At 42.8% G+C, this 144,179-nt stretch overlaps 3 protein-coding genes across 22 annotated transcripts; 2 read left to right on the forward strand and 1 right to left on the reverse strand.

The window, feature by feature from the left end:
* Positions 1-926: 926 nt before the first annotated feature.
* Positions 927-23,768, forward strand: polr3f (polymerase (RNA) III (DNA directed) polypeptide F). The gene is made up of 9 exons (XM_059986463.1): positions 927-1,228; positions 2,463-2,580; positions 4,289-4,356; positions 6,993-7,060; positions 13,366-13,478; positions 15,396-15,539; positions 18,811-18,918; positions 21,572-21,763; positions 23,296-23,768. The coding sequence occupies exons 1-9, from the start codon at positions 1,173-1,175 to the stop codon at positions 23,371-23,373; spliced, it is 945 nt and encodes a 314-aa protein (XP_059842446.1). The 5' UTR covers positions 927-1,172; the 3' UTR covers positions 23,374-23,768.
* Positions 14,938-37,408, reverse strand: LOC132403141 (tigger transposable element-derived protein 1-like). 18 transcript variants are annotated; one of them, XM_059986447.1, is made up of 5 exons: positions 37,305-37,408; positions 33,376-33,661; positions 32,032-32,150; positions 26,990-28,696; positions 14,938-15,256 (listed from the first exon to the last, which is right to left on the reverse strand). In XM_059986447.1, the coding sequence occupies exons 2-4, from the start codon at positions 33,407-33,409 to the stop codon at positions 27,026-27,028; spliced, it is 1,824 nt and encodes a 607-aa protein (XP_059842430.1). In that variant the 5' UTR covers positions 33,410-33,661; positions 37,305-37,408; the 3' UTR covers positions 14,938-15,256; positions 26,990-27,025. The 18 variants fall into 18 exon arrangements, 17 of the variants coding, with proteins under 17 accessions (XP_059842430.1, XP_059842439.1, XP_059842437.1 ...); XM_059986456.1 differs by lacking the exons at positions 14,938-15,256; positions 32,032-32,150 and adding an exon at positions 30,594-30,651 and having other exon boundaries at positions 25,485-28,696; positions 33,561-33,661; XM_059986454.1 differs by lacking the exons at positions 14,938-15,256; positions 32,032-32,150 and adding an exon at positions 30,594-30,702 and having other exon boundaries at positions 25,485-28,696; positions 33,561-33,661.
* A 33-nt stretch (positions 37,409-37,441) lies between these two features.
* On the forward strand, positions 37,442-82,926 carry LOC132403145 (uncharacterized protein C6orf118-like). Of its 3 annotated transcripts, none has more exons than XM_059986464.1 (10): positions 37,442-37,567; positions 43,254-43,944; positions 49,126-49,248; positions 51,239-51,298; positions 55,660-55,784; positions 67,266-67,312; positions 72,533-72,723; positions 78,554-78,607; positions 81,348-81,409; positions 82,293-82,926. In XM_059986464.1, the coding sequence occupies exons 2-10, from the start codon at positions 43,273-43,275 to the stop codon at positions 82,360-82,362; spliced, it is 1,404 nt and encodes a 467-aa protein (XP_059842447.1). In that variant the 5' UTR covers positions 37,442-37,567; positions 43,254-43,272; the 3' UTR covers positions 82,363-82,926. The 3 variants fall into 3 exon arrangements, with proteins under 3 accessions (XP_059842447.1, XP_059842449.1, XP_059842448.1); XM_059986465.1 differs by having other exon boundaries at positions 37,473-37,534; XM_059986466.1 differs by lacking the exons at positions 78,554-78,607; positions 81,348-81,409; positions 82,293-82,926 and having other exon boundaries at positions 67,266-67,400; positions 72,533-72,709.
* Positions 82,927-144,179: the final 61,253 nt, after the last annotated feature.

Here is a 144,179-nt window from a genome sequence, read left to right on the forward strand (position 1 = left end):
GTGGTGAACAATCTTCTTGAACTGCCTCCCTTCTGGCAAAAGTACCACTCCCAGAGGGAGCTACAAGGTTTAGACTCAAGAGACAGTTTGGGATGCTGTGTGATGTGGAGGGGAACTTGCAGGTAATGCTGTTCTCGTGCACCTTCTCCGGGTGAAAAGTTGCTGGTTTGGGAGATGCTGCTGGAGATGCCCAGGGCATACAGCTGCTATTCTTTCACTCAATGCAGCTACTCTGCAACAATCGTATACATAGCTGTGGATGGATGTTATTCAGAGTTACCGCTCTGGCCTGGATTAGGCAGAGTTTTACAAACGTGTGAATTAGCAGCAGGTTCAGGCCATTCGGCCCACCGAGCGGCTTCACGTCTTCATGCTGATCTGACTGAAAGCTTAACTCCATGGTAACCGTTCACTCCGCCTTCGAACCCAGCAACTCCGATTAACCATAACTTAATCCCAGGACAATTCACAATCACCAATCATCGTGTGCTCTAACATCTGGAACAGCAAAATAAAACGGTTATTAAGATGACACACAAAAGAGATTTTCGCTGTAGTTCAATAGACACGACAATAATAAAGCCATTGCATTCGCCACTGCAGTGAAGCCGGGTTATCCTCCAGTCCGAGGAGCTGCCTGGGAGACAGAGAAGTTACTTGGACATCAGCCGCTCTTCAACCAGGAGCTCGGACGACGAGCCCACTCCACAGACACGGGACCTCCGAGCACCAGCACGGCTGCGCCCGGGCTGCTTAGGCCCGACCCGCAGCTGTCCTCGTAGAATGCCAGAGGATGGCGGGCGAATGAAACTCGCCGAGCGGCAGGACCCCTTTCCTTCGCCCCTTCTTACCGTTGCGCTAGCTCGGCAGGGCGTCGCTATCCCGGCTGCTTGCGGCGAAGGGTAAACGTAACTTGCCGGCGAGTGCTTGGTTTGCCCCTGGCGTCAGAAGGCTGAGCCGAGGAAGAGGAAAAGCCCCTCGGCCTCCGGGAGCCAGAAGGACGGTGGGGGAGATGTGCATGGACCCCGGCCGGGGAGGCAGATTGGTCCGTGAGCGGATGAACGGAGCATTTCCAGAGCAGCCCTAGAGGCGGCTTCCAGCCGCAGTACCGGCCCGGACAACCCCCAAAGGCGACCCCCTCTCCCCTCCTCCGGCGCCCAATCCGTCAAACCATGGCAGACGTCAAAGTCAAGCAAGAAGTTCCAGATCCGGTGGCGCTGGAAAACAGGTGAAAAAGTTTGCTTCTGTGTGAACAACTCACTCGGGGGAGAAGCTGGCACCCATTAATGCAAAGGCTTGTGCTGACAGAGGTAGACATCAGCTCATAATGCAATTTGAGTGAGGTATTGTGAGTTTGGGGTGAATTTCACCTTGTGACATGCCACAGAACCCAGCAATGGTCTTCGACAGGCTTCTCTCACTAGTACATCATTGAGTATTCTTAATAAAACGACTTGCATTTACATTTTGCACTTATGACCTGTTTCTATGCGGGAATAGACAGGTAAGTCCCATTAACCCACCTTTATCTCCTTATAGTTGAGTAAAACTCCATTACGATTGCATGCGTGACACTCTGATGCTGATCTCGTCTATTTTCTGGACTACTGTATATTATTGTTAATAGTAACCCAAAATGCACATAATCCGAAGCAACACACAGCAAGATGCTGGAGGAACTCAGCAGGTCAGTCATCATCGATGAACAGTTGGCGTTTCAGATGTACCCTTCTTAAGGGTACATATAATTCACTTTTTAGTTATGACAAGTTTTCCGTGAGTTTCAAGGGAGTGCAGAATCCAGAGCCTGGTGTGTCCCAGGGAACAGAGGAATCGGCACTCTGCAAGCCAGGTTCCTGATTATTGGGAATTGAAAGTCTGCTATTTGGTTTATAGTTGTGTCCTGTTCAGAGCTGATCCAACGTTGGTCTCGTTCTGATTTCCTGGCCTAGTAATAATTGCCAACCGACAGACGGGATCTGTGTATAATACCAGAGGGCATGCATTTAAGGTGGAAGGGGCAAGTTCAAAGGAGGTGTGAGGCGTAAATTTTTTTACACAGGGTGGTGCGTGACTGGAATGTGCTGTCTGGGGTGGTGGAGAAGGCAGATACATTTGGGGCTATTAAGATTCGTTTAGATAGGCACATAAATGTGAGAAAAATGGAAGGATGTGGACAATGTGTAGGCAGAAGGGATTAGTTTAGTTAACAATTTGATTAATTTAATTGGTTTGGCAGATTATTATGAGCCAAAGAGCCTGTTCCTATACTGTTCTATCTCTGTTTTCCTTCCTCTTTTTGCCATGTACTGTAAACTGACTACTTTCCATCATGTGAGTTTGTGATGGTTCAGTATCGACTGGTTTTGTTGCAATTTCTAGAGCACATCTAATGATGCCTTGACATTTGGATGAGAATGAATCCTCCTGTCTGATTATTTTTTTTTCCTATTCTCACACAGGATTTTGGAACTCTGCCAGCAGTTTCCACAGGGGATCACAGACCAGGTTATTCAGAATGACATGCCGCAGGTGGAGCCACAGAAGAGAGCAATGGTTATCAACAGGCTTCTCTCAATAGTAGGTCATTTAATGTTCGTAATAGAGCTTCTTGTATTTCTATTTTGTATTTATGATCTTGGGCCTCTCAGTTGGTAAAGTGATAAACTGCGTACACGTTGAAACTCTCTGGCTAGCATCCTTGGGACCGGACTGATACTGGACCACTGAAAGTCTGCAAGAAGTTGATATCCATTTCTACAATCAGCTCGTTTAATGTTTATAATTGTGTCCGGCTGTTTCTCTGCTGTTGTTACTTCCAATGGAATATTGGGAAATCGGGAAGACTGACACAATTGTCCATGTTATAAGTATCACCCTTCTTCCTTGATTACTGGGAACTTTGATGTTGCATTTGAACAAGAGCAATCATCAATAAGACTGTCTCCTTTTGGGTAATAGGGTCTGACTCTGGCACTAACTTAGCTCTTCTGCTGAAACATTCATCCATATCTTTTTAACCTCTTTTTTTTTAAGATTCCGATATTTTTCCTGCTAACCTTCCCCCAACCTCCCTCTTCCTCCAGTAACCAAAGTAATCCAAAGCCCTCTCTGCAGATCATGCCAATTCCTGTTCATCCACCACACTCTGCTTACTTGCTGGTTTCCACTTGGGCATCTCAATGCTCCCACCCCTCCCCATCTCCGATGTCCCCCAGCCTTGCAAGTAGAGAAAGACATTCAGTTCTGATCTCTTGAACATACCTGATTTTAGTAATTGCAACTTCAGCACTCTGTAGATCTCTCCATCTCCTCAAAGCTTTAGATGTGCATCCTAACGTGCTCATGCTAATCACCGTGTGGTGTGGAAGCCGCACCAGGACAGGCAATAGGAGAACTCCACGTCTGGTGGTTAAATGACCCACTGGCACCAGCCTGGCCGCCATCAAGGACATATATACCAGAAAGGTTGCGGGAAAAGACCAGCAACATCGTGATGGATCCCATCCACCTTGCTCATGGACTGTTCATGGACTTCCATCGGGGAAGAGGATACATGGCATCTATGCCAGGACCACTCAGAAATAGTCACTCTCCCCCCAGGTCATCAGACTGATGAACCCTCCATCCTACCACCACAACGTACACATCACCCAGCGTCACTTCTCATGCATACAGTCAGTCTCAATATAGAGCAGTTACTTGTACACTGTTTTTTATAGGACTGCTTTTTTAATTGTAATTATTGTAGATTTTTTTTGTTTTTAAGCTTATTTTTATGCTTAAACTTGTATAATGAGGAATGACAATAAATAACTTGAATTTTAAGTAATATCTTATATAATATCAAGTTCTAAGAAGCATTTTATTATGAAATATATATGTTTTTGTAAACTCTGTGCAGTCTTTGGTAACACTCCAGTGAAGCACCTCAGAATGTTCCATTGCACTTTGTAAATACATGCTTTGTTGAAAGTCTGTGGCCTTTGTAGTTAAGCATTGTGTTCCCAGATGCCTAATCCAACACTGGAGCGCAGTACATTTCAAGTCAATTGTATGATGGCTCTTCTTTCTTTTTGAAGCCTTAATCTGTCTGGTATGGTTAGGTGGGTTGAGGGATGGGTATGCAGAAATACTTTGTCATTTAGTTTTCAGAGCGCGATTTGCCAATAGCAAGTGAGATCTGTAATGTTTGCTGAAAACTTTAATTATATTGATGTAACTTTGGAATGTTCATCACTTTTTAAGTGGGGAGGCTGACAAAATAACTGTTACTGACTCATTTCAGGGCCAGCTAGACCTGCTGAGGGGCACAGCTGGCCTCCTTTACCGCATCAAGGATTCGCAGTCTGCAAGGTGAGACCTTTCCCATTTAATCTCTAGGAACAGGAAAGCACCAGCATTGCATCACTTGCTTTTAGACCTTTCTATAGTGGAGCACATACACACATAGCGGGAAGCCATTTCAGTCATTGGTTTTGCTGTACTATTCTGACAGATTCTGATTGATGCATCTCTTGACTCAATTATTTTGCCTTGTAAACAATGTTGGCATGTTCTTTCATTTATTCTTTTTCCATTGCTGGCCATTTGCCTGTCCCTAATTGCCCTCAGTATGGTGGATGTCTTTCATGGGCATTAAAGTCACCCTTGAGGTGGGTGGCATGTAGTCCAGATTGGGGAAGAGTGGCACATTTCCTTCCATGAAGGACTGGTAAACAGGGTGGGGTTTTGCTGCAGTGCTGTCATGGTGGGATTTGAATTTGGGTCTCTGGATTATCAATCCCAGTCGCTGCACCACTGGTCCAATAATTTAACCAATGTGCCATTGCTCTACCCTTGGTTACATAGAACACTACAGGCTCTTCAGCCCATAATGTTGTGCTGACCCTATAACCTACATCTAAAATCACCTAACCCTTCCTTCCCACATAAACACTCCATTTTCCTATCATCCCTGTGCCTTTCTTAAGAGTCTCTTAAATGTCTCTAATGTATTTGCCTCTACCATCACCCCTGGTAACACGTTCCACACACCCACCTCTCTGTGTAAAGAACTTACCCCTGTCATCCCCCAATACTTTCCTCCAGTCGCCTTATCATTATGCCCCCTTGTATTAGCCATTTCTGCCTTGGGAATAAGTTTCTGCTGTCCACTCAGTCTTTGCCTCTTACGATCTTGTACACCTAGTCACCTCTCATCCTCCTCTGCTCAAACATGAGCATGAATGCTTGTACGCTTGCATGAATGCGAGGATAATTAGAGGTGGGGAGGGTGAGCTGAGATATTGCTAATCAGATTTTTCCTTGCTTCACCAATACAGGGTTAAAAGGGAAAATTTAGGATAGATACCATAAGGAATGTCATTGTACAGATTGAAAACCACAGTTGAATGTCTAATGTTCTAAATGTTCTGTGTTCTTTGTCCGATGAATTGGCAGAATGCAATTTGAGGCCAACTGCTGGTTCTATTTACCAGAGAGCCTATGAATGGAATGAGCTGTTCAATTGGTACTCAGGAGTCATGAAACTCAGTGGATTTTTTCAGGAAAAATTGCTGCCCTCAGTAAATAATTTCTGTTCTTATTTCACACCAAAGTAATTCTGTTTTTTTTTAATGGAAACTCTTGTGAACACCAGACCTTTGAAAGGTTACCTTTATTTGTCACAATGAAACATATGGCAAAATGCATCATTTGTATCAAATCAAATCAGTGGAAGGTTTTGCTGGGTAGCCCACAAGTGTCACCATGCTTCCGGTGCCAATACACCCACACCCGGCCCACAGCTCATAACTTCGGAAGGTGGGAGGAAACCAGAGCACACAGAGGAAATCCATGTAGTCACTGGGAGAATGTACAAACTCCTTATAGACTGCGGCAGGAACTGCACCCTGATTGCTGATCACTGCCACTGTAAAGTGATGCGCTAACCACTACACTACTGTACCTCGAATTCTGTGCCTGTGTCGGAGGAAATCCCTCCACTACCTTTACCAGCTGGGAACCAAGTCCTTTGTCCGACAAGGCTGATTTCCAAGCCATCCTATTTTGGTCTCCGCACGTTCCTCACCAGTCTGCTTTTCAGACAGGCACACTTCATTTTCTCAAGTATGTGGACCCCAGTCCCTCTCCATCACAGGTCCTCCGTGTTTCCCCGTTGCACCATTCACAGGATTCCCCAGTGATTATGATTCCTTTTCAATTGTAGCATTGCGGCTACATTCACAATATCAATTACCATGAAATCTCAAAATACTTGTTCCTCTCTGCCCTCCTGTCTTATTCAGATTTAGAACCCACAGCTGGTATCAAGTGCTTTGCAGTTCAAACTGTTGTCTTTTAAAACAAAAAAATGTTGTGTCAGTCCTGGATTTGTGCCACAAAACAGTGATGTACCCAATATTATTTTTACTAGGTGATATTGAAGGGATAAAACCGAAACCTAAATTGAACAAATATCAGAAAGAATTCATAAAAATGTAGCCAAAAATGCTATTGCAGTTACTTGGAAATCGGATTCATACTTAAGTATGGACTGTTGGAATAATGAAATTTTTAGCTGCATTCCACTTGAAAAATTACTTATAATTTAAGAAATAAATATGACATATTTTTGAAAATTTGGCATCCTTACTTACAAAAGATAGGATTAAGTATATAGGTCATCTAAAGATAAAGTTATTAGCCAGCTGGGGAAAGAAATAAATACATATATTAAAGCTATTTTGAATTCCATGGAGCATGTGGGGATCTTCCGATATCCAGGCAATCTTAAGGGGGGAAGGGTTAAGGGGAGGGGGAGGGCTGATATTACACTACGTTATTCTATCATTCTATTCATTCTTTGTAACTATCTTAAAAATTGAATAAAAATATATATAATAACAAAACAGTGATGTGGCAATCTGAGGATTACTGATCCTTTTTGTTTTGGAAGACTTTTGCTCTTAAATGCATGCTATAATTTAAACATTTTTTTGTTGAATCAGCAAAATGAAGGGATCAGACAACCAGGAGAAGCTGGTTTATCAAATCATTGAAGATGCTGGGAATAAAGGTACGGTAACATCTTCAAATTCACAACCAACTAGGTAAAATCCCAAAGGGGCCACAGTCTGCTGTCATTGGGAAACTTCCTCCGGCTGAGTATTATGTGTGGGGAGCCCGGCTGCCTGAGATCAAGACCCAAGGGCCCTAGCCTTGAAGGTTTTCCGCTGGGATATCATTCTTCAGTTTCCCTATAGGACCTCCCTGGGTTTCAAACACCTGACCTATGGACACTTTGTACTCACGATCAGGGCTTTGAGAAACCAGCAAAATGGATTTTCCAGCTGCAGTGAGATTACAGGCATCTTCTACTGGGTGGGCATGGGACATTTTGGTAATGTCTTCTCTTCCCACACATCCTCTCCTTCGTCCCCACCAGCCCACTTCTCCTCACCCCTTCCTCCCTTAAGTTTGAGTCATTGACTGACATAAAAGTACAGAACAGGAACAGGCTCTTTGACCCATCTTGTCCATGCCGAAATCATTTAAACTGCCTACCTCCATTAACCTGCACCGGGACCGTAGCCCTCCATATCCCTGCTTTCCATGTACATATCCAAATGCCTCTCAAACATTGAAATTGAGCTTGTATGCAGCTCATTCCGCACTCTCACGACCTTCTAAGTGAAGTTTCCCCTCATGTTCCCCTTAAACTTCTCACCTTTCACCCTTGACCTCTGGATGTAATCCCACCCATCCTCAGTGGGGAAAGCCTTTCTGCATTTACCCTAGCTATATCCCTCATAATATTGTATACCTCTATCAAATCTCCTCTCAATCTTCTACATTCTAAAGAATACAGTCCTAATCTATTCAATCCTTCCTTTTAACTCAGGTCTTCCAGACCCGGAAACATTCTTGTAAATTTTCTCTGTATTTTTTCAACCTGATTTACATCTTCCCTATAGGTAGGTGACCAAAACTTGCACACAATACTCCAATTTAGGCCTCACCAATGTCTTATACAACTTCAACATAACATCCCATCTCCTGTATTCAGTATTTTGATTTATGAAGGCCAGTGTGCGAAAAGCTTTCTTTACAACCCTGTCTACCTGTGATGCCACTTTCAATGAATTACACACCAGTATTCCTAGATCCCTTTGTCCTACACACTCCTCAGTGCCCTACTGTTCACTGTGTAAGACCCACCCTGGTTGATCCTACTGAAGTGCAAAACGTCTCACTTGTCTGCATTGAATTCCATCTGCTGTTTTTCAACCCATTTTTCCAGCTGATGCAAATCCCTGTGCAAGCCATGATAGCCTTTCTCACTGTCCACTACACCCCCAAATTCAGTGTCATCCACAAATTTGCTGATCCAGTTAAGTACATTATCACCCGGATCATTGATGCAGATGTCAAACAACAAAGGGCCCAGGACCGATGTCTGCAGCACACCAGTCAGAGAGGCAACCCTAAATCAGCACTCTCTGGCTTCTCCCACAAAGCCGATGTCCAACCCAATTTACTACCTCATCCTGAATGCTGAGCGACTGAACCTTCCTGACCAGCCTCCCATGTGGACCTTGTCAAATGCCCTCACTAAAGTCCACGTAGACAACATCCACTGCCTTGCCTCCATCCACTTTCATGGTAACATCCTCAACAAACTATAAGATTGGTTAGATGTGACCTACCATGCATGAAGCCATGCTGGCTATCCCTAATTAGTCCATGTCTATCCTTCCAATAAGTTTTTAGAATACTTTCCAATAACTTTCCCAGACTGATGTCAGACTCAACGCTCTATAGTTTCTGTTTGGAGCCTCTTTTTAAACAGTGGAACAACATTGGATGTCCTCCAATCCTCTGGTACTTCTCCTGTCTGCTAGGGCCCCGGCAATTTCTGCACTTGACTCCCACAGGGATTGAGGGACTCAGGTCCTGGGGATTTAACCACTCTGATTTACCTCAGGGTAGCATACTCCTCCTCCTCTGTAATCTGTACAGGGTCCATGAAGTTAATGCTGCTTTGCCTCACCTCTACAGACTCTGTATCCATTTCCCGAGGAAATACAGATGCAAAGAATTAATTTATGATCTCTCCCATCGGTTTTGGCTCTACACATGGATTACCATCCGGGTCTTCCAGAGGATCAATTTTGTCCCTTGCAATACTTTTGTTCTTAACATACCTGTAGAATCCCTTGGGATTCTCCTTCACCTGTCTGCTAGGGCAACCTCATGCCTTCTTTTAGCCCTCCTGATTTCTTGGGTGTTCTCTTGCATTTCTTACACTCCATAAGCACCTCATTTGTTCCTACCTGCCTATACCTGCTATGCACATCCTTTTTTCTCTTAACCAGGGCATCAATATCTCTTGAAAACCAAGGTTTCCTACACTTGTTATCTTTACCTTTTATCTGACAGGCGTGGTACTCTCAAAATTCCACTTTTGAAGCCCTCCCACATTCCAAGTATACCTTTGCCAGTAAACAGCCCGTCCCAATCCACACTTGCCAGATCATTTCTGATACCATCAAAATTTACCTTGCTCCAGTTTAGAATCTCAACCCGTGGACCAGACCTATCTTTCGGCATATTTACTTTGAAACTAATGGCATTGTAGTCACTGGATGCAAAGTGATCTCCTACACAAACTTCTGTCATCTGTCCTACCTCATTCCCCAGTAGCAGATCCAGTATTACATGTTCTTTCATTGCAAGTTCTATGTACTGTTGAAGGAACGTTTCCTGAAAACATTTGATAAGCTCTATGCCATCTCGTTCTTTTACAGCTTGTGATTTCCTGCCAAAATGTGGAAATTTAGAATCACCTACTATAACAACCTTATGTTTCTTGCAACAGTCTGTTCCTCTAAATCCCTCAGTCTGCTGGGTGTTCTGTAATATAGCTCCATTAACATGGTCATACCTTTCTTATTTCTCAGTTCCAGTGACTTTGAGGTGTTACCTACATGCGTCTCCACAACCTCTCCACTAACTGTTTTGGCACCCTGGTTCTCGTCCCTTAGCTACTCTAGTTAAAACCTCACATGCAGCTTTAACAAACCTTCCTGCTAGGATATTTGTGCCCCTCTAGTCCAGGTGCAAACTGTCTCTTCTGTGCAGGTCCCATCTTCCCTGGAAGAGCGCCCAGTGATCCAAAACTCTTAAGCCCTCCCTTCTACACCAATTCCTTAGGCACATATTAAGCTGTATAATCTTCCTAGTTCTGGCCTCACTAGCATGTGGCACAGGTAGCAATCCTGAGATCACAACCCTGAAGGTCTTGTCCTTTAGCTTAGCTATGGCAGGTGAGCAGAACTAAGAGCACTGAGCAGACTTACTTGCTCTCTCACTGAAACAGTGAGGTCAGATGGTGGCCACTCTCCCTCCATCTGCTCATTCTGCTGTCACAGCTGTTTCTGTGACCCTCTCCTACCCACAACGTATCTGTGCTTGATGTACAAACACCCCTCAGGAATGCAAACCTGTTGTAACCTAAGGAATGTACCTGGGAGAACTTGCTGTTCAATTTCATTCCTGAGAGATTGTCTCAGGCTGTAAGGCATTTTAGAATAGCCCCACTGCGGATTACACCTGTCTCCCACTTACAATGGTTAGAAAAAGAATGGAGGGAATGTTTCAAGATATCATCTCTTCGATCAGCCTCGCCCTTCTCAAACTTACTAGCCCAATTTCAGAGTATGCGTTTTCATTTGTTGCGTTTGGGAGCCAAGCTAAGTGCTTCCAGTATTGTTGGTTTTGTTTTGGATATTAGAAAAGCTGAGCAGTTCAAGCAGGAAAGAGAAATGGTCAATGGTTTGTGTCTGCAACCCTTCACCAGAACCAAAGAAGGGCACAAGTTAGTTTTCACGAAGTAAGTAAGTCTCTGTAGAATCAAGGGAGAATTTACAGTAAGATAAATCGAGGCTCAAAACACTGCAATAACTGTAATCTGGAGCAAAAGAATGAACTGCTGGAGGAAACCAGAAGGTCAGGCAGCATCTGTGAAGGCAGAGGACTGATGGCTTCAGGTCAGGAACCTGCATCAGGTTTGATTGTGTGAAGGAGTGATGGCCAGTGTGACAGGCAGGGGCTGGCAGGTGAGAGGTAGAACCAGGAGAAGTGGGGAGTGGGCAGGGGGGGGGGATTGATAGGCAGATTGAGTTAATGGCGGAGGGGGGAGATGGTAGAGGCAGCTGGAAGGCTGTATGTGGAGACAAAAGGAAACTGGAGATTCTGAAATCTGATGAGGGAACCAGACAGCCTGGGTGAATCAAGAGAGAAAAGAACATAGGTTGCATGTTACCAGATTAGTTAAAATGGCTGAGCAACACACACACAAAATGCTGGAGGAACTCAGCAAGTCAGATAGCATCTACGGAGAGGATTAAGCAGCAGGACTGTTTATTTCCCTGTGCAGATGCTGCCTGACTTGCTAAGTTCCTTCAGTATTTTGCATGTGTTGCTCAAAGTTTCCAGCAAAGTTTCTTGCGTCCATGTAGTTGGTGGCAGCAGCACATTAAGTTACTAGACCTGTGTATTGAGTCAGGGTTAGGGACCCGCCCAGCAGAGCTTTGTGCTCCTTGCTATTTGGAGGTTGCAGACATTTCAGCCTCTGTGTACCATTGAAGGGAGGATGAGTTATTGAATTGGTGCATAGGGTGTCAATCACAAATGTGCAGGACATCACTGAGTATTCATGGAATATATTCTATAGCTGTCCTGATACCTGTTTTGGATCCCAGAAAGTCTTGGCTGAACTTATCTCCTGTGGCATTGCTGATGAATATCAAGATTCAAGTTTATTTATCGTGTACATTGAAACATACAGTGAAAAGTGCCTTTTGCGTTAATAACCAACACACCCAAGCGTGTGCTGGGGACAGCCCCTGAGTGTCAGTGCACGTTCTGGCACCAACATGGCATGCCCACAATGCTCGGTAGAATAGCAAAACAAGCCCTGGTTCCTCCAACACACTCAGTTCTCTAATCCCTAGAAGGCTAGCTTCTTCGGTCTCCAAGCTCCATCACATTCAGACTCTCAGACACTGGTTCTTCAATTACCCCAGCGAACTTGCAGAGATTTGCTGACCAGGGCTCCACTCAGGGACCTGGACTTCCATACTCCTTAATCGACCTCCATCAACCCCAGGACCGCTGATCATCAAACTCTAGGCCTTGAACTTTGGACTCGCCGATGCCAAGACCCTGAACACTAGGCCTTGAGCTCCAGTCTCACCGATTCGCGAACGTGGGGTTATCGGACCTCATTGCCCCTGCCCGCACAGATCTCCAACTCTGAAGCTCACCACCAACTCGCTGACCTGGTTTTTGTTGGAGATGCCATTTAATGGCAAATAATATTAAACATCCTGACTGATCCTTGGGCCATATTTGTTCAAAGGGGCATTCAGGGTGGCAGAGAGAACCTCAAAGCATGTATCGGGAGCACAGAGGCGCAGAGAAAGGGGTAGAACATCTCACAAACCACTAGCCCCATCATTCACCACCTTGTACATCTGTGAGAGACTGTGATTCCCTTACTGACCACATTGGCCAGCATGGAATCCTCAAAGCTGTCATTGAAGTAAGTCACCCTTGATTCCGAGAGCTGCAAGAACAATGAATGTTGACAATGTGTTTATAAACAACTTCATTGTTTACTGAAATAGAACACATTAGCAAACGTCTCCACTTCTGGTCTTTTATAGCGGGAAAGTCTTTGATGAAGTAGCTGAAGGGGATTGGGCACAGGCTTGAGGAGCAGGAGGAGATTGAGTTTCAGTAATCACAAGCATTATCTAATTTCAGTGCAGAACCTCACTTCTGTAATCCCTTGACCATGGTCAGAAGTTGCACTGATGTCAAGCCCAATCACTTTCACCTTACTTGGAATCCTATTTGTATTTTCTGTCTGCATTGAGGTCTGGAGCTGGGTGATTCTCCTAGCCTTGAGTTAACTGCATGTCCGTAAGTTGTTGGTGTGTGGTGATAGCTTTTCAGCACTTTTGATGAACCAGTCTCACAAAGGATTGAGGACAGTCTGATGGTGTACAGAAGCTGTTTGGAAAGGATTGTGCCTGGTTGTGTGGCAGTGACGTACCTGAGAGACTTTCCACATTGTCAGATGTTGTAGCTGTGCTGGTGAAGTTTGGCTCAGAGTATGCTCTTGCTCAAGTCTTTTGAGCGGGTCTTCAATTCACATCTCTGATACTGTTATTGCTAAGATATGGTTAATACCTTTAAAGAATTCATAACATGTCTAATAATAAAATACCTTTGATCTAAAATGGTGATGCTGGAAAATTACAAAGTGCTTAAAATTATATCTTGAGCCCAGTAATATAAATGTTTATTTTGTAGGTATATGGAGCAGAGATATTCGATACAAAAGCAACCTTCCTCTAACGGAGATCAACAAAATTTTGAAGAACATGGAAAGCAAGAAACTAATAAAAGCTGTGAAGTCTGTTGCTGTGAGTATATTAGTCCGGGTTTGGATAAAATACTCCCACCTTCCCATCTCTCTCAGATCTCTCAACATGTACAGAAGGCATGATTTGACTGCTCAGTGCAGCACTCCTTTACTCTTAGATGATGGGCTCGGGTCTGTGCTTAACATGTTTCAGTTAAAGCAACACACAAAAATGCAGGAGAAACTCAGCAGGTCAGACAGCGTCCGTGGAAATGAACAAACAATTGAAGTTTCAAGCTGAGACCCTTCCTCAGCACTGAAACTTGCATGGCCACCTTCAAACTGAGTGTTTTCAATCAGTATATTAAAAAATGGAATTACCTTTAATCAGTTTATACTTAACACATACACTCACTGGCCACTTTATTAGGTACAGTTGTACTCCTCGTCAATACAAATGTCTAATCAGCCAACTCAGTGCATAAAAGCATGCAGACATGGTCAAGAGGTTCAGTTGTTGTTCAGACCAAACATCAGAATAGGGATGAAATGTGATCGAAGTGACTTTGACCGAGGAATGATTGTTGGTGCCAGGTGGGATGGTTTGAGTATCTCAGAAACTACTTATCTCCTGGGATTTCACAGTTTCTGGACCTTACAGAGAACAGAGCAAAAAACAAAAATATCTAGTGAGTGGCAGTTCTGTGGCTGAAAATGCCTTGTTAATGAGAGGGGTCAGAGGAGAATGATGGCCAGACTGGTTCAAACTGACAGGAGGGTGACAATAGCTCAAATAACCATGAGTATTAACAGTGATGTGCAGAAGGGCATCTCTGAATGCACAACATGTCAAATCTTGAAGTGGATGGGTTACAGCAGCAGAAGACCACGAACATACACTCACTGGCCACTTTTCAGCTCAGGAAATGTCTGAGCGTATGAAGCTTCCAATGACTTTTGTGAAAGCAATACAACTCCAGTAATTCAAAGTACAGAAACAGGCCATTGTACTGTATCTATATCTATCTCATTAATCCCACTTTCCTCAAAGCCTTTTACCCTAAGTTCCTTTTTTTTTGAAAATTGTCCTATTAATGTTGGGGAAATGTGAACTATGGGGAAGTAATTTCAATATATTTCCAAAAATATTTCATTATGGAGAAGCATTTAAAAAAATATTAATGCTTGTACATTGGTTAAGGTGAGAGACAATATTTTTCCAGATGGGATTTTGTCGTACAAACTTAACGCCTGAAACACCAACTATGTTTTAAGTTCAGTCCATGATTTTCTCGATTGTTTTTCGCTGCCTGTTAAAATTGGAGAGGAAATTTTCAGATTCCACCCCCCCCCCCCCCCAATTCCTTTTGAGTTCATTACTAACGTATCCTGTGCATCTGGTTGGTGATCATCTTAGCATTTTGGTGTCCCCGGACACCCAGGAGCAGCGATGCAGAAGGGGAATGGGCAGCACCCTTGGTGCTAACTGAGAGATCAGAAATGCAACCCCATATCAGTAGGTTGTGAAATTGAGCTCGGGGGAGGGCGGTGGCAGTGGGGGGGAAGAAAACCTTGTGATTTGTGACAGGCACCAGGAAACTGATCATAAAATCCACTGAATTATTCCAGCTGTGCCTTTCAAAAATGCAATCAGTCCAGCACATAATTTGTTTTAAATTTACTAATGTCTATGGATATTGCTGGTAAGGTCATCAATTATTGTTGCTCCCTCTTCTCACTTATGAGGAGGTGGTGTCGTAACGCCTTCTTCAATGGCTGCTTCCTTCTGGTGAGGTTGTATCCACAGTGCCATTAGCAAAGGAGCTCCAGTATTTAGACCTGTGACAAAGAACGGATGAAGATTTATTTTTGACTCTCAGTGTTCTAAAGAGCTGCTAGCTTGAGGGATAAATGCCTGCTTTGGCGGTAATGAACTAGAGTCAAGAGTAAGTAAAACTCCTATCTTCCCTTATTCCAGGCATCGAAGAAGAAGGTGTACATGTTGTATAACTTGCAGCCAGACCGGTCTGTGACTGGTGGCGCTTGGTACAGTGACCAGGATTTCGAGTCCGAGTTTGTGGAAGTGTTGAACCAACAGTGCTTTAAGTTCTTACAAAATAAGGTAAAGGCTTTAAATTCTTACAGAATAAACTGATGCTTCATAAGGCATTGTTCAAACTGCTCGGGAATATTGTGACCCTTATCTAAGAAAGGACGTGCTGGCATTGGAGAGGGTCCACAGGAGATTCACAAGAATGACCTTGGGAATGGTGGGGTTAGTGAGTGGAGAGTGTTTGATGGCTCTGGTCCTGTACTCAATGGAGTTTTGAAGAATGAAGGTAAGAATCTCATTGAAACATCTTGAATATTAAAAGGCCTAGATAGAGTGGACGTGGAGAGGATGGTCCCTAAAGTGAGGGAGTCTATGACCAGAGGGCAAAGCCTCAGAGTAGAAGGACATCCCTTTAGAGGAGGAATTGTTTTAGCCAGAGGGTAGTGAACCTGTGGAATTCATTGTCACAGTCAGCTGTGGAGGCCAAGTCATTGGATGTATTTGAAGCTGAGGTTGATATTCTTGATTAGTAAGGTGTCAAAGGGTACGGGGAGAAGGCAGGAGAATGGGGTTGAGAGGGACAAATAATCAACGATGATTGAATGGCGATATAGCCTTGATGGGCCAAATGGCCTAATTCTGCTTCCATCCTGAGATGCTGTAAACTGTACTGTTTGGAGGGACAATAGACAGTAGGTGCAGGAGTAAGCCATTCGGCCCTTCTAGTCAGCACCGCCATTCACTGTGATCATGGCTGATCATACACAATCAGTACCCCGTTCCTGCCCTCTCCCCATATCCCTTGACCCCGCTATCTATAAGAGCTCTATCTAACTCTCTCTTGAAAGCATCCAGAGACTTGGTCTCCACTGCCTTCTGGGGCAGAACATTCCACATATCCACCACTCTCTGGGTGAAGAAGTTTTTCCACATCTCTGTTCTAAATGATCTACCCCTTATTCTTAAACTGTGGCCTCTAGTTCTGGACTCACCCATCAGCGGGAACATGCTTCCTGCCTCCAGCGTGTCCAATCCCTTAATATTCTTATATGTTTCAATCAGATCCCCTCTCATCCTTCTAAATTCCAGTGTATACAAGCCCAGTCGCTCCAATCTTTCAACATATGACAGTCCCGCCATTCTGGGAATTAACCTTGTGAACCTACGCTGCACTCCCTCAATAGCAAGAATGTCCTTCCTCAAATTTGGAGACCAAAACTGCACACAATACTCCAGGTGGGGTCTCACCAGGGCCCTGTACAGCTGCAGAAAGACCTCTTTACTCCTATACTCAATTCCTCTTGTTGTAAAGGCCAGCATGCCATTAGCTTTCTTCACTGCCTGCTGTACCTGCATGCTTGCTTTCATCGAATGATGTACAAGAACACCTAGATCTCGTTGTACTTCCCCTTTTCCTAACTTGACTCCATTTAGATAGTAATCTGCCTTCCTATTCTTGCCACCAAAGTGGATAACCTCACATTTATCCACATTAAACTGCATCTGCCATACATTTGCCCATTCACCCAACCTGTCCAAGTCACCCTGCATTCTCATAACATTCTCCTGACACTTCACACTGCCACCCAGCTTTGTGTCATCAGCAAATTTGCTAATGTTACTTTTAATCCCTTCATCTAAATCATTAATGTATATTGTAAACAGCTGCGGTCCCAGCACCGAACCTTGCGGTACCCCACTGGTCACAGCCTGCCATTCTGAAAAGGACCCGTTAATTGCTACTCTTTGTTTCCTGTCAGCCAGCCAATTTTCAATCCATGTCAGTACTCTGCCTCCAATACCATGTGCCCTAATTTTGCCCACTAATCTCCTATGTGGGACTTTATCAAAAGCTTTCTGGAAGTCAAGGTACACTACATCCATTGGCTCTCCCTTGTCCATTTTCATAGTTACATCCTCAAAAAACTCCAGAATATTAGTCAAGCATGATTTTCCCTTCATAAATCCATGCTGACTCGGACTGATCCTTCTACTGCTATCCAAATATGTCGTAATTTCCTCATTTATAATTGACTCCAGCATCTTTCCCACTACTGACATCAGGTCTATAATTCTGTTTTCTCTCTCACTCCTTTCTTGAAAAGTGGGACAACATTAGCCACCCTCCAATCCACAGGTACTGATTCTGAATCTATAGAACATTGGAAAATGATTACCAGTGCATCCACGATTTCTAGAGCCACCTCCTTAAGTACCTTGGGATGCAGACCATCAGGTCCCGGGGACTTATCAGCCTTCAGACCCAACCGTCTGTCCAACAAGTCATAATGGCCTGCATTGTGGGGGATTGACAATTTTTGGATGGATTGAAGCAGATGAGCATAAGTGATTTAACAGCATGTTGAAAAGCAGGGACCAAGAGCTTGAACTTTGTATCATTAGGGGGAGAAATCTGAGGAATTTTGTTATTCAATGTTGTGCTCCAACACAGTCGGATGAAAATATTTGAGACCCTTCGATTTCAGATAAATGAGATTTCACTGATGCCTGGTATCGTCTAATATAAGTCAATATACGATGTAATTTCACCCCCTCGAGCTATTCTGCCCAATTGTTTTTTAAATTTCCGGTCTCAGAGAGCTGAATCCAGAAACATCTGACTCAGAGGAGTGGCTGCTATCAATAATTATCTCCAGGGAGAGGAATGATCCAGATTAATGCATTAAAATCATTCCCTGAGCTCAGTGGCTGTAATAATTCCTGTTCTACAAATGGGTGGTTGTCCCTTCTGCCTGAGCATGTCGAGCTTGCAGCGTGTTCCCAGGTTAGGTCGTTGCTCCAATCCTTACAGCACTTTCATATTTTGGAAATAAACAGAAGCTGTTTGTGGAGAAGGATTGCAGGGATGGCTGTGATGGGAGAGTGAGCAGGCGGGTGAAGAGTGGCTGCCAGCCAGCCTCACTCACTCAGTGAGTGCTCTGTGCTCCCAGCTGTCCTCCTCTTCACTGAGACCTCTAATGTCCCAGCTTGGGTGGTGAGGGAAGGCACCTGGGAATACCCCATTCCCACCTGGCAGCTGATGCCTGCACCCAATAATGCCCAGTGGCCAATAAGTCTATCCCCACAGTCTCTCAGATGTTTTTTTCTATGTACAGAATGTCCATCTAACCGAGGAAGGAATTGCATGATTGTCTGTAAATAATTATATATTTCTCCAATCCAGCAGTCCCACAATATCCAGTGTTTATTATAGGCTCATTTGTACTTGGGTGGTAATCAGTAATCACACACATTTACATTGCGGAAGTGAATGGTAATATTGAATACATATTTTAAAGCCTAATCCCTAATGAAGAAAGTAACCATGTGTTCCCTACAGGCAGAGGTGGCTCGGGAGAGTAAACAGAGCCCTATGGTTCAAAGAAACAGTTCGTTTGCTTCATCGCATGAAGTGTGGAAATACATCTGTGAATTGGGTATCAGCAAGGTACTAGAATTCTGTCGGTCTCTTTCCTTTAGACCTGTGAAGATGAGGTCGTCTTCAATGGTTGGATCTGTTGTGTAGCTAAAGTGATCAGTATTCAAAAGTGACATTTTTACCAAATACGGTGTCTTGAAACCACTTTACCCTGCTTTTTCCAGTTTCCGGTTTAGTGAAGTTTGCAGATATTATTTTTTGCTCCATTGATTATGACATTCAACCTCCTCAACCAGTTCCTTTCCTTCCCTTTGTCCACAGACTAAATCTCATGTTCCCAGTCGACCTAAAATTGTGCCTTCCTGATTCGTTATCTTAGAAATAACAAACAACAATTTCATCTCCTGTTCACATGTCCAGAGATCCCTCAGAGTTGCTATGCAAGTTGATAGGGTTGTTAAGAAGGGGTATAGTGTGTTTGTCTTTGTTATTCAGAGGATTGAGTTCAAGAGCTGTGAGGTAATGTTGCAGCTCTTTAAAACCCTGGTTACACCACACTTGGAATATTGTGTTCAATTCTGGTCACCTCGTGGGAAGGATGTGAAAGTTTCAAGAGGGTGCAAAGGAGATTTATTATGTTACTGCTTGGACTGGAGAGCATGTCTTATGAAGATTACGGCATGGACTAGGAGGGCCGAGTTGGCCTGTTTCCGTGCTGTGATTGTTATATGGTTAAGATAGGTTGAGCAAGCTAGAGCTTTTCTCTTTGGAGCGAAGAAGGATAAGAGACGACTTGATAGAGATGCGCAAGATGATAAGAGGCATAGATCAAGGGAATAGTCAGAGATTTTTTCCCCCAGAGTGGAAATAGTTAATACAAGGGGGCTTAATTTTAAGGTGATAGGAAGTAAGTACAGGGGGAATGTCCGAGTTAATTTTTTTTTTAATCAGAGAGTGTGGTGGGTGCATGGAATGCCCTGCCAGGAGGGATGGTGGTAGAGGCAGATACATTAGGGACACTTAAGAGACTCTTAGATAGGTACATGGACGATAGAAAAAGAGGGCTGTTTTTGGAAAGAAGGGTTAGACTGATTTTAGAGTAGGTTAAAAGGTCAGCATAAAATCATGAGTCGAAGAATCTGTACTGGGCTGTAGTGTTCTATGTTTTGCCTTCAAGCTCACGCTGCCTTGACTCCTCGGCCATTGTTCCTCATTAAACCAAACTGTTGACAGTCCAGCTTCCACTTTTGGGTCCAAAGTTAGCAGAGTGTGAACATGAAAGATGGAGGTAAACCTTTCCTGCACACCCTTCTCAACTTATCTGTTGCCTTGATACAGTTCTGGTCCAGTGGTGCTGCTCTGCTTGAGTGCATTTCTTGCCAATTAAAGTCCCCTCTCTTTTCTCATCTACAAATCAGCCCTTTGGAGATGCTTTTCAAATACAAAGGCACTCTTAAATGCCTCTTCAATCCCTTGGATGGAACTAGTTGAGATCTGATCGATGCACAGAAATTTCCTACAATTAGAAACGGGAAGGGGGTTGAAACCTTTTGTCACAGATTGCTTCTTGGGCTTCGGTTCCAATAAATTTGAACCAGGGCAGGGAGTTTGTTATTGCTGTCTCTCACAATCAACATTGTGGGAGAACATAATGCTGCTGTTGCTTTTCTGTAAGGGTTATGAATGTGTTTATATTGTAAATCTGCTGCCCTTCCGTGGCGATGTTAAAGGCTGTGACTGCACATTCTTCCCATCTAAAACAAGCCACTGGACTAGAAGATAAGACGACCTTTGGTTAATGTTGTTTATTAAGTCAGAGGCGGTATATAGTGCAGTGCTAATGAGATATTGCCACTAATTATATGTGGTAAACTGAGCAGTTCTGTGGGATCTATCACACTAATTAGTTCTGCTGTTTGGTTACATTCTGTCATAACTGCAGAATGAGCACTTGCATATGGATACATATTTTAAATCTTGGCGAATGCTTTTCTTCCCCTCTGCTTCTAATCATTCTCTCACAAATCTCATTAAATAATAGAATCCAAAAATGTTTTGAAGGCACTGCAGTACCGTTGAAGTGTAGCAGCAGAATTATTCACTCTAAGATCCCACTGACTGCAACAGATTACCAGCTAATCTGCTCTATTGAGAAAATCGCCCTGCTCTCTGAATTGGTGCACTGGGATATTATGCTTACCAGAGGGCAGATGGGGTATCCATCTGGTTTCCTCCAAAAGAAAATATTTCTGATGGTCCCGCAGTGCTTCACAGGAGTTATGCGCTAAAGGTTTGAGCGACCCTTCTTCATCTGTCCTGATGAAGGATCTCAGCCTGAAATGTCGACTGTTTATTCTTCTCCAAAGATGCTGCCTGACTTGCTGAGTTTCTGCAGCATTTTATGTGTGTGGTGCTCTGAATATACAGCATCTGCAAAATCTCGTGTACTGAAGTCCCTGAAATGGACCTTCGATCTGGCTTCTGCCGACACTTGGTTTTGTAGCTTGCTGCTCTAGCAATAGGAAGAACTGGAATATTGGCCCTGTTTCTAAAGTCATGGTTGACTACTGTGAAGGATACAAAGGCCTGTTACTGAAACCATTCATGGGCTAGGCCAGATGGTAATCAGTTGTTGCTTCAAATTGTAGCCTGACATTTTTGTTCAGTTTGTTTCTTCTGTTGTTCAGTAAATGAATAACCACCAGGGCTCTTGCATTTTCAGGTGGAACTCTCAATGGAAGATATAGAAACTATTCTAAATACGTTGATATATGATGGGAAAGTAGAGATGACGATTATAGCTGCAAAAGAAGGCACGGTCGGTAGCGTGGATGGACAAATGAAGCTGTATAAAGCAGTCAATCCCATCATCCAGCCCACTGGCCTGATGAGGACACCTTGTGGAATGTGCCCAGTGAGTGTGGCTTCTTTGGGATCAGTGAAGTATTGTTGTTTCATTTATATACATGGGAATTCATTACTCAGTCTCACGAGAGAAATGATTGAAGTTGAAGAGGACAGTGTTTTCTTTTATCAATATTGGTCATGACACCAGGATGATTTCTCCTGCCAATTTATGTTACCACTAAAGTGATTTAGGTAAAAACTTGAGAATATAATGTGAAAGTAGCCTAAAGGGTTTCTGTGATTGATGGATTTCAGGACATTATTCCCCCTTCACCCCCCCCCCCCCCCCCCCGCCAGTCCTGGTTCTCTGTATTTGGGTTTACTTTAGTGCTTGTGTACAACGTACTGTGATTAATTCATTGGGTTGAACCCATGTCCGCCCTTCTCTGGCAACAATTCTGGCCCTACATTTGGGTCTAAACATTCAGACTTGCTGAACCGTTCTTCACTTAGATTGAGTGTTTGTAGCTCTGTCAGCACTTAAAACCATACACCATTGTCTGGCAGCATTCAGTGCAACCGCATTGCCTTGTTTCAGAGGAATACGACTGTCATATGTTTAGGACTCTAGGCTCCTAGATTTGGCAAAGGAATAAAGATTGCTGACAGAGGGCTCTCATGTCCACCTTCCGAGATTGCAAGATGGGCTCTGAGCTTGAATAACATCACAACTTTCTGTTCCTGTTACTTCCTCCTGGTTCAGTAGGTTGAAGAATGAATGGACTAGGGGGTGAATAGGGTATATGGTCATTAATGCACTTTTTGAAGTTTGTCTTTTGCCCTGTAAGTGGGAAATAGTCTCAAACTCTAAGTTATAAACACATTTAGGACAACAGCAAGTGGTACCTTTGACATGGGGGTGGGGATATACCAGGAGCTTTGACAAAGAGTAATTGGAAAAAAACTGCTACTACAGTCAAGGTGACTGAAAGCTTGGAGGAATGGAGATGGATGCCGAGGTTGTGGCTCTTACAGAGTGAAAGCACTGCTGTTAGTATTGAAGCTAAAGTATTTATTGCTGTTCAGAGAACTCATGGAGATTCTCAGTTTGTATTTACCCCATTCCCTATGTAGTTGGTCATTTCCGCTAAGTGGTTACATTCCGTCTAAATTATCCCTCAGCCTGCCTCCATTATGTGGCTCTCAGAGGGAGGCTAAGGCACCAAAACTCTGTAGGAGTCCTCCACTTCAAATAGTGAGGTCAGAATTTATTGCTCTGTATTTAAATCTTGTTTACGGCAGGAAGAAGTATGTGCAAATGGTAATTCCCAAAATACTTCGCCGGCATGTCATCCCATTAGATCCATTTCTTTGCTATTTACCCATAAAGATGTAAATATTTTACAAGTAAATCTGTTTGGCACTACAAAAGGTAGTTGTGCTTAACCTGTAAAGACACCGAGCAAACTGTTTTGAAGCTGGGGTCCCCTTCAAAATGACTCTGATCCCTCTGGTGATCTGTTGCTTCTACATATTGGTGTATTCTCTCTTTTACTCAGTTACAGACAGGAGCTCAGTTCCTCTTAATGTGTTTTCCAGGTATTTCACGATTGTCATGAAGGCGGGGACATCTCTCCTGCGACTTGTCTATACATGACAGAGTGGCTGGAGTTTTAACCAACATTGTAATAAAAAGAACATTAAAAACAATGTCAATAGAGCTGGACGATGGACCATGTAGATCTATGAACAGTGTATATGAGAGGATTTGTATCGTCCATGGTACATAAGCAGCTCATTCAGTCCAATTGGTTTATGCTCTGTGAGCCACCTTTCAACTTCTCCAGCAGACACATCTTCCACTCTCTCAACTGATAACCATTATATGTACTGGAGTCAAGTCAAGAGTTCTGCGGGGGACAGATGTGCAGGCGGATGTGAGAAAATGCCAGAGAAAAGTACTTGAATCTTTTTTTTTGTCTTTACATCTACAGTTCTTTCTTATCTACACAATTCTTGATTCAACAGTTTACTTGCAAAAAATATCTTGAAAATTTAATAAAATGTTTACTGTTATAAAGAACATAATTGTTTTTAAAACCACAACATTTGCTAGAGCACCTTTAAAGAAAAAGTAAGTTTTTATGGTTCATAGGAACACTGTCAGCCAAAATGGTACTGGGCCAATAATTGAGGCTACGGCAAAGAATTTCATTGTGTTGAGGGAGGGGGGTTTTAGAGTACAAAGTCGGATCCATTGTGTCAATATAACTGAAGGTCTAGCTGTCAATATAGAGAAAAGGAAAATCTGAAATGCAGAAGTGGCCAAAATTGACTGGAAGAATGCAGAGCCGTGTGTGTCACCAATATAGGCTATTATGCCAAAACGCTGTGTGTCACTATTTATACTGTACAAGACCAAGATGTGGCTTCAGACCACATGCCAAACAGTAATCCTTATACATCCTGTTCATTGGCAGGTAGGGTTTGTGCATGTTGTTAATCAAATTAGAGAAGATTTTGTAACTGGAATAAGAGGACCAAGCTACAAGAAGTTAATAGTCCCCAAGATCATTCTATAAATTAGAACTAATATTTTGTTACTGTTATTGTGAAAAACTTATCTAGTGATGGTTTAGACTTTAGAATGTACATTATTGGTTTTTAACAAACTTTTAATTGCAATTTAAGACCCTCTGGAGTTTTTCCCCACCCACCTTACCTTACCTCTCAATCATTTGTGATTTCTGCCTAGGAAGCAAAGATGAAGGCTACTATTAGTAGCGACAATTATGTTGAACTTATAGAAATCTTTGATACTGCACAATCATTTTAAGTATCCAACTTTCAGAACAGGCACTAAAGCAAAACCAGCTTGCCTTATTAATTATTTTTAAAAACATTTTATAAGAAGCAAAATGCTGCACTGTAGAGCAGATAACCTGATAATATTGAGAATATGGATGGTAGTTTAGACCATGGAAGGCCTGTTTCAGAGTTATCACATGTAAATTGAAACACAGTAAAGTGTGTCCTATGCATTAACAACAAACACAGCTAAGGAGGTGCCAGGGACAGCCTGCAAATATCACCACACATTTCAACACCAGCATGACTACCGTGCTTGTCAAAGCGACAAAGCAACAACAGAAAAACATGCCCCATTCCTCCCTCTTGCCAACGCACATATTTACTGTAATAATTTGCTGGGGACAGAAATATGTCTACAATGTTATTGATCTGGGAGTCTATAATGAGTGCAGAATGTGGGAAACAAACCATAGATATTTGTACATATATATAACATGCTCTGAAGGTTGCCAAAGTGTCAGCTGAATTATTTGCATCTCTATAGTATCTTAAAACAGCACTTTCATTATTCAATGCTAATTACGGGGCGGCACTTTAGCGCAGCACTTGCTTCACAGTCCAAGCTGTAAGATGGGGGTTCAATTCCCACCACTGTACATTCTCTCCATAACCGAGTGGGTTTCTCCCATTTTTCCGAGATACGGTTAAGGATAGGGAGCTGTGGGGATGCCGGAAGCATGGCGTCTCTTGCAGGCTCCTTAGCGCGTTTCTCGCTGATTTGATTGACAAACGACGCATTTCACTGTGTTTCGATGTACATGTGACAAAGTTACTCTTTAAGTTTATACTTGGATAACATAACCAGTTATCATTATGTGCAAGTCCTCATCAACATAGTGCTATCAACCCGGACTTATTTTTGCTCTCCCCAAAGTACAGATTCTCTTTGTTATGATCAAAAGAAAGATCTGCCAGTATACAGGTAAAATCAATTTTTATTTCGTTAAGTGGTTTAGCCATAAATATTGTATTAAAAACAGAAGTACAGCTGGTTGGACAGCTTCTGTGAAAAGAGAAGCACTATCAATGTGTTAGCTCCAAGACACTTTGTTGCAAATGATAAAGAGTACTGTCCTGGACCTGAAATCTCAATTAGCTCTGATAGCTTTTTATCAAATTGTCACCATGCTCTCTGTAAAAGATAAGCATGAGGTCTTGTGAAGTTTCATACTGTTTTTGGAGAAACCAAAAGGACAAATATAGGAATCAATATTTAAATCTGATCATTTCAGAGGGGATATCAAACATACTTGTGTATGTGAATGGGGTTGAGAGAAATAATAAATCAGCCATGATGGAATTTTAGAACAGACTTTATGGGCCAAGTGGCCCAACCGTGTTCTTCTGTCTTTTGTTATTAATGTGTTCAATGATTATGGAATGGAAAGCACACTTGTGCTAGCCTCACTACTCAGCCCCTTTATTTTTCTTTTGTGACATCAATCTCCATGATAATCATCAGAAAATCTCCCTGCTCCTCAGCAGATTAATTTCACAGATCAACATGGACTGTATTATCACACACTTTCCACGTTGTGGAAGAGCTAAATACCCTCCTTCTGTGACTTCTATATAGAGATCTCAATTCTTCCATTTCTGGCCACTTCTGCATCTCAGAAAAATATGGAATAAGATGTACTACTTGGATTAGTCTAGAACCTTGTGAGGAGTTTTACATGAACCTAAACATACAAGAGGCAGAGGAGTTAAACTACAGCAGAAGCTGGTAATCCATTAATGCCAAAAAAATACATTGGATGGAATTAATGTAGCTGGACGAGATGGTGTCCATCATTAAGAATCCCTACCACCAGGATGTGCCCTTTTCTCATTGTTACATCGGGAAGAAGGTCCAGGAGCCTGAAGGCACACTCTCAGTGAGTCAGGAACAGCTTCTTCTCCTCTGCCATCTGATTTCTAAATGAATGTTGTACCCATGATCATTACCTTATTATTTCTGATTTTTTGCACTACTTATTTTAACAACTATTTATTAGACATGTGTATACTCAATGTAATTAAGTGTTTTTCTCTATATTTATTTATCATTGTACGGCTGTTGTAAAGTTAGTAAATTTCACAACATAAGCCAGTGATATTAAACCTGATTCTGATAACTTCAGCGATAATGGATGCATTAATTACATTCTTTCAGCAATCATTAGATTCTGAAGAGATACACTATATCATGGCATTACAGAGGGTTTTGTTCTTCGAAACCTATCCATAAAGTGAACTCTTTAATTCCCCCCACTGAATCCCAAGTTATAAGAGGGTGCATTCTACAGGATTTTTTCTTCAACAAAAGTAATAGCAACACATAAATATAGGCAGACATTTTTAAATGCATATTAAATCAGTAATTTAAGAATGTTACTTGCAATAAGTGATAGTGGTTCACAAAAACAGGTTAAGTACTAACCAGAGACATTGTGGAGTGTTGCGTGGTGGAACAGAGTTAGGGAGAGGGAGGCTCTGATTTTAAGACAAGGAATGCATCAAGAGTTGACTGCTGTTTGCGACGTAATTTTTCCTTGTACATTTCCCTGTAACAGCTCATAGCATCTTGCAGTAAGCGGCCAACCCTTAGACTACGTTCTCGGTTTGGGTCATTCACACTAAGGATATGCACAACCTGGTCAACGTATGATAAGGCATCTGAAAGGTGGTTTGTCATTATTTGAAGAGGGACTGGTGGTGTTTCTATCATATCAACTTCTTGTGAAGCCTGCTCTTGCTCCAACAACATGAGGTCGTCATCTGACAAATAATCTTCATAAGAATCCAAGAGGTGAATCACATCTCCTTCAACAACGTCTTCAAATCCAGCCTCATTTGCTAGTTCTACTATGTCTCTAGTAACCTTTTCTGCTGATTCTGCTGGTGGAAAGCCACTAAAGTTGTTGATGCACTCTGGCCAAATGTTTTTCCAGGCACCATTCATTGTCGAAACTTTCACTTCATCCCATGACTCAGCAATGTTATCTATTGCATTCAAAATGTTAAAGCTTTTCCAAAATTCTCGAACTGTTGGCTTACCTTCTCCATTAGTTGCATAAGTCAATTGCTTAAAAGTTTTTCTTAAATAATATCTTTTGAAAGTTGCTATTACACCTTGATCCATTGGTTGTAATAAGGCTGCTGTGTTGATGGACAAGTACTCAACTCGCACACTATTCGAAAGATCATTTAAATTCAGTGGGTGGCTAGGAGTGTTATCCAAAATGAGCAGTGCTTTGTTGGAAAGGTGATGTTTGGCACAGTACTTTTCTACAGCTGGACAGAAATAGTTGATAAACCAGTCATGAAAAATAGTCACAGTCATCCAGGCTTTGCTGTTTGAGTGCCAAATCACTGGTAGGTTAGGTTTTGCATAACCCTTGAGGGCTCTGGGATTCTCACAGCTGTACACTAGAAGGGGCTTTAACTTAAAATCACCAGCAGCATTGCCTCCTACAAGTAACGTCAGGCGATCATTGGAAGCTTTAAAGCCAGGGATGGCCTTCTCTTCTTTTGAAATATATGTTCTGTCAGGCAAGCGTTTCCAAAAAAGACCCATTTCACCTACATTAAATACCTGTTCTGGCATGTAAGCTCCTTCATCAATTACCTTCTTCAGTTCACTCGGATAATTTATTGCAGTATTGGCAACAGCATTATGCACTTTATGCAAGCTGAATCGCTTTTGAAACATGTCAAACCACCCTTCACTTGCCAAGAAAGGTTTTCCTTGTGCACCGCTACCCTCTTCTTTCAAAAGTTCATCATAGAGGCTCTTGGCCTTAGCTTGAATAACATTTGTACTTAATGGCACATTATCCTGCGTCTGGTCTTTTATCCACATGCTCAGGAGTCTTTCCATATCACTTATCACTTCGCTGTGGTGAAAGTAGAGCGTTTGAGCATTTAATGGTGCAGCAATTTGAACACTTGTCTTAATTTCATCTCTGTTGTCTCTTATTGTTGCCACTTCAGATGTGGCTAGCCCTAGTGTTTTAGCAATTGTACTAAGTTTTTCACCGGCATCAAACCTTCGTAAAATATCGAGTTCTATATCCAGTGAAATTGCTTTACGTGGTTGTTTCGGTTTACAACTTGCACTTGAACTTGTTAGCCTTTTTCCGGACATCTTGAAGATAAATAAAATGAGAAAATCTTGAAATTAAACTGCTAGGAAAACAAAAACGAAAGCTGTTGTGCTAAATGAATTCAATTGAAATCGCCACGTTTTCTGCACACGCATCAAGAAACATTAATTGAATTTCTGAAAGAATTTGTCACTTTTTCACATTTTGTGTCTATTTACTTACAAGATATATTCCATAAGAGTGATTTTTTAAATTCTGTACTTCAGATTATTTGGTAATGATTTGTTAATTCAGCAAGGGCAAATTTCTGCTACCCAAACTGTGGTAATGGGAGGTACATGATATCAAAGAATTGGAAGACTGTAAAAATCATAACATTATTCAAAAAGGATGGAATACAAAAAGTGGTGATTTCAGGCCAGTTAGCTTGTGTTAGAAAAGCAGTGGCATCAATTATTATGGAAATTATAACAACATTAGGAAAATCAAAAGATTCAAAAAGGGAGGTTATTGACTTTGGTTTGGAGAGTTATGTAGGATGGACTGATGGAACTGCTTTGCTTGGAAGTGGCATAGACTCAACTCTGCAGAAAGGTCTCCTTATTGTATTAAGTGGTAACCTGATCAAACGTGGCTTCATGAACGTGAAATCCTATCTGGTAAGTTGATGGAAACTGCACTGTGGCAGACAGGAAAGCTGTACAAGGGGTAGTCAAGACTGACCAACACATCACTGACACCAGCCCACCTGCTAGCAAGGAAAGCTGCAGGATAAAAGGCCAGCAACACAATGAAGGATTCACCTGCCCTGCTCATGGAATATATGTCCCACCCACTCCCATCAGGGAGGAGGCGACATAGTGCCCACTCCAGTACCACCAAACTCAAAAACAGTTACTTTCCCCAAGCAATGACACCTCCACTCAGCAACCCACCCCATCACACCTCCCACCAACACTACTTTATCAGTTTCTTTCAAGGTTACCCTATGTACAGACACTCCTGTGCCTAGCGTCACTTTACGGACATACAATCTGTATATCAAAGCTATCTTAAGTGTTTTTATTGTTGTGTTCTTTATCATATTTAGATTTTTTTTTACTGCATCAGCTCCCGAGTAACAATTATTTCTTTCTCCTTGACACTTGTGTACTGGAAATGACATTAAAATGTCTTGAATCTTGAAGAAAAATTAGTCAGAGTGGATCAAAGGGAACCTAGGCTTCTGTACCTTGAAGATATCTGGATCCCTGACTTTCTCATTGGAAGACCACAGTCCATTTAGATTGGAAATAGTACCTCCTCCTTGTTGACAATCAATACAGGCATACCTCAAGGACGTGCACACAGCCCTCTCTTCTACTTTCTCTAGTTACCACTGTGTGGTTAAGCACCATCTATAAATTCATTCTGACACAACTGTTGTTGGCAGAATCTCAGATGGTGATGAGGGGATGTACAGGAGAGAGATAGATCAGCTTGTTGAGTGGTGTCACAGCAACAACCTTGCTCAACGTCAGTAAGACCAAGGAATTGGTTGTGGACTTCATGAAGGGGAAGTTGGGAGAACACAGTTCAGTCCTCATTGAGGAGTTGGCAATGGAAAGGGTGAGCAGTTTCAAGTTCCTGGGTGTCAACATGCCTGAGATCTATTCTGAGCACAACATATTGATACATGACAGCAGCTATATTTCATTAGGAGTTTGAAAAAGTTTGGTAAATCACCAAAGACTAGCAAATTTCTATAGATGCACTGTGGAGAGCATGCTGACTATTTGCAACACCATCTGCTACGGAGTTGCCAAAGCACAGGATCGAAAAAAGCTGCGGAGGGTTGTAAACTCAGCTAATTCCATTGTAAGCCACCCCACAACCGAGGACATCTTCAAAACGCGATGCCTTAGGAAGATGGCATGCATCAGCATTAAGGATCGTCACCATCAAGGACAGTCCCTCTTCTCATTCATTGCTGCCTTCATGGATCAGGTACAGGAGCCTGAAGGAACAATGTTTCAGGATCAGCATCCTCCCTTCTGCCATCAGATTTCTGAATGGACCAGAAACACGACCTCAATTTTTGCACTATTTAAAACATATCTTTCTTATTGTAACAGTAGTTTTTATAAGACCATAAGACATGGGAAGAGAATCAAAACATTTGGCCCATTGGATCTGCTCTGCCATTTCACCATGGCTGATTCATTTCCCTCTCAACTCCAATCTACTCCCTTCTCCCCGTAACCTTCCATGTCCTGACTAATCAACACCTATCAACCTCCGCCTTAAATGCACCCAGTGATCTTTCCTCCATAGATTCACCACCCTCTGGCTGAAATAATTCCTCCTCATCTCTGTTCTAAATGGACGTCCTTCTATTTTGAGGCTACGCCCTCTTGTCCTAGACTCCCCCACCTTAGGAAACATCCTCTCCACATTTACTCTATCTGTGTCCTCTTGTCCTAGACTCCCCCACCATAGGAAACATCCTCTCCACATTTACTCTATCTGTGCCCTCTTGTCCTAGACTCCCCCACCATAGGAAACATCCTCTCCACATTTACTCTATCTGTGTCCTCTTGTCCTAGACTCCCCCACCATAGGAAACATCCTCTCCACATTTACTCTATCTGTGTCCTCTTGTCCTAGACTCCCCCACCATAGGAAACATCCTCTCCACATTTACTCTATCTGTGTCCTCTGGTCCTAGACTCCCCCACCTTAGGAAACATCCTCTCCACATTTACTCTATCTGTGTCCTCTTGTCCTAGACTCCCCCACCATAGGAAGCATCCTCTCCACATCCACTCTATCTAGTCCTTTTGAGAGGTTTCAATGAGATCTCCCCTCATTCTTTTAAAATTCAGCAAATACAGGCCCAGAGCCTTAAATCACTGCTCATAAGATAACCCTTTCATTTCTGGAATCATCCTTAAGAACCTCCTTTGAACCGTCTCCAGTGTCAGCACATCCTGCTCACAATAGTCCAAGTGAGGACTCACCAGCGCCTTATACAGCCTCAGCATTACATTCCTACTTTTATATTCCAGTCCTCTTGAAATGAATGCTAACACTACATTCGCTTTCTTCACCACTGATTCAACCTGCAAATTAACCTTTTGGGGAATCCTAAACAAGGACTCCCAAATCTCTTTGCACCTCAGATTTTTGAATTTTCTGTTTAGAAAATATTCTATGCGCTTATTCTTTCTGACCAAAGTACACGACCATACGCTTCTGCAGCCCCTCTGCTTCCTCAATACGTACTACCTACCCCTCCACCTATCTTTAAATCGTCCCCAAACTTGGACACCAAAACATCAACTTCATCAAAAAATTGTTGATATACAATGTAAAGATTAGCGGTTGCAACACAGACCCCTGTGGAACACCACTTGTCACCAGCAGCCAATCTGAAAAGGATCCCTTTATTCCCTCTCTTTGCCTCCTGCCAGTCAGCCAGTGCTTTATCCATGCTAGAACTGCATTGTACAGCTGCTGTAAAACAAGCAAATTTCATGACATATGTCAGTGATAATGAACCTGATTCAGATTCAGTACATGCAATATAACTGGAGTTTCTAAAGGTGTTCATATAAGGTGCTACATAAAAGATTACTTTTCAAGATACAGGCTCAAAGGATTAGAGGTACTATGTTAGCATGGAGAGAGGACTGGCTATCTGGCTGAAAGCAGTGTATGGGAATAAGGGGGCTAATTTATAATGCTTCACGAACTGTAGCTGTTGAAATACAGTCAGTGGCTACTTTATTAGGTACACCTGCTCGTTAATGCAAATATATAAACAGCCAATCATGTGGCAGCAGCAACTCAATGCATTAAAGCATGCAGACATGGTCGAGAGGTTCAGTTGTTGTTCAGGTCAAACATCAGAATGGGGAAGAAATGTGATCTAAGTGATATTGACCATGGAGTGATTGTTGATGCTAGCCAGGGTTGTTAGAACATCTCAGAAACTCCTGGGGCTTTTTACTCACAAGTCTCTACAGTTTACAGAGAATGGTGTGGAAACCAAAAAAAACACATCCAGTGAGTGGCAGTTCTGTGGGTGAAAATGCCTTCGTGAGAGGTCAGAGGAGAATGGCCGGACTGGTTCAAGCTGACAGGAAGGTGACAGTAACTCAAATAAGCACATGTTACAACAATGGTGTACAGAAGAGCATCTCTGAACGTGCAACATATTGATCTGTGATGTGGATGGGCTGCAGAAGCAGAAGACCGTGCACTCCTGTCAACTAAGAGCAGGGAAATGAGACTATAGCAGGCACAGGCTCATCAAAACTTGACAGCTAAAGATTGGAAAAACATCGTCTGGTCTGACAAACCTTGATTTCTGCTGTGACCTGCAGACAGTAGCATCAGAATTTAGCATAAACAACGTGAATCTATGGATACATTCTGCCTTGTGTCAACTGTTCATGCTGGTGCAGCCGACAAATCTGCAGCAACTGCATGCTGCTACTTATCAACGAGGACCCGAATCTCTGAGGAATGTTTCCAGCACCTTATTGAATCTATGCCACAAAGAATTCAGGCTGTTCTTAGGCACAGGTGGGTCCCACCCAGTACTGGAAAGGTGTACCCAATGAAGAAGCCACTGAGTGTATATTGATGATTTAAAGGAAGTGCATATACTGTAGACCAATATCTGGATTTTAGGAAGTAGTGAGAAAGCAAACTGTGATGATTATAAACAACTTACAAAGAGAAAGGCAAATTAAATCTGTGGGTGTCATGGCACCATAGCAGTTGCGTGACACCGTGACACTTTGGGGCGTTCCAGAGTTCAATTCCAGCGCCGTCTGTAAGGAGTTTGTACGTTCTCCCTGTGAACCACGTGTGTTTCCTCCCAGTGCTCTGGTTTCTTCCCACAGTCCCAGGACGTACCTGTTAGTAGGTTAGTTGGTGATTGTAAATTGCCCTGTGATTAGGTTGGTATTAAATCGGGGGTCGATGGGCATTGCAGCTTTTTGGGCCGTGTTGTCTCTCTAAGCAGAAAACAAAAATGAAAAAAAAATGAGGTTACTAATTTAGGAAGAAAGAGCAATAAAACCATATTACACGTTGTTTTGGCCTTATGGGTAACAGACTTTCTCCTTTTACAGAATTCACAAATAACTGCACAAAATTTTGAGATGTGGTATAAAATGCACACTTCAGAATTCTGATAAATAGTAAATTAATTTTTAACTAACATTTCCTGACACAGGTGACACAGCTTTGCAAGACGAAATATCGCAATATGGACCATTTTTAGGATCCCCGACCAGAACATGGGAGTCATCTGTATTTGAATAGGATTGACTACTACACAAACAGGTCTGGGGTACTCATACCTGAGACACAGAAGGCTGAAGCATAGGTACAGCCAGGTGAACACAATGCTGGCTATTATTTCGAGAGTTCAGATATAAAAGTAGTGAATTCTCACTAGAACTGCACAAGGGACTACAAGATCTCAACTAGAGTACTGTGCAGAGTTTGGCACCGCATTCAAGAGAGGTATGCTATCATTTGAAGCATTTGGGAGATGATTTCATGGATGGAGGGGCTGACTTAGGAGGGAAGGTTGGACAGGTTGGGTTTGTACTTAATGGTGTTTATAAGAACAAGAGGTATTCTCACTGACACTTGTAAGGTTCTTAGGGAGATATATAAAGTAAATGTGGGGATTAGATAGTACAATGCCTAGCTTAGCAAGCATCTATTCAATATAGAGATCAGAATGAATTTCTCTAGTGAGTTTTGATTCTTTGTCTTTGAAAACTCTGGAACAAAGAATTCCTAATGAACATCGATTTCTCAAACCTGATAATTTCTCCCCCCTCCACCTCTGCTCTTTTTCAATTCCCCATCCCATTATGGCTCCCCCCCCCCCCCCCCCCTTACCCACTCTCTTCTCCTATCAGGTTCCTTCTTCTTTAGCCTTTTCCACCTATAACCTCCCAGCTTCTCACTTCAACCTCTCCCCCACCCACCCACCTACCTACCTTCTCCCTCATCTGGCTTCATCCACCACCTGTCAGCTCTGCTCCTTCCTCTCCTCCCCCCACTCTCCATATTCTAGCTTTTCCTCCCTTCATTTCCAGTCCCAGCTATTTTTTCCCTTCCATACGTGCTGCCTGACCTGCTGAGCCCCTGCAGTATTGTGTGTGTTGCTCTGGATTTCCAGCAGCTGCAGTCTCTTGTGTTTATTCCCCCCACCCCCTGTTGCTATTTGTTATGGAAATAGGAATGAGCCCAGAATCTTGTCCTTTCATCTTCAAACACTAGAAAAAGGGGACAGCGGTTCCTGGAGACTCAGTTATCATTTGGAATGCCTCAGCATCTGCACTTTCAAACAAGCACCAAATTCTGCTTTCCTCATAGTTACCAACATTCTCAGTCAGATGCTTCATTCAAATCCTGAGTCTTAATCCCCTGAGGTAACAAACACCAGATTCTGCTGTAAGATTATTAACGTAGAAAAGACGCACTTTGGTCCTCCAATTTGAGATGTCTGTAGGTGAAAACAGATGATTTACACTGCTGCACTTCAAACAGTTGTGGTTTGGCTGAAGCCCTCTCAACCACTGAGCTCATCTACATGATACGCTATTGTAGGAAAGCAGCATCCATCATCAAGAGACCCCCATCACCCAGGCCACACTCTTTTCTCACTGGTACAAAAGCCTCAGGACCCATACCACCAGGTTCAAGAACAGTTCCTACCCCTCAACCATGAGGCTCCTGAACAAAAGGGGATAACTACATTCACTTGCCCATCCATTGAGATGTTCTCACAACCAATGATCTCACTTTACGGAGTCATCTCATTGTCATGTTCTCAATTTATCGCTACTTTGCATTTGTAGTTTGGTGTCTTCTGCACTCAGATTGATCTTTCACTGATACTGTTATAGTTACTATTCTATAGATTTGCTGAGTATGTCTGCAGGAAACATCCTGGTGAATGTCTTCTGCACCCTCTCCAAAGCTTCCATGTCCTTCCTTGTAATGAGGCAGCCAGAACTGCACACAAAACTCCAAATGTGTTTGATACAGCTCCATCATGACCGGACAACTGTTGCATTCAACTGCCCAACCCATGAATGCAAGTATGTCACTCTATCTACCTGTGCTATCATTTTCAGGGGAGTGCATGAGTTACAGACACCTGCTCATACCAATGAGTTCTCAAAGATATTAACAAAGTAAGAACTAGTCTTGAAAATAAATGTTTACATGTGACTTGTCAACAATAATCAAATATCATTGTCTCCTAAGAACAGAGGCACCATTTTCAATACAGAACCTGCTCGATAGAGCTGCTTTGGAAAATTACTTGCAATAATCTCTAATGATACTTGTGCAATTATACTCTGCTAAATGGTGTAACAGTCACTGATACTTCATTGAAACCACTCTTTGTGTGAAATGTTCTGATTCTGTAATATAATCAGGCATGGGAGGACAATAAATATCCATGTTACTGGTCTTCATCAAGACCATTCCTCACATTACTGAGGAGATATGGTTATCATATTAATTGGTATTGTGTATTTTGCAACTTAAGAATACAATCTACTTATGGACACTCCTAAAATCAGAACCTGTTCCTAACCCGAAGATCCTTAGGAGCATTTATGTGAAGCCGATGTTGGGGCACACTCCAGACATCCCTGAAAGTGGCAACAGTAGTGATAGGATAGTACAGAAGGTGTTTGACATGCTTGCCTTTGTCAGTCTGGGCACTGGCTGTAAGAAATGGGAGGTTACAAGTTACAGCTGTACAAAACCAGGTAGGCAGCATTTGGACACCACTTTACCTGCATAAGGAGGCTTTGGAGGCAGAAAGAGTTCACCAGACTTTGCCTGGATTGAAAAGTATTAGCCAAAAGAAGAGTTTGGATAAACTTATGATGTTTTCTTTGGAGTGTCAGAGGCTGAGGGAATAACTGGTAGGGGCTGCTAAAGTGATGAGAGGCCATACATTAGGTAGATAATCAGAATCTTTTTTCCCCAAGATGGAAATTTCATTTACTAGGGGGGCATGGGTTTACGGTGAGAAGGGGGCAAGTTTAAAGGGGATGCGTTGAGCAAGTTTTTTTTAATAGAGTTTGGTAGGTATCGGGGAAGCGGGCACAGTCCTCTCCACTTATGACAATGTCTATCATTAAGGATTCCTACCATCCAGATTATGCCCTCTTCTAGTTGCCACTGGAGACAGAGAATCCTGAAAGCCCACGCAGCTAGGTTCAGGGACTGAAACCACCAGTTTCTTGAATCGACCTGTACGACTCTAACTCAGCAACCGAACACCTCCCGCATTACCGCGGACTTTTCTTCAACCCTTTCGCTCTAAAGGTCTTTTTACTCTCCCCACTGTACGGTTTAACATGCATAAACTTCTCCTGTTGCTTGTAAAGCTATTGGAAGTTTTCCGTTATATCTGCACCTCACTGTAAGGGCACATTCAGCAATAAAATGGTGGAGAGACCATACTTGTGTTTAAGAGGCGTTACAAGTAGGGACTGGAGGAATAGAGAGCATGATGAATGAGCGTCATTAATTTCACAGACATGCTGGATCGGAAGGCCTGTACCCATGTGAACACTGTAAATATATGGACAACCACGGCATACCCTTTACCTCAGCGCCACACTCCCTTGTCTGCCAACACGACGGACGGTCCATCACAACGTCCCCGCCATTGCAGCTTTCGGTTTACATCACGTGACGGGCCCGGGAAAGACAAGGCGGAAGTGACGGACGACTCGCGGCGGACCCGGCTGCTCGTCTCCTAGCAACCGCAAAGCGCCGGCCTGGAGGGAAGCAGGCGAGGAGACCGGCGGCAGAAGGTCGTCGGCCATACCGCCCAGGTCAGCGCTCGGGCCTCGGAGCTGCCCTTAAAGGTGGGCTGGGAACTTATTTCTCTGTAAACTGACAGGCTGGGAAGCTGTTTAATCCACTGCCTTGCTGCGCGGTAGTGTCATGGTTAGTACCACGGTTCAGTTCCTGCCGCTGCCCGTGAGGAGTTCGTGCATTCTCCCCAGGGCCGCGTGGGTTTCCTCTGGGCGCCGCGGTTTCCTCCCACAGCTGGTTGATCAATGTCCCACAGTTAGGCTCGGGTTAAATTGGGGGTTGCTGGCAGCACCGCTCAGTGGGCTGGGAGGGCCTAGTCTGCTCTGTATCTCAATAAATAAACAAGGTTCCACTCACGCTGAAGGCTTCGGGAGGAAAAATCCAGGGCAGACCAACGTTGTGTTCAATACAGACTAGCAACTCCTGTAATGCCGCTGGTGACAAACTGCCGTTGCCGTTACTTTGGATTCATCAGTTGCTCGAGAGGGGGATCCTGCTGCGTGGACAACAGCTTCTCTCCATATCACACTGCCCTGTCTGTTGTGTATTGTGCAGATAACTAGACACAATGTCCATCGTTTACTTCGACACAATGGAGGGCCTCAAGAGGGAACAAGTTGTAGGGGAGTGGTGCTGACGGCGTTGGTAATTGTTTTTATTACTGTCATGTGAACCGAGATAATGGTTTTGTTTTGCAAGTCCACCATGCTTCACATAATTATATCCAGGCTGTAAGTCAAAGGAAACCAGAACACAAAATCTCGTGTTGCAGTTACAGAGAAAGTGTTCAAATGAAAGCTGAGTTTATTGTCAAAAGCACCAAGCACGTGCGTGCACTTCCTTACAGCAGCATCACAGGGGTATAATATTACGGCACAATATTCACCAGAAAAAAACATACATTCAGCATAAATGATACAGAATGCAAGGCTCACCACATGGTTGATTGTTTATCTTTTAGCACATGACAGATTCACCCAAGAGCAGCCTGGACTAGATGTCTAGGTAGAAGAAGTGTGGCAGTTACGTTGCTAATCAGGGATAGTATCACAGCTGCAGAAAGGGAGGATGTTGTGGAGGTATTGTCTACTGATTCAGTGGGTGGTCAGAATCAGGAAGAGACCAATCACTCTAGTATTCTACTGACCTCAATAGCACTATGTATTGAAAGGAAATATGGATGATGCCAACTGATATCCAACTGAAATCCAACTGGGAGGGGTGCAAAGACAGATTGTTTACGGACTCTGTGATAACTTAGTGTATTTCTAAAAAGATAAACTGGAGAGGAGTGAATGACTCAGCTACCACTGGACTTGCTCCTGTCTGCAAAGAATAACATATATCAGCAATGTCATTTCCCCTCCAGAAATGAATATTCCAAATGACTTGCAAATTGTTGCAGTTAATAGAAGTAATCATGAGTCTTGTATGATTTTTGTCTACCTTGGCTACAATACTTTGAAGTTCCCCTCCAATTTTGATAGTTTTTGCTAAGATCAAATTGAATAGCTGAACAGCTTGTGTACCTAAGTGACTGCCGCTGCTTTCTTTGTAAGCATGTGGACAATCACTGTATGAAAAGAGTAGATATTTAACACTCACGAGGAAATCTGCAGATGCTGGAAATTCAAACAACAAAACACACAAAATGCTAGTAGAACACAGCAGGCTTGGCAGCATCTATAGGGAGAAGCACTGTCGACGTTTCGGGCTGAGACCCTTCATCAGGACTAACCGAAAGGAAAGATAGTAAGAGATTTGAAAGCAGTGGGGAGAGGGGGAAATGCGAAATGATAGGAGAAGACTGGAGGGGGTGGGATGAAGCTAAGAGCTGGAAAGGTGGTTGGCGAAAGTGATACAGAGCTGGAGAAGGGAAAGGATCATGGGATGGGAGGCCTCAGGAGAAAGAAAGCATCAGAGGGAGATGGAGAACAGGCAAACAACTGAATATGTCAGGGATGGGGTAAGAAGGGGAGGAGGGGCATTAACGGAAGTTAGAAAAGTCAATGTTCAGGTTGGAGGCTACCCAACCGGTATATAAGGTGTTGTTCCTCCAACCTGAGTTTGGATTCATTTTGACAATAGAGGAGGCCATGGATGGACATATCAGAATGGGAATGGGACGTGGAATTAAAATGTGTGGCCACTGGGAGATCCTGCTTTTTCTTGCGGACCAAGCGTAGGTGTTCCACGAAACGGTCCCCCAGTCTGCGTTGGGTCTCACCAATATATAAAAGGCCACACCGGGAGCACTGGATGCAGTATACTACACCAGCCGACTCACAGGTGAAGTGTCGCCTTACCTGGAAGGACTGTCTGGGGCCCTGAATGGTGCTGAGGGAGGAAGTGTAAGGGCAGGTGTAGCACTTGTTCTGTTTACAAGGATAAGTGCCAGGAGGGAGATCGGTGGGAAGGGATGGGGGGGGGGGGGGACGAGTGGACAAGGGAGTCCCGTAGGGAGCGGTCCCTGCAAAAAGCAGAAAGAGGGGGGGAGGGAAAAATGTGTTTGGTAGTGGGATCCCGTTGGAGGTGGCGGAAGTTACGGAGAATTAAATGTTGGACCTGGAGGCTGGTGGGGTGGTAGGTAAGGACAATGGGGTGGATGGGATGAGGGCAGATGTGCGGCAAATGGGAGAGATGCGTTTGAGAGCAGAGTTGATGGTGGATGAAGGGAAGCCCCTTTGTTTAAAAAAGGAAGACATCTCCTTCGTCCTGGAAAGAAAAGCCTCATCCTGAGAGCAGATGTGGTGGAGACGGAGGAATTGTGAGAAGGGGATAGCCTTTTTGCAAGAGACAGGGTGGGAAGAGGAATAGTCCAGGTAGCTGTGAGTCTGTAGGCTTATAGTAGATATCAGTAGATAGGCCGTCTCCAGGGATGGAGACAGAACGATCAAGAAAGGGGAGGGAGGTGTCAGAAATGGACCAGGTAAATTTGAGTGCAGGGTGAAAGTTGGAGGCAAAGTTAATGAAGTCGACAAGCTCAGCACGTGTGCGAGAGGCAGCCCCAATGCAGTCGTCCCACAAAGCCAACAAAAAGGCAGGCATAACTGGGACCCATACGGGTGCCCATGGCTACACCCTTGGTTTGGAGGAAGTGGGAGGAGCCAAAGGAGAAATTATTGAGAGTAAGAACTAATTCTGCTAGATGGAGGAGAGTGGTGGTAGAGGGGATTTGGTTAGGTCTGGAATCCAAAAAAAACCGAAGAGCTTCGAGACCATCTTGGTGGGGGATGGAGGTATATAGGGACTGGACGTCCATGGTGAAAATAAGACAGAGGGGGCCAGGGAATTTAAAATCATTGAAAAAATTCAAAGCATGACAAGGGGTTTTGGCCCGAAACGTCGTCAGCGCTTCTCCCTATAGATGCTGCCTGGCCTGCTGTGTTCCACCAGCATTTTGTGTGTGTTGTTTCCTGGATAGTGTGTTGCCTCCAAGGTGCCAGGGTCAGGGACGTTCTAGATTCCGTCCATAGCATTATAAAGAGGGGCTGATAAGCATCCAGAATTGCTGGTACTGTACATATCAGTGCCAGCAACATAGGTAGTGTACAATGTTAATCAAAATGACTTCTTTGTTTTGTTAAGAGTAGGAATGCTTCTTTGTATGATAAGTGCTTTCTCTCGCAGTTGTTTAGCTTTAGACTTGCTGATATTGGGATTGTATTCATTTGTTGACCAATGGGGAATGTTATTTTGTCTTGTGGGTCTGGGAGCTTGGGGGTTTCGCGGTCTTTTCAGGGGAGTTGGGAAGAAGACACCAAGGAAGGTGGACGTGCGCTGCACTGCTCGGTCGACCACCAGGGGTGGTCCCAGGTGCGAGGAGGTGGAGGTCGGAGGAAAGTGACGAGGGGTCGAATGGTTCGATGGTTGAGCTCCAACGATGTGCACTAAACTGACTGAACTTTGATAAGTTGGTGTCTTTTACTTTATTTTCTTTTCCTTCATATATATTGTATTGCATCGTACTCTCTTAGTTTTAGTAAAATCTTTAAAGTGTATTCCATAACGGTATCTGGTGTGAGTTTGATATGGTGTGTGTGCGCGTGGCATAAACTTGATTCTCACAGCACCTGCGTGTACGGGAGGTGGGGTTGGTGAGTGGCTGGATCTCCTTTTCCCCTAGACATATACCAGCCTGTTGGGTAAGTGTTACAGTAGGAAAAGGGAGGAGTTCCTGAAGAAAGAATATAGGGAACTAGGTCGGAAGCTGAAAGTGAAAACCTCAAGGGTAGTGATTTCTGGAATGCTGCCTGTGCCACGTGCTGGATAGAATGATTTGCCAGATGAATGTGTGGCTGAGGAATTGATGCAGAGAGCAGGGTTTCAAATTTGTGGATCATTGGGATCTCTTCTGGGTAAGGTATGATCTGCACAAAAAGGACAGGTTACCCCTGAATTTGGGGGTAGATTTGCTAGAGCTTTTGGGGAGTATTTAAACTAGTTTAGCAGGAGGATGGAACCAGAGTGGTAGGTCAGATGATAGGGTAGTTGCTATACATGTAGAGAGACTATGAGGAAGGATAGGTAGTTGATAGAGCAAAATTGTAATCAGTGGGATGGATTGAAGTGTCTGTTTTAAGGCAAGATATATCAGGAGCAAGGGTGATCAACATAGAGCATGGATCAGTACTTGGAACTACGACATTGTGGTTATTATGGAGACTTGGCTGTCACAAGGACAAGAATGGTTGCTGTGTTTAGGAAGGATTTCCTGTTGATATGAGGAAAATTGAAATCTCTCACTAGCTGTACCCACCTGTTCTCACAGCTGTGTGCAATTTCTTGACACATCTGCTCTCAAGTTCCTACTGACTATGGGAAGATCGATAAAGTCCTATCAAAGTGTCCATCTCCTTCAGTTTTCTAAATTCCATCCAAACCTCCTTATCGGATGATCCCTGAAGAATGTCCTCTCTGAGCACTGCTGCAATGTCCTCCCTTATCAAACATCCCCTTCACTCCTACCTGTTTCTCTGACATACCATCAGTATCCCAAAACATTCAGCTGCCAGCCTTGCTCTTCTCTCAGCGAAGCTTCTGTTATGGTCACAATATCCCAGTCCCTCGGGGTAGTTTGCCAGCCTTACTTGTTATGCTGTGTGTATTGAAATAGATGGAATGCAAAGCAGTGGCCAGATATGCCCTTTTGCTGTGAGCAAGGCCACTGTGATTGTTAGGCTTACGTGCTTATTGAACTGCATTCACAAACCCAGAGACAAGTCGTCCCAGTGCAGAGCTGAGACTTAGTTCCACAGGAATGAAGGGGAATTGATTTCTCTCTTTTGGAACATGCTTATTATAGATAAATTTAAGGACTGACAATGGAGCAAAATAGCTCCTTGCATAACGAAAAGGTAGATTTGGATAATTGCTGTAAACTGAAGGAAACATGAGAAGTGTATTCAAATCAAGACTCTTAGAAGGAGATTTCCTGTCATCTTGAGCTTTTCTTCTAATTGGTCTCCAGATCTACTAAATATGGTTTCTGGTAGTGCACTAACCTTCCCATGCTTCTGTAAAAGCCACTTGCTCCCTGCCGTTGGGATCTCACCAACCAACTGGTTATTTCTAACTGGAGTTAGTCCTGACGAAGGGTCTTGGCCCGAAACATCGACAGTGCTTCTCCCTATAGATGCTGCCTGGCCAGCTGTGTTCCACCAGCATTTCGTGTGTGTTGTTGGTTATTTCACACCTCACCACTTGGACTCATTTATTATGTTTCTAACTTTTCAGGCTTTGCTTCACCGAAAGGATGAAATCCGTGAAGTGCACCAACTCAAACGAGAAAACACTTCGACAGCTTCTCCGTGGTTGTGAAAGGGCTCAGAAGGCTGATATCCTTGCCTACAGTTTTGGCCATTTGAACCACAGGAATCTGTATAAAATATCTGGGCAGCATGAAGGCTCGGCGTCATGGCAGAGTGCTAAAATGTCCACCCTGAAGAAAGAGAAAAATGCATTAACCCAGCAGTCAAGTGAGAAGAAAGCAGAGAAAATGAGCGAGGGAATGGCAGATCTTGGCCGGAGATCTATGCTTCCAATATTGCCTCCAGCTAACTGCTCTGACAATTCTGATCGGAATACAGCTAGAGTTTCTCAGTGTACACCAGATAATACTTCATTCACATGCTCGGCAACCTCAGATGCCAAAGAACAAATGCTCCAAGATCACTTCGTCAGTGAGGAATTCGACTTAACTACCCTCATGCTCGTGAAACCTCAGCAGCAGAAATGTGCAGGACCCCACAGCAATCATGACCAGAACCAGTTTGTTGAATGCTACTTGGCTGGAGTGACAAAGGCGGACCAGTTCCGAAAGCTACTCGAATTTGAGAAAAGAGTCCTGATGAAGCAAGACCTTCTGGACAGGGATATAATGTCTGGTTACAAAACTGTAGTGAAACATGAGTGGAAGTTAGCGCATGTAAGAGATTTTATAGGTGTGATGAGATGATTAAAACCACCACTCAGAATCAAAATAGTTGGGGAGCAAAGGAAGGAAAGAATTGAAAAGATTTTTTTTGAGGAGAAGGTTGACAGGAATTCTTTGGCAAACAACTCAGTGTATTGTAGAATTCTACTGTCCCTCAAATAAGCGTTGCTGAAAATGGATTTACTGTGATTTAGATGTTTCATTTTTTAACCAGATGGGAAAATAAGTTGAGACATTTTATCAGTGCAACCTTCTTTTACATTTTCATCTGTTTTTGTGGCATTTTTTTTGGAATTCTAATAAATCTGCCTCATACTTGAAACAAAAAATTCACCAAACTCAAGGGGTGGACAAAAATACTTCCCCTTGTTTTTCTGATATGTTCTTGCAAGCTGTCTCTGGATGATTTCTTGGAATTCCTCACTCATTCCATGTTCAGGACACCAAGAAGTTGCAAGAGTACTGTGGCATAATTCAAAAACAGCAAAGATCAACGAAGAAAGAGATGATATTGAAATTAATTTAAAAATGGATAAATCTTATGTCTACAGTTACAAAAATTATATTTATGTAACTTAAGTAATTTATGTCCTTCCCCTTTCTTTCTTTTTCTATTCCTCATTTTTGGCTCCCCTTCTCAATTATTCATCATCTCTAACTGGTGCCCCTCCTCTTTACCTTTGGTTCACTTGTCTTCTATCAGATTCCTTCTTCTTCAGCCCTTTACCTTTTCCACCTTTTATTACCTCCCAGCTTCTCACTTCATCCCTCTACATCCCCCCACCTTTCCCCTCACCTGGTCTCACCTATCACCAGCTAGCTTATACAGCTACCCCTCTCCCTTCCTTCTTATTCTGGACTTCCCTCCCTTCCTTTCCAGTCCTGTAAGGGATCTCAACCGGAAATGTTGACTGTTTATTCCTCTCCATACATATGTAATGACCTGCTGAGTTCCTGCTATATTGTGTGGGTGTGTTACCCTTATGTTTCCCCCTGATGTTCTCCTAGGCTCAGGGACAGCTTCTACCTTGCTGCAATAAAACCATTAAATGGTACTCTAGTAAGATAAAGTGGTCCTGTTGAGTTCCTCCAGCATTTTGTGTGTGTTGCTTTGGAATTATGTAATTTCTTTTACCTAGTAAAACTTCCCCATCGAGTCTGCTCCACGATTATGTCATTTCTCTCTTAACCCCATTCTCCTGCCTTCTTCCTGTAATCTTTCATGCCATGACTAATCAAGAACCTATCAACCTCTGCCTTAAATATATCCAATAACCTGGCCTCCACAGTTGCATGTGGCAACGAATTCAAAAGATTCACCACCCTCTGGCTAAAGGAAGGCCTCTTCATCTCTGTTCTAAATGGACATCCCTCTATTTTGAGGCTGTACCCTCTGGTCCTGGACTCCCCTACACTAAGAAACATCTTCTCCACATCCACTCTATCTAGGCTTTTCAAGATTTGATAGGTTTCAATGAGATCCCCTCCCTCCATTCTTCTAAATTTCTGTGAGTAAAAACCCAGAGCCATCAATTGTTCCTCATACAAAAAACCTTTCATTCCCATAATCATTCTTGTGAACCTCCTCTGAGCCCTCTCCAATGTCAACTCATTATTTCTTCAATAAGAGGGCCAAAACGGCTCAGATGAGGCCTCACCAGTGCTTTATAAAGCTTCAATATATGCCCTTGCTTTTATATTCTAGTCCTCTTGAAATGAATGTTAATATTGCACTTGCCATCCTTGCCACAGACTCAGTCTGCAAATTAACCTTTAGGGAATCTCGGATTTTTGAATTTTCTGCCCGTTTAGAAAATAGACTGTTTTTATTCCTTCTACTAAAGTACATGACCATACACTTCCCAATACTATATTCCATCTGCCACTTCTTTGCCCATTTTCCTAAACTGTCCCTTCTGCAGTCTCCCTGCTTTCTGAACCTTTCTTCCTGCCCTTCTACCTATCATTGTATCATCTGCAAACTTAGTCACCAAGCCATCAATTACATCATCCAAATTATTGACATACAATGTAAAAAGAAGTGGTCCGAAAACTAGTAATCATTGGCAGCCAATCAGTAAAGACTACCTTTATTCCCACTTTTTGTCTCCTGCCAATCTTCTATCCATGCAAATACCCTTTAATACCATGTTTTTACCTCGTTCAGAAGCTTCATGTGCAGCACCTTGTCAAAGGCCTTCTGAAAATCCAAGTACACAACATCCACTGATTTTCCTTTGTCTATCCTGCTTGTTATTTCCTCAAACAATTCTAGCAGATTTTCCCTCAAGGAAACCATGCTGAACTTGGCCTACTTAACCATGTGCCTCCAAGTACCCTGAAACCACATCCTTTTCAATTGCTCCAACATCTTCCCAGCTACTGAGGTCAGGCTAACTGGCCTATAATTTCCTTTCTTCAGCCTCTTCTCCATTTTTGAAGAGTGGAGTGGCATTTGCAATTTTCCAATACTCCAGAACTATTCCAGAATCCAACAATCCTTGAAAGATCATTAATAATGCCTCCACAGTCTCTTCAGCCACCTCTTTCAGAACTCTGGTGTGTAGTCCATCTGGTTCAGATGACCTATCTGCCGTCAGACCTTTCAGTTTGCCAAGCATGTTCTTCATAGTATTTCACTCACTTATGCCCCCGACACTCTTGAACTTCTGGCATACTGCTAGTGTCCTCCACAGTGAAGACTTATACTTATTCAGTTTGTCTGCTGTTTCTTTGTCCCCCATGACTCCAACTTCATTTCCCAGCCTTCCAATATCTACTCTCGCCTTTCTTTCACTTCTTATATAACTGAAAAAACTTTTGGTATCCTCTTTTAGATTGTTGGCTAGCTTACTTTCATTATTCATCTCCCACCCACAAGATGGCATCTTTTATTTGCCTTCTGTTGATTTGTAAAAGTTTCCCTATCCTTTACTTTCCCACCAGTTTTTGCTCTAATATATGTTGTCTGTTTTACTTTTACGTTGGCTCTGACTTCCCTTGTCAGCCACGTTTATGTCATCTTTCCTTTAGAATACTTCCGTTTCTTTGGGATATATCTACCCTGTGCCTACCACATTGCTCCCAGAAACTCCAGCCAGTGATCTTCTGCTGTCATCCCTGCTGGTGCCCCCTTCCAATTATCTTTGGCTAGCTCCTCTCTCTTGTCTCTGTAATTCCCTTTACTCCACTGTAAAACTGATACATCTGACTTTAGCTTCACCCTCTCAAATTGCAGGGTGAAAACTAAAAGCATGTTACAATGCTGTAGCTCTAAATAAAATAAATAAATAAAAATAGTAGGCTTAAGGAGTGTGTAAAGGGAGATGGAGAGATTTAAGGAAAGAACTTCAGAGTTTAAGGCCTGGGAAGGTGTCACCGCAACTATCAGGTTAACAATAATTAGAAATAAAAATACACAAGAAACCAGAACTGGAGAAGGGTATAGAACTCAAAGGGTTCAAGGAAATTATAGAAGTATGAGGGGCAATGCTTCTTTGGAAGGAAATGATCTTACAAACAACAGTGTGAATTTTACAAATGGTGGTGTTGCTGGACCAAAGCTAATTTATATTCACTAATATAATAGTTGTTGATAGATAGGCAGAACTTTGAGCAAATCAAAAAAAAAATTGCAAAGGCTGAAAATCTGAAATAAAAATAGAAAATGCTGGAAGTATTAACAAATCAAGCCACATCTGTGGGAAGAGAAACAAAGCTGACACTGCAAGTTGAAAGGTCTTCAAACTGAAATACTGGCTGCAATTCCTTTCTGACAGAAATGACCTGATCTGCACGTTCTGTTCTAGAGAAGAGATTACTAATCCATTTCCTCTTAACTATTCAGTACCGTTAAATAAAATTTTAGATTGAAAATTTTGGAAGAAATAAATAAGAAAACATTTTAAACAGGTTGAAATGCAAAAATGTAGGTAGGAAGAATTAATAGCAATCTGGAATCCTTGGCAACATCATACAAAACTACAGTCAGGCAGCTTCTGGGGATGTGGTGCAAATTCAATGGCAAATGTATGTGAACAATGAAATTCTAATGGAATGTCAATGGTCAAAATGGCTTCATTTGATATTGTAAGTCATCCAAATGAATAGGATGTAAAAATACATTAGTGATTTCATTATTGAGTTATTTTCTAAATGTGTAATTATTACAAATTGTAAACAGTGAACTACTCATAGCAATTTGAGCTTCCGTTTGGAAGTAACTGAGATCAGCTGCTAATTTGTGAGGATTGAGGAAGAGAGCAAGGATTAAAAAGAATAAAGAAGATCATCTCAACACACCAAAAAGCTATTTGTTAAAGATAATCGAGTTCTAAAATCAAAGCAAAGATGGCAATATTCCATATAGTTCAAGTTATGGTAATATGGATGCCTTGCTTCTTGGCATCCACTTACATTGGAAAATAAGTTCATCTAGCTGGTCTTGTTACTGCCATTTTCAGTTGTCTAAATTATTTATTTCAACAATCTGACAGCTTTACATTTTAAGTTTATACATGCTGTATTTGTCAAATTGACTTGAATAATTTAAGCTATTATGGAACATAGAATAGTACAGCACAGTACAGGCCCTTCAGCCCACAATGTTGTGCCGACCCTTAAACCCTGCCTCCCATATAACCCCCCCCACCTTAAATTCCTCCATACACCAGTCTAGTAGTCTCTCAAATTTCACTCATGTATCTGCCTCCACCACTGACTCAGGCAATGCATTCCACACACCAACCACTCTCTGAGTAAAAACCGTCCTCTAATATCCCCCTTGAACTTCACACCCCTTACCTTAAAGCCATGTCCTCTTGTACTGAGCAGTGGTGCCCAGGGGAAGAGGCACTGGCTGCCCACTCTATCTATTCCTCTTAATATCTTGTATACCTCTATCATGTCTCCTCTCATCCTCCTTCTGTCCAAAGAGTAAAGCCCTAGCTTCCTTAATCTCTGATCATAATCCATACTCTCTAAACCAGGCAGCATCCTGGTAAATCTCCTCTGTACCCTTTCCAATGCTTCCACATCCTTCCTATAGTGAGGAGACTAGAACTGGCCTAACCGGAGTTTTGAAGTCCTATGTCTAATATACTTGTTGCTGTTTGTGAATCATTTGAGTTTTAACCATTATATTGTTGTTGTTTTTTTAAATTACAAATGTAGGAGCTGATGAAGTTAGGCCATCTCCCTGCACCAAACTTGAAACGTCTTCATGTCTTCAGTGATGTTTTTGAAGACATTTGCCGAGACTCAACAATGTTTCGTAAAATTTTAAGTGAAATCAAAGTAATTTCCAGCAAACATATCATACAATATTTTCTCTCTGTGTTTATGAAATTCCTAATTTAGTAATAATTTCCTATCTGTTTAATTACAGCATTGTAATGTCCCAAGTCACTAAGCAGGAGCAAAAGCTTGACAAGAATTAAAAAAAAGAGCCATTGACAGATTTGGATAAGAAGCTTGGTTAAAGAGGTGGATTTTAAGGAGTAACTAAAGGTGGAGAGGAAAGTGATGAGTTTAAGGAGAATGTCTGGATAGTACAGGGTTCTGGAGGGGAGCAAAGAGGATTAGGGTCTTCTCCCGGGACTGGGAGCAAGCAATTGACTGATCAAAGGAGTTGATAGATGAGGGTTTTGCGAGGATTGGGAGGGCAGGAAGTTTTGAGGGATCAAGATGATAAGAGGGCTTTGGGTTTAGGAGGACTGTAGGTGTCCAAGAAGGAAAATGAAGTGTCAGAAGGATGGAGGGATTTAGAGGTTAGGATGAGATGAAGGGCAATGTATAATCCTGGTCTAGATTTTGGGATTACAGTCAACTTTGATGGGTCAGAGTTAGGTGGGGATGTGTAATATAGGGTTGGAGTGAATTAGCAAAGATAAGTACAAGTCTTACAGGGATTCCAGTAATTGCTGCACTATGAAAGCCAAGTGTTCCTGGAGTGCTCAGCAAAAGCTTCACCTGGACAATATGGTTTGTGTTCACATGCTCCAAGTAGAGTTCTGCACAGAAGGTGAAGTCACCCACCTGCTACAGAGCAGAAATTACCTTGGGTGTAAGGGGTTTTGTGCACAGAAATACCCAATGGAATTTCTGAAAGGAAGCAAAACTATTTGGAAATGGCCATTACTATATTCCTCTCTAGAGAACTATTAATCACACAATGATGAAAATAACTGTATAATTGATTTCTGGACAAGGGAATATATTTTTTTAAATCTAAAAATAACTGCTAATGAGTATTAAATGTTGGATGTATTGCAGAGGGTTCTTTAAGAATATTTGTTCTATTCACATTGAAGTCAGATCTGCTAAAAAAGAAAGTATCAGCCCAAAATGCATCTCAAATCATTTCTCATATGTTTTCTTTCTATTTCAATATTCACTATTCCAGATAGAATCCAGAGTCCTCCTTCATATTTCCAAATTCCTAGACAGAGCAATTTTCCATCCATATGGGTACTTGTATCTCTGAAAAGAGATGACACCATCTTGAACAACTGATTTTCTATATCTTTATCCTGTTAAAATGTACTATATAAACCCAATCAAGAGTTTTCTGACTGCATCTTCTTTCAGTCTATAAAATGAGTTTCTGTCATCACATTTGAATCAAATTATTTGTCAACTCGTTTCATTTGTTGTGTCTCTACAATTTATTCTTTTCTCGTTAAAAGTTAGCAAAGAATTTGGTGCCAGCTATAAAGTTTCCTGATTATTTTTAAATGGCTATTTCATTTGTAGGTAATTAAATTTTTATTACATTAGAATTCACTATAAGTGATTCTGAGCTGAACTTAAAAATTGTTATCGGACCATGTGCACTTAATCAAACTTCCCAGGATACAACTGTGACACCTATAATGATTGACTTTTTTCAGATTTTGGTACTTTCTGCTTGGTAGCTTTTCTTCAAGTAACTCTTCAAAACAACAAGAATTTCAAAACCAATTTTGCTTTTGTGAGAAAAAGATGAAAACATTCTCTTTACTTGTAGCTTCTGTATTGTAGAAATTTTATAATGCTTAAAGTGTGAATGCATCCTATTTACACAACTTTCTAAAGCAATCTATCCTTTATCCCTTTCCCACATTTTCACACCCTTTCCCTCTGTCTTTCTTTGCTCTCTCACTCACCATTTCCCAGCCCTCTTTTTATTTAGCCTTTAGACACCATATTGTCAGTTTAGATAATTATTATTACAGCATTTTAATTTTTATAAAGTATTATATTTTATTTCATTGTGTTACTTTCTGCTTGACCCTTTTACTCTCAGGTTGAATACGATGCATACCTCATGTCACTCCTGGAGTCTCAGCCAACGAACCGACACAAGGTAATAGGTTTAAAAAAGCCTGGATGTTGGAAAATATTATAAAGGTATCAAAATTGGAAGGTATCAAAATAGGTTGCAGTATTTTGGGCAATGTTGGTGATTGAGCTGTTTAATCAGACCAATTCAAACAAATTCAACAAAGTGGTAAAACATTCTGTCAAGTGGTAAAAAGAATTAAGATATCACTATGGCAAATGACGATATTGTATTGTGTTAATGAGCAGGTATAGAAGTGTACCTAATATAATGGCCACTGAGTGTTCATGACAAATCTGCTAATTTCCGTATAGGTACCAGAAAAGTAACCATGAAAGGTTATAGACTTAAACTAATTAGAAAATAGGGTAAAGGGATCCTTTGTACTGAATTTGTGCGATGTTAATGGATACTCATCCAGTTTGGGTATTCATGTACTGTATAATAGGAAACTTTATTTCTGGAAACCTCTTTATCATAGCTTTTCCCAAAATTCCGAAGGAACAATAGTTTTCTCTCATGTCATATTAGCTTTGCCCTTTTAGTAATTTTTCTCCGATTAGATACAGTAGTTCCGGGTTTTAGAACCATGTGAAGGGTGAGGACACTGCAGTATTACTCTGCATGATTGGGACTTTTAGGGGTACTCTACAAGCAGATTTTCTGGATGTTAATTTCCTCATTAACACTCCTTACACATTTAATTTACCTTTTATTAAAGGGAGTGCAGTGAGTTTGTAGGGAGTGCAGTAAACAGTCAGTGAGCCAAATGCTGAATCAGAGTTACAGAGTAACATAGTACAGAAGCAGACCTCCTGGCCCAACTCAGTCATGCCTGCAAATGGCCCATGTCCCCCTGAACCTGTCTCGATGTCTTTTAAATGTTGCAATTGCACCCACCTCTATCACTTCCTCTGGCAGCTCTTTCCGTGTACCCAACTCACTATGTGTTAAAAGCCTTTAAATCTTTCATCTCTCACCTTAAGTCTCTGATTTTTAGTTTTAGATGACTCTACTCTGGAAAAGACTGTAACCTTCCATCTAGTTTATGCCCCTTTTGATTTTATAAAGAATATTCTTCACCTGCCTTCGTTCCAATCTCTTCTTAAAACTCAACCCCTCCAATCCTGGCAACATCTTTGTAACGTTCTCCTTTGGGTGTACTAATAACGCCGAATTCAACGTCCGGATAAACCACAGTCAATGAAACCAGATCGCAGTAAGATTAACCATTTACTGTTCACTCTTCACATTAACATATGGTGAAAAAGCGTTGCTCTCACTGTGATTTCTCATGCCTGCAAAACTGCTTCTGCTCAGTGAGCCTCGTGGAAAGCCCCCACCCTCGCGCTAATTTTAAACCGGTGTTTTCCCACAAGACGCGGCGAAACCGGATGTGACGTCATCGCATGCTGATATATTTTACATGCAATGAATATACTTTAAACACTTCTAATTCTAACTAGAAAATACTATTGAATGAATTACTAAGCGAAAATATTATAAACTAAATAACTGTCGTAAAGACAGCACAATCTTTGTAGATCTTTTCCACACTCTCTCTAGCTTATTCATATCCTTCTTGTAGTATAGTGACAGGGCACTGTAGTAGTGGTTAATGTAATGGCATCATCGTGTTCAATTCCTGGGTTCAATTCCCACTGCTGTCTGTCAGGAGTTTGTATGCACTCACTGTGACCACATGAGTTTCCTCTGGGTGCTTCAGTTTCCTCCCACTTTCCAAAGTATCAACATTTGTAGTTTAATTGGTCACATGGGTGTAATTGGACAGGAAAGGCTGTTTCTTGCTGTTTCTCTGAATAAAATAAAGTAAAACTGGACAAAATATTCCAGGTGCGGTCTCACCAGCATCTTGTACAGCTGTAACATGACATCCTAACACTTGTACCCAGTGCTATACAATAAAGGCAGCCGTGCCATACACCTTTTCCACCACTTGACATGTGCCCCCTAAATCTCTCTGTTTTACGACACTCCCCAGGGCCCTGCCTTTCACTGATCTGCCTTGGTTTAACATCCAAAATTGAATTACTTTGCCCATCTGCCATTCCTTTGCCTACTTTCCCAGTAGATCAAAATCTTGTTTTAACCTCAGACAAGTATTGTGATTTCTGAGTCATCAGATAGCTGATTATTGAACTTGATACTGAGGGACTACATCAGTTTTGGTGCTGTTGAGTAGGTGCCCCATCAGTTCTTTCAGGTTATAGAAATGATCCTGTGGCATAATTCAGAGAAGATTTCTGATGTCCCAGCCTTTAATTGTCCCTCATCCACTAACTGAATGGATTACCTTACAGTTATTTGATTACAATATGTCAGAACATAGCATGCACAAATTCCTAACATGCTGTATCATGGACACTGCAGCGGCAGACAGGAAGGGTTCACAATGGATAGTCAAAACTGCCCAACACATCACTGGCACGAACCTACCTGATATCAAGGACATATATACAGAAAAAGGCTAACAATATAATAAAAGATCCCACCCACCCCACTTGTGGAATGTTTGTCCCACTTCCAGCATCTGTGCCTGGACCACTAGACTCAAAAATAGTTACTACCCCCCCAGCATTCAGGCTGATAAACACCTTCACCCATTAATCCACCCCATCACCCTGTACCGCCATTACATACCTATTAGATAGCATCACTTTATGTACATACAATCAGTCTATATGTATACATAACTAATACATCTTATTTTATAGGGTTGCTCTTACATTAATATTTATTGTGCTTTTTTGATTTTTACTGTATTATTTACACTTATTGAGTCTTTTTACTGCTGCATCAGATCCAGGGTAATAATAATTTCCTTCTCCTTCACACTTGTGCATTGAAGAAAGACCATAAATAATCTTTAATCTTGTAACATTGAACTGACTATAATTGAAAATGAAGGTGCTGTAAATACAGAGCAACATGACCATCATCAGTGAAGAGGCAAACAGCGTCAGCATTTCATGAAGATGACCACTGATTGGACATTGAAAAACTTGGAGAAATTTCAAAGGGCAGAGAAAGGAGATGGGGTAGAACAGATGGAAAGATCTGTAACAGGGTGGAATGGAATACTGCTCAAATAACAAAATGTAAATAATGCAGAAGGGAGTCAAAATGGGGCAAGTAAAGATAAAAAAACATGGTTCCAAATGAATTGTAAATGGAATAGCAGAATCATTATTGAAATTCTTGAACTGGATATTGAGTTCAGGCTGTACTGTGCCTAACCAGACAATGAAGTGTCCCTTAAGCTTGCATTGAGCTTCATTAGAGTGTAAGCAGGACCAAGAGGACAGAGTGATAATGGCACAAATAATTTTAAATGGTAGCCAACAGGAAGCTTGAGGTATTGAGCCCTAAAGGAAATGTTCTGCAGAATTTTTGCCCAAGCTGATTTTGGTCTTCCCACTATAGAGGAAAGCTCCCTCCCTTCCCTTTTCATTCCTCTTCCCCTTTCCCTGTAGAACATAGAACATGGAACCTTTCCCCACAGACCATAGAACAGTACAGCACAGGCTCTTCGGCCCACAATGTTGTGCTAAACCAATTAAATTAGTAATCAAACTGCTGACTAATTTCTTCTGCCCACACAATGTCTATATGCTTCCATTTTCCTCATGTTTATTTGCCTATCTAAAGGTCCCTTAAAAGTCTCTAACGTATCTGCCTCTACCACCTCCCTGCACACTACATTCCAGGTGCCCACCACTCTCTGTGTAAAAAAAAACTTGCCCTTCACAACTCCTTGGAACTTACCCCCCTCACCTTAAATGCATACCCTCTGGTGTTAGTCTTTCTAACCCTGGGAAAAAGATACTGTCTGTCTACTCTGTCTTTGCCTGTCATAATCTAAAAAACCTCTGTCAGATCTCCCTCAGCCTCTGCCGCTCCAGACAAAACAATCAAGTTTGTCCAACCTCTCATTATAGCAAATGCTCTTCCTTAGTTACTTCTGAGCGAGCTCCAAATAATTTTTGCACACTTGTAGTTCTCAAATTATTTAGTGATGTCTGAACTGTATACTATACTTTTCCTGGTGAAGGGTCTCGGCTCAAAGCATCGACAGTGCTTCTTCCTGTAGATGCTGCCTGGCCTGCTGTGTTCCACCAGCATTTTGTGTGTGTTGCTTGAATTTCCAGCATCTACAGATTTCCTCGTATACTATACTTTTGCATGTATTTTCCACTTTAATAGAAGTGACATTCTTAGTCATAACACTAAAATAGGATGAGGATAGATACCTGCTGTGACAAGGCAGTTTCACTATTTTGCTTATTGTCGACAGATATCTAGAAGTAGGGATTTTCAAAAATATGTTTTTTTAGATTATTTCCTTTCTCTTCCAAACACAACAGATTTTTCAGGCTGAGTTTCAAATGATGAAGAACAGGCCAGTGAAAACTCATCACGTAGAAGAAGCATACCAGAGAGTATTAAATCTGGAGAAAGAGGCAAAACTTGCTCTGCAGAGAAATGATGAGTATGTACCTGGAATTCCATTGAGAATTACGCTGTTCTTTTGATTCTTCTTTCTGTAATTCTGCAGGTTTGATCATGTTATCTTATGGCTGTTTAGCTCATACTGCATAAGTTTACTCTCTGAACATGAGTCATATGTTGGAGGCTGAATGTGTTTCACACATTGTTGTAGTAATTTTGAGTGTTAAATTTACCAGTGGGGAGTTGAGTTGGGGGTGGAATTAGAAGTACAAAAGTGGCGCATTTCATTCAGACTTTGTGAACTCTGAGACTTGTATTCATTTATATAACGTGGCCATTGAAGAAGAGTAATGTAAATTACCAGCATTACAGAGTAACTTACTTACATTAGACAATTTGCATGTGGGTGGCTAAATGCCTGCACAGGAGGGTATAAAGTGTAGAGAGATGAGAAAATCTGAAGATGCCGGAAATCCAAAGCAACACACACAAATACTGGAGTAACTCAGCAGGCCAGGCAGCATCTATGGAAAAGAGTAAACAGTCGATGTTTCAGGCAGCATTTTGTGTGTGTTGCAGCGTATAAGGAGTGTTTTTTTTTGTTTGCCTTCATCCCATAATATATTGATTAGCCTCTGCCAAATGAGACTCTTCCTTGCTTGAGATAATTTGATACTGGAAATTGTAGGGTCTGTATTTGATCTTGTTCTAACCCATATTTATTGTTATTTATCATATGGATTGCTTTTTGGCCTTTTGGCTAAGATCAAGTGGTGGACTCGCTGTGATCAAGAGGCTGAGAAGAGGTTAGCTTTCTGATGCAGGGACGAATCCTTATGCTGACCGAGCAACCAATCTAACTCCTGCTGTCCAGCTTGGAAGGCTGCATCTAGCAGCACATCAACTGGAGGACCAGGGATCCGAAACAAGAACCACTTAATTTGCAAAATTTGCAAAGTTTTGCTCAATTGCTGCAATTGGACTTCAATGGCTATGTTGCCAGATGGAATGTTGCCTCTCAGGTGCCAGAGTCAGCGACATCTTGGATTATGTCAGCATTTTGGAGGGGGAAGGAGAGCGGCCAGATGCCTTGATACATATTGGTACCAATGACAGAGGAAGGAAAAGCAAAGAGGTCCTGAAGAGAGAATTTAAGAGAGCTAGGCAGAAAACTGAGAAGCAGGACTTCCCAGGTAGTAATTTCTGGATGGCTACCTATGCCATGCACCAATGAGGGTAGAAACAGGATGATTTGGCAGATAAATGCGTGGCTGAGAAGCTGGTGCAGGGGGCAGGGCTTCAGGTTCTTGGATAATTGGGATCTCTTCTGAGGGAAGTATGACCTGTAGAAAAGGGATGGGTTGCACCTGAACCCGAGGGGTACCAATATTCTTGCAGGCAGGTTTGTTAGAACTGTTGGGAAGGGTTCAAACTAATTTGGCAGTGGGATGCAAATCTGAGTGATGGGATTCAGGATAGGACAGTTGGTTAAAAAAGCAAAGATAGCATGCAGTCAGACTGTCAGGAAGGCCAGGCAGATGTTAGGACAAAATTGCAGCCAGCAGGATATGTATCAGTGCATTAGGGATGCAGAATCAAAAAGGGTAGCAAATACAGTACTCAAAATGTTAAATCTCAATGCACAGAGTATAAGAAGTAAGGTGGATGATCTTGTTGCACTTTTTCAGATTGTCAGGTATGATGTAGTGACCATCACTGAGTCATGATTGAAGGATGGTTGTAGTTGGGAGCTGAATGTCCAAGGTTACACATTGTATTGTAGGGATATGAAGGTAGGCAGAGGGGGTGATGTGGCTCTGCTGGTAAAGAATGGCATCAAATCAGTAGAAAGATGTGACATAGGATTGGAAGGTATTGAATCCTTGTTGGGTTGGGTTAAGAAACTGCAAGGGTAAAAGGACCCTGATGGTAGTTATATATAGGCCTCCCAATCTGGGTTGTGGACTGCAGATTACAATGGGAAATAGAAAAGGTGAATCAAAAGGGTAATGTTATGATAGTCATGGGAAATTTTAACATGCAGGTAGATTGGGAAAATCATGTTGGTAATGGATCTCAGGAGAGTGAATTTGTTGAATATCTATGAGATGGCTTTTTAGAGCAGTTTCTCATTGAGCCTACTAAAGGATCAGCTATACTGGATTGGGTGTTATGTAATAAACTGGAGGCAATTAGGGAGCTTAAGGTAAAGGACACCTTAGAAGGTAGTGATCACAATATGACTGAGTTCAACTTGAAATTTGATAGGTATAAAGAAAAGCCTGATGTAGCAGTAGTTCAGTGGAGTAAAGGATATTATAGTGGTGTGAGAGAGGAGATAGCCAAAGTAAATTGGAATGAGATGCTGGCAGGGATGACAGCAGAGAAGCAATGGCGTGCCTTTCTGGAAAACAAAAAGAAGGTGCAGGATAGATGTATTCCAAAAATGAAAAAATACTGAAATGGCAAAACAGTACAACTGTGGCTGACACAAGGGAAGTCACAGCTAACGTAAAAGCAAAAGAGAGGACATGCAACAAAGCAAAAATTAACAGGAAGATAAAGAATCAGAAAGCTTTTGAAAACCTACAGAAGTAACTAAAAGAATCATTGGGAGGGAAAAGATGAAATATGAAAGCAAGCTAGCAAACAATATCAAGGTGGATAGTAATATTTTCCAAGTATGTAACATAAAAAAATAGAAGTGAGATGAGAGTGGATGTAGGACCTCTAGAAAATGAGGCTGGAGAAATAATGATTGGGGGCAAGGAGATGGCAGATGAACTAAATGAGTATTTTGCATCAGTCTTCACCGTGGAAGACACTAGCAGTGTGCCAGATGTTGAAGGGTGTGAGGAAAGAGAAGTGAGTGCAGTTACTATTACAAGGGAGAAGGTACTCAAAAGAAGTCCTAAAGGTACATAAGTCACCTGGACCAGATGAACTGCACCCTAGGGTTCTGAAAGAGGTAATGGTAGAGATTGTGGAGACATTAATAATGATCTTTCAAGAATCATTGGACTCTGGCATCATTCCAGAGGACTGGAAAATTGCAAATGTCACTCCACTCTTTAAGAAAGGAGGGAGGCAGCAGAAAGGAAGTTATAGACCGGTAGCCTGACCTCAGTGGTTGGGAAGATGTTGGAGTCAATTGTTAAGGATGAGGTTATGGGGTACTTGGTGACACAGGATAAGGTAGGACAAAGTCAGCATGGTTTCCTTCAGGGAAAATCTTGCCTGACAAATCTGTTGGAATTCTTTGAGGAGATTACAAATAGGATAGATTAAGGGGATGCTGTGGATGTTGTATATTTGGATTTTCAGAAGGCCTTTGACAAGGTGCCACACATGAGGTTGCTTACCAAGTTAAGTACCCATGGTATTACAGGAAAGTTGCTTACATGGTTAGAACATTGGCCGATTGGTAAGAGGCAACGAGTGGGAATAAAGGGACTCTTTTCTGATTGGCTGCCGGTGACTGGTGGTGTTCTGCAGGGGTCGGTGTTGGGAACACTTCTTTTTATGCTGTATATAAATGATTTAGATGATGGAATAGATGGCTTTGTTGCCAAATTTGCAGACAAGACGAAGATTGGTGGAGGGGCAGGTAATGTTGAAGAATCAGGAAGGCTGCAGAAGGACTTAGACAGTTTAAGAGAATGGGCAAGAAAGTGGCAAATGAAATACAATGTTGGAAAATGCATAGTCATGGTCATTGGTGGAAAAAATAAATGTGCAGATTATTTTCTAAACAGGGAGAAAATTCAAAAATCTGAGATGCAAATAGACTTGGGAGTCTTTGTGCAGAACACCCTAAAGGTTAACTTGAAGGGTGAGTCGGTGGTGCGGAAGGCAAATGCAATATTAGCACTCATTTCAAGAGGTCTAGAATATAAGAGCAGGTGTGTGATGCTGACACTAGAGAAGCCTCACCTGAGTATTGTCAATAGTTTTGGGCTTCTTATCTGACAAAAGATGTGCTGGCATTGGAGAGGGTTCAGAGGAGGTTCAGAGGGATGATTCCAGGAACAAAAGGCTTATGAGAAATGTTTGATAGCTCTGGGCCTGTACTCTCTGAGGGATCTTATTAAAACTTTTCGAATGTTAAAAGGCCTAGACAGAGTGTATGTGGAAAGGATGTTTCCCATGGTGAGGATGTCAAAGACAAGAGGACACAGCCTTGGGTTAGAGGGTGCTCCATTTAAAAGAGAGATGTGGAGAAATTTCCTTAGCCAGATGATGGTGAATTTGTGGAATTTGTTACCACAGGCATATGTGGAGGCCAGGTTGTTGGGTGTATTTAAGGTGGAGATTAATACGTAGGTTCTTGATTGGCCACGGCAACAAAGATTAGGGGGAAGAAGTCTGAGGAATGGGGCTGAGGAGGGGAAAAAGGGATCAGCCATGATTGGATGGCAGAGCAGACTCAATGGATCAAATGGCCTAATTCTGCTCCTATATCGTATGGTCTTATGGCTTTTTCGACATAACCTTCAAGTATGCATAGGGATGGCAGAAGTTCATGCAGGATTTTAGAGAGAACTACAGTTGCTGCTGAAGGTCCAGCCTCTTCTCACCATCCCTACTTAGAAGGGGCATGTAATAACAATGCATATGTCCAACCTACATGTGCCCATTGTGGATGTCCTCACCTTTCTTGCCTGCTATGTCGAGGGCACAGGAAACTCTGTGGATGTAAATGACATACAGGTATTTGTGACCTGGACAAGCAAGCACCAGGTCAAGATCAAGCCGAGTGTGGATTCCAATGGCTTCATCATTGCTGTCAACCTGGGCCACACTATAACTGCAAGAAGTATGGTCATGTCATGGCTCAATGCAATGCAGTTATCTGCCAGAACTGCAAACAGAAAGGCCACCACAGGAAGGACTGTCAGAGGAGCAAATAGTGCAACCTCTACAAGTCCTGCCCAAAACATGTTGGCTGCTATGCACAGGCAACAAGTGGGGGAGCTGGCACTGATAAGGCTCACACAAATGCCGATACACCTACTGCCAGTGCAAAGGCCATGTCCAGCATTAGTTTAGAGACTCTGAGGGAAGGCCGACCACCTCAAGCTCCCAGTCCTCTGCCCAGGCCCCTCCACAAGATCAGGCGGAGTCCATAGAGGAAGGGAGGACAGAGGGACAAGAAGAAGAATGGTAGCTGATGAAGAGGAAGAAGTCTCAGAAGACACACCCAAGAGATAGCTGGCTGAAGAAAATAAAAGAAATGGGAAGAAAAAGGCAGGGCAGCGAACAGGCTCCAGCAGCCTATCCTTGTCAGAAGATGAAGCAAGTGAGGTTAACCAGCAGCCCAGGCAGAGGAAGTGCATGATGGGAGGAAAAGTCAGAAAGGGAAAATACGAATGGGGAAGAGTTCTGCTGACCACTCTTCAGTTGTGAGTGACTGGGAGCAGCACAGACACCACTACCCCAGCTCCGAAAATCTGGGAGCAGGCCTGCGCCAGGCACTCCCAGCTCAGAGAATTGGTAGGTGCTGGTCAGGTGCAGGATATTAGAGGACAACCAATGACAAGACCACCCCCCCCAGTCACACCACCAGCAATGCAACACATGGTGGGAGGATTATCCTCGGTGCCTGAACCAGTGACCAACTTCTACCCCACCCCCCCCCCCCCCATTACACCACCGGCACTGCGACACACTGTAGGAGGATTATCCTCGGTACCTGAGTTCACAATAAGTGCAACAGTTCACCAAAGCCTCAGGCATGATGGCTCATTCAGAGTAACCTGGATAAGAGCTTTGCCCCTAGAACTAATCCCGGGCTTAAATCTGGCATTGTTAACTGTGTGCAGTGTAAAGAGGATGTTGAGTAATGCCTTACAGGGCTGGCCAAGATCAATGCTGATTTGACTGCCTTACAGGAGTCCTGGCTACCACAGCTCTGCCACGACCGGAGCTGGTCACGATAGTGACCCCATGGTTTTCTTTCTTTTTAAATCTTTTTATTAATTTTTAAACAAACATAAGAAGAGAAGACATCAATTACAAAGAGCTTGAGAGTACATAATTTATAGGCTAGAATAAAAATTCAAAATATTAATAATTCACATATAATAGTTTCCCAAACTCATAGTAGGTTGCAAAAAATGGAAAATTTAAAAAAACCCAAAAAAACTAACCTAACCGACATGGGCTATTGTATACACAGTAGTGTCAATAACTCCGCACCTCTATCCAAATAATTAAAGATGATGAGAAAAAGGTTTGGGAAAGGTCAGTTTAACTCGTATGAAAATGGATAAATGGTCTCCAGGTTTCTTCAAATTTGACTGAGGGGTCAAAAATGACACTTCCAATTTTTTCTAAACTCAAACAAGAAATAAAACAATTGAAATGTAGTTGGAGGATTAATTTCTTTCCAGTTTAATAGGATAGATCTTCTAGCCATTAATGTGACAAATGCAATCATCTGCCAGGCTGAGGAGGATAAACGACTATTATCCACCATTGCAACACGAGTGAATCTGTAGATGCTGGAAATAAATAAAAACACAAAATGCTGGCAGAACTCAGCAGGCCAGACAGCATCTATGGGAGGAGGTAGTCCACCATTGGTAGGCCGAAAATTGCAGTGATAGGATGAGGTTGCAATTTGGTATTCAAAACTATTGAAATAATGCCAAAAATATCTTTCCAGTATTTTTGCAAGCAAGGGCAAGACCAAAACATGTGAGTTAATGAGGCTACTTCAGAGTGACATCTGTCACAGATTGGATTAACATGGGAATAAAATCAAGCAAGTTTGTCCTTGGACATATGAGCCCTATGTACCACCTTGAATTGCATTAGGGCATGTTTGGCACAAATAGAAGAGGAGTTAACTAAGTGTAAAATTTTTTTCCCACTGCTCTGTAGGTAAAAGACAATTAAGTTCTTTTTCCCATTCCTTCTTAATTTTATCTGACATCCCTAGTTGTATTTTCATGATCATATTGTAAATGATGGCTACTAAACCCTTCTGACAAAGGTTCAAAGCTAGAATTTTTAACATAATATTAATTGGACATAAATTCAGAAAGGACTAACATATTATTCAAAAAATTTCTGATTTGTAAGTATCTAAAAATGGGTTTTAGGCAAATTATATTTATTGGACAACTGTTCAAAGGACATAAAGCTATTATCTAAGAATAAATCAAGAAAACATGTTATACCTCTCGTCTTCCATAGCACAAAGGCTTGGTCCATAAAAGAGGGCTGAAAAAGAAAGTTAGATATAATAGGGCTTTATAAGATGAACTTATTCAAGCCAAAGAATTTACGAAATTGAAACCAAATTCGTAATGTATATTTAACTATAGGGTTAGTTATTTATTTATTCAATTTAGATAAAACAAAGGAAAGCAAGGATCCTAAAATAGAGGACAATGAAAAGTCTTGTACAGACTTACACTCGAAATTTACCCATTGTGGGCTTTGTAATGTCATTGATTCCTGTGTCCAAAATATTAAATATCGAATATTAACTGCCCAATAGTAAAATCTTAGGTTTGGCAAAGCCAAACCACCTTCCTTCTTAGGCTTCTGTAAATATTTTTTACTTAATCTCGGATTTTTATTCTGCCATACATACCAGGATATTTTGGAATCAATAATATCAAAAAAAGTTACGGAATAAAGATTGGTAGTGCTTGAAATATATATAAAAATTTAGGAAGAATCTTAATAGCATTGATTCGACCAACCAATGACAAAGATAGTGGGGACCATCTAGTAACAAGTTGCTTGATTTGGTCAATTAAAGGTAAAAAGTTAACTTTAAATAAATTCTTATGTTTCTTGGTGATTTTAATACCTAAATAAGTAAAATTATCTGTAACAACTTTAAATGGTAAATGTTTAGAAATTGGAACTTGCATATTTAATGGGAATAATTCACTCTTATTAAAGTTCAGTTTATAGCCAGAAAAGCTACTAAACTGAGCAAGCAAGGATAAGATAACAGGAATAGATCTCTCAGGATCAGAGATGTATAATAACAAATCATCAGCATATAGTGATAGCTTATATGTCCCCTTTTTGTGGGTAATACCAAAATAGCACGAATAGCAATGGCTAAGAATTCCAAAGCAATATCAAGTAGTAAAGGACTTGAAGGACAGCCTTGCCTCGTACCATGAAACAGCTGAAAAAAGGGAGATCTTTGATTGTTGGTAAGAACCGAAGCCAAAGACTTATAATATATTAGTTTAATCCATGATATAAATGTTGGGCTAAAATTAAAATTCTACAATGTATTAAATAAATATGGCCATTCAACTCTATCAAACGCTTTTTCAGCATCTAAGGAAATGACACATTCTGGGATTTTAGATGAAGGAGTGTAAACTATATTAATTAATTTTCTAATGTTAAATGATTTTTAATAAATCCAGTCCGATCCTCAGAAATAATTTCAAGTAATATGTTTTCCAGTCTAGTGGCCAAAATTTTGGTAAAAATCTTAGAATCCATATTCAGCAAAGATATAGGCCGATATGATGCACATTCAATAAGGTCTTTATCTTTTTTAAGAATTAAAGAAATAGTGGCATCATAAAAAGATTGTGGTAATTTACCTACAGTTAATGCATCCTTAAAAATTTTACATAACCAAGGAGAGAGTTCAGAGGAAAAAGATTTAAAGAATTCCATAGTATAACCATCCGGACCGGGGTCTTTACCTGAATTCATTGAAAAAATAGCCTCTTTTATTTTGGTTTCTGTAATAGGCACATCTAATGATACACAATCCTCAGCTGTTAATTTTGGAATATTCAATTTCCTTAAAAATTCATCCATTATAAAAGAATCATCAGAAAATTCTGATTGATATAGAGAATTATAAAAATCTTGAAAAGCTTTATTTATCTCTTTATGATCAATCGTCAAAGTGCCATCTCGTTTACGAATCTTAATAATCTGCCATTTAACTGAAGCAGTTTTCAATTGGTTAGCCAATAATTTACCAGATTTGTCCCCATGTATATAAAATTGAGTCCTAGATTTAATTAACTGATATGCAATCGAAGAGGAAACTGTGCTCCATTTGAAATTCAACTCTTTTTATAAAGCTCTTGACTAGGGGTAACAGAGTAAGCCTTATCAATTTCTTTAATTTTATCAACCAACATAAGTATTTCAGTGTTAATTCGTTTTCTGATTCCAGCAGAGTATGAAATAATTTGTCCACGGATAAATGCTTTAAAAGTGTCCCATAATAATCCACTAGAAATCTCTTCTGTAAAGTTTGTTGAAAAAACAGATCAATTTGTTGTTTAATAAAGTTGAGAAAGTCTGCGTCTGAAGTAGAGTTGAACCGCCATGGTTTAACACTTGAGGATGAATCTGTTGTCTTAATAGATAGCTTCTAAGGTGCATGATCAGAGATAGTAATAGAGTCATAGTGACAGTCAATAACATCTGTAAGTAAATGGATGAGAGACTTGAGAGACTGGAGAATAAACTCGCCCCAAACTTTGCCACTTGGTGTGAGCAGAATCATCTGCAGCTTAATCTGAAAAAGACTAAGGAGCTGGTGGTGGACCTGAGGAGGGCTAAGGCACCGGTGACCCCTGTTTCCATCAAAGGGGTCAGTATGGACATGGTGGAGGATTACAAATACCTAGGGATACAAATGGATAATAAACTGGACTGGTCAAAGAACACTGAGGCTGTCTACAAGGGTCAGAGCCGTCTCTACTTCCTGAGGAGACTGAGGTCCTTTAACATCTGCTGGATGATGCTGAGAATGTTCTACGAGTCTGTGGTTTCCCGATTGCATCCAAAGTTAACAGTTCTTTAGTCAGTTTCGCTTCCTTAGCTTCTCGTGATTTCCCAGCCATTTTGACGAGTTGAAAAATAATTCAAAAAGTCGGTAAGTATTTCATAAATATCAACCCCTTTAGTGTAGGTATAAATAGGTCAGTTAGGGGATGGTTGCAGGTAAAAAAAGTAAAAGGATTGGAGCGAAGCCTAATGCAGTCTCACTCCACGAGCGCCATCTTGAGAGCCTCAACCCCATGGTTTGTGTGGTTGTGGGCTTCCAGCTTGAGGATTCTACAGGGAGGCAACTTCTCAATCACCCAAGTCAAAGAGGTGGTTTGCGGTGGGGAGGGGGGCGGCGGCAAATGTAAAATACTGAAATCCAGCTTAACCATGTGTGTGCCTCGCCAGTGCAGAGTGAACAGCGAGCTGTGCTTGAGCAGCTCCCACCACTGCTGGCAACGTCCCTTCTGCCCAGGGATTTCCACTGCATCATTGGTAGTACCTCCATATTCCTGATGGAAATGGTGAAAATAGCCAAGTTGCATGCTGTCTTCAGCACCCCTGCAGGTGGAGCACAGCCACAACCCACTTGGCCATGATCTGATGGCTCAGCCTGTTCCTGGGTTGACTTCCTTTTCCTGTCAGAGCTCATCACGATCAGATTGACTACTGCCTTCTGTGAGCCTCTTGTCACCTATGGGAGGACCAGAAAGCAGGCAGGGGGATGTGAAGGCTGAATGTTAAGCTACTGACCCCAGAGAATATTAAGGAACTAGAAAGGGAGTAAACAGGTTGAAGAACCTTGAAATCCTTTTTTGATTCCCCTGTACACTGGTGTGAAGCGTCCAAGGAGAATATCAAAAGGTTCTTCATCTGCAAATGGGTTCACAAAGCAAGAGGGAACTCTGTAAACTCCAGACAGAGTTTCAGCAACTTCTCTTTCTGCACTCGAAGGGGTTGAATGTGAGAGAGGAATTATGAGAGGTGAAGAACTGGCAAACCCAGCACTTTGCTGCCAAATCCTCCAAGATCATTTTCCGATCCAAATCAAAGGGTGGGAAACAAATAGCTTCCCCAACAAGTCTGGAGTCTGGCCAAGGTGTCTGTACTCCCCTGTCTGTGTGCTGTGTAGAAACCTTTGTCAAAGCCACCAGGAAGGATGAGACCATAAGAGGGGTGATGCTGCCGGACAGTGGAGAAACCCAAGTGAAATCCTTGTACATGGGTGATGTCACAATCTTCTGCTCAGATCCGAGGTCAGTTCCCAGATTTATCAGCATTTGCAATCATTTTGAGTTGGAATGAAGAACGAGGCTGTACTCTTCAGTAAATGGCCCAACTGATATCCAGTGTCCCCTTCACCATCAGGTCCGATTAAAAGCAGATGTAAAGGTCTTCCTCAGAACAAAAGATGCCTGTCTCACAATTATGCACTCTTCTCTCTTCATGGAAGTTTTACCTTTCACACTTTAACAATAGTTGAAATGCATTGGAATGTTTTAAATATCAAATGACATAACTTCAATTTAAACACCAGCTGTTGGTCAACACCTAGTCACCACTTAACACTGACCTATGCAGGTAACTGTGTTCGATCAGGTCAATGGATGGTCTTGGGTCCCTGAATGGAGAGATGGTTGAGAAGTAATTGTAACTTGTAAAAAATGGGCCCATGTCTCATGTGGCTTATTGCATAGAACAGATGCTGGCTTTTAACATATTTGGTAATCATGTTTCTTTTTAGGCTAAGGAATGAACTTGAGAGGGAACTTCCAAAACCGAAGCAGCAAGGTAAATCGATCTTAAAATCAATGCTTTGGCCAGAGTTCCTATCCTGCGGGATTGCCTTGGAGTTCTGGGAATTACAGATTAAGTTGGGGTAATTATGTTTTCTTTGAGTTCTATTTTAATAGTTTTAAAATAATGGCAAATCCAAAATATTCCACCTTAATAGATCCTTAGGTATGGTAGGTCATTTCATAAGCTCCAAGAGTACATCTGAAGTGACTTGACAGTGTCAGCTTTAATTGTAATTTACATTAATGTGATAAGCATGTACATAAATAAGCAGTTTAAAGAAACTGCAATTAAAAATGAAAACTCTGCTTATTGCTAGCTCCCTGCCTCAGAGACGAGACACTGCATTGCAAACATTAGAAACCAGTTACCAGGTTTTGCTTTGTAAGCTCCATCTTTAGATTACATGAGAGAAATGCAGATCTTGCATTTTAATCAGGTGTAAATCCAATGGTCTAGTTTCGGAGTGTATTTTCAATTCCATTTGTGACACTCTTCTGTACAGCAGTTCCATTTACTGTGACACAGGTACATCAGACAGCCCTTATGCACTTTAGCCTTTTGTACTGGGCATGACTAGTGGGGGATGTGGAATGAAAAGAGTGAGAGAGAGGGGAATTGTTTCTTTGCTCATTACATGGATGATCTGTTGTCAAGTACTGTGGAGTGGTATGACAGAAGTTAAGGTACATACAAGAAGTGTATAAGACATATGAGCAGAATTAGCTCATTTGACCCATCACATTCTTTCTCAACCCCATTCTCCTGCCTTCTCCCCTAACCTTTGACACCCTTACTAATCAAGAACCTATCAACCTCTGCATTAAATATACCTGATTACTTGACCTCCACAGCCGTCTATAACAGTGAATTTCACAGATTCACCACCTACTGGCTAAAGAAATTCCTCATTATTTCTGTTGATAAGGGATGCCTTTTTATTCAGTGGTTGTGCCCTCTGGGCTTAGCCTCTCCCACTGCTCTTTCCACATCCATTCTATTCTATTCTGGTCTTTCAATATTCAGATTTCATTGTGATCCCCCTCAATCTTCTAAACTCCAGCAAGTACAGTACCAGAACCATCAAAAAGTCCTTGTACATTAACCCTTTCACTCCTGGGATCATGCTTGTGTCAGAATCAGGTTTGATATCACCGCTGTATGTTGTGAAATTTGTATGTAAGTTTTTATAGCTTTGCAATAATTATTTATTCTTGTAACATAATAATTTGGAAGCCGCAGAACAAGGAATTTCGTCCCATATGTCAGTGATAATATACTTGATTCAAATATACCTGACTCTGATGTTGATATTATCAAGTTTTTAAAAAACCTTACTACAGAATAGTAAACATTATAACTCTGAAATGTAAGCAGAACCATGGTACATATCTTTGCACTATTTTTTCATTTTAGGCTTATAGACTTCAGTTTGAAATTCTAAAATCCAGTTCCTAATTTTTATATTGACGATTAAAAAATTGAACCAGCAGGTCCAAAGAATCTTCTGAATTTTTGAAGTTAGTAGTAAATAATATTGATACAGTACCTATTCAAAGAGGATAATTTTATCTTTAACTAACTGTCAGTTGCACAGTTCCCCGATTTTAATTTCTGTTGAAGGATTACAGTCTTTTGTAATTAGTGTGAAGTTTGCATAGATAAGCACCTGATTCTGATAAAACTAGAGAGAGGAATGGGAATTGCAGTATTACTGATGCTGTATGTGGGACCTAACGTTGAAATCATGAAACTGACCTGAAAAGTTGACTCTTCATTCCTTTCCATAGATGCTGTTGAATTCCTGCAGCATTTTATGTCTATCAATCATAAACCCTTGTCTGGCAGAGAAAATCCATCATCCTACTAGACCTGAGGATGTTGTGGTGGTCCTGACATCAGTTATAAGAAAATTTAAAATATAAAATTTCCTATCACTTGCTGGTGTCCAGAGACCTGATCTCAAGAAATGAGTGATGGACCTTCAGGGTGGAAATAATAAAGGGAATATATTTCAACAAAGATAAATCAGTCTCTTACTCTCTTACTGGGGAGGCATTCTCCACATTGGCACAGTAGCGTAGCTGGTGTGACATGTTAGCGTAAGGGAAGTATGGTAGCATAGTTACACCAGAAGTGAACGGCAAGTTAATTAAAATAGAATTGGACACTGACTCGGCTATTTCAGTCATTCCAAAAAATGAGTTTGAACGGCATTTCAAAGAAACTGATATGAAGCCTGCAGGTATCCAACTAAATACTTATACTAAAGAAAAGGAAACAACTGTGGGAAAAACATTTGTAGTAGTGTACATGAGTTCATTGTCCATTCAGAAATCTGATGACAGTGGGGAGAAGCTGTTCCTAAAATTTTGCATGTGTCTCTTTAGGATCTTATACTTCCTCCTTGATGGTACTGTAGTAACATGAAGAGGGAATGTTCTGGGTGATGGGGTGATGAAGGATGCTGCCTTTTTGAGGCATTGCCTTTTGTAAGTGTCCTTAATGCTGGGGAAGCTGTTGTCTGATGGAGCTAGCTGAGTTTACAACCTTCTGCAGCTTTTTCCAGTCCTGTGATGTGGCCCCTCTATATTGGTGATGCAACCAGTAAGGAAGTTCTCTACGGGACATCTGTAGGAATTTGCGAAAGACTGGTAATATACCAAGTCTTGTCATGCTCCAAATAAAATATAGCTGTTTTTGTACCTTCTTTGTAATTGTAACAATATATTGCATCTGGGATAGATCTTCGGAGATGTTGACGCCCAGGAATTTGAAACTGCTTAACCTTTCCACTGCTGTTCCTTCGATGAGGACTGGTGTGTGTTTTCTCAACTTCCCCTTCCAGAAGTTCAGAATCAATTCCTTGGTCTTACTGACATTGAGTGAAAGGTTTTTTTGACACCACTCAACCTGCTGATCTACCTGAATTTCACCATCTGAAATTCTGCCAGCAATAATTGTGTCATCAGCAAATGTATAGGTGGCATTTGAGCCATGCCTAGCCACAGTGTTGTGGGTGTAGAGAGAGTAGAGCAGAGGCTGAGCATGGATCCCTGAGGTACTACCAGTGATAACTGTCAGCTAAGTGGCGATGTTATTTCTGAACTGCACAAACTGTGGTGTCCCAAAGGGGAAGTCAAGGATCTGGTTGCAGAGGTAGGTATAGAGACCCAGGTTTTGCAGCTTGTTAGTTAGTACTGAGGGTATGATAGTGTTGAACGCTGAGCTGTAATTTGGTTTGGGTACACCCGGTATGTTCTCAAAGGCATGCACTCATCCACAAGGGTCTTGATGAAGTCAGTGACAACTGACATATTCAAAATATCATCCAGTCCACTGACTCTAAGTGCTTCTCTGCTTCCATTGACCATAGTTTCTTGGTCCTTACCACTGGTGCTGTAATCTTTAGTTTCTGCCTATACGCTGGGAGTAGAAGTACATCTGGGTGATCAATCTTTCCAAAGTGTGGGCATGAGATGACATGGCTCCTGATGGTGGTATAACAGTGGCCAAGTGTGTTGGCACCCCAGTTCTGTAGATGATACTTCTTGACAGCTGTTTAAAGACTTCTTTAAGCTGGCCCGGTTGAAATCCCCTCAGTGATAGGGAAGGTATCACTATTTCGTAATTTGATTACAGTACTCAGCAACTCCTGTACCTGCCTGATGTTGGCCTGAGGTAGGATGCACACTGCTACCAGCATGATGGCAGAAAACTGTCTCAGCAGATAAAATGGATGACACTTGACCGCTAGATGTTCCAGGTCTTGATGAGACAGAACTGTCACATCTGTGGATCATGATGAGTTGATCATGAAGTATGCTTCCCCTCCTCTGCCTTTAAATGACTCACTGACCTGTCTTTATGGAGAATGGTGAAGCCATCAGGCTGCAGTGCTATATTCAGAATGGTGTAAGTGAGCCATGTTGCTGTGAAGCTAAGTGCACAGCAGTCCCTGATGCCCCACTGGTACTGCAATCTTGCTCTGAGGTCTTCAGTTTAATTTTTCAGAATTACATTCACAAGCAGGGTAGTCAGGAGTGGGGTCTAATGTACCTGTCAGACCAGCATACCTTCCCACTTCTGTTTGCTTATGACCTGAGTCTGTCAATTTTGAGTATCAATAGATTTTTTTAAACTAATTTTTAAATGATGTTGCTTACTGAAGTACCCATGGTTGTGATTGTGAATCTCAGCTGCAGTAGTCCGGAATGGGAATATTTGAAGATTCACCATGTATCGGCACCATAAGTGGTGATGAATGAAGGAGCAAAGGACTGGCCTTGTAATGGTTTAAGCTTTATAACAGGTCTTTGAATCATTCAAAGAAAGTAGAAGCCTACCATCATGATGTGTGGCACTGCATCATCTTACAATTTGTAAACAGTAACTGCTTACGTTAAGTGTTGAGCATTCTCCCTGTGACTACATGGTTTTCTCAGGGTGCCCTGGTTTACTTCCATAATCCAATGGTGTGGGTTAGAGTTATGGCTAGTAAGTTGCTGTCATGGTATATTTGCATCAGAAGCATTGGCTGCCCCCCCCCCCCCGCACAACCCTAGCTGATTTTATTTGTCACAAACAATGCTGTGTTTTGATTTTTTTGATGTACATATGACAAATCAAGTGAATCTCTTTTAAAATTGCAGCAAGTGGGGATGGGAATAAGAAGCCAAATAATGTGTATGCTGGAAAATGAGTTAAAAATAAGAAAAGACTCAACAAGTCCGGCAGCTTCTGGGGAAGGTGCAACGAGCCTGAATTTCTCATGGATGGTCACGGGACTGAAAAGTAATCTTTATTTATCTCTCCACATAGATCAAAAAGAGACCATGCTGCATTTAATGTTTTTGCTCCGTATGCTCTGATCCTTTCCTTAATAGAAGTCCTTTGATATCATTCGTGAAACGAACTTATTTTCCAAGCAAAATTAATCTGAAAAAACTATTGTAATGACTTTGCATCCTGTATGATTTTGTTGTGTCATGTTGCTAAATCAAGGTCCACTCTGCCCTCCTTAATGGACTAAATATATTCCTTGACATAATTTTGAAGTTAAGCCAATAGCTGACAAACATTTGCCCATCAGTTAAAGGCAAAGAGAAATTTTGATGAGGCCTTGTTCTGCACAAATTTAACTGGAAAGGGACGCCCCTTACTGGCTCAGAATGCTTTAGAACCATCCTAAAGTCATGAATTGTTTCCTTGCAGATGTACAGCTTATTATGAAACCCGTTAAAACCAAAGCTCACCAGCTGTCCAACACAGAAAAAATTGTGTTACTGAGGAACAGAATTGATCAAACAAATGCCCAGATTCAGGAGCTGGAGAGTGAGCTGAAGAATTCCATGGTGCCCTCTGCAGTCACTAATGCTATGCAGAGCTGTCTCAGAGACTCTCAGGTACTTATGATTGTTGTCTCCTTTCCAACTTTTGTCATCTTGTTTGGACAGTTCTCAGATACCTTCTCATACCCACTCGGAACCATGACCACCAGTGAAAGTCAAACCACCGTCTCCTACGCTGTCATAGATCTCATTACATCAGAAGATTTATGTATCCACACTTCTCTTTTCCATGTCTTACCAAAGATCTGCAAAAAGGACTGTTCTGGTTGGCTTGTTGTTTCTGCCTGCTGTTGACTGACTGAGCTTACCTCTTCATACCTTGACTTCTCTCTCCAGTTGTCCAGTCCATTTCCATGTACACCACCTACCTTTGATCCCGTGGTCCCACACCATAGTAGATGCTCAGTCTTTATGCACCTTCGCCCCCCAACCCCCAATCAGGAAAGGCTTAAAGCCCTCTGCTTCTTTTTACAACAAAGTTCAAACCAGATGTCCTCCACCAACCCCCTTGCCCATTAGGCTGAACTTGCTCTCACCCTGAACAACTTTTCTTTTGAATCCTGTCACTTTCTACAAATTTCTACAAATTCTACCCATGAGCACCCACATGGACCCTAATTATGCCTACCTTCTTGATGGCTACATGGAACAGTCCTTGTTCCAAACATCTCTGGTACCACTGCTCAACTTTTTCACTGTTACTTTGATATTTCCAGTACCTCATCAATTTTATCACCTTTGCCACCAACTTTCACCTTGCTTTTAAATTCACATGTACCATTTCTGACACATTGCTCTCTTTTCCATTAATGACTCTTTCCACAAGTCCTGCCATAGATTTATACACTTTTATACTTTTGCCCTGGTCCTCTATTTCATGCAGACTCTTAAAGAGCTGGCCATTGAAGCTATATTGGCTATTCTGGTTCTTTATGCCAAACAGCACTGTTTCGCACTTATCCATCAACTTATCTCTGTCCTCTTGAAGTCAGTTACTATCTTCCTTACTGCTCACCATAAGTCCACCAGAAGGCAGGGAACTACAGGCCAGTTAGTTTAATGTCATTTGTTGGCAAGGTGTGGCAGGCAATAATCCAAGCAGAACAGAGGAAAGAACAAGTTGCTCAAAGAATTCAACAGGTCAAACAGCATCTATGGAGGGAAAGGAATTGTGAGTGTTTAGCATTGAAGCCTTGCATTCAGCCCTGATGCGAAATATTGACAATTCTTTTCTCCCCCATCAGATACCGTTCCATCTGCTGGATTGTTTGTTGCTCCAGATTGCAGTGCCTGCAGCCTCTTGTGTCATCAAAGAGGACATAGGCAATTGTTTAGAAAAACTGAATATAATCAAATAAGGTTTCATGAAAGGAAATCGTACTCGACAAATTTGCTTGAACTTTTTGGGGATGTGATAAAGGGAACTTAACGTAATGCATTTAGATTTGGCGAGGTGCCATATACAAGGCTGGCGTATAAACTTAAGAGCTTATTCTATTAGAGGAAGTATGTTAGTGTTGATTGAGGATTGACTGTCACATAGAAAACTGATAGCTGGAATAAATAGATCTTTTTCAGGCTGCAGGGATGTGTCAAGTAGATTAGTTCTTGACCCTCATCTGTTCATCGTTTACATTAAATTTGTGGAGGAAGGAATTAAGTGTAAAGTGTCCAAGTTTGCCAATGCTGTGACAATGGGTGGTACAGGCTGTAATGAGGATGTTATAATTCTTTGATGGGATATAGATTAAGTGATTGGGTGAAACCCTATAGTTTAATATGGGGAAGTGTGAGGTCATCTGCATTTTGGTGCGAGGAATCAAAAGGTGGATTATTATCTAAATGGAGAGGGTGTGCAAATTAGTGAAGTTCAGAGGGATCTAGGTATCTGAGTGTATGAATTACAAAAAACTAGTAGGCTGGTCCAACAAACAGCTAAGAGGCAAGTAGCATGTTGGCCTCTAGTGCCAAAGGGTTGGATTTAAGAATAGGGTGTTGTACAGAATGCTGGTGAGGTCACACATGGAATACTGAGTGCATTTTTGATCTCCTTCCTTAGGAAAGATGAGGTAGCATTGGAGACAGTCCAAAGGGGATTGACCAGGCATAATTGCTCTGATGAAAGAGTTGACCTATTAAATGAGACTAGATGGTTTGGGTCTATATTCCTTAGAGTTCAGAATGAGGGATGACCTTATTACAAAATTTGAGATCCTAACATGGTTGATTGATCAAATGTTTTTGAGAGCAGCTAAGTCATAAACAAATGGATACAGCTACAGAATAAGGGTGGGCCATGTAAGTTGAATTGTTTAGAAGTGTCTTAGACGAGAATGAATCCCTGGAATTCTCTGCCCCTGACGGTGGTGGAGGCCAGATCATTGGATGTAATTAAGGGAGAGATTGAGAGGTATTTGAAAGATCAAGGAATGAAGGGTTTTGTAGAAATGGCACAGAAGATGAGTTGAGCCCAGCATTGATCTGTCAATGAACAGTGGGGCAAACTTGAAGGGATTGGTAGCTTACTCATGCAATTCCTGTGTTCTTGTGTCAAAATTTGATATCTGTAAATTTTGACATTTTACTTTGCACACCCATATCCAAATCCATAGTAATTATCTACAAAATAGTAGCTTTAGCTACTGGGGAACATTTCTGGATAATCTCCACCAGGCTGAAAACAAACTTTTCACTAAAACTCTGTGGCTCCCCTCCCTGCCACAATATTCAGCTTTTGTACTGTTGAATTATTCATTTGTCACGAATCATACATTCCCTATTTCTTTGTTTTATTACACTCTCTTTTTGTCATCTGTGAAACTCTGGCTTTGGTTCCCCTATTCTTTCCCTTATGATATCGTACTTGGCTTAAACTAGAATTTGTCTTTTAAAATTAACACATTGTTTTGTTACAGTTTACTTGTCAATCATTTGTTCCATTTTAACTTGACCAGGTCCTACTTTAACCTACTGAAATTAGCTGTCCTGGAATTAAGAGGTTTGACTTTTAACTGCTTCTTGTCCTCTATGTTACCCATCTAGACCTTATGATATAGTGATTACTCATTGCAAAGTCTTCTCCCATTGTCAGTTAGAGTCATAGAAAAGTACAGCACCGAATCAAGCCTTTCGGTCCATCTAGTCCATGCTGAACCATTTAAACTGTCTACTTCCATCGACCTGCACAGGGTCATAGCCCTCCCTACCCCTATCATCCATGTACCTATCAAAATGTCTCTTAAATGTTGAAATCGAACTCATATGCATCACTTGCATTGGAAGCTCATTCCACAATCTCACAATCTCTGAGTGAAGAAGTTTCCCCACATGTTCCCCATAAACTTTTCACCTTTCACCCTTAATCCATGATCTCTAGTTGTAGTACCCCCAACCTCAGTGGAAAAAGCATGCTTGCATTTACTCTATTTATACCCCTCATAATTTTGTATACCTCTATTAAATTTCCCTTCAATCTTCTACGTTCCAGAGAATGAAGTATTAATCTATTCAATTTTTCCTTGTAACTCAGGTCCTGAAGTCCTTGTACAAAGTCATGCTGCCTATCAGTCCATGTCTATCCAAATACTCAAATATCCAGTCCCTTTGTATACTTTCCAATAACTTTCCCACTGCTGACTGGCTACTGTCACTGTCAGGCTCTCTAGCCTATAATTTCATATTTAATTTTAGAGTCTTTCTGAAACAGTGTACAACATTAGCTATCTTTGAGTCCTCCAGTACTTCACCTGTCACTAAAGAAGATTTAAATATCTCTACTAGGGCCCCTGCGTTTTCTACACTTGCCTCTCACAAGGTCTGAGGGAACACCTTGTTAGGCCCAGGGGATTTAACCACTCTAATTTGCCTCATGACAGCAAACACCTCCTCCTCTGTAATTTCTACAGAGTCTATAAAGTTGATGCTGCTTTGCCTCTCTTCTATAGACTCTGTGTCTGTCTCCTGAGTAACTTCAATGCAAAAAATTCATTTATGATCTCCCCATTTTTTTTGACTTCACACATAGATTACTATTCTAATCTTCCAGAGGACCGATTTTGTCCCTTGCAATCATTTTGGTCTTAATATACTGTATCTGTAGAATCCCTTAGGATCCTCCTTCACCTTGTCTGTTAGATCAACCTCATGCCTTCCTTTAGCCCTCCTGATATCTTTCTTGTGTTCCGTTGCATTTCTTGTACTCCAAAAGCTTCATACTCTCAAAATTTCACATTTTAAAGCCTCCCACCTACCAAGTACACCTTTGCCAGAAATCAGCTTGTCCTAATCCACACTTGCCAGGTCCTTTGTGCTACCATGAAAATTGGCCTTTTTCCAATTTAGAATCTCAACCTGTGGACCAGACCATATTTACTTTGAAACTAATGGCATTATGATCACTAGATTAAAGTGTTCCTCTACACAACCTTCTGTCACCTGTCCTGTCTCATTCTCTAATAGCAGGTCATATCACACATTCTGTCACTGGGACTTTTACGTACTGAATAAGGAAATTTTCCTGAACACATTTGACAAACTATCCTATCTAGTCCTTTTATAGTATGGGAGTCGCAGTCAAAATGTGGAAAGTTAAAATCACCTACTGCAATAACCTTATGTTTCTTGCAGCAGTGTACGATCTCTCTCCAAATTTGTTCCTCTAAATCCCGCAGATCGTTGAGTGTCCTGTAATATAGCCTCATTAATGTGCTCATACCTTTCTTGTTCCTCAGTTCCACCATAACACCTCACTAGAAGAGTTCCAATCTATCTTGACTGAGCACTGCCATGACATTTTCGTGACTAGTATCACTATGCCTCCTCCTTAATTCCTCCTGCTTTATCACCTTTAAAACAACAGAAACCCAGAATATTAAGCTGCTAATCCTGCCCTCCTTCAACCAAGCTATCTCATTGGGCTACCTCAGTTTCCAGCAATGCATCTTTCTCTGTTGAGTCAGAAACATTCTGGTAGTTTTTTTGAAGTTTCCCAAAAGTTGACTCCCTTATTTCCCAATACTCTGATGTCCAGTTAAATATTGTGGTAAGTAAGTTCACAAATATGCTTCTGTTAAGCTTTTAAATTCACTTTTACTGTGAGTCTTTGCATGCCCATCACAAGCCTTCTGGGTGGATGGATTTCTTAATGCTTTGTGTAAAACTGAGGAACCATGGATGTTACATCTTAGCTGCTTAGGTACGCAAGCCGGGTCAGTATGATATGGAGAGCAACCCGTTGCCCATGTAGCAGGCTCCCCCTCTCCATGAAACTGATGAACCTAAAGGAATGGCAGACACCGATACAGTTTGGTACCAGCAGCATCACAGGAGGTCCCAGTCAGCATTGAACTTAATGTAAGACTGCCTTAGGGACTCCAGCTCCAGATTTTTCCCTCAGGGTTTACTCCCAAAGCCTTCCCCATGAGTAGGTGTAACTCCCACAAGGCAGTGGAAGTTTGAGATCAGAGTTTTCCTTCTAGATGAGCTGCCAACCACAGCTAATGAGCCCCATCTGCCTGGGGTGACTGGTTTTAAGGCACCATTATCTGCCTTTGGTCCTTCTTTTGTCAGTAGAAATAGATCTGCTGGGCTTAGTAGCTAAGCCACATGTGAAGGCCAGGAGCTGGGCTTGGTTGTTAGAGGCTATTTGAGGCGCACACTTGCGCACACTTCCTCATTGTTGAACTGTGAAGAAATAATGTGAGTTACAGGAGGAATCAGTGTTTCAGGAGAATTCACCAAACTTTAATCTTGATTATCTTAAATTTACAACATCCTGCAAGGTAAAATAATGGTCTACGCTTTTACTAAAAGTTAATTCACTAGATTAGTGCTTGTTTTTGAGAAAAATGATAATATTGCAGCTGATTTTCTATTCTAACAACAGGGTGAAGTTGCAAAGCTGCAGCAATCCAATGCATTTCTTCACAGGAAAATAGCAGTAAGTAAGGACAGTTTTACTCAATTCACTGTATTTCTCAAAATTCCCAATTCCCTAAATGTACTTTTGGGTTAACATAACTATTACGCAGTCCTTCAAAGATTTTATTAATCTGTCTTACTGATGTTAGTACTCAACTTAAGATCTCTAGCTGTTGGTGGACTCGGGGTTCCAGTATAAAGATTATAAGGTCATAAGACATAGGAGCAGAATTAAGCTGTTTGGCCCATCAAATCTGCTTTGCTATTCCATCATAGCTGATTTATTATCCCTCTCAACCCCATTTGCCTGCCTTCTCCCCATAATCTTTAATATCCTTTATAATCCAGAACCTATCAACCTCTGCTTTAAATGCATCCAATGAATTGACCTACACAGCCATCTGTGGCAATGAATTCCACAGATTCACCACCCTCTGGCTGAAGAAATTCCTCCTTATCTCTTTTCTCAAGGGATGTCCTTCTATTCTGAGGCTGTGCCCTCTGGTCCTAAACTCCCCCACTTTAGTAAATATCTCTGCATGTCCTAGGCCAGGGGTCGGCAACGTTTACCACTGAAAGAGCCAATATGGACCCATTTCCCACAGAAAAGAAAACACTGGGAGCCACAAAATCGGTTTGACATTTAAAATGAAATAACACTGCTTACAACGGTTTTTTTTTGCCTTTATGCTATGTATAAACAAACTATAATGTGTTGCATTTATGAAATTGATGAACTCCTGCAGAGAAAACGAAATTACATTTCTGCATGCAAAAAAACCATTTTGAACTCCGAAAAAAAGACGTTGGGTTGAAGGTTACTCCATAGTTAGCCTACCTTGGATTGAAGAATTAAAAGAAATCGCGCACTGGCGGGTGTCAGGCATTGGCAGTGGTGATGTATATTAATAGCGATAAAAAAACACGTTGTAGCGGTGTGCTACACGCAGCGCTAAAATAACGACACTGCAGTCAAAGATAACTTTATTCGAACTAAATAGCCTTGCTTTAAAGCCTCCCTCAACCCGCCCCCCGTGGGCGCGGATGCTCCAAAAGACAAGTACTCACAAACCCCCGTAGGCTATCTCCCTTAGCCGGAACGGTGGCTAATTGTGAGCCAGTTCGGATGTGCCAGGAAATGGGGTCTCCACAACGTTTTATTTAGATTGTACAAGATCACCATAATCTTCAAATTTCGAATTACATTTCAAAAACTACCAAACCACGGGGAGCCGCAGCACAGAGATGAAAGAGCCGCGGGTTGCTGACCCCTGTCCTAGGCCTTTCAGGTACAAGAGACTACAGATTGTGGAGTCAGGATTTCAACCCAAAATGTTGACAATTCCTTTCCATCTACAAATACTGCTTGACTCACTGTGCTCTCCCAGCAGAGTGTGGATTCTATATAAAGAGTTTTGATTACCTTGATGCAGTTCATATGGACACTCTCAACATCAGCCTCAGCCAACGTGGATTATCACGCAATTTGCAGTCATGCTCCAAAGGTTCAGGCAGTCATTGTCCTTTGGTGTAATTAAAAACTCACTGAAAGTTGCTTGCTAAAGCTAGGAAAAGTTGGGTTTCATCAAGTTACAGTACACACATGCTTACCTTATGTCCAAGTGTCTTTGATCAGCACCAACCAATTTCTCTACCCAAGTGCACACCTGCCATAAAACAGACCTTGATGCTGGGTTACAGATCTTCTTACTACTCCCTTTGTACTTAAAGTCCCTCTAAAACAGAAGAAAGGAGAACCAATGTTTTTAAAAATTTGTTTCTATTACAAACATTTGAGTATCTTAGGAAGCCTTTTTATGACTTTAGTCAAAATCATATTTGTAATTCAAAGAGCTTAGATAGGAGATTTGCTTAATATGCTTAAATGATAATTGAAAAATAAAGCATATAAGCAGTATAACTAATCTGGTGGGAGTTGTGTGAATCGTTGACATTTTTGCTTGGTTTTTCTTGTGGCAATGAATTCTGATGGGTTTTGTTGTCGGGGAATGGGTGGAACAGAATACAGCTCATGCAGAGAATGTAGTGCTGACAATGCTATTGAAGAACTCCTTAAGCTGATAAACTTTTCTGAAGACAGTTTTCCCTATTCCCTATTCCTAATGATACACTTTACTCACTGAAGAATGGTCAATGCTATTTCCAGCACCCAATCCTTCAACTTTGTATTTCTGTCTACCAAGTGCCACTAATGGGAAACTTACATTGCAACCTTCAAATATCCTTCACTTTTAAGTTTTTTTAAAATGTTCAGTTCCACAATGCAGAGATAGTATTGTTACATTTTCTATGAATCTTTCTTTTTATATAGCTATTTTAAATCCCACTGCAAAAAGTGGAGCACAATATCCCAAGCACATAATGCAGTGCAGTACTGAGGCAGTTGTGCAGAATTTTGGGTGAGATATTAAACTGAAGTCCCCATTTTCTGTCTCACATAAACATCAAAGCAATGGATAAAGAAATGTAGGAATTTCCCATGATGCCCTCACTTTGAAACAACATCATGACCTCTGACAACTGGCCATTAACAAAACGCAGTTTGAGAAAACTTGCTGAGTGAAAATGGCCACTGCACCAGGTGCTTAATAACAAAGATTACATTATGAAGTACTTATTGGTGGAAAAATGTTTTTAGAGTGTCTTGAGGGAACTCTAGAATATCATTTAGTAATATGATTTGTAATTTATTTTTTATTTTATGTGTTTCATTACATTTCTCAATTTTCTGAATTTAGGCTTTTGAAAATTATATTGAAAATATTCTTAATGAACATAAAGTGAACAAAAGTGTTAGAGAGTAAGTATTTACCAAAGCCTATTACATTGTTTTTTTAAAAAAATGTATAAATTGGAGTCAAACAATGCTCCAATTTTTACTTGGGTGAGCCTGGAAGTTGTCGAACTAACTTTAAATATATATTTATGCTTTGTGCTCCTATCCTATCCCTGCTTACTAATAATTATAAATATAACCTAGATTGACCTCAAGTATCAGTACATTGAATTTATTTAGTTATAAACTGGTGATACTAAGCAGCCAGGAGCAGTTACAGTTATGAAAGTTTTCAACAAAAAATATCATTTCTGTAACATTGGTATGGTCTAATCTTTCATTCCTTTTGCACTGGTGCACCTGTGGGACTCAATGGTGCACTGGGGACTCAATATCATGAGTCACTCTATGGATCTCTGTGACCCGAAAATTGCACGCACAACAAATCTATCGATTTTAACTTGAGTGTGATGAATACCTAACACATTTTACAGTTGACTCTTTAGGAGAAAATAAGAATGAGCAGATATCTATTGTTCTCTACTATCCAAATCAGTGTCTAAGTTAAGTTGAGCAGCTGGAAAGAAATATAGGATTACTATTTACTGAATTAGTATCTTTTTGGGATTCTCAGTACATGCAATCAGTCTATGTATATAAGCTAATCTTATGTATATATAGCCACACTCAAACAGTTACTTGTACATTGTGTTTTATAGTGTTGCTTTTATACTTATTGTTTCATTATTGGCTTCTTTATGCTTATTGTTCATTTTAATGCTAAATCAAACCCAGAGTAACAATTATTTCAATCTCCTTTATATGTGTGTACTGATGAATGCCAATAAACAATCTTGAAGAGGTACAGCATCTGTTCATAATTGATTTTAAATGTTTTTCTATTTAGGAGCTTTTGGCAGATGGTTAATGACCTTTTGGATCCTGCTGAGAATAACATTGCTGCTGTCTCTGCATAATGGGGCAATATGCCCCCACCATTTTACTGGACTTTTTACAAAGCCCTATTTACCTCAATATCTGGGCACTGAAAATGTTAGCACTAACAAAGTAGTTTGGTAGAGTTGCACTTTGCAATAGTTTGACAAGGATAATAATTTTCATTTATTTGTGTTATTCAATGAACTTCAACATTAGATCCACCTCTGTACTGTATAGTTCTGAAAGTTCTTTCCCAATTATAGCATCAACATCTTGTTTTTATATAATATTTTTTACACAGTAAGATGTCTTAAATTGTGATTGTGAGTGTTTTTGAGTAAGATTTGTTACAAGCTAAGTATGAAGATATTAGAGCAAATAATCAAAAGTTTGGCAGAGTTTTGTTTTAAGAGCTTCTTAAAGATGGAGGGGTGGCACAGAGATGGCTTAGTGAGTGAGTTCCAAAACTTGGACAACTAAAGGAATGCTCATTGATGATGGAGTAATAAAAGTCAAGGTTGAACTGGATGTCAAAAATGGGATCCTAATCCCTGTTTAAAATTAAATGTATTCCAATAAAGTGTATTTTAATTTCCCTGAAATTGAGCCAGAATTCTTCTTTATACCTCCTCATAATCTTCATTGTTTCCATCCCCTAATGAAGTCTGTAAGTCCTTTTCCCAACCTTTTAAAATTTTATCTAAAGGAGCCATTCTCAATCCTGATAACAGACCATAAATATAAGAAATTGAGCCATTTTCAAAAGGTTTCAAATTAAAAATTACATCTATTATGTTCTTATCCAGGTTAGTAGGAAATATATGTAAATTAAATCTTAAAAAATCTCTAATCTGTAGATATTGAAAAAAGTGGGTATTATATAGGTTATATTTCACTGAGAGCTGCTCAAAAGAAGAAAGATTCCCTCCAACAAACTGATCCTGAAATTGTTTAATACCTAATCTATCCCATTCTCTAAAAAACAGATGGGTCGTAGATGGTTTAAAAATAAATCAGAAAAAATAGGACTGGAAAGAGAAAATCTCAATAAACCGAAATGTTTTCTAAACTGTTGCCAGATCCTCAAACTGTGTTTAACTACCAAACTGTCAGTTAATTTATTTACAGATAAAGGAAGAGAGCATCCAAGAAGAGAAATAATAGAAAATTTCGTAATAGAACTGGCTTCCAAAAAGACCCATATTGGCACAAACCTCACGATTAATATAATATAACCAGAACTTAAGATTTAGTATGTTAATTGCCCAATAATATAACCTAAAGTTGGGTGAAGCAAAACCACCATTCCTTTTGCTTTTTTGAAGGTGGGCTTTAATTATTTAATTAAGATTTTCTGTTCTTCCATGTGTAAAAAGAAAGAATCGAATCTAGAGAATTGAAAAAAGACTTAGGAATAAAAAGACTTAGGCTTGAAAGAGGTATATAAATTTAGGCAAAACATTCATTTTAATAGAATTAATTCGACCAATGAAAGATAAAGAGAGAGGCAACCAATTAGAAAGTGTCTTTTTCCCTTAAGTCATTAAGGTTAAAAAATTTTCTTTGAATAAATCTTAGTATTTGTTACGCCCAAATATATAAATTGTTTTCTTACAATTTTAAAAGGAAGGTTAATATCAGTTGGTATCAAATTATTTAAAGGAAACAATTAACTCTTATGTAATTTCAATTTATATCCTGAAAACTGACTAAAATTAGTCAGTAAATGAAACACAGAGGGTAAAGAAGTTGTAACATTAAATATAAAAAGCAATAGGTCATCAGCATAAAGCATGACTTTATGAATAGTACCTTTTCTTAAAATACCGGTGATACCTTTCGAAAGGCAATTGCTAAAGGTTCTAGCACCAAATCAAGAAGCAAAGGACTCAACGGACACTCTTGTCTGGTTCCACATTGAAGTTTAATTGGTTTAGAAGTCTGATGATTAATAAGGACCCGAGCAGAGAGAGATACATAAAGTAATTTAATCCAATGAATAAAACTGGGCCCAAAATTAAATTTTTCAAAGGATTTAAATAGGTAGTTCCATTCGACTCAATCAAAATTCTTCTACGCATCTAAAGAAATCACACATTCCGATATTTCCCTGGATGGGGAATGCATAACATTTAACAGTCGCTGTATATTAAAATGGGAATATTGATTTTTAATAAATCCTGTCTGATCATCAGATATTACAGAAGGTATAATATTTTCGAGTCTACGAGCCAGAACTTTAGATAGGATCTTAGCATCAATGTTAAGTAAATAGATTGGTCTATATGAAGAGCATTCAGTGGGATTTTTGTTCTTTTTAAAAATAAGCGAAATTGAAGCTTCATAAAAGGACTGTGGCAACCTACCAACATTGAAAGACTCAGCAAGGGTAGAACATAATAAGGTATAAGCACTGAGGAGAAGGCCTTATAAATTTCTCCAGAGAAACTGTCAGGTCCTGGAGATTTCCCAGAATGCAATGAATGTATAGCCTCGGTGATTTCCTCCTGAGAAATTGGTTGACCCAACTGCTTTCGATTATCAACCGAAAGTCCAGGAATATTTAACTGATCAAAAAATTGTTCATGTAGTATTATCTTTAATAGAATCAGAACAATACAATTTAGAATAAAATTCTCTAAAAGTGTCATTTATTTCAAAATGGTCAGTTGTCATGTCGCCATTGGTTTTGCAAATTTCTTTAATTTGCCATTTAGCTATAAAGGTCTTCAATTGATTAGCCAATAGTTTACCGTTTTCTCTCCATGTATATAAAATTGGCTTCTATCTTTTAAAAGTTGGCTTTCAATTGGTTAGGTTAAAAGAAGATCATATTTAGTTTTAATTTCAATATGTCTTTTGTATAGTTCAGGGTCTGGTGCCAAAGCATTTTTCTGGTCTAACTGTTTTAATTGATTAACTAAATCAGTTCTCTCTTTATTAGCTTTTTTTCTTAATATAGGCAGTAGAAGAGATAATTTGTCCTCTGATATATGCCTTAAAAGCGTCCCAAATGATAAGATTGGAGGTCTCTTGCAACACATTTTCTCCAAAAAAAAGAGTATTTTGATTCTTCAGAAATTTTAGAAAGTCCTTGTCAGATAATAAAGTTAAATTAAAATGCCATGATCTATTCATATGAATGAAACCAGGAAGATTTAAAGATAGAAATACAAGAGAGTGGCCGGATATAGCTATTTTGTTATATTCAATGGATTGAACTAATGGAATCATTTGACTATCAATAAAAAAATAATCAATCCTAGTATAGTAATGATGAACATGGTTGAAGAATGAATACTCCCTTTCTGCTGGGTGAAAGAAACACCAATATCACACTTCGTTAGAAAGGATTGAATAAATAAAGCTGATTTATTAGGTGTGGCCAATTTAAGAGAAGAACATTCCAATACTGGGTCTAGACAACAATTAAAATCTCCTCCCGTCACAAAAGAATAAAAACTCAAATCTGGCAGGAATGAAAAGAAACGCTCAAAACATCCTGTGTCATCCACATTGGGAGCGTGCACATTAGCAAATACAATTAATTTATTATCCAGTTTCCTTGACACTATGACAAATTGCCCATTAGGGTCAGAGACAACTTTATGTTGAACAAAAGAAATTGTATTATCTATAAAAATTGAGACCCCTTGAGATTTTGCTCTGAATGAAAAATGAAATTGTAAACCCCTCTACCAATTAAAAAGGTGTGCATTATCACAACTACGTACATGCGTTTCTTGTAGAAAAATAATAGAGGCCCTTAACTTTTTAATATACGCAAAAATCTTACTCTGTTTTACAGGATGATTTAACCCTTTCATATTCAAACAGTAAATTAATATTTTGCTCCATTTTAAATTGTAATTAACAGAAGAGTTAAAAGATCTGAGCATAAATTATTAAATCTAAAAGACAGACCATGAAATGAGGTACTCAAGCAGAAAATTTGGATGATAGCCCAGCCTAGCTTCCAGAAAAAGAAAGACCCCACCCCACTCCCCCTCACAAAGCCAGAAAAGCAAGCTAGAGGACAGCCGGCAAAGTAACCCTCCCCAAGGAATCCTGCTGGCATAACTCCAAAACTTTGAAAGTTGTTTTGTTCCTACCTAGACAAAACAAAGAAAAAACTCTGATCAAGAATCCAAAACATAAGAGGATTCGTTTTAACAATTTCAAAAGAAATATATATACGAAAACCTCACAGGAAAGAATAAAATAGTAAAAAATATCAAAGAAAATATCAAAAAAACAAGATGTATAAACAGTCAAAACATGTTTATTAAAACGTTATACTGTCTGACATTTAAAAGATAATTGCTCTTGTAAAAGGTATAATGCAATTAGTCTTATGCTTCCAGAAACTTCGGAGCATGTTCAACCGATCCCAGCCATTTCCGCTCGCCATTTTTCAAAACGATTCTGAGACGTGCAGGGAAATAGAGCAAGGGCTTAAACCTTTTCTTATAAAGCATCGACATGACCTCTTTGTATTTGGCACGTTCAGCCATAACCTCCTGTGCATAATCTTCCATGAATCTAATTTTCTTCCCGTTGAAATCAATCGTTCCGACTTGACGGGTATGTCAGATTAAAAGGCCCTTAGTTTGAAATTCATGAAAGCATAAAATGACCAACCTGGGACCTTGGGTTTCAGGAATAGTGATCGATGGGCGTGGTCCAATTTAGGCACAGATGGCAATAAATCTGGGAATAGCTGCTTCAAAAAGCTTGCAAAGAACTCCATGGGGCGGTCACCTTCAATTGATTCTTCAAGACCCAAAATACGTAAGTTGTTCCTCCTGCTTCTGCTTTCCAGGTTAATAATCTTCTTTGTTAATTTTTCATTAGATAATGATAATTTTTTGCAGATCTTACTCATATCTTCTAAGTCCGCTTCCAATAACGACAAAGCTTCTTTATTCTCTTTAATTTGCTTTTCGTGTTTGTTTAAAGTTTGTTGAATAGTGTCCAACTTGACATTAAAATGTAAAAATTCCTCAGAGTGTTCTGTTCTTTGCTTTTTAAGGAAATCTCCAATCGATTCCAAAGTAGTTGGAGCATCTTCTTCGTTTTATTTTTCTTTTGCAGCAGCTTTCGTCTTTCTCAGAGACATATTATAACAATATTAAGATTTATAAACAACACACACAAAATGCTGGTGGAATGCAGCAGGCCAGGCAACATCTATAAGGAGAAGTACAGTCAACATTTCAGGCTGAGACCCTTCGTCAGGACTAACTGAAAGGAAAGATACTAAGAGATTTGAAAGTAGTGGGGGGAGGGGGAAATACGAAATGATAGGAGAAGTCTGGAGGGGGTGGGAAGAAGCTAAGAGCTGGAAAGGTGATTGGCGAAAGTGATACAGAGCTGGAGAAGGGAAAGGATCATGGGACGGGAGTCCTCGGGAGAAAGAAAGGGGGAGGGGGGAGCACCAGAGGGAGATGGAGAACAGGCAGAGTTATGGGCAGAGAGAGAGAACTAGATATGTCAGGGATGGGGTAAGAAGGGGAGGAGGTTAACAGAAGTTAGAGAAGTCAATGTTCATGCCATCAGGTTGGAGGCTACCCAACCGGTATATAAGGTGTTGTTCCTCCAACCTGAGTGTGGATTCATCTTGACAGTAGAGGAGGCCATGGATAGACATATCAGAATGGGAATGGGACGTGGAATTAAAATGTGTGGGCACTGGGAGATCCTGCTTTCTCTGGCGGACCGAGCATAGGTGTTCAGCGAAATGGTCTCCCAGTGTGCGTCGGGTCTCACCAATATATAAAAAGCCACACCGGGAGCACCGGACGCAGTATACCACACCAGCCGACTCACAGGTGAAGTGTCGTCTCACCTGGAAGGACTGTCTGGGGCCTTGAACGGTGGTGAGGGAGGAAGTGTAAGGTGTAGCACTTGTTCCGCTTGCAAGGATAAGTGCCAGGAGGGAGATCGGTGGGAAAGGATGGGGGTCGAGTGGGCAAGGAAGTCGCGTAGGAAGCGATCCCTGCGGAAAGCAGAAGGGGGGGGGAGGGAAAGATGTGCTTGGTAGTGGGATCCCATTGGAGGTGGCAGAAGTTACGGAGGATTATATGTTGGACCTGGAGGCTGGTGGGGTGGTAGGTGAGGACAAGGGGAACCCTATCACGAGTGGGGTGGCAGGCGGATGGAGTGAGGGCAGATGTGCGGGAAATGGGAGAGATGCGTTTGAGAGCAGAGTTGATGGTGGAATAAGGGAAGCCCCTTTGTTTAAAAAAGGAAGACATCTCCTTCGTCCTGGAATGAAAAGCCTCATCCTGAAAGCAGATGCGGCAGAGAGGGAGGAATTGTGAGAAGGGGATAGCATTTTTGCAAGAGACAGGGTGGGAAGAGGAATAGTCCAGGTAGCTGTGAGAGTCTGTAGGTTTATAGTAGATATCTGTAGATAAGCCGTCTCCAGAGATGGAGACAGAAAGATCAAGAAAGGGGAGGGAGGTGTCGGAAATGGACCAGGTAAATTTGAGTGCAGGGTGAAAGTTGGAGGGAAAGTTAATGAAGTCAATGAGCTCAGCATGGGTGCAGGAGGCAGCGCCAATGCAGTCATTGATGTAGCGTGTAGCGAAGGAAAAGAGGGGGACAGATATCCGTATAGAGTTGGAACATGGACTGTTCCACAAAGCCAACAAAAAGGCAGGCATAACTGGGACCCATGCGGGAATTATAATAAGGTTTCAAAACTGGTAGGAAATAAAAAGATAAGTAAGGTAGGAGCGATTTTAAAAAGATGTTACCCCATTGACTGCCAGCAGGGCTCCCCTGGGATCTCTTCAACTCTAACTGCTGATGAGACATCAAGCAACTTGACTTCAGCACTCCTCCCTCCATTTTGATCCTCATGCCCTCTGAACATGCTGTCTGCAACTTTGCTTTCAAACTGCAGACAAGGGGTGTTCACTTGTAGTCTGGCAGGCTGACCCCAACCTTGCTGAAGCAAGACAACAGCTCTCAGACACTTCCTCTTACTTACCCTTTGAACAGGACTGCATCAGGTCACTGTCTCCCACACCATCACCAACCTCATCCCCTCTGGAGATCTCTTATCTGCTGCCACCAACCTCATGCTTCCTATAACCACACTGCACATTTCTATCTCCTACCCAAGATCCACAAACCTGAGTAGACACATTGTTTCTGCCTGCTCCTACCCCTTAAATGAAAAAAATACAATCCCTTCTTTCCTTTAGCAAACACGAGGAAATCTCCAGATGCTGGAAATTCAAGCAACACACAAAATGCAGGTGGAACGCAGCAGGCCGAGCAGCATCTATAGGAAGAAGCACTATCGACGTTGGGTCTCGGCCTGAAACATCGACAGTGCTTCTTCCTATAGATGCTGCCTGGCCTGCTGTGTTCCACCAGCATTTTGTGTGTGTTCCTTTAGCAGCTTCTTTCACAAGCTTGTTTTTTGGGGGGGCTGGTTAAAATTTCTATGATTTCAGAATCAGGTTTATTATCACTGACATACAGTCTGACATGAAATGTGTTGATTTGTGGCAGCTGTACAGTGCAGTACCTACAAATGCTGTGTTACAATAAAAAATATAAAGAAATAAATGGATAGTGCAAAAAGAGATCAAAATAGGTAGTGACACAAATGGTTCAGAAATCTGATGGTGGAGGGAAAGAAGCTGTTCCTAGAATGTTGAGTGCGTGCATTCAGGCTCCTGTACCTCCTCCCTGATGGTAGTAAAGAGGAGAGGGTACGTCCCGGGTAGTGGGGCTTTATTTTATATCTCTTACTCACCTAATCAACATATCTCATTTTCCCCTTCCATTCTGTAATATCTCCCCGCTAAGGTGATGAGCCTTATATTTTAATCTAAACCATGTGGATTATGTATAATTTATAATGAGTTATGTGCTTTTGGTTCTACTTTTTATTCTCCACCTGCCCTTTCTCCTTCCTAAATGCAATTATTTGCTAGTCCTATGCTAGTTACTCCTCCATTATCCATACACTGTCCCATAAATGTTATTCATTTATGTGATAACATCATAGGGATTGTTCATCCCTAGTAACCCCTGAAATGAGAATCTCATTACCTCCACTTCATCCTGTTTTACCCTTGGTGGCCACTGTATTAGCTTCAGAGCCTCTTATACCTAATGAAGTGGCCATTGAGTATATGCTTGTAGTCTTCTGCTGCTGTAGTTCATTAAAGTTAATTTTTTTTTCTTTTGCACATTGGTTGTTTGTCTTTGTTGATGTATAGTTTTTCTAATTCTATAATATTTCTTTATTTTCTTGTAAATGCCTATAAGAAACTGAATTTGGTGACATTCATGTTCTTTGATAATACATTAACTGCTCTTAAACTTAGACCTTATTCCTTTTGGTTACCTTATTGTTATGATATTACAGTCTGCCATGTTGCTTTTCCATACATCTGATGTAGCAAAATCCTGATTTTCCATTTTGCATGACATAAAATGAAAATATCAGGGAACCTGCTGTGGAAATTGCACTTCATCATATCATTGTGTTGTTTTTTTTGGATTTGGATTTGGATTTCATCTTTTGGTTGAACATAAAGTTGCTGTGTTTGGTTAGAAGTAACTTCTGAAGTTCAAGCACATCCTTTCATCACCCATAGTTTTAAAAAATAACAAAAGACAGCAGGAATGTTCACAATACTTAAAGTAACACTTCAGTCTTTTTGGAAGTTGCTCACAGAACAATCTTCATTCCTGGATAGACCAGGAAATTAATGGAGTATGTGGAGCCCTAGATAGATCAGGGGTGCAAACAGTTGAGTTATTCATTAATTTGTTTCTGCTGTATTGGATTAGATAGAATTTCAAAGTCAAGTTCAAGTTTACTTGTCATTCATTCAACCGCACACATGTATACAGCGAAATGAAACAGAATTCCTCTGGGAACAAGTTACAAAATACAGTAAATACAATTACACACAGCTCGCAGCACTTATAGTTACAATAGCACATACAGTCACAAAGAAATATTAGCACAAGTCCCTGAGTGGCATGGGCTGACGATTGATGGTGTATGGGATGTTGTCCTGGAGCCATGTTTCTGCAAGAACAAGCACGCAGCAGTTCCCATTCTTGTTCTGGGTCAGCTTCAGTCGAAGGTAATACAGCTTGTCTTCCAGGGAGCGAACACTGGAGAGCAGCACCAGGTTATGTACTTTGTGTAAGGGTCATTCTATTCAGAAAGTACAGCACTAAATGTTAATTCAGGCAGACTATTATGTCGAATGCATATGTGCTTTAATTTATCTCACCCTCAGCCTACTGTGTTTTTACAGCACAGCCTAATATTCCATAGTTTCTGGATTTGAGAATATCTGACTACTTAATATACCTGTGCAGTGTGCATGTGGATGATCACAGTAAGTCAAGATTTAAAGAGAAGGCTAATGCTCATTGTAGGATAAGTGTAGTCCTAATAAATCACTATTAATTTATAAATTGAAGAAATATATTTAGCTTTTCTGGCAAGTGATTCCTCTCTGAAAGAGCTAAAATCCATTTAGATCCACTCTCTTATCTCTTTCTCCATAGCTGTACAATTTTCCTTTTCCCACGTAATTGATTTATTCTTGCATCACTTTCAGGTAATATATTTCTGGAGATAAAATCCTCCTCATCTTCCTGATTCATTTGCCAGCTATTGCAAAAAAAAAATTCTGTTGGTAGTTATTGACCCAGAAACAATGTATTTTTTATTGTTTCAGTGATCCTTAGAACTTTTCAATATGACTAGTCTGTGAGTTTAAGCTGGATTTGAACAAATCAGCTAAACAGCGCCCTCTGGTGGAGTAAAGGTGGTGGCCCTAAAAGCCCTAGTTTTCGAGATGTGTGCAATAGGTCAGGTGATTTTCTGGATGGATTGGATATTACAGCACATCCAACGCACAGTGAACATGATAAAGCTGATGTAATTAGCTTTCAGATTAATCTCTAAATGATAAAGTTCAACTAGATGTTGAACGTTCAACATTTTACGGTAGAAGGGGCTCATGGAGTTCAGTGGCCATTTCCTGTCTGCATATTGCTGAATGGTCAACACAGGGTTTTAGGGTAAAGAACACCACACAACTGCAGATGAAGTCTGCTGGGGACAAGGTGCTGTGGGAGTGAGGAATTTTGCCTAACAGGCACCTGACATGAGCTTTTCCCTGCAAGATTTCCCTCAGTGTTGTTGCACCTACGTTACCCATGAGGATGCTCAGGGATTCTATGGAGGAGGAAACCTTGTCACTCTTCAATATAACATATAACAATCACAGCACGGAAACAGGCCATCTCGGCCCTCCTAGTCCGTGCCGAACTCTTAATCTTACCTAGTCCCACCTACCCGCACTCAGCCCATAACCCTCCACTCCTTTCCTGTCCATATACCTATCCAATTTTACCTTAAATGACACAACTGAACTGGCCTCTACTACTTCTACAGGAAGCTCATTCCACACAGCTATCACTCTCTGAGTAAAGAAATACCCCCTCGTGTTTCCCTTAAACTTCTGCCCCCTAACTCTCAAATCATGTCCTCTCGTTTGAATCTCCCCTACTCTCAATGGAAACAGCCTATCATGTCAACTCTATCTATCCCTCTCAAAATTTTAAATACCTCGATCAAATCCCCCCTCGACCTTCTACGCTCCAATGAATAGAGACCTAACTTGTTCAACCTTTCTCTGTAACTTAAGTGCTGAAACCCAGGTAACATCCTAGTAAATCGTCTCTGCACTCTCTCTAATTTATTGATATCTTTCCTATAATTCGGTGACCAGAACTGCACACAATATTCTAAATTTGGCCTTACCAATGCCTTGTACAATTTTAACATTACATTCCAACTTCTGTACTCAATGCTTTGATTTATAAAGGCCAGCGTTCCAAAAGCCTTCATCACCACCCTATCTACATGAGACTCCGCCTTCAGGGAACTATGTACTGTTATTCCTAGATCTCTCTGTTCCTCTGCATTCCTCAATGCCCTACCATTTACCCTGTATGTTCTATTTGGATTATTCCTGCCAAAATGTAGAACCTCACACTTCTCAGCATTAAAGTCCTTCTGCCAACGTTCAGCCCATTCTTCTAACCGGCATAAATCTCCCTGCAAGCTTTGAAAACCCATCTCATTATCCACAACACCTCCTACCCTAGTATCATCGGCATACTTACTAATCCAATTTACCACCCCATCATCCAGATCATTTATGTATATTACAAACAACATTGGGCCCAAAACAGATCCCTGAGGCACCCCGCTAGTCATCGGCCTCCATCCCGATAAACAATTATCCACCACTACTCTCTGGCATCTCCCATCTAGCCACTGTTGAATCCATTTTATTACTCCAGCATTAATACCTAACAACTGAACCTTCTTAACTAACCTTCCATGTGGAACTTTGTCAAAGGCTTTGCTGAAGTCCTCTTTGCTCTTTAAGACCATAAGACATAGGAGCAGATTAAGGCCATTCAGCCCATTGAGTCTGCTCCGCCATTCCATCACGGCGGATCCCAAATCCCATCTGCCTTCTTGCAACATCCTTTGATGCCCTGACCGATCAGGAAACAATCAACTTCCATCTTAAATATACACATGGACTTGGCCTCCACCGCAGTCTGTGGCAGAACGTTCCACAGATTCACCACTCTCTGGTTAACAAAATTTACCTTACTTAGGCAAACATGAGGAAATCTGCAGATGCTGGAAATTCAAGCAACACACAAAATGCTGGTGGAATGCAGCAGGTCAGGCAGCATCTATAGGGAGAAGCGCTGTCGACATTTCGGACCGAGACCCTTCGTCAGGGCTAACTGAAAGGAAAGATAGTAAGAGATTTGAAAGTAGTGGGGGAAGGGGGAAATGCGAAATGATAGGAGAATACCGGAGGGGGAGGGATGAAGCTGAGAGCTGGAAAAGTGATTGGCAAAAGGGATACAGAGCTGGAGAAGGGAGAGGATCAATGGAAGGGAGGCCTAGGGAGAAAGAAAGGGGGAGGGGGGATCACCAGAGGGAGATGGAGAACAGGCAGTGATGGGCAGAAAGAGAGAAAAAAAAGAGGAGGGGGGAGAAAAACTAAATATATCAGGAATGGGATAAGAAGGGGAGGAGGGGGCAATAACGGAAGTTAGAGAAGTCAATGTTCATGCCATCAGGTTAGAGGCTACCCAGCCGGTATATAAGGTGTTGTTCCTCCAACCTGAGTGTGGATTCATCTTGACAGTAGAGGAGGCCATGGATAGACATATCAGAATGTAATTGAAATGTGTGGCCACTGGGTGATCCTGCTTTCTCTGGCAGACAGAGTGTAGGTGTTCAGTGAAATGGTCTCCCAGTCTGCGTCAGGTCTCACCAATATATAAAAGGCCACACCAGGAGCACCGGACGCAGTTTACCAAACCAGCCGACTCACAGATGAAGTGTTGCCTCACCTGGAAGGACTGTCTGGTAAGGACTTTACCTCCGTTCTAAAGGGTCACGCCTCAATTTTGAGGCTGTGTCCCCTAATTCTGGATACCCCCACCATAGGAAATATCCTCTCCACATCCACCCTATCCTTTCAATATTTCCACAGTGAAGACAAGATGCAAGGTACTCATAAGTACATCTGCCATTTCTTTGTCTCCCAATACTACCCCACCAGCATCATTTTCCAGTTGTCCAGTATCAATTCTCACCTCCCTTTTACTCTATATACAATTGAAAAACTTTTGGTGTCCTGCTTTATATTATTGGCTACTCTGCCCTCATAGTTAATCTTTTCCCTTCTTATAGCTTTTTCAGTTGCCTTTTGTTGGATTTTTAAAAATTCCCAATCATTCAACATCCCACTCACTTTTGCATCCTTATATGCCCTTTCCCTGGCTTTTCTGCAGTCCTTAACTTCCTTTGTCAGCTATGGTGCATATGTCAATCCATATGTGTGTCCTGTGGAGATATTCATGTTCTTAACATCAGCATAGAACACAGAGCACTGTACGGCACAGGAACAGGAACAGGCCCCTTGCCCCACTGTCTTCACTCAATGTGATGCTGAACTTTCTCTTCTGTCTGTTCTTCTGCTTGTTCTTCTGCCTTCTCTTCTTCCATTCATTATCAGGATTTTCATGTGACCCTCTAACAGCCTCTTAATGCCCATACAGTATCCAGCACTTTCCCCAGCATCCTATTTCCAGACACCTACCCCTATATGCTTAAAAAAACATATGTCCACTACATCATCTTTAAACTTTCCTTACCTGACTTTAAATGCATGCCCTCTAGTTTTTGACATTTCTGCCCTAGAAAAATAAAGATTCGAACAGTCTTGTGGTGAACTACATATACCTGTCTGGACACACCCCTCTGCTGACTGCTCCTGTGGTTCCTCCCACAGAACCCCGTATAAAAGCGATTGGAGGCACTGCTCCTCCCTCAGTCTCCAGGATGTTGTGTGGTGGTCTCTTGCAGCTAATAAAATCCTATCGTTTGCCTTCCGTCTCTGAGATTTATTGATGCTGCATCAATTTTATTAGCTGCAATTTTAAAACATGGAGAGCATTTTACAACCAGATAAATTGGACATTGATCCTCAATCTCCCGAAGCAGCCATTGCCTTTGAACTCTGGCTTGCATGCTTCCAATCGTACCTGGAAGAGATTCCCGTGACTGAGCCTGCTATCATGCACAGAGTTCTCCTCTCCAGGGTCAGTCCGCAGGCATACTCCCTAATCAGAGACCTACCAAGGGGCACTGGACGCCCTCAAAAGACAGTACCTGCAGCCGGTGAACACCGTCTACGCAAGACATCGCTTAGCGACGTGGCGGCAGCGGGCCGGAGAGTTGAGTGCTGAGTTTGTCCGGGCCCTACAGACACTCGTGCGGGCCTGTGACTGCAGGGGACTGATGGCGGAGCAGCATGCGGAGCTCCTGGTACGAGACGCCTTTGTTATGGGGATCAGGTCAGTGTATGTGTGCCAGCGGCTGCTGGAAAACGCCGATCTTACCTTACGCTTGGCAATCGAGCTGGCCGACACGCTGGAGGCTGTTCTGCACAACACTGATATTGTCCAGCCGTGCGATCTGCCTTCCGGTCCAATGGGCGCCTCAGACCCCACCACCCGCCAGCGAATCGACCACAGCTGCTGCTACTCGCAAGTCCATGAATTCCCCGCAACCCTCCGGCGAATCGACCATGGCTGCTGCCAGTCGCAAGTCTGCGCAGTGTTACTTCTGCGGACTCGAAAAGCACCCCCGAAAACGCTGTCCGGCCCGAGAAGCTACCTACTCCAGCTGCGGAAAGAAGGGCCACTTCGCCAAGGCCTGCAAGTCTAAACCATGAGCGGAGTCGAGCAGCACCTTGTGTGAGGCAGGGGGGTTGCCATCTTGACTGCCCGCCTCGTGTGAGGCATGGGGGCGGCCATCTTTGTTGGCACCACCTCACCCTGCCTCCGACCTATGGGTATTTACCGGGCACCAAGACGACGATTCAACTCTAGCGTCTTTAACTCTCGACCAAAGCGCTCCACGCCAGCTCGCAAGGTCAATGATGGACATCCTGGTGGAGGGGCACAGGACTAGCTGCCTGTTTGACACGGGCAGCACTGAGAGTTTTATTCACCCGGACACGGTGCAACGCTGCGGACTTGTGACACGGCCGGTAAGTCGGAGGGTCACCATGGCTTCTGGATCGCATTCCACAGACATCCGGGAGGGTTGTGTAGCGACGCTGATGGTGTAGGGCACAGAATATCGGGACTTTGCGTTACTGGTCATGCCTCAACTGTGTGCCCCTGTGCTATTGGGGCTGGACTTCCAGAGCCACCTCAAAAGTGTGACAATGGAGTATGACGGGCCCCTCCCACCAATCACTGTCAGAAATCCTCAGTTCTGCGGGACTTCGTCATATACCCCGCTACTGACCACACACACACACACACACCGACCCACACATCCCACCCAGCACCATGCCAACAGCTGCGCTACTGACACCACTTGCAGCCTCTCCACCCTCAAGATCCCTCCCCCACCGCTGTTCGCCAACCTGACCCCGACTGTAAACCTGTGGCAACTAAAAGCAGGAGGAACAGCGCGGGGAACAGGGCCTTCATTCAGTCAGAGGTGCAGCGGCTGCTCAGGGGAGGGATCATTGAGTCTAGCACAAGTCCTTGGAGGGCCCAGGTGGTCGTTGTTCAGAATGGGGAGAAAAATAGGATGGTTGTGGACTATAGCCACACTGTTCTGAAGTCTGAACAAAGAAATGCCATTTTTATACAGAAAATCACTAGTTGTATAAAAGTATTCATCCAATAGAAACTTGGTACACTTCTGAATTCAGTCATTTTGTATATTTAAGTACCAATCATAGTACATATTTCAGGTACTAATAACCAATTAACCGTACGTGTGAAAGATCTGAAATACTCAAGAAATAGTGGAATAACTATCTAATAGTATATGTTGTCCTAGAGTCCTTCACTTGGATCCTTTCCTTGGTTTTCCTGGAGAGCACGGCTCCCAGGCCTGAACAGAAAGGCCATACAAAGGAGAGTTTGACTTTGTTCAGCCTGGGTGACTACTCTATTCCTGCCCACTGTCTCTGTCAGTTTATCATCTTGACTTGCTTTACTGAATTTCCACACTCAGAAAGGGCTGTACACAGTGTCTGTGTTCTGATCCTTGCTACAAGTTCCTGTGCAACAGGAAAGGAAAAGCATGGTGCCTGGAGCAGCCAAAGAGAAGCTGAGGGCAGACGAGGGTGGAGCGGTCCTTGTCTCCTGGGCATTGTGCTTTGTGATAGACATGGATGGATGGTGTGTAGTACATTAGGGACACCTAGAATATATTGAACCTGTGAAGGCAATCAGCCCGGCGAGAAAGAAAAGGTCATACTGCCTTGCAGCCTAGCCAATGAAGAGTTGAACCAGAAACTCAGCTGCCAGGATCAACAACACCAATGTACACTGTACACTGTCTCTAGGGAACTGGAACCAATTCAATGTCCCACACACACACACACACACACACACACACACACACACACACACACACACACACACACACACACACACACACACACACACACACACACACACACACACACACACACACACACACACACACACACACACACACACCAGCTCTGGGAAAGCAGAATCAATTCACAATACTAGACTCAGTGGCCACTTTATTAGATGCTTTCTGTACTTATAAAGTGGCCAGTGGGTGTACGTTCATGGTCTTCTACTGTTGTAGCCCATCCATGAAATGTTTGACGTGTGTTCAGAGATGCTCTTCTGCACACCACTGTTGTCTTCCTGTCAGCTCGAAGCAGCCTGGCCGGTGTCCTCCGACCTCTCTCATTAACAAATGTTTGCCTATAGAACTGTCACTCATTAGATTTTTTTTGTCTTTTGCACTGTTCTTTGTAAACTCTAGAAATTGTTGTGTATGGAAATCTCAGGGCATCAGCACTTTCTGAGATATTCAAACCACCTCATAGGTCCCTAACAATCGTTCCATAGTCAACACACCTAAAATGCTGGAGGAACTCAGCAGGTCTGGCCACATCCATGGAAATGAATTAACAGTTGACCTTTTGGGCCAAGACCCTGAAGTGTGTGTTGCTCTGGATTTCCAGCATCTCTTGTGTTTACACCACAGTTCAAGTCACTTCGATCACATTTCTTCCTCCTTCTGATGTTTGTTCTGCAGCAACTCAACCTCTTGACCATGTCAGCATGATTTATGCATTGAGTTGCTGCCACATGATTGGCTGATTAGATATTTGCATTAACGAACAGGTGTGCAGGTGTACCTAATAAAGTGGCCATGGAGCTTCAGAAAACTACGATCAACTCAATTTCCTCTACAGGAGCTTTGGGATCCACAATCAAGTCAATGTACGACACACACCAACTCTCGGAAAATGGAATCATTTCAATATCCGACACGCACCAACTCCAGAAAGCCAGAAACAATTCACTGTCATACATATACCAGGTCTGGGAAACTTGAATTAATTTATACACACCAACCATGGGGAGCTGAAGTGTGTGGCAGACACCCGGATGCTGGAAATCTGGATGCAGAGAGTAGCATATGCTGGCACCAGGAACTACAGCCATGACTTAAGGCACAAGACACCCCCATCTCCAAGAGCAATACACATGTAGCTTCTGCAGATTTCTAGGATTGGTGCTGTTAGTGGCCTACACCCCAGTAGGGACGATGGGCTTAGCCAACTTTGCAGGCTGAGTTGGTGGTAAGAAAGGCAAAGAGCAATGTTAGAATTCATTTTGAGAGGACTAGTATATAATGATGAGGCTTTGGAGCACTCTGAGCTGATTTGGGCCTCTTATCTCAGAACGAATGTCCTGGCATTGGAGTGAGTCCAGAAGAGAATGATCCAGGGATTGAAAGGGTTAATGTATGAGGAGTATTTGATAGCTGTGGGCCTGTATTTGCTGGAGTTTAGAAGAATTGGGGGGGGGGGGTCTAATTAAAATCTATTGAATAATAAAAGGCCTAGATAGAATGGATGTGTAGAGAATGTTTCCTGTAGTTGGGGAGTCTAAGAACAGGGGACACAGCCTCAGAATAAAAGAATGTCCCTTTCCCTTTAGAACAGAGATGAGCAGGAATTTCTTTAGCCAGGGGTAGTGAATCTGTGGTATTCATTACCACAGGTGGCTGTGGAGGCCAATTCATTAGGTACATTCAAAGTGGAGATCCATAGGTTCTTGATCAGTAAGGGTGTCAAAGGTTATGGGGAGAAGCTAGGGGAATGGGGTTGAGAGGGATAATAAATCCACTTCATTGGAATGACAGAGCAGACTCAGTGGGCAGAATTGCCTAATTCTGCTCCTATGTATTATGGTCTTAAGGATTAGTATGATGTTCTGCACTGCCTTCTGCAGTACGATAGATGCAGCAAAGCTGCAGAACCACAGGGTTAGACTAGCCGTGGATAAACTTCCTGTCCTTGTGCATCGTGCGGCATCCATCTCTGTCAGCTACAAGAAGGCCAGAAGGCCAGGAGGGGGTTGTGGAATTGAATATGAAGCCATTAACCCAGGAAGAATTGATAAACTTAAAGGGAAGAGTACAGGGCCATTCCAATCCCCAAAGTACCATTGGGAAGTAATCAAACTTAGTATCATGAGGTTCTTCATTCTCAAGGGTGCTCAGAAGATGAGGGGGATAGGAGAAGTGCATGTGGAAACTACCTCTTCTGCAATCAATGCTGAGGGGGGATTCCAAAGTGTAAGAGCCTGAAAGACTCACTGCTTCTTGCCTTAGAGTTGTCCAATTTCATCTTCTGATGCAGAGTCCACTCTTTGGGTTGGGATAAGGGGTGCTCAGGCTTCTTCCAGAAAAAGTTCACGGAGGGAATGAGGATGAGGTTGGCTTAGTGACATGTTCACACTGTGGGACACCTGCAACTTCTGCCATGCTGAACTCTAGTGACTAGCAGGCCATTGTTAATGCAACCTTCTGGAACTTCCTGTGCTTCAGATGGCTAGAAAGTCTGGTCCACCTATTAGCTCTGGGTGAGCTGATGAAGACCATCCATTCCACTGGGACAAATGAAGCTCCTGGTTTCTAGAGTTTATTTGCTAACATACTCTGCTCGGCTGAAAGTGCGCAGAACTATGCACAGAATCCATGAAGAAGGGGTAGACCTTGGTCTACCTGATCCTTTGTTCACTTCACCATTAGGTCTAGTAACATGAAGATGATGGGAATGTGGTTTGGAGTAGCTGGAAAATGCACAAAGATGAAACAAAAGTAGCCAATATGAAGCAGGAACTTGGTTTGTGGATGAAGGGTCCCTTTCTTACTTCCAGGAAAGGTACATGGTCATCATTGTAGGAACTTCTGGTGTAGCAAAGACATGGACATACCCTGTGACTGCACTACAGCCGAGACCTGTAGGATTTAGCCAATAAAACATGTGAGAGTCATTTTATGTGCTTAACAAAAGCCGCAGCTCTTCTATTATGAACAAAGGTTAAGCAGACACCTTACACTGATGTCATTATGTCAGAAGCCATCTCTTAAAGTGAACACAACTCAGTGATGGTGTTTGTGAATGATGTGGAACAGTTCCTATAATGACATTAGCCTGTACAGACGCACTCACCAAAACCTGCATCGTGAGTCTGCCTGGAACTCATACAAGCCGCCTGACTGGGTCCAATGTGGAGTAACAGCAGGAGCCCCTGTGCTGTCTTTACGACAGTTATTTAGTTTATAATATTTTCGCTTAGTAATTCATTCAATAGTATTTTCTAGTTAGAATTAGAAGTGTTTAAAGTATATTCATTGCATGTAAAATATATCGGCATGTGATGACGTCACATCCGGTTTCGCCGCGTCTTGTGGGAAAGTACCGGTTTGAAATTAGCGCGAGGGTGGGGGCTCACCACGAGGCACACCTGAGCAGAAGTTGTTTTGCAGGCATGAGAAATCACAGTGAGAGCAACGCTGTAAGTTAATAGATAATCGATATATTGAACTAAGATGTTAATGCCGATCCTGTTAGAAGTAACGACGGTCGATAATGTTTATGCTTTCGTTAGTTAAAGAGTTGCGGATAGTTTGCATGGAAGTGTATTTAAAGTAGTCAATGGAGCAGGTAAACTCTCCCTGTATACTGCACCTTAGTGTAATGTAGTTATAGTCACCTTTGCAAGTATTTACAATTAAAATGTGATATTAAGGAAGGAACAAATACTGTATCAATCTTGTATTGTTTTATCAACAGTTTTCACCATATGTTAATGTGAAGAGTGAACAGTAAATGGTTAATCTTACTGCGATCTGGTTCTCATTGACTGTGGTTTATCTCGACGTTGAATTCGACGTTATCAGTTACACGCGAAGGAGAACGTTACAGTGAAAAAGCGGCATTATCAGGTGTTTCAAGTGCTGCAATGTCAGCTCAATCCAGCATCAAGTCGACGCCGCCCAGCGACAAGGGCGGTAAACTGACATCAAGTAAGTCCACCCAGGCAAGAGCCAAGGCAGAAGCCGCCAAGGTGCGACTGCGTTACGCCAGACAAGAAGCAGTTTTGAAAATGAAACAGGCCACCAGAGAAGCCGAAATCCAGAAAGAAAAGGCTGCCAGAGAAGCCGAAAGGGCCACCCGAGAAGCCGAAATCCAGAAAGAAAAGGCTGCCAGAGAAGCCGAAAGGGCCACCCGAGAAGCCGAAATCCAGAAAGAAAAGGCTGCCAGAGAAGCCGAAAGGGCCGCCAGAGAAGCCGAAATCCAGAAAGACAAGGCTGCCAGAGAAGCCGAAACCCAGTTGGAAATGGCAAAAATATCGACAGAGTTGCAAGTGCTGCAGCTAGAAAGAGAAGAAGAAGCTGCCATGGCGGAAGCAGAGTACATAGAAGAACCTGAAGGGTCGCGTGATCTGACCGAAGTAAGATCTACTTTAGAAAGGACCAGACTGGAACGCACAAGCGACTATGTACGATATCAAATAGACAGGCAGGCTTGTCTCCCCTCTCCATACGTATTCGATAACTTCCCCAGCTACGAGGAACCTCAGAGAGTCACGATTGCATCACATCCATACGAGGAAGAAAATTTACCCTCACGGCTCCGTGATGAAGTCAAGAATGAAAGAACCGACAACACTCCTTCACCCCCACAACAGGACGGCGGGGAGGGAGAGGCTCACTCCAGGACAACAATTGTCAGCTCGAACTGTACAGAAGTTTGCGGTCAAACTCAGTCAAGCCGTTCTTGTTCCAAGATCTGCCTCACTAAGGTGTACCCTAAAGAAGCACAACAAGACATTACCAAGCGTAAAGTAACCGACGAGACGCTAGGTCAGTCAGTTTTCGTTCAAACCGAGCACGGAAACTAACTTGCACAATCAGCTCAAGATACCATTTCTTTAAAACCCAAAGACACCAAGGTCTTCAGAGATGAAGCAAATAATGGGGTTGCCCCGTTGCCTTTCAGAGAACCACGCCAGCGCTCACCAGATAACAAAGAGCAGGCAGTCAAATGGTTCACGTCCTTACGGAAAACCCAGAAAAGGAAACCTGAGATGCAGCAACGCACCCGATTGGCCCACGAGGTACTGTGCACCCTAATGGCAGAGGTCACAGCCATTATAAACGCACAATCATTCCTACCTGTGTCTTCTGACCCAGAAAACCCCTTTATACTTTCGCCATCAATGCTCCTTACGCAGAAGGCAGGAGCACCTCCTCCACCAGGAGACTTCTCAGACAAGGATTTGTACACAAAGCAATGGAGACAAGTCCAGGCTCTGGCAAATCAGTTCTGGTCTCGCTGGAGACAAAAATATCTACCTTTGTTGCAACAGAGACAAAAGTGGACAGAACCCCGCAGGAATCTTCAAGTTGGAGACTTAGTCCTGCTCAGGGACAAGCAAGTCGCCCGCAACAGCTGGCCAACGGCCAGAATCACTGCTACATTCCCTAGTGGGGATGGACGTGTCAGGAAGATCGAATTGAAGACTACCGACCAAGGCGATGTGAAAATTTACCAAAGGCCAGTTACAGAGGTTATTCTACTTCTACCCAATGACTGATTAAGAGACTAAGTTTGTACTCTGCTCATTGTGACCTTACGAAGGTCAAGCGGGGAGTGTGCTGTCTTTACGACAGTTATTTAGTTTATAATATTTTCGCTTAGTAATTCATTCAATAGTATTTTCTAGTTAGAATTAGAAGTGTTTAAAGTATATTCATTGCATGTAAAATATATCGGCATGTGATGACGTCACATCCGGTTTCGCCGCGTCTTGTGGGAAGTACCGGTTTGAAATTAGCGCGAGGGTGGGGGCTCACCACGAGGCACACCTGAGCAGAAGTTGTTTTGCAGGCATGAGAAATCACAGTGAGAGCAACGCTGTAAGTTAATAGATAATCGATATATTGAACTAAGATGTTAATGCCGATCCTGTTAGAAGTAACGACAGTCGATAATGTTTATGCTTTCGTTAGTTAAAGAGTTGCGGATAGTTTGCATGGAAGTGTATTTAAAGTAGTCAATGGAGCAGGTAAACTCTGCCTGTATACTGCACCTTAGTGTAATGTAGTTATAGTCACCTTCGCAAGTATTTATAATTGAAATGTGATATTAAGGAAGGAACAAATACTGTATCAATCTTGTATTGTTTTATCAACAGTTTTCACCATATGTTAATGTGAAGAGTGAACAGTAAATGGTTAATCTTACTGCGATCTGGTTCTCATTGACTGTGGTTTATCTCGACGTTGAATTTGATGTTATCAGTTACACGCGAAGGAGAACGTTACAGCCCCTGTCTCATCCTGGACTGTGCTGACATGTCATAATGCAGGGGGTAGTGGAACCATCCCGGTCTTGGTGGGCTGGTTTAAGGCGATCTACAGAAATACATTCAGGTTCACCTTTCCTATCTACAATAGAAGTCTTTTTGCCCCATTCCAAAACGTGGAATGGACCATTGTTAGGGGGCTTTGGGGGGCAGTAGATGTGCATGATGGCTGATAAAAACAAATGAGCTGGGATGTAGGGCAACTGGGCCCCAGGAGCGCTGTACACCAGGATGGGAGACAGGAATAGATGTAGAAGAATTGAATTTACCAGGTGGTTGTGGCGTCAGAAGTAAAATCACTCGACACCCATAGTGGCTGTCCGTACATCAGTTCAGCTGTGGAGGACTGCAGGTCCTGAGCCCCGGCAAGATCCAAGAGAGATGACCATGCCAATGCTCGTCCATCAGGGAGGCCCCTCAGCCAATGAAACCATTCGCACAGGCCACTGGACTGTGTGCGATATGCCGCGCTGTTAAGCAATTTAGTACTGAGGCCTGGCATGAGTTGGGGACTGTGGTCAGAAGAAACATCCGATGGAGCGTCAGGCTGAGCAAGCCAGTCGTTGATGAACGGCCAAGCCACATCCGTAGCCATCGTCGACACTAGAGAGATGACCTCTGGCCACCATGGTGAGGAGATGGTTGGAAGAGGACCAAACAGATACCCACTGACATGGTAAAACCATCGCTCAGGAACCTTGAACGGTGCCAATGGTTCCCGAACGTGATGGTTAATTTTAATTTTGCTTTAAAGCAACCATTTTCTGTGAAGCCTTCTTGCCTGGATGTGAGAGGCTGTGAATGGATTTAGAAACAGTTTGCCTCCGGTTTGCAGGCACTATGGCGGGGGTCGGCAACCCGCGGCTCTTTCATCTCTGTGCTGCGGCTCCCTGTGGCTTTGGAAAATAAATGGTGAGTATTTAATTAAAATGTATTTTATGCTAGTTTGTTAGTTTTTGAAATGTAATTCTAAATTTGGAAATTATGGTGATCTTGTACAATCTAAATAAAATGTTGTGGCGACCCATTTCCTGGCACATTGGAACCGGCTCACAATTAGCCAGCGTTCAGGCTAAGGGAGATAGCCTACGGGGGTTTGTGAGTACGTGTCTTTTGGAGCATCCGCGCCCATGGGGGGGCGGGTTGAGGGAGGCTTAAAAGCAAGGCTGTTTAGTTAGAATAAAGTTATCTTTGACTGCAGTTTACTGACTGCATGTAGCACACCGCTACAACGTGTTTTTATCGCTGGCTGTCCAGAGGGGAGGTGCTGAAACACTTTGTCGCGTGTCTGGAAGAAGTGAAAACTTTCCTGGGCAGCAAAGGGCTCACCTTTCCTGAGCTGGAACAGCCAGAGTGGCTGGAAAAGCTACACTTCATGGTAGACATGACAGCGCACCTGAACACGCTGAACACAGCTCTTCAGGGGTAAGGATGTACAGCCCTGCACATGTTGGAGGATGTTTTGGCATTTGAGTGCAAGTTGACAGTGCTTGCCAGAGATTTACAGAAAGGCACATTGTCTCACTTCCCCAATTTGAGAGAGTTCAAACAAGGTCACGACATGATAAATTTGGAGTATTTACATTCTGCAATCATCGCAATGCAAACATCATTTGGGGAACACTTCTGTGAGTTCAGAGAGGAAAAAAACACATTATCCTTCCCGGTCACTCCCCTAAGCATCGATCCATCCCTACTGAATACGACTGCATTGGCAGGTGTGAGTCAACCTGATCTTGAGATGGAACTGGCCGACATAGTCAACAAAGACATGTGGGTGTCCAAGTTTAGATGCTTGACAGCAGACCTTGAAGATGTTGCCCGTCAGAAGGCCGTTCTTGCTCAGAATCACAAATGGAGTGATATTGAAAACCTCCTTAAACCGGACAAATTTGTGTTCGAAACATGGAATGCTATCCCCAACATTTATGTAAACATTAAAAAGTATGTGCTTGGAGTCCTGTCGATCTTTGGATCCACATATGTATGTGAGCAGGTGTTCTCCAACATGAACTTTATTAAAAACAAACATCGCACACACCTCACAGATGACGGTTTGCGATCCTGTGTAAAGATGAAGGTGACGTCATACAGCCCTGATGTGCAGACGCTGTGCGCTGAGGTCCAGGAGCAGGAATCCCATTATGATTGTAATCATATCTCAAGATTCAAAAACCAAGTATGATAAATATTTTAATTGCCTATTATTTTACGTATATTCCTATTTTTTCATTGTTCAGTGAAATAGTCCTTTTATTTTTCAGGTTGACAGCTAGCTGACGTTATTTTTGGTTTGCTGCTGGTGGAAAATTTAAGTTTGGCGTTTTTCATAAATACAAGAAGGACTCAAATAGACGTTGAGTATTTTATTTAAAAGTAACCTTCAACCCAACGTCTTTTTTTCGGAGTTCAAAATGTTTTTGTTGCATGCAGAAATGTAATTTTGTTTTCTCTGCAGGAGTTCATCGATTTCATAAATGCAACACATTATAGTTTGTTTATACATAGCATAAAGGCAAAAAAAAAACGTTGTATGCAGTGTTATTTCATTTTAAATGTCAAACGGGTTTTGTGGCTCCCAGTGTTTTCTTTTCTGTGGGAAACGGGTCCAAATGGCTCTTTCAGTGGTAAAGGTTGCTGACCCCTGCACTATGGGGATGAGACATCGCACGGAAGAGAAACTCCTATATCCCTGAAGTTGATGTCAGCCACCCACAGGCCCGTGTCTGCTGTCCAGTAAGCTGAGTCAATGGCTTCATCGGCTGCCATGCGGCACAGTCAATGGTGGGCTATGAGAGGCTAACGCCACAGCGTTATTTTTCCCTTTGATATGCTCCATGTCAGCCGTGAATTCCGAAAGGTAAGCCAGGTGGCATTGCATCTGTTCAGACCGAAGGCTTTGGCCATCATGTGCATGAGAAGTTTGGTCAATGAAATGCCAACCTCCAGCAGAAAAGGAAAATGGTGGACGGCCAGATAGAGACTGAGAAGCTGCAGTCAGACGTGCTGTACTTCCACTCGAAGGTGGTGGAGCTGCTGGCTGGAGAAGGCGAGCGGCTGCTACATGCCTCCAACCGACTGTCTGTGCGCAGTATAGTCTTAGGTGTCAATATTGATGGCTATAGGTGTGTTAGGGAGTGGGTGTGTGTTTGAAAGAGCTTGTTTGGTGTCATCAGATGCTTTGGTCATGTCCACTGACCACAGACACATGATTAGGGGCACTGCCTTTAAGGGCACTATACAAGGAGAGCATAAGTTCGGTAGCTCATGGAATGCAATGGTTCTGGAAATTCACTATACCTAAAAACTTTGCAGTGCTTTGGTAGTGCCGGGCAGTGGGAAGTCCATAACAGTGGCGACTTTTGACGGCAGGGGTGTCGCAGCTTCTGGGGAGATGCAGTGGTCGAGGAAGCCAATAGTAAACAACCTGAACTGGCATTTAGCGAGTTAACACTCAGCCCATGTTGACTTAAGTGCTTGAAAAATGCACAGAGATGTGATTAAGTGTTGGGTTTCAGTTGTGCTGGCGAAAAGCATGTTACCCAAGTAAACAAAAGGATATTTAAAGTTTTTTAACACAGATTCTATTAGTTGCTGGAAAGCCTGTGTTGCAATATTCAGCCTAAATGGCATGCGGAGAAGCTCAAATAGGCCAAACATGGTTATTACAACAGCAATCTGGGGAATGTCCCAATGCACACAACCATCTGATGGTAGCCCTGACTGAGTCCACTTCAGAAACACTGGTGAAACGTGCTGAGAAGTCTTGAATATATTGAACAAGGTAACTATCAGGGGTGACAGAGGCAGCGATAATTGCTGCATGGACGGCAACCACTATCAGGTTTAAGGACCGTGTGGAGGGGTGAAGCCCAGAGGCTTTTCGACCTGAGTACAGTCCCAAGCATATCACATTGGCAAACTCAGCCTTCGTGCTGGCCAACTTTTCTGAGTCCAGTCTATGCGCACGGACGTGGACCAGCAAGCCGCTTGTGGAAATGTTGTGCTCAACCCCAGGCCTTGTGACTGTAGTGGAAAGTGTGGGTGTGGAGAGGTTTGGGAATTCACCCAGCAGGCGAGGGAATTCATTTGTGGTGGTGCATGAGCTAGATGGAGTCATTGTGGGGAACTTTCTGGGGGTACAGTGTAACGATTCAAAGCCTTTTGCATCCACAAGCTGGCAGTCCTTTAGTATACAGGAAATCTGTGTTGAGCAGAGGTCTAGCAAGTTTAGCCAAGACAAAGTCCGACGGCAGTGTCGTCCCCTGAAGCAGAGCGTCACAAAGTGGTGTCCCATTGGTTCAGATCCTGCTGCCGTTGGCGTCACTTTCTGCCTGGTAGCACACTGACTTGAGTGCCCATGTCATACTGGAAGTTTCACCCTGAACGGGTGTCTGTAATAAACATAGACAACCCTGGCAGCTGGAACCCATGGTATTCACAGACCTTCAATGTACCAATTTGCTGGTACTGTCCAAACTGCATGGCGATTGGCATTTCCTGGCATTTGTGATGAAAAAGGAGACCTGGCGTTGGTCTGGTTTGGAGCTGTGGGTGTGAATCTGCTAGAGTCTCTGCTGACAGACCTTACTGAGACAGGGAAAGGCAGAGAAACGAACCTCGGTCTACACTCAGCCAGGCAATCAGCCATTTTAGAAAGCTCAGTAAAGTCCTTCACAGGTGTATTAGTGAGGGCTTTGCAAACTTGATTAGGCATTTGCTGCATAAGAATTCTTTAAAAACAAAGCAAGGATGGTGATTGCCCAGAAGAGGTAACATGTGGTCCATTGGTTCTGAAGGCTTAGTGTCCCCCAGGCCCAGCAAGGAGAGCGCCTGGTTTGCACGTTCAGACTCAGACGGCCCAGAAATATGTAATAGGTGAGTTTTCAGAGGGACACATCTATCACGTGCAGGTGGGTCTTCCAATAATTTCCATGATGGCTTCTTGCACTGCAAACTGGACGTCTGTCTGTGCAAACCATGCATTTGCGTGCTGCACCCAAAACTTCAGCAGCTTCAAAGCGACTGCATTGGTGGACGTGTCATTGAGTAACTCTGGAATCGTCCAGGAATGTTGGGGTTACTAGTGTAGGATTTTGTGAATAAACATACTTTAACAAAAGCCGCGGCCCTTTACTTCCATTACCAACAAACCAAAAGAAAACCAGCAGAAACCGGCTCCTAAAGTGAACACAACTACTTAAACGCAGTGTTTGTGAATAATGTCGTACAGTTTCTATTATGAATGATATGCGTCATCGGTCACCCTACACACTATACCAGGGTAGCTCAGTAACGTAACGGCTAGTGTAATGCATTACAGCATTAGCGAATGGCTTCAATTCCTGCCGCCGTCTGTAAGGTTTGCTATGTTTTCCCGTGACCGCATGGGTTTCCTCCCACGTTCCAAAGATATACAGATTAATTGGTCACATGGGTGTTATAACCATATATATATATATAACAATTACAGCACGGGAACAGGCCATCTCGGCCCTTCTAGTCTGTGCCGACGCTTACACTCACCTAGTTCCACTGACCCGCACTCAGCCCATAACCCTCCATTCCCTTCCTGTCCATATACCTATCCAATTTTACTTTAAATGACAATACCGAACCTGCCTCTACCACTTCTACTGGAAGCTCATTCCACACAGCTACCACTCTCTGAGTAAAGAAATTCCCCCTCGTGCTACCCTTAAACTTTTGCCCCCTAACTCTCAAATCATGTCCTCTTGTTTGAATCTCCTTTACTGTCAATGGAAAAAGCCTATCCATGTCAACTCAATCTATCCACCTCATTATTTTAAATACCTCTATCAAGTCCCCCCTCAACTTTCTACGCTCCAAAGAATAAAGACCTAACTTGTTTAGCCTTTCCCTGTAACTTAGATGCTGAAACCCAGGTAACATTCTGATAAATCTTCTCTGTACTCTCTCTATTTTGTTGATATCTTTCCTATAATTCGGTGACCAGAACTGTACACAATACTCCATATTCGGCCTTACCAATGCCTTGTACAATTTTAACATTACATCCCAACTCCTATACTCAATGCTCTGATTTATAAAGGCCAGCATACCAAAAGCTTTCTTCACCACCCTATCCACATGAGATTCCACCTTCAGGGAACTATGCACCATTATTCCTAGATCACTCTGTTCTACTGCATTCCTCAGTGCCCTACCATTTACCGTGTATGTCCTTTTTGGATTATTCCTACCAAAATGTAGCACCTTACACTTATCAGCATTAAACTCCATCTGCCATCTTTCAGCCCACTCTTCTAACTGGCTTAAATCTCTCTGCAAGCTTTGAAAACCCACTTCATTATCCACAACGCCGCCTATCTTAGTATCATCCACATACTTACTAATCCAATTTACCACCCCGTCATCCAGATCATTAATGTAATTGACCATCAACATTGGACCCAGTACAGATCCCTGAGGCACACCACTAGTCACCGGCCTCCAACCTGACAAACAGTTATCCACCACTATTCTCTGGCTTCTCTGTATAATCTCAGTTTTCCCCCGCTGTCTGAAAGGTACAGCGTTCCTATGAAACAGTTTGTAAGCGGGAATGTCGTAAGGTGAATAAGCAATTACCATTTATTAATAAAGGAAAAATTTGAGAGCTTTCCTAGCCCAAAAAATAACCTACAAAATCATGCCAGATAACACATAAAACCTAAAATAACAGTAACATACAGTAAAAGCAGGAATGTTATGATAAATACACAGCCTATATAAAGTAATGAATCCTTGAACTCATTATGTAAGGTAGAAATACTTTTCTGCAATCATTGCAGCACTCTAATGTAGTGAATATCTCACTACCATATAACCATATAACAATTACAGCACGGAAACAGGTAATCTCGGCCCTTCTAGTCCGTGCCAAACACTTACTCCCACCTAGTCCCACCTACCTGCACTCAGCCCACAACCCTCCATTCCTTTCCTGTCCATATACCATATCCAAATTTTTAAAATGTCAAAATCGAACCTGCCTGTACCACTTCCACCAGAAGCTCGTTCCACACAGCTACAACTCTCTGAGTAAAGAAGTTCCCCCTTGTGTTACCCCTAAACTTTTGCCACTTAACTTTCAACTTTTGTCCTCTTGTTTGAATCTCCCCTACTCTCAACGGAAAAGGCCTATCTGCGTCAACTCTATCTATCCCCATCATAATTTTAAATACCTCTATCAAGTCCCCCCTCAACCTTCTACGCTCCAAAGAATAAAGACCTAATTTGTTCAACCTTTCCCTGTAACTTAGGTGCTGAAACCCAGGAAACATTCTAGTAAATCTCCTCTGTACTCTCTCTATTTTGTTGACATCTTTCCTATAATTCGGTGACCAGAACTGTACACAATACTCCAAATTTGGCCTCACCAATGCCTTGTACAATTTTAACATTACATCCCAACTCCTATACTCAATGCTCTGATTTATAAAGGCCAGCATACCAAAAGCTTTCTTCACCACCTTATCCACATGAGATTCCACCTTCAGGGAACTATGCACCATTATTCCTAGATCACTCTGTTCTACTGCATTCTTCAATGCCCTACCATTTACCATGTATGTCCTATTTGGATTATTCCTACCAAAATGTAGCACCTCACACTTATCAGCATTAAACTCCATCTGCCATCGTTCAGCCCACTCTTCTAACTGGCCTAAATCTCTCTGCAAGCTTTGAAAACCTACTTCATTATCCACAACGCCACCTATCTTAGTATCAACTGCATACTTAATAATCCAATTTACCACCCCATCATCCAGACCATTAATGTATATGACAAACAACACTGGACCCATTACAGATCCCTGAGGCACACCACTAGTCACCAACCTGACACCTGACACTAGTCCAACCTGACAAACAGTTATCCACCACTACTCTCTGGCATCTCCCATCCAGCCACTGTTGAATCCATTTCACTACTTCAATATTAATACCTAATGATTGAACCTTCCTAACCAACCTTCCGTGCAGAACTTGTCAAAGGCCTTACTGAAGTCCATATAGACAACGTCCACTGCTTTTCCCTTGTCAACTTTCCTCATAACCTCTTCAAAAAATTCAATAAGATTTGTCAAACATGACCTTCCACACACAAATCCACGTTGACTGTTCTTAATCAGACCCTGTCTATCCAGATAATTATATATAATATAATTATATTATATAATATTATAATATATTATTATATATATTATAATATAATATAATTATATAATATTATATAATTATATCATGTAGCATCAACTCAATGCATAAAAGCATGCAGACATGGTCAAGAGGTTCAGTATTTTTCAGACTGAACATCAGAATGGGGAAGAAATGTGATCTAAGTTCTTTTATCAACCATATCTCTTTACTTCCATTCTTGAGGTATATATCCAAAATATATGGTCTTACTCTCTAAGGGTATTTCACATTTAAAGATGTCTTGTAGGGCAATGTGTATCCCCCTCCAATAGTTTTTGATAACAAGGCAGTCCCAAAAAATATGATAATGATTTGCATTTTGATTTCCACAATTTCTCCAGCAAACAAGGAGGTTACTATTATAATGGGATTTCTGAGATGGTGTAATGAAATATCTTATCAAGTTTTTTCCATCCAAACTCCCTCCATTTCTGTGAACTGGTACACTTCCATTGATATCTCCATATTGTTGTCCATTCTTCCTCAAATATAATTATCCCTCCTTCCTTCTCCCATTTTGTTCTAATGTATGAAGTCGAATGTGTTTTAAGATTTGACAACCCCTTATACATGCTTGAAATGATTCTACCACCATTATCTGAATTATATGCTTTTCTAAAGAGCTCTATCAAGCATGTATTTACCTTGGTTACATTTTCAAGCGTCTTATTAACATATTGTCACATCTGTAAATACCAATAAAAATCTTGTTTTTCTAATAAGTGTTTCTCTTTAAACATTTCAAAACTGAACAGTGTTCCTTCTTTCATTATGTTGCAAAGAACTGTTATTCCTTTAGCTGTCCAGTCCTTAAATGTAGCATCCAGTTTATTTGGTGTAAAATCCGAGTCATATGCACACCATTTAAGAATTGCAATATCTCCCTCTAGATTATATTCTTTTATAGTAGTTTTCCATATTTTAAGAGTCAATTTCACCCATGGGTTATCAATAGTATTTATGTACCTTTGCAGGTTGTGATCAGCCAAAATTGCTTGTATGGGGATGGGAAGTATCCGCTCCTCAATGTTTTTCCATTGAGCGTCATATGATGGGTTACACCAACATATCACAGCTCTCAACTGTGCTGCAAAATAATAATCTCTAAGAGAAGGGAGGCCCCATCCCCCCTTTTCCTTTGCTAATTGCAAAGTTTTGAGACAAACTCTAGGCCTTTTACCCGGCCAAATATACCTTGATAGCATCTTGTTCCATTCATTGAATTGATTTTGATTAATCTCTATTGGTCGGGTCTGAAAGAGATATAACAGTCTGGGCCGTATATTCATTTTAATAGACTCAATCCTTGAATTGAGACTGAAAAAAGGAATCAGGTTCCATCTTGCCACATCTTCCTTAATTTTTTTTAGGGGTATCGACTTTCAATTTCTCTTGGTGGGCTATAGTAATATGAAAGTAATTGGGTTTTATCTATGTTGATCTTGTATCCTGATAATTGACCATATTGTTCAAAGGATTGCATCAATTTAGGTAAAGAGTATGTTGGTTGCCCAGATAGATCAAAATGTCATCCACATAACAAGCCATTTTATGCTCTGTCCCTTTAATAGTAATTCCCCTGATATCTTCACTTTGTCTGATGTGTTGAGCTAATGGTTCCAGATGTAACACAACCCTGTCTCGTGCCCCTTTCTAGGATAAGACTATTTGATAAATATCCATTGATTTTAATCCTAGCAGTAGGATTGTCATATAGTGTCTGTATAGTTTTAATAATTGTGTCTTGGAAACCAAATCTATGTAAAACACTGTAAAGAAAATTCCAATTAACTGAATCAAATGCTTTTTCAGTGTCCATGCTTATCACTATTGATTCGATTTTATTTTTTTGTATATGATCCATAATGTGAAGTGTCCTTCATATATTGTCTTGTGTCTGGCGTTGTCATATAAAACCTGACTGATCGTTACGTATCAGTATGGGTAGAAACTCCTCTAATCATTTGGCCATGATGGAGATAAATAACCTATAATCTACATTAAGAACGGATATTGGTCTAAATGACCCGCATTTTATCCTTGCCTTCTTTCGATATAGCTGTGATTATCGCTTCCTTCCAACTGGGTGGCTTTTGTGCCTTTTTTTAGAGCCCAGTTCAGTGTGGGGAGTAAAACAGGAATTAACTCATTTTTTAATTCTTTGTACCACTCTGCCGTATACCCATTTGATCCTGGTGACTTGCTTAATTTAAGCCTACTAATTGCAGCTGTTAATTCAACTTCAGTTATGTCAGCAGTCATCATTCTATTTTATTCTTCGCTTAAGATGGGTAACTCTAGAGAATTCAAGAAGGTGTCAGTTTGGGTTATGCTTCCCCCTGGAACTTTGGAATATAGAGTTTCGTAAAACACTTCAAAAGCTTCTTGAATTTCACTTCGCTTATTTTTTTTTATTTTCGTTCTTGGGTTCCTAATTCCATGAATTGTATTTTCTGCTATTTTTTTTTCAGTTTCCACAGCAGTATTTTCATAGATTTCGATCCACTTTCATAATGTTTCTGTTTCAGAAACATTAAGTTTTTCCTGATTTCTTGCATAGCCAAGCTATTTATTTCATTCCTAATTCTTTTAATTTCCCCTAATGTATCCTGTGCCAAATTCAATTTGTGTTTATTCTCTAGTTCCTTCAGCCTATTTTGTAATTCCTTTAATGTTTTATTCCTTATTTTTTTCTTATATGAAGATATCGCTATAATTTTCCCTCTTAAGACCTCCTTCAGAGTATCCCATAAAATGGGAGGTGAAACTTCTCCATTATCATTAAATTCTAAGTAGAGACCAATTTCTTTTTTAATTTGTTCCTTAAAGTACGGATTATTGAGTAGACTTGAATTTAGTTTCCAAATAGTATTCTTTGGTTGCAGGTCAAAATCAACAGATAAATACATAGGTGCATGGTCACTTACATCTATTGTCCCAATTCCACAGGTGTTTTTTTGTCTTTTCCAAATGTTATGAAATAGTCTATTCTTGTATATACAGAATGGGGAGCAGAATAATGAGTATAATCCCTTCCGTCAGGGAAAAGGTCCCTCCGTATATCAATTAAACCAACATCCTCAAAAAGTGTATTAACTTTCTTATGTAAAGATTTTGTTTCATAGGTTTTTCTATTGGAAGAGTCTAAGTTTGGTTGTAATTGTAAATTTAAGTCTCCCCCACATATCAGGAGACCTTCTGTTTCTGTTACCATAATATCAGTAATTTTCTGAAAGAAACCAATATCACTTCCCGGGGGTGCGTATATATTCAATAGGGTAACTGAATTGCCATCTATATTCCCCCTTACCAGAATATATCTGCCCTCTTTATCTCCCATTTCGAATACTTCTTCAAAATTTAGCTTACTTGAGATAAGAATAGCAACTCCTCTCCTATGTCCTGATTTACATGAAGAGAAAAACAGATTAGTGAAGACCATTCTCTTTAGTTTTTTATGCTCATTATCACTTAAATGAGCTTCCTGTAAATATACTACATGGGCTTGTTCTTTTTTCATTTTGGATAAAATTCTCTTACGTTTGATTGGATTTAATAGTCCATTTACATTAAAAGAAATGAATTTTACCTTGTCCTTAGCCATCTGTATTTATCTGTCAATGTATCCTTGAAACTAGAATAAAACTTAATCGATCTACTCTCTGAACAAATAAGAACCAAGAAACGCAAATGACAACAAAAATGGCAACGGACGTGTGATTCCAAGGCTGAGGTCTCTAGTACATGACCCTGCGTTGAGCTAGAGGAAATGTCTAGCTGTGGGGGACAACCTCTCCTACTTGTGAGTTGAGGGCCCCCATTGCAGTATTCATAAAAGTCAGTGAACAAATCCACATATATACATAAATACATACACACACACACACACACATATATATATATACACACACATTACACGCATATACATATATTTTCATTTTGGTGGGGAAAAAGGAGTAAGTGAGCAAATAAAGAATAACAACTAAGTAATATGAAATCCACATTATAATAAGTATTTCTCGAGATAGGTATATCACCGTGTACTTTTGCTTCTGTTTAGCTTCTCAACATTTTTAAAGTTAGCCAAACCTTATGGCTCTTCTGAAGGGGGTGAGGACTGTCTTTGGGAAACTCCTGGTCTCTTCCTGATATATTTCTCTCGGCCTCCTTCCACCTCCTGCCTTCTCGATTCTCGCACTATTTCCCAAGCGGAGTGGGATAGTTCCTCAGTCTGGCTTTCCCTCGTTTTGGTCTCACTGACAGGCAGCCCTTTGGCTTTCATGCCTGTAGTTGCCACTTCCACTATCTGGTACAACCGCATCCCATTGTCATAAAACACTCAAAGTTTAGCAGGGTATGGAGTTTGAAATCTAATCTTATTTTGCTTTAATACTCGCTTTATTGTGGAGTATTCTTTGCGTTTCTGGAGGACTGCGGGGAGGTAATCTTGGTCGAAATATATTAATTTATCCTCTAAAAACACTCTCTTCTTACCCCAAGCCCTTTGTAGAATATCTGCCTTGGTGCTGTACCAAAGGAATTTAATTATTATTAAGCGTGGCTTTCTATCCTGGGTAGGTTTTGAGACTAATGCGCAGTGGGCTCTTTCGACTTCCAGCTTCATAGCCGGGGGAAGATACAGCGCGTCCCGCAGTAACTTTCCGACAAACTCTGTTATAGATGAGCCCTCCGCTCCTTTGGGAACATTGTAGATTCTGATATTTTTCCGCCGTGATCTTCCCTCCTGGTCAAGCAGTTTACCTTCCTGGTGATGTATTATTCTTATTGTCTTGTTCAGTATCCATTCTGCACTCCTCTCATCCACAGTCTCCGCAGTGTTGCTTTTTTAATTTCCATTTTGTTTCCCCATTCTTTCCCCTCTTTTCAGTTCAAATATTTTTCGAAAAATATTATATTTGACAGGTTAACGGGGCTTAATATGCATTTTTTCCGAATGAGCGAGTGACGTAAGCTGCCATTCTCGACGATGACGTCACTGGAAAACCAGTGACCTGGATTTCAAGGTATTTCACTGGACGTGATTCATTTGAGCTCTCGATGAGATGCTGTATAAATCCCAAGTTAACTTTAATAAATAGACTGCTTCTCCCTCCATGGATGAAAGGTCTCAGTTTGAAAGGTCCATTGTTTATTCCCCTCCGTTGATGCTGTTGAGTTAATAGAATCATAGAATGCTACAGGACCCCATTCAGCCCATCAAAATGCTAGTTTCTCCAGCTTTGCTTCATGTTAATAAGCCATGAGGAGATGTTTACCAGGCCAAGTTCTGCTCATTTCATGCATGTGCAGACACAAAATAATTTTATTTCATCTTCAAAATTAAACTGTGCATGATGACATTTATAAATAAATCTATATTATTTAATTTGCTGCAAATTACTTTCAGGCACCTACAATGATCCACTCACTGTTAAAAAAAAGCCTCAGCGCCAGTATCTACCCTCCTACGCTGTAACAGAATGTAATGTTAATAAATGTTTCTTGCCTTGCTTTTTCTGCTTTCTGGTGTATGGATTAATAATGATAACAGCATTAGTCCAAAATGTCCTTGGCAATAAACACTTCCGACACTTTGATTAAATGCCTCAACCTGCAGCTTCAGCATTTAATCAGCATAAGAGGCACTTTACTGCCAAGGACATTGGGACAAGTGGCTTAAATGCACCTCCTAAATAGCAGTGTTGGAGCTGAAGACAAGTCTATGGTTTATTGTAACTGACACAGGCCAATCAATGTTTAAAAATTAAAATATTGATTTCTCTTTCTTATCTGATCTCCTCTCAGCAGCACCACACTCAAGTATTTATCTTAACAATGTCACTCTTGATTATAAAATTAATTTGCTTAATGCTGGCTATTGGAATGCATGACAGGAACGAGCTTTCACTAGGTTCCTGTCATTCCATATTCACTACTAAATTAAACTTTAAGCTGCACTTTTTAATGTTTCCCTAGTTATATTTCAAAGCAGATTTTACATTGAACTGCTGACTCAGATATCCCTAAATTAGACCAGATGGTTAAATATGAGACCTGATGGACTCTGGGACCAGCAACTTGCTTGAAGGAAGTATGTTTTCCTTCATCCCAACCTCAGTAACAATGGCTTTGGGGTGTGGGGGTGCCTATTATCATCGCAATAAAATTCCATCCCACTCCTCAAACCTCCAGTCAGATTCAAGCCTGCGGAAGTCACAGGTGAGAGTGAGTCTTTTTAATACATTAAAACGTATATGACAATGTGAGGTCCCAGTTATGAGAGGCATAATTTAAGGTGATTGGAGGAAAGTATGGGGGGGAGGGGTTGTGATATCAGAGCTATGTTTTTCTTTACATAGGGAGTGGACTGCACTGCCAGGGGTCGTGCTAGAGGCAGATATGTAAGGAAATTTAAGGAACTCTTAGAATGATAGAAAAATGGAGGGCCATGATTGATCTTGGGGTAGGTTAGAAGGTTGGCACAACATCGTGGGCCAAAGGATCTGTACTGTGCTGTAGTGTTTGATGTTCTTAAGATAAACTTTGCTCAGGATACATAAAATATTTATAAGAAAAAAACGTGCAAAGCCTGTTCATCCTTACCTTCATAGTCAATGCATTCAGTAGTGTTTAATTACATTCCAACATGTCACTAGGACTTTTGCCACTCTGAGGTGGTATAATATGACAACGATTGAGGGACCTCCTCAGCCCAACCCGGCCAGCCCAGTAGCGGAGGGACCCTACTACCATGGAAGGGCAGAGCAAGACCTGGGCAGTGAGGGACACACCTGGAGCCCAGGAGCTGGTAAGGTGGGGTAGAATGTGAAAACTGTTAGAGGATATATTTTGTTCAGAGAGGAATAAAACACAGGGGCAAAGTCTTCAAGTTCCTTGTGGGCAATTCTATGTCTTCCTGGCTTTTGCGAGCTTACCATTTGCTGGTTGGAAAGTTTAAACTTCACGCCCATCAGAGCCGCATGATCAGTTACTACAAGAGTTGAAGAAGGCAGAACACCACTGTTCTCTGAAGGACAACTGGACCTGTGAATAAAGAGTGGCATTGCCAGTGAGATCTGAAACACAATTAATGCTCAATGAAATTTACAAACTAACCGAGCATAGACCAGACAGCCAATCTGTGCGTTGCTTTGTTTCTAAAGAATTTTACTGGTCACCCATTCACTATTTCATTTGCATGGGTATACAAGATGCTGCTGTGTGTGACGGGGTAATCAGGCCACCCCGCCCCTCTGTTCGGTTTTCACTCCAAAACTTGAGCGAGGTATCAGGACCAATATTACAGCGAGTCCTCGGCAAGTCAGACAGCATCTGTGGAGGGGAATAAACGGCTGATGTTTCAGGCCAAGAAACATCTGGACAAAAAGGCAGCAGAAGCCAACAAAAAGAAGATGGGGAAGGGGGAGAGGAGGAGGACAAGCTGTAAATCGCATTCCCACAGGAATCAGTGCGATACTGACAGGTAAATGGTTTTAAAGATGTTAAGGGAATGGCATCAGTCAACCAAGAATAATTCTGTTGTTCTTTTTCAAAATAGTGTCATGCGTATCTTTACACCATATACATGGTCTTGACTTACCATCTGTAGAGAATGACAAGACTCGCGGGGAACACAAGAGACTCTGCAGAAGTTGTAAATTGAGAGCGACGCACACAAAATGCTGGAGGAACTCAGCAAGTCAGGCAGCGTCCATTTAGGGGGAAGAAGAGTCCATGTTTCAGGCTGAGACCCTTCATCAGGAGCAGAAAGGAAAGGGGGCAGGAGCCAGAAAACGAAGACGGTGGAGAGGAAAGAGCTGAAGCTGGGAGGTGATAGGTGAAGGGGAGGGTGAGTGGGTAGGGTGAGGGGATGAAGTGAGCCGGGAGGTGAGGGTGAGGAGGAGGGAGAGGGGGAGGATGAGTGGGTAGGGTGAGGGGATGAAGTAAGCTGGGAGGTGCTATGTGAGGGGGAGGGGGAGGAGGAGGATGAGTGGATAGGGTGGGGGGATGAAGTGAGTTGGGAGGTGATAGGTGAGGGGGAGGATGAGTGGAGTGAGGTGGAGGATGAAGTGAGCTGGGAGGTGATAGGTGAGGAGGAGGGAGGGAGAGGATGAGTGGGGAGGGTGAGGGGATGAAGGGAGCTGGGAGGTGATAGGTGAGGGGGAGGAGGAGGGGGAGGGGGAGGATGAGTGGGGAGGGTGAGGGGATGAAGGGAGCTGGGAGGTGATAGGTGAGGGGAGGAGGAGGGGGAGGGGGAGGATGTGGGGAGGGTGAGGGGATGAAGGGAGCTGGGAGGTGATAGGTGAGGGGGAGAAGGAGGGGGAGGGGGAGGATGAGTGGGGAGGGTGAGGGGATGAAGGGAGCTGGGAGGTGATAGGTGAGGGGGAGGAGGAGGGGGAGGATGAGTGGGGTGAGGGGATGAAGGGAGCTGGGAGGTGATAGGTGGAAGAGGTAAGGGCTGAAGAAGGAGGAGTCTGTCAGGAGGGGCAGTAGATCATTGATGAAAGGGAAGGAGGAGAAACCAGAGGTAATAGGCAGGCGAGAAGAGAAGGGGTGAGTGGGAATGGAAAAAGGGGAGAATCGAGGAGAGGGGGAATAATTACTGAAATTTAGAGAAATTAATGATCATGCCATCAGGTCAGAAGTTACCCGGATGGATTATGAGGTGTTTCTCCTCCAAACCAATATATCAGAATAGAAATGGACTCCTTCCTCACCATCTTTCTGGACCCCTAATATCCTTCCAGGTGAGGCAAAACTTCACCTGTGAATGTATCAGGATCATCTATTGTGCCTGCTGATCCCTTTAAAACAGTGAGACCTGATGTGAACTTGGGGAACACTTTGCTGAGAAACTTTGATCTGACCACCTCAAAAGATCTATCAGTGACTAACCATTTCAATTCAGCTTCTTGTTCCCATTCCGGCATGCCAGCCCATGGCCTCCTTCACTGCCACAACGAGACTAAACTCAGGTTAGAGGAGAAACACCTCGTATTCCATCTGGGTAGCCTCAAACCTGATGCATGAACATTGATTTGTCTAACCCAGTAATTACCATCCCATCATCTTGTCTCTTTTTTTCCATTCTTCATCCCGGTTCCCCTCCTAATCTTTTGCTTCTCCTCACATGCTCATCACCACCCTCTGATTCTCCCTCTCCATCCCCTTCTCCCATTCAGTCCACAGTCCTCTCCTATCAGAATCCTTCTTCCTCAGCCCTCTACCTCTTCCACTTATCGCCTCTCAGCTTCTTACTTAATCCCCTCCCCCACCAACCACCTTGCTCCTCATCTGGTCTCATCTATCACCTTCCCCTCCCACACCGTTGTTTTCTGGGTTCCACACCCTTCCTTTCCACTTGCTACTGAAGGGTCTCAGCCTGAAACGTTGACCGTTTGTTCCCCTTTATGGATGCTGTCTGACGGACTGAGTACTATTATTTACCGTCCACCACGCGGCTGGTGCTTAGGGCAGCAAAGGTCCTCCATCTCCTTCATTGTGTCAGTAGCTTCTTCTCAGTTTCCTTTACCATCAGTTGTACAAGTCCCAGATGGAGGACAATCCCTCATTGCTGTTTCCGTAACAATCTTATTTTACCAGTCAGGTTGTTAGCCCTGAGCTGAATCCTCGAACCTGGAGGAATGGCCTTGGTCTGGCCTCTACCCTTTGACCTGTTAGTCACAGGTGAGCCAAAGCACAAAGCTCTGACTCCAGCCAGCATAGCTCTCCAGGTCACTGAGGTACACAAGCCTCCAAACCTTACGACGAGGTTGTGTCCTCCTGGAGGATTTGGTCCCTGTTCCTCTGTTGGTCCCTGTTCCTCTGTTCCTTTGTTTACTGCGAGTCTTGACATTCTCGGCAGATGTTAAGACACGACCATGTCTAGTGTACAGTGTAAAGAAACACATGACTCTATTTTCAACAAGAACAACAGAATTATTCTCGGTTATCTAATGCTTTTCCCTTAATGTCAATAAAACTACTTATCTGTCAGTATCCTATTGTTTTTTGGTGGGGATTTGATTGGCACATCTCCGATTGACTGCCTTCCAAAAATGCTTAATTAGCTGCAGAGGTCACCAGGAAAACATGAACGCTGCAGTGTTTCTTAAACCAAACTTACCGCTGCTGTAAAGTTACCTGAGCAAGCTTGACATCAAGATTCATATAGAGATTTTAAGGATCATATAAAAAGGAAAGAAGGTTTAGAGAGACAATTTAAACCAATTACAGCCAGCAACAGTAGTACAATCACACGATGCTGAGTCTGATGTTCTCCTAAGGGGGGGGGGTGGTGTTTGTAGTTAGTCATTGGGTCTTTTGGTTGTTCAGTCTCTCCTGTCATAGCTTCCCCGTGTTCTCTGCAGCACAGTGAAGGTTGCTCTCATGTAGAGTGGCTCCCTCTTCCCTCTTTCCTTCAGGTGTACCTGTCGAGAGCAATGTCTTCCCAGTTTTAGTTAGAAAGATAGATAGATACTTTATTGATCCCAAAGGAACTTACTGTGTCACAGTAGCAGTACAAGTGTACAGACACAAATATTAGAAGAGAAGTAGAAAGAATATTAGTTACCACAAACAGTCCAACAGGAGGGGAGAGTCATCACTTCCCTGGTTATAGGTTGACTCATTATGGCCGAGGGTAAGAATGACCTCATATCGCACTCTTTGGAGCAGTGCAGTTGTTTTAGTCTATTACTAGAAGTGTTCCTCTGTTCAGCCAAGGTGGCACGCGGAGGGTGAGAAACATTGTCCAGAATTGCCAGGATTTTCCAGAGGGTCCTTTGTTCTACCACTGCCTCCAGTGTCCAGTTTGACTCCTATAATACAGCCGGCCTTTCTAATCACTTTATCGAGCCTGTTGGCATCACCTGTGTTGATGCCATTGCCCCAGCACACCACCACATAGAAGGTTGTACTGGCAACAATACACTGGTAAAACATGTGAAGGAGAGGCCTGAATTCTCCAAAGGATCTCAGTCTCCTCAGGAAGCAGAGGCTCAGGATTAGATGTAATGTCGCATTTCTTCTGCCTGAGTTTGATATTATCTTTAAAGAAATCTCCTTCACCCACCAGAGCTCACTGACCTTCAGCTGGGAATGAAGGACCTATTTGGGGAGACGTGTGTTCGGTACCGAGAAGACACAACCTACCCATCGGAGTTGATGCTACTTTATCCTGGAGCCATCAGCAGCGAGGTAAAGGCAACGAGGGAAGTGGTTAATTATTGCCAGAGCATCCATACAGAACATTTTCATCACAACAGTACAGGGGAAACACAAGGACAGAATGCAGAATAAAGGGTTAAGGTTACAGGGAACATGCAGTGCAGGGAGACAGTGAGGTCCAAGGCCATAACGAGGTGAAATGTGAGGCCAAGAGTCTAACTCTTCGCACCAGGGGACCATCCAATAGTCTGTACTGGTGGTGTGTGCCATCAGGCTTTCAGTACACTCTACGTTAATACTTAAGTACTTGAATCAGTTACCAAGTTGCTTGGAAAAGTCACAGTCCCAGCCTCTGCCCCCTCCTGAGAGTGGTGTTGTTCATTTAAGTATTTTAATAAGTTAATGTGCAGTAGATTTTATTTCTGTTCTGTGGCAGTCTCCTCAGGAGGTGTGTGCTTTTGAATTCCCTCATCGAAGACTCCGCTTGGCCCTATAATCCAGGGAAAGTTCCACTACGGGGGCTGCCACCTGTCAAATGAACTGTTAAGACAAGGCTCTCTGAGGCAGATATAAAATACCCCTTCTTCCTCTGGGAAGGTAACTCCGCCCTGGTCAATAGAGTCACTGGGGTGTCGTGGTGAGTTTGTGGTTAGCGCAGCGTTCTATTGCACCGGCTGCAGGATCAGGGTTCGATTCCTGCTGCTGACTGTAAGGAGTTTGCAGGTTGTCCCCTTACAGGCAGCCTGGGTTTCCTCCCATATCCCAAAGATGTATGGATTAGGGTTATTGAGTTGTGGGCATGATACAGTGCCTATAAAAAGTATTCACCATCCCGCCCCACCCCTTGGAAGTTTTCATGTTTTATTGTTTTACAACATTGAATCCCAGTGGATTTGATTTGGCTTTTTTTGACACTGATCAACAGAAAAAGTGAAAACAGATCTCCACAAAGTATCTAAATTAATTACAAATATAAAACATAAAATAATTGATTGCATAAGTATTCACCCCCTTCAAGTCAGTATTTAGTAGATGTACCTTTGGCAGCAACTACAGCCTTGAGTCTGTGTGGATAGGTCTCTGTCAGCTTTGTACTTCTGGAAACGGCAATTTTTCCCCATTCTTCTTTACAAAACTGCTCAAGCTCTGTCAGATTGCATGGGGATCATGGGTGAACAGCCCTTTTAAATTCTCTATTGGATTGAGGTCTGGACTCTGACTTGGCCACTCTAGGATATTAACTTTGTTGTTTTTAAGCCATTCCTGTGTAGCTTTAGCTTTATGCTTGGGGTCATTGTCTTGCTGGAAAACAAATCTTCTCCCAAGTTGCAGTTCTCTTGCAGACTGCATCAGGTTTTCCTCCAGGATTTCCCTGTATTTTGCTGCATTCATTTTACCCTCTACCTTCACAAGCCTTCCAGGGCCTGCTGGAGAGAAGCATCCCCACAGCACGATGCAGCCACCACCATGCTTCATGGTGAGGATGGTGTGTTCTTGATGATGTGAGGTGTTTGGCTTATGCCAAACATAGCGTTTAGTCTGATGGCCAAAAGGCTCAATTTTGGTTTCATCAGACCATAGAACCTTCTTCCAGCTGACTTCAGAGACTCCCACGTGCCTTCTGGCAAATTCTAGCTGAGATTTCATGAAAGCTTTTTTCAACTGTGGCTTTCTTTTTGCCACTGTCCCATAAAGCTGTGACTGGTGAAGCATCCAGACAACAATTTTCTGCGGAGTCTCAGCCACTGAAACTTGTAACTCCTCCAGAGTTGTCATAGGTCTCTTGGTGGCCTCCCTCACTATCCCCCTTCTTGCACGGTCACTCATTTCTTGAGGTCGACCTGCACTACACAGATTTACAGCTGTGTATATTCTTTCCATTTCTTGATGATTGACTTAACTGTACTCCAAGGAATATTCAGTGACTTGGACATTTTCTTGTATCCGTCCACAGGAAAGAGTCTTTTCCTGTTGATCTGTGTCAAAAAAGCCAAGTTAAATCTGCTGTGATTCAATGTTGTAAAACAATAAAACATAAAAACTTCCATTTGGGGTGAATACTTTTTACAAGCACTGTATGTTGGTGCTAGAAGCAGCGACACCAGTGAGCTGTCCCCAGCAGAACCCTCGCTGATTTGATTTGATGTGGATGGCACATTTCCATGTCCATGGGACAAATAAGGCTGATCTTTCTCTTGATAGAGTCATGGAACTGCATAGCACAGAAACAGGCCCTTTGGCCCATCTGGTCTATGCTTACCAGGATGCCCACCAAGCCTGCTGCATTTTCCTGCATCCCTCTAAACCACGTCTTCCCAGCCTTTTTTTTTACCATTAACTGAGGGGTCAGTGGACTCCAGGTTGGGAATCCCTGAAGTCTAAACCTTTCCTATCAATGTTGCTGTGCAAATGTTTTCTAAAAGTTGTCATTGCTTCTGCCTCAAACACTTCCTTTGTCAGGTGGTTCTACATATGATTCACACTTGGTGTAAAAAGGTTACCCTTCAAGTTCCTAATAAATCTTTACCCCCTCACCTGAAGCCTCTGCTCTATATTCCCCCAACCCTGGCACAGAGTGAATCCAGCCACCCCATCTACGCCCCTCGTGGTGATGTGCACAAATACTTGTCCCTTTATCACTGGCTACCCGATTACAAAGTTCAAAGTAAAGTTATTATCAAAGTATGTTATGGCACCATGTAGAGTGCCTTGAAAAGGTATTCAGCAACCCCCCCCCCACCCTTTGTTCACATAATTACAACCAGGGATTTTGATAATTTAACTGAGAATTTTATTTGTGAATCACATGTTCCTTTTCTCACAGTGGAGCCCAAAAATCAGGAAAAATTGTAAAGCATGAAAAACTAAAAATTCAATAACTGGAACATTAGCAGTTCAAAAGTATTTGTCCCCCTTTGCTCAGTACTTAGTTGTAGCTTTCACAGCCAGTAGTCTTTTTGAATAAGTCTCTATTAGCTTTGTACAAGGTGATGGAACAAGATTTACCCATTCCTCCTTGCAAACTTGCTCAAGTTGTGCCAGGTTAGCTGGGGAATGGCGGTGGACAGCAAGCTTGAGGTCTTAGCAGAGATGTTCGATTGGGTTAAGGTCAGGATTCCGATTGGGCCACTCAATGACATCAATTTTCTTCATTTGAAGCCACTCCATAGTTACTCTGGCAGTGTGCTTTGGGTCATTGTCCTGCTGAAAGGCAAACTTCCTCCCCAGTTTAAACTTTCTGGCAGAGGGCAGCAGGTTTTTATCCAGGATCTCTCTGTATTTAGCAACGTTCATCTTCCTTTGATCCTGACCAGATTTCCGGTCCCTGCTGCTGAAAATCATCCCCACAGTGTGTGGTACCTCCACCAAACTTCACAGCAGAGATGGTGTTACCCAGCTGATGTGCAGTATGAGATTTACACCACATGTACCGCTAAAAAAAAGTAAATCCTTGATTGAAAAGACTTTGCAAAGCGTCACTTAGAAGATACCGTAAAGATGTGGAAGAGCGTCTTGTGATTGGATGAGACTAAAGTGTAACTTCTCGGCCTCAACACTAAGTGGTATGTGTGGCATAAATCTGGTACTGCACATCAGCCAAGTAACTTTTCCTTCCACTTTAAACCTCCGCTCCATATTTCTCCAATCCTGGCGCATTATTGGAATCCAGTCACCCTATCTATGCCCTAAGTACACAGGTATTTGTCCCTTCATCAACATCAATATCACCAGTTACTAGACCACAAAGTTCAAAGTAAGATTATTATCCAAGTATGTATATGTCAACATATACAGTTTCAGTTTTTAATTTTTTAGTTTTTCATGCTTTACAGTTTTCCTTGTATTTTGGGCTCATGTGAGAAAAGGAGCATGTGATTCACAAATAAAAATTCTCAGTTAAATTGATCAAAATCCCTGGTTGTAATACTCATTAATGTCAACAAAGGGCTGTGGCTGAATACTTTTACAAAGCTCTGTATTTGGTGAATAAAGTTGACCCTTGTTCCTTGATTATATTCACAGCTGGTTTCACAAACTTCATAAGCATTTGCCTGGAAATTTAAGCCCCCTTTCATTGAGGTGCCTTCAAACAAACAAAGCCACATCTTCATAAGTAATCATGTTTACCCATTGCTACTGAGCCACACAACATTTCAATCTGCAGCGCATCATAATTTACATCAATATGAAATAAAGCAAAAGGAAGAAAGAACATAAACCGTCAGCCATTTTGCCTCTTGAATCTGTTCTATCATTCAACAATATCATGGCTGATCTTTGACCTCAACACTATTTACCTGCACTTTCTTTATACACCCGCATTTCCTTAACATCCAGAGATCTTCAGTTGCCTGTTGTGAACAAACTCAATCATTGACTCTCCACCTCCACAACAGAGAATTCGAAGCATTCCCTTTCTTGTGATGGAAAAAATTCCTCCTTAACTCAGCCCTAAAAGATTACCTCTTGTTCTGACATCTTGACCTTTGATTCCAAACCCCTCAGCTCTGGGCAACACCCTCCCTCCTGCCAGTTTTTGACCCCTGTATGAAGTTTTGTTAAGATCTACCCTCATACATCTGCCTTCTAGGAGATTGTCACTTTGTTGGGGGTGAAGAGGCTTCAAGCACCCGAGGTACTTGAAGTCTAAGACTTTCTTAATGGTATCATTCTTTACGGTCTTGAGAGTACCTTCATCGCAGTTGAACATCAAAGGGAGGTTCCAGACAAAGAGTGATCCAACCAGGACCTCAACGGCAGAGCTGGTGGAAGATGATGGCACATCACAACAGCAGGAAAGCAGAGGGAAGCTGCAGCAACTAAAGAGTCCCCAGTCATTCTGCATTCCACGTCACTGGACCCTGACCACCCCCCCCCCCCCAATCTGTCGAGGACCTGGTGGTGACTGCCCGTGCACCAGCCTCCTCATGTTACACAAAGTCACGCACATATGTTCTCCATTAAAGCAATCCACCCTTTTGAATCCATCTGAAACAAAGAAACCCAATAGAACCCATTAAAAAAAAGACCATCTAACACCCAATGCACAGAAAAAAACTAACAAATCATGTAAGCAATAAAGGTAAGCAAATAACATTCAGAACAGAAGCTCAAGAAAGAGAGCCCACTGCCACGGAGCCAGTAGTCACCGCAGTTGAACCAGGAGCCTGTTGACTGCAGGTCTCGGCCTCAGTTCAGTGCAGAGATGTGTAAACCTCACAGAGCAGTGAGCTGAACTGGCCTGTCCCTCACCGCTGGCCCTGACAATCTGGCCTCGGGTCTTTTCTTGCTCCTGGACTCGAGCCTTGCTGCGTCGATACGCTCTCAGGCTCGGGCCCCATCGCCTCGATTCAGCCTGCACCTGACTGCTCCAGTTCGGCCCAGCAGTTCAGTCGGTCAGACCTCAGCCCCTCCTCGTTCTTCTGGGCCCCGCCACCTCTGGTTCCGCTGCATCGAGTCGCCGCCATGTCTGCCAGCAAGGCCAGATATCGGCTCACTCTCTGCCACCTCTATTTGGCCTGTGCACACACTGTCCTAGACCTTCTAGGCTTCAGCACACACTGCAAAAGTGCTAGGCCATCAGGCTGTTCAAAAGCTCAGCTCCGAAACCCCCGGTGTTTAACGGGTGAGTACGCAAGAATGGAGGGGCAGGGGCCATGAGGCATTAGGTTAATTGTTGTTGTTGTTGTTGTTCATCCTTCGGAGTCGAAGACGACCACGACTTCTGTCAGGTGGAGGGTTTGTGACTGAGGGTCCGGAGGTGACTGGTGAGGCCAATCTGGGCCCTGAGAGCTCACCCACATGTGGGACACATGAGGGTAGGTGCTGCAGTGGAAGTGGAGGTAGCTCGAGCCTTGCACGTTTCCTCTGAGTCTGATTTCTGCTGCTTACGCTCCTTTAGTGGTCCTGCTCCACCGGGTTGAGCGGTCCGGAGCAAGCGATTCCCAGCTTGATGTTGAGGTCTTTGAGGGACATTTTGAGGCAGTCTTTGAAACGTTTCTTCTGCCCTCCAACTGAGCGCTTGCCCTGGCTCAGCTCTCCATACAGCAGCTGTTCTGGTAGTCGACTGTCAGACATCCTGATGACATGGCCAGCCCATCTGGCTTGGGCTTTCTGTAGGAGGGTTTAGACACTGTGGGTGCTCCAGGACCTCCGTGTCTGGGACTTTGTCCTGCCATCGTATGTGGAGAAGTCTGTGGAGGCAGCTCAAGTGGAAGTGGTTGAGCTGTTTAGCGTGTCTGCTGTAGACAGTCCAGGTCTCGCTGGCATAGAGAAGGGTGGTGAGAACCACTGCTCGGTAGACCTTCAGCTTGATGGTAAGGCTGAGTCCTCTCCGCTCCCATACATTCTCACAGAGTCTCCCAAAGGCGGCACTGGCTTTGGCAATTCTGTTGCTGATCTCTGCATCTATGTTCATTGCTCGTGATAGAGTACTGCCTAGATAAGTAAAGCTAACGACTGCCAGTAGCTTCTGCCCCTTTACTGTGATGTGCGGTTCCTGGTAGGGCTTTCCAGGTGCGGGCTGGCACATAGCTTCGGTCTTTTTGGTGCTGATTGTAAGTCCGAAGTTGTCACAGGCTCAGCACAGCATTGTGGACAGAATGGACTTTCCCCTGTGCAGGTTCTATGGCCACTCTTTCACTTTCTAAAGAAATGATTTAGTTCAGCAAGATGCAATCAGCAGAGTGAAGAATTAATTCAGTTTTAATCAAAAAATATTCCCCACTGGAGAACGTCCAATAAGTTCCAGGAACCGCTGAAATAGTGTTCCATTATGTTATTACTTAGAGTTCTTATTCTCTCTCTTGCCATGTACAGGTGAACGCACACATAAATCTCCTTCACCTTGAGGATTCTGTACTCGAATTGATGAACAATGGAAGGGAGCTGAGAGGACGTTGCACACATCAGATTAATTACACTGCTCCCCTCTGGAACAAACTTTGGGGCTGATTCAGTGGGAGTGGGAAAGCAAGTGGTGCCGAGAGGGGATTATTTTGCCTGGCAGAGCAGGTGTCAAAATGCACCAGGGGGATCTGCAAAAGCCAGAGAAGCTGCTCACTTATACCATGAGATACAGGAGCAGAATTAGGCCATTTGGCCCATCGAGTCTACTCTGTTATTTCATCATGGCTGATCCAATTTCCCCCTCAGCCCCAGTCCCATGCTTGGACCAATCACGAATCTATCAACCTCTGCCTTAAATATACATTAAGATGGCCTCCACAGCTGCCTGTGGCAAAGAATTCCACAGATTCAGCACCCTCTGGATGAAGAAATTGCTCTTCATCTCCGTTCTAAAAGGATGCCCCTCTACTCTGAGTCTGTGTCCTCTGGCCTCAGACTCCCCCCACATGTGAAATACCCTCTACACAACCACACTTACTGAGTTACACCTTCCATTTTTCACAGCCCCACCCCTCTAGGAGGGGTTTCTTGCAAGGCATTCCCTGACAACTCACTAATAAAAAATAAACCAACATTTCTCACAACTCACTGAGGTTGTACTCAATCTGTTGGCCAAGTGCAGGAACCTTGGCGGATCACCACCAAACTAGGAGCGCTGGAGCTAGTAAGACACCATGAACCGAAGATCAAGGTTTGTGAGGGTGCCAAAGGTTATGGGGACAAGTTGAGAATGAGGTTGAGAGGAAAATAACTCATGGACGTCATTCCCAGGAGCGTAGGGGGATGAGGGGAGATTTGTTGGAGGTATGGCAGATTATCTCCGAGAGGACCGCAGCCTTGTCGTAGGGGTTGGAGGCTTGCATGCCTCAATGACCCAGAGAGCCATGTTGGCTGGAGTTTGGCTCTTGGTCGGGTCACCCATGCCAAACAGGTCAAAGGGTGGAGGCCAGACTAAGAGTGGTCCAGCGGTCATGCAGGTTTGGTGGTTCAGCTCAGGGCCAACACGCCTGACTGGTCAAAAAACAGTTGTTAAAGAAACAGCAATGAAGAATTCTCCTACCCAGGGAGAGAGGGAGGACCCTAAATGCCAGTGGCATAACAGACAGTAAGTACAGCATACCAGATTAGGAGAAGTTCAGATTGGGTATATGCAAACAGGCTTTTTGCACTGAGGTTGGGTGAGACTACAAGTAAAGGTCATAGGCTAAAGGTGAAAGGGGGAAACCAAGGGGGAAATTTTTTCACTCAGAGTTTGGTGCAAGGGTGGAAGTGGTGGATGTAGGTTCAATGTCAACATTTAAGAGAAATTTGGGTAAGTATGGGTAGGACGGGGTGGAGGTCTAGGTTTTGGTGGATGGGAACTAACAGAATAGCAGCTTCGCATGAACCCGACGGGCTGGAGGGTGTGCTTTGTTGCTGAGGTGCTCTGTGACAATGTCTTGTGGTCTTACCTGGGTCACTGATCTACCCCACTGCCACCAGAACCAAAGGTCAGAAGTGTATCAACTGCATGATCCCGTCCTTTGACAATTACAGACCAATATTCTGAGAGGCTTCCTCGAGCGGCAGTGCAGCTTCGGAGAGACATTCCACCTCTGCAGCCCACTCTAGTGGCAGAGCAGAAACGAGAAATGAGTGGCTCCGGCTCACCAACAGGACATGAGACTCAGGGACAGGACGCGGGAACCCCAGTGACGGGCCAGGCAAGGTTCTCCTGAGCTGGGCCAGGCACATGACAAGATGAGAACACAAAGCCGTGGCTTGGACAGGACAAGGACCTAGGACAGGACTATGAATGGATGAGACCCCGAAACCGTGACTCGGTCGAGGGAGAGCAGGAACGCAGTGCCCAGGGTCGAGGGAGAGCAGGAACGCAGTGCCCAGGGTCGAGGGAGAGCAGGAACGCAAAGCCTCGGTCAAGGGAGAGCAGGAACGCAGTGCCCAGGGTCGAGGGAGAGCAGGAACGCAGTGCCCAGGGTCGAGGGAGAGTAGGAACGCAGTACCCAGGGTCGAGGGAGAGCAGGAACGCAGTACCCAGGGTCGAGGGAGAGCAGGAACGCAGTGCCCAGGGTCGAGGGAGAACAGGAACGCAGTGCCCAGGGTCGAGGGAGAGCAGGAACGCAGTGCCCAGGGTCGAGGGAGAGTAGGAACGCAGTGCCCAGGGTCGAGGGAGAGCAGGAACGCAGTGCCCAGGGTCGAGGGAGAGTAGGAACGCAGTACCCAGGGTCGAGGAAGAACAGGATCGCAGTCCCCAGGGTCGAGGGAGAGCAGGAACGCAGTGCCCAGGGTCGAGGGAGAGCAGGAACGCAGTACCCAGGGTCGAGGGAGAACAGGAACGCAGTCCCCAGGGTCGAGGGAGAACAGGAATGCAGTGCCCAGGGTCGAGGGAGAGCAGGAACGCAGTGCCCAGGGTCGAGGGAGAGCAGGAACGCAGTGTCCAGGGTCGAGGGAGAACAGAAATGCAGTGCCCAGGGTCGAGGGAGAGCAGGAACGCAGTGCCCAGGGTCGAGGGAGAGCAGGAACGCAGTGCCCAGGGTCAAGGGAGAGCAGGAACGCAGTGCCCAGGGTCGAGGGAGAGTAGGAACGCAGTGCCCAGGGTCGAGGGAGAGCAGGAACGCAGTGCCCAGGGTCAAGGGAGAGCAGGAACGCAGTGCCCAGGGTCGAGGGAGAGCAGGAACGCAGTGCCCAGGGTCGAGGGAGAGCAGGAACACAGTGCCCAGGGTCGAGGGAGAGCAGGAACGTAAAGCCTTGGTCGAGGGAGAGTAGGAACGCAGTGCCCAGGGTCGAGGGAGAGTAGGAACGCAGTGCCCAGGGTCGAGGGAGAGCAGGAACGCAGTGCCCAGGGTCGAGGGAGAGTAGGAACGCAGTGCCCAGGGTCGAGGGAGAGTAGGAACGCAGTCCCCAGGGTCGAGGGAGAGTAGGAACGCAGTGCCCAGGGTCGAGGGAGAGTAGGAACGCAGTGCCCAGGGTCGAGGGAGAGTAGGAACGCAGTCCCCAGGGTCGAGGGAGAGTAGGAACGCAGTGCCCAGGGTCGAGGGAGAGCAGGAACGCAGTACCCAGGGTCGAGGGAGAGCAGGAACGCAGTGCCCAGGGTCGAGGGAGAGCAGGAACGCAGTACCCAGGGTCAAGGGAGAGCAGGAACGCAAAGCCTCGGTCAAGGGAGAGCAGGAATGCAGTACCCAGGGTCAAGGGAGAGCAGGAACGCAAAGCCTCGGTCAAGGGAGAGCAGGAACGCAGTGCCCAGGGTCGAGGGAGAGCAGGAACGCAGTGCCCAGGGTCGAGGGAGAGCAGGAACGCAGTGCCCAGGGTCGAGGGAGAACAGGAATGCAGTGCCCAGGGTCGAGGGAGAGCAGGAACGCAGTGTCCAGGGTCGAGGGAGAACAGAAATGCAGTGCCCAGGGTCGAGGGAGAGCAGGAATGCAGTGCCCAGGGTCGAGGGAGAGTAGGAACGCAGTACCCAGGGTCGAGGGAGAGTAGGAACGCAGTCCCCAGGGTCGAGGGAGAGCAAGAACGCAGTGCCCAGGGTCGAGGGAGAGCAGGAACGCAGTACCCAGGGTCGAGGGAGAACAGGAATGCAGTGCCCAGGGTCGAGGGAGAGTAGGAACGCAGTCCCCAGGGTCGATGGAGAACAGGAATGCAGTGCCCAGGGTCGAGGGAGAGCAGGAACGCAGTGCCCAGGGTCGAGGGAGAGACAGGAGCATGGAACACCGAGCCGTGACCCCTCCTTGGGTACAGGATGTAGGGCTGGGACTCATTACATAGGACACGGAGAGGCAGTTCCCAACGCTAGGTAGCGGCAAAACGGCCGGACCTACCCAGCGAAGGTGTGGTCACAGACAGACAGTTCCAAACAGGGCAAGGCTCCAGACACAGACGAGGCGAGGTGAGGCTCCAGGCAGAGGCAGAGGCAGAGGCAGAGGCAGAAGCAGGGCGAGGCGAGGCGAGGCAAGGCAAGGCAAGGCAAAGGGAAGGGATACAAACAGGGGGATTTGTACAGGAACAATCCAGCAGCCAGAGGCTGAATCCTGAAGATATTTATGAAGCCAGCCCAAACGAGAATCAGCTGCCTCACCAGAAACTGGGGAAAACCGGGAAAAAGGAACATGGATCAGACCGTGAACCGGAATGCAGATTTCACAGAACGGACCATGACACCCAGCCCTTAATTCTGCAGATTGAAGTGGGTGATTCTCAACTCTTATTACAAGGAAAGAGAAGTGTAAATGTTTATCTGGTTGGGTTATGGCTGCATCCCGTGGGACCAGATTTAAATTTTGGCTGAGCACTCCTTTACCGGAACTGTTCGCTATCCCAAAAGTTATTCCTGAATTTTCTGAAGCCTGACATTCTGTCCTGGTTGAATTGTCATTTCTTCCAGCCAAACTTTGGAAAGGTTGGAGCCCCTGCTGGAACCCGAAGGGAATCCAGTTTGTTCACGTCTGACATTCCTCTCCTGGGGGGCAGAGGAAACACCAGCCAGTGGATCAGCCGTGCTGAGCAGCTGGTTCCTGGAACAAACCTCCCCAGCAGGTGGCAGCATTGTCCACAACTTGCAGGATCCACAACTTGGGACTGTACCGACTTCGTTTTATGTTTGCCATTATTTGTCCAGCTCTCTCCAAGTAACCTTGACTCCGAAATGCTATTGCTTTAATCTGTAATCACAGATTTACTGCATTCCTCCTCTTTATTGCCCCATTTATTCACCTGCAAGTGGGTGTCATAGCCATGGGGCAATCTCCAGAACTTGGAGCCATTCACAAGATAGAGAATGTAAGTGAAGACACTGTGATAAACACAAGAGATTCTGTAGATGCTGGAAGTCCAGAGAAACACACACAAAGTGCTGGAGGAACTCTGCAGGTTAGGTAGCATCTATGGAGGGGAATAAAGAGCCAATGTTTCAGGCCGAGACCTTTCACCAGAACTGGAAAGGAACGGGGAAGAAGCCAGAATAAAAAAAATGGGGAAGAGGTGAAAGAGGACAAGCTGGCAGGTGACAGATGAAGCAGGATGAGAGGGAAGATGGGTGTGGGGGTGGAGGAGGGAGGATAAAGTGAGAAGCTGGCAGAGGTAAAGGGCTGGAGAAGACAGATCTGACAGGAGAGAAGAGTGGAAAATGGGAGAGAGGGAAGGAGGAGGGATGCCAGAGAGAGGTGATGAGTGAATGAGGAAAGGTAAGAGGAGAACTAAATGGAGAATTGAAAAACAGAGGAGGGGCTGGAGGAGAAACCACAGGAAGTTATAGAAATGATGTTCGTACTGTCAGGTTGGGGGGTTCCCTGATGGAATGTGAGGTGTGGTTCCTGCACCCCGAGAATCGCCTCAACACAGCCAGACTTGCAGGTGAAGCTCACCTCACCTGGAAAGGCTGCCTTAGGTCCTGAATGGTGGTGAGGGAGGAGGTGCAACTTGCCTCGCTTACAGATGTATGTGCCAGGAAGGAGATCAGTGGTTAGGGATGAATGGACGGGGAAAAGGCACAAGGTGAGATCCCAGGAAGTAATCCTGCTTGGGACATAATGATTGGCAGTTTCTGACTGAGGCCAAGAGAACTTCTGGGGAATGTTGGTGAAAGAAACCACAGCAAAAAAAGAAATCACACCCACACCATTGCAAGCCGTGTGTCCTTACTGGAAATAAAAAGGTGATGCGGTCAAAAGGGGTGAAGGGGGAGAAGGAGGGGGGAGAGAGGGAGGCAGGGGGAGATGTTGGAGAAGGGGTAGAGGGGCAAATGGGGGAGTGGGGTAGAGGGGGAGGGAGGGGGGTGACAGAGGGGAGGGCGAGAAAGTGAATAGAGCTCTTCTCCTTGGACTTCTCTGTGCTTTAAGATGAACATTTAACCCACAAAGAGGTTGTTTAAAGTAAAAGGTCTGGATTACTTTGAGAGGTTAGTTCAGTCAAGGAGAGCAGGGTCCATTAGTCTAAACACGTCCCTCGTTCTCTACCTTTCACCACCAGCCCCCTCCCCGACTCTAAGCTCCTATCCTGGGACACTGTCCTGGGACTGGTGAGGATCCAGTCCCAGGATTGATGGGGTCACCCTGTCTCGGGACTGGCAGGGTCTCTGACCCGGGACTGGCACTGGACTGGCACTGGGACTGGGACTAAGCTTCTGAAGTTTTCTCTTTCCAAGGCTGACCTTATTCTCAGGCAAATTGTTGATGGTAGTACAAGGTCACACCATCTCCTTTTCTCTCACACTGTCTTGTCTAAAGTCTTAAGGACCCCACATTCCCATTTGTTCCTCTTAATACTTGTTTGGACAAATATAGGTGGTGCACTTTTTAAATTTTAGAGATACAGCATAGAACAGGCCCTTCGGCCTTTAAAGCTGTGCTGCCAGCTACCTCGAACAAGCCTGATTTTACCCTAACCTAATCATGGGGCAATTTACGACGACGAATTAACCCACTAACCAGTACATCTTTTGAGTGTGGGAGGAAACCAGAGCACCCGGAGGAAACACTCACATTCCACAGGAGGGGAGGGGGGACATGTACAAAATGCCTTACAGACAACACGGGGATTGAACTCTGAACTCTGACACCCTGGGCTGTATTAACATTGTGCTACCCTCTACACTACCGTGGTGTAGACATTTCTTAGTGTTCTTGGATGGGGTTTATAATGAATTTGTTAGACAGATCTATAAACATCCCAAAAATAGAGTTATGGAGTCATAGAGTTACAGAGAACAGAAACAGGCCCTTTGGCCCATCTAATGCATGCCAAACTAATACCCTACCTAACCCCATCGACCTGCACCTGGACAACAACCCTCTGTCACCTTCATGGGCAGGAGTTAAAGCCGAGGTGTATTAGCACAGACTATACAACAGTACAGCATTGGACAGGCCATTCAGCCCTCAATGTTGTGCTAATCTTGATGCCATTTTCTACTAAATGTCCTCCTCCTGTGTATATATCATTCATGTATGTATATATCATCCTCTGTTCCCTTCATATTCTGGCTGTCATGGGACACGTTGTCTGTTCAATCTCATATCCACATCATGTGATCTAAATCATGTTGTGGGTTAAATTGTTTATTTTCTTCTGTCTTTACTTAAACTTTTTCACAATTTGTGAATTTGAAGAAACATTTTAACAGAAGGTACATTTTGGGGTCCAGATGTAAGAGTTAGGCTATGGAAAGGAAACATTATGTGTTTTACATTACCGAATAGTCTTCATACTTTGCTGGAAGACAAGACAATAGGAGAGGAGGGTGGCAGGAAAGGTAAAAATGTAGAGAGTCCCAAAACTCTCTAAAGCAAACCGAATGTGGCCTTGTGTTCACAATTACAACATGTTGCCCGCTGGGGCTTCCACTTACTCCTTAACAACCGCTGAGCCGCGGCTCGACTGGTTTTGACAGTCACAAGTGCTCATCCTGTGACGTGCCCGTTCATTCAGGGTGTGCTGTTGAGAGTTTGTTTTTGCAATCAAACCTGTGAGGGGTAGCACTGATCAAAGCCAGTTATTCTTCTGTCCTCTGAATGTGTTTACTCCCTCAGCTCAGTGCAGTGGGACGAGACCCGATTGATTTCTGAATGGACAATGAACCCACATACACATTCCCCACCATCTCTTTTTGCACTGATTATTTAATTGAGTTATGTATATTTATTGCTGTAATTTATCGTTTTTTAATTTTGTTTTGCACGGTACTGCCTCTGCAAAACAAAAAGTTTCACAACAAATGCCAGCGATGTCAAAACCTGATTCTGATACTGAGAAAGCTGAAAGGTGATTGGCTGCATTCTACCATCACTGCGGGACGTGTATGTGTCTGCGACAAAGAAGCAGGCAGGAAAACACACTGCCCAGCCAGCACACGGCCTTTTCTAAATGCTCACTCTAGAGCTACTAAAACAAAAACTTTACTCTATCTTAAAAGTTTCGTTCCTCTGGAGTTAATCTGATCAACCATTCTAGTTAGCTGCCCCCTACCCCCCCCCCCCCCGTCTATTACCCCTATCACTGCACTGGAAACACTTTAAACCACTTTGTAAATACCTGCTGGTATTGATACACATTTTATTCCATTTCCATACTTAAATCTCTAACTTTATTGTTTAGATATTTTTTATTCTTTATAATTGTTGAATGCTGTTGCTTTCTGCTGCATGTCACACCCTGACCAGAGCAGAGCAGAATCCTAATACATGGCAATGCATATGGTGAATAATGTTGAACCTTGATTCGATCCCTTACCTCTCTGTGACCGCTACAAGAGGGACGGGTTGCACTGTAACTGGTGGTGAATCGATATCCTGGCCGGGAGGTTTTGGAAATACTGCTCGGGAGGGTTTAAGCTAGTCTGGCAGTGGGGCTGGGAAGCAGAGCACCAGGTCAGAAAGTGGTGGGATGGAGAGGAAGGTGGGTGTCAGGGCTGGTAAAACAGGCTGGAGTACAGTAACAGGTATGATGGGGCAGATAGTTTGAAGTGTGCAAGTGATGAACTTAGAGCATGGGTCAGTACATGGAACTATGATGTTTTGGCCATTTCTGAAACTTGGTTGAGAGAGGGGCGGGAATGGGAGATTAATGGACCAAGTTTTGGATGTTTTAAAGAAGGTAGAGAAGGTGGTAAAAGAGATGGGGGGAAGTTACACTACCAAGCAGGGACGATATCACAGCTACACGCAGAGCGGACAGAATGGAGGGTTCTTTGATGAGTCTGTACGGGTAGAACTCTAAGATAGGAAGGGCACAGTCACTCAGGTGGAATATTGTACTACAGACCCCACAATAGCCACTGGGACATGGAACAGGGGTAAAAACAACAGGGTTGTTGTCATGCAGGGCTTCTGAGTGCAAGAGGTTTAGATGGGGCAGAGTTTGTTAGGTGCACCCAGGAGGGGTTCTTAAATCCATATGTAAATAGTCCAACAAGAGGAGGGGCTGTACTGGACCTGGTATTGGGTAATGAGCTGGTGAACAGTTAAGGAAAAGTGACCACAACAACATCAGAGCCAGACTCAGTGCCAGAGACCCAGTTGTTCAGCTTCCCCCGGGTAGGTTGTTCCCCCAAAGTGGTACACTAATTATTGAGGGTAATAGACATCAGGGTATTCTGCACTGTCAACCCTTCCATCTCCTGACAGTCACCCAGCTACCTGCCTCCTGTAACCTAGGGTGACTACCTTCCTCGAGCTCCCATCTATCACCTTGTCACCCTCCTGAGGGTCATCCAGCTGCAGCTCCAGTTCCCTAACACGGTCTCTAAGGAGCTGGGGCTCGATGCACCTCACACAGGTGTAGTTATCAGGAGACTCGAGGTCTCCCAGAGTTCCCACTTCTCAAACAAGGAACATTCACTCGCTCTGCAACCAGAAAGGTGAAAAGTTTAAGGGGAACATGAGGGGAAACTTCTCCATTCGAAAGGTGGTGAGAGTGGAACGAGTGATACATGTGGGGTCGATTTCAACATTTCAGAGAAGTTTAGATAGGTACATAGACATTAGGGGTATGGAGGGCTGTGGTCCCAGTGCACGCTGATGGGAGTGGGAAATGGCTCTGCACGGACTATGGCTCATTTCTGTGCCAAACATTTCTATGACTCTGTTCTTACTGCACTATGTACTATTAGACAAAGAAAGAAAAAAAACTTACTAGAAACTTACTTAGAACCTTGGACCCTTCTTGCCTGAGCCTATTGAGCCAAAGCCTGACCACTCTAACACTGGCCCACTCACACTATGGCCACTCCCTGACGACAGTTCTGCTTTCACCTTTCTTTTTTTTATTGGCCTTTGCCAAGTGCCCGGGAGATCATGATGACTTAAGCCTGCAGAAAAGTCCCAAAGGGCCTCAAGCTCTTTTTAAACATTACGCAAGTATCGCAATACATATGATAAATAAATTAATCTGAATCTGACTTGAGAAAGAGTCCAGAAAGATTTACAAGATGTGAGGGACAGGGTTATAAGGTTGGACAGGCTGGGACTTTATTCTCCGGATTGTGGAGACAGGGTGACCTTACAGAGGTGTATAAAGTCCTGATGCCGAATGCCATCAGTCTTTTCCCCAGGGGAAAGATGACAAAGATGAGGAGGCATGGGTTTAAGGTAAGAGATCCACCTACTATCTGTACCCTGCTGGCATTTAGGGCAGCAATGAAGTTCTTTTAGATCTGGTGTCTTCAAGGCTTCCTTCATCGTGTCAGTAGCAACCTCTCGGTTTTCACTGCTGTCAGTCATGCAGGTCGCAGGTGGAGGCTCAGGAATACCGTCACTCTCAGATGTAGAATGATTCTTCATTGCTGTTTCTGTAACAGTTTTGTTTCACCAGTCAGGGTTGTTGGCCTTGAGCTGAACCCCCGAACCTGGAGGACCGGTGGACCACTCAGACTGGCCTCCACCGTTTGACCTGTTTGGCATGGGTGACCCGACCAACAGCCACAGCATAAAGCCCTGACTCCAGCCAACATCACACAAGCCTCCAAACCCAGTGACAAGATTGTGGTCTTGTGGTCCTCTTGGAGGTAGGGCAAGAGAGAAAAAATTTAAAAGGGACCTGAGGGACAAAGTTTTCACACAGAGGTGTTTGAGTCCATGGAATGAGCTGCAGGAGGAAGTGGTTAAAGCAGGAACAATAATAATACTTCAAAAACAGTTCGATAGGAAAAAGTTTAGAGCGAGGGTCCACGGACCCCTCGGTTAATGGTATTAGTCCATGGCATAAAGAAGGTTGGGAGCCCCTGGTGTAAAGGGATATGGGCCAAATGTGGGCAAGTGAGGTGAGCCTACATGGGCATCTTGTATAGCATGGATTTGTTGGGCTGAAGGGCTTGTGTCCTGCTATATTAGTCTTTGACGCTGTGATTATATTAACAATATAATTTTCTGAAGGTGTGAGTACAGCAGGCTCCTTGGCATCCATGTCCAGTAAACTTTGGCATCTGTTATAGTTCATCCACCATTTTCCCATTTTCCCATTTCCACCCAGATCCCTGTCCCTCTATTCCACCACAATTTATAATCCAGGCCCATACATGTCACCATATACTACCCTGAGGTTCATTTTCTGCAAACTTCCCGAGTTCAGGAAACACTCAGCCGCATCTGCGGAGAAAGAAAAACACGATTAACATTTCAGTGGAATGCCCCGCCACAGAACTCTTTAATACTCCTGATCTGGAACAGCAACCCTGTTTCTCTCTCCATAGACGCTGAGCGTTTCCAAAGGTTTCTGTTCTGCTTTTAATTATCTTACTCCAGGTTTAGTTTAATTTCTTAATTGATTCTATACATTTTATGCATTTTGCAATTGTATACATTAATTCTAAAGACTCTTTAAAGAAAGAGCTTAGCTTTATTTGTCACGTGTACGTTGAAATGCATAATTTCAAATTAAATTAGCGAGGATTGTGCTGGGTAGCCCACAAGTGTCGTCACGCTTCTGGTACCAACGGAGCATGCTCACAACTCGCTAACCATAACCCGGCCGTCTTTGGATTGTGGGAGGAAAGCAGAGCACCAGGAGGAAATCCACGTGGTCACAGGGAGAACGTACAAACTCCTTGCAGACTTACAGATTTAAAGATATAGTTATAGACTGGAAAACTACGCGAAGAGCTGGTAACCTGGCTGGGACACAGACTGCGTGCAGAGCTTGACATGCAGCTTACAGAGTGTGAGTGAGACGGGTTGGCCACATCCTGCCCAGGTAAACGCATGGGCCACGAGCACCAGTTTCCAAGTGATGGGCTGAGCAAGGAACAAGACAGCCCAGGGTTAACACATAACCCTGTCACTGGGGGACTGACTTGGTAATCCCATGATGGGACTTGTATTTCTACCGCTGAGTGAGATGCTGCACCTGGCGAACCCCTACACTGTTATATTCCACCCTGGGTCTGTGTCATTTCCTCTGAATGCTCTGGTTTCCTTCCATTTTCCTTGCCCATGACACGCAAAACTGCGAATAGTTCTGGACTCAACTCAGCACATCACGGGAAACAGCCTCTCCTCCAGGAACACTGTCCACACTGCTATTAGCTTCAGTAATGCAGCCAGCATAACCAAAGGCCTCATCGAGTGCTCCCCGGACATTCCCTCTTGTCCCTTCTCCCATCAGACAGAAGATTCATAATGCCTGTACCACCAGGTTGGAGGGCAGCTCCTAATCGCTGTTGGAAGGTTATTGAATGGTCCTGCAGTACGATAAGTCAGACAATTTACCTTATCGTGGTTTTTCCCTTATTGTCTGCCTACACTGCACTTTCTCCATAACTGTAACACTCTACTATGTGTAACCCTTAGCATGTGTTTGTCTAAGGGGAGACAACCTCTGGCCCAGCCAAAGCGAGAAATCTCGTTTGTGTGGATGCTGCGTGATGTGTTTCCCAGTTACAAATCCAAACTGCAAAATATCAGACAGTGCACCGTATGCAATTAAATGACTGAGTTTTATAATTCTTAATCTGAGGGTTAGTAAAGAAAAAGGGCTCATTTTAATGAAACAGTTTAGTGTGCATGTTGGAGCTCACGATTTTGTCCAGTCATTTCCCATGGACCTCCTCTGAGCGTTGCCAACCATAGGACCCTCGCTCTTAGTCCACTCCGTCCAGTGGTCTACCAACTCTCTCCATTCGTTTATTCTCTCTTCATCTCTCACCAACAAAAGGCCACAAAATTCCTGCTCCCAGACCCACAAGAAAGAACAGAATGCCTCTCATTGGCTAACATACATTCCAAACCCTGTTATCTCTAGTCATAGCCCAAACATTGCTGTTACAGAGAAACCATTACTCTGGCAATGGAACATTACAGAGTGGCCATTACTTTAGCAGAGAAACCTTACACATGCACTCTGTTACTGTCTTTACATGTTACTACCTCGTTGTACTGACGTGATGAAATGGTGGCATGCAAAACAAAGTTTTTCACTGTCTCTTGGTACATGTGACTGTAATAAACAGATGTACCAATTTACCATGAACAGGAAGGTGAATTGGTTACTGTAAATTATCCCTAGGTGTGGGAGGGTGTCAGAGGAATAGGGAGAGTTGATGGGCTTTTGAGAGAGATTAGGTTACAGGGTTACACCTCTTTCCATCCAGTCTATCCTTAGACTACATTGCATTAGAACAGTTTGCAAGGATTCTGGCATCCCTTTTCACTCTTCTACCTTCCGGGAGAGGATACAGGAGCCTGAAAGCCCATTTGACCAGACTTAAGGTTGGCTTTATCCCCAGTACTAT

Source organism: Hypanus sabinus, chromosome 12, assembly GCF_030144855.1.
Source record: "Hypanus sabinus isolate sHypSab1 chromosome 12, sHypSab1.hap1, whole genome shotgun sequence".
Lineage (NCBI taxonomy): Eukaryota > Metazoa > Chordata > Chondrichthyes > Myliobatiformes > Dasyatidae > Hypanus > Hypanus sabinus.

Coding starts and splice junctions, on each gene's coding strand:
- polr3f (XM_059986463.1), top strand. CDS start 1,173: ATGGCAGACGTCAAAGTCAAGCAAGAAGTTCCAGATCCGGTGGCGCTG. Junction 7,061..13,365: donor TGAAGATGCTGGGAATAAAG/GTACGGTAACAT, acceptor TTTATTTTGTAG/GTATATGGAGCAGAGATATT. Junction 13,479..15,395: donor AAGCTGTGAAGTCTGTTGCT/GTGAGTATATTA, acceptor CCCTTATTCCAG/GCATCGAAGAAGAAGGTGTA.
- LOC132403141 (XM_059986447.1), bottom strand. CDS start 33,409: ATGACACCCACAGATTTAATTTGCCTTTCTCTTT. Junction 32,151..33,375: donor TTTAATTTGCCTTTCTCTTT/GTAAGTTGTTTA, acceptor CTTGTTTTACAG/CAGCTGTACAATGCAGTTCT. Junction 28,697..32,031: donor ACAAGTGGTGTTCCACAGGG/GTCTGTGTTGCA, acceptor TTTATCTTCAAG/ATGTCCGGAAAAAGGCTAAC.
- LOC132403145 (XM_059986464.1), top strand. CDS start 43,273: ATGAAATCCGTGAAGTGCACCAACTCAAACGAGAAAACACTTCGACAG. Junction 51,299..55,659: donor AGCCAACGAACCGACACAAG/GTAATAGGTTTA, acceptor CAAACACAACAG/ATTTTTCAGGCTGAGTTTCA. Junction 55,785..67,265: donor GCTCTGCAGAGAAATGATGA/GTATGTACCTGG, acceptor GTTTCTTTTTAG/GCTAAGGAATGAACTTGAGA.